Here is a 140,144-nt window from a genome sequence, read left to right as displayed (position 1 = left end):
CTCGCAATCGCAGGCCTTGGTTCTAATGGGGGACTTCAATCACCCCGATATCTGCTGGGAAGGCTACACAGCCAGGCAGGAACAGTCCAGGAGGCTCCTCCAGTGCATTGATGATAACTTCTTGACACAGGTGGTACAGGAGCCAACAAGGAGAGGAGCACTCCTGGACCTGGTACTGACAAACACAGGGGGACTGGTGGAGGACATTAAGGTTGGGGGCACCCTAGGTTGTAGTGATCACGAAATGATAGAGTTCAGGATCATGGGTACCACGCACAAAACAACAACAAGAAGTAAAATTACAACCTTAGATTTCAGGAGGGCTAACTTCAACCTCTTCAAGGAACTGCTTGGAGAGATCCTGTGGGCTAGGGCTCTGGAAGGCAAAGGGGCTCAAGAAAGCTGGTTGGTATTCAAAGACCACTTCCTCCAAGCTCAGGATTGGTGTATCCCTAAGAGAAAGAAATCAGCCAAGGGAAGCAGGAGACCTGCATGGTTGAACAGGGAGCTTCTGAAAAAGCTCAAGTGGAAGAAGGAAGTTTACAATAAGTGGAAGAGGGGACTGACCCCTTGGGAGGATTACAAGAATGCTGCCAGAGCGTGCAGGGATGAAACAAGGAAAGCCAAGGCTGCCCTGGAATTAAACCTGGCTAGGGATGTCAAGCTCAACAGGAAGGGCTTCTACAAGTATATTGGAAGCAAAAGGAAGACCAGAGAAGTTGTGGGCCCACTGTTGAATGAGACAGGAGCCATGAGAAGGCGGAGTTACTGAATGCCTTCTTTGCTTCAGACTTTACTGCTCGGCCCAGCCCTCAGGAGTCCCAGGCACTGGGGGAAGTAACGGGGAAAGAAGAAGACTTCCCTTCAGTTGAGGAGGATCGAGTGAGGGATCGATTAGATCAATTAGATATTCACAAGTCCATGGGCCCCGATGGGATGCACCCGAGAGTGCTGAGAGAGCTGGCGGAAGTCATTGCTGGGCCACTCTCCATCATCTTTGAAAGGTCCTGGAGAACATGCGAGGTGCCTGAGGACTGGAGGAAAGCCAGTGTCACTCCAGTCTTCAAAAAGGGCAAGAAGGAGGAGCCGGGGAACTACAGCCTCACCTCCATCCCTGGAAAGATGATGGAACAGCTTGTTCTGGGCTTCATCTCAAGGCATGTGGAGGAAAAGAAAGCTATCAGAAGTACTCAACATGGATTCACCAAGGGGAAATCATGTCTGACTAATCTGATAGCCTTCTGTGATGGCATGACTGGATGGATAGATGAGGGGAGGGCGGTAGATGTGGTCTACCTTGACTTAAGCAAGGCCTTTGACACGGTCTCCCACAGCATCCTCATAGGGAAGCTTAGGAAGAGTGGGCTTGATGAATGGACAGTAAGGTGGATAGATAACTGGTTGAAAGACAGAGCTCAGAGGGTCGTGATTAGGGGCACAGAGTCTAGTTGGAGGTCAGTGACGAGTGGTGTTCCCCAGGGGTCAGTACTGGGTCCAATCCTCTTCAATATCTTCATCAATGACCTGGACGAAGGGATAGAGGGCACCCTCAGCAAGTTTGCTGATGACACCAAGCTGGGGTGGGGTGGATGACACACCGGAAGGCTGTGCTGCCATACAGGGAGACCTGGACAGGCTGGAGAGATGGGCAAAGAGGAACCTTATGAAATTCAACAAGGGCAAGTGTAGGGTGCTGCACCTGGGGAGGAATAACCCCATGCACCAGTACACGTTGGGGGCTGACCTGCTGGAGAGCAGCTCGGTGGAAAGAGACCTGGGAGTCCTGGTGGACAACAGGATGACCATCAGCCAACAATGTGCCCTTGTGGCCAAGAAGGCCAATGGCATCCTGGGGTGCATCAAGAACAGTGTGGCCAGCAGGTCGAGGGAGGTCATCCTCCCCCTCTACTCTGCCTTGCTGAGGCTGCACCTGAGTACCGTGTCCAGTTGTGGGCTCCCCGGTTCAAGAAGGACAGAGAACTGCTGGAGAGGGTGCAGCAGAGACCTACCAAGATGATGAGGGGACTGGAACACCTCTCTTATGAAGAAAGGCTGAGGGATTTGGGTCTCTTCAGTCTGGAAAAAAGACGTCTGAGGGGTGACCTTATCAACACTTATAAATACTTAAAGGGTGGGTGTCAGGAGGATGGGGCCAGGCTCTTTTCAGTGGTGCCCAGGGACAGGACAAGATGTAATGGGCACAAACTTGAGCATAGGAAGTTCCACCTAAACATGAGGAGGAACTTCTTTACTTTGAGGGTGGCAGAGCACTGGCACAGGCTGCCCAGAGAGGTGGTGGAGTCTCTGTCTCTGGAGACATTCAAAACCCGCCTGGACGTGTTCCTGTGCAACCTGCTCTAGGTGACCCTGCTCTGGCAGGGGGGTTGGACTAGATGATCTCCAGAGGTCCCTTCCAACCCTATGATTCTATGATTCTATGAATGCTGTCTTGGTTTTCTTATCGTAAATTGCTTAGGATTATAATAATTTTATTTCAAATTCCACCTCCTGTGGAAATTATTTCTGTGCAGGATGTTATATTTCCCTTTGGGCATTTTGTTTTGGTTTGGTTTTTTTTTTTCCCCAATTTTGCCCTTGGAATTTCATTTTCTTTCCTCTTTTTCTTGCAGTTCTCTTCTGCAGAACTCATTCCCAAGAATCTCATATGCATATGTGGCAAGCTACTCTGAGCTGCCATCACTGACTTTTAGCAACAGTGGTTTGAGTACTATATCAAAACCATTCTTGATACAATATCACACACAAAAATACAGTAACTCTTTTTTATTTTCCATTCCACGAGCAAGCCTGTGGAATGTAATGGAGTTACAAAAAAGCTGGATTTCATATAGGCTGTCAGTAATCCAAGGACTTTTGAATATGGGTCATGTACAAAACATACCAAGAAAGCAAAAATGACTGGGAAGCATGCCTAGTATCGTCCATGACTGGACTTAGGCAAGGTGCCATTAAATCATTTGTGACTGAGGGCAAACACCCATTTTTTCAGGGCAAGTGATACATTGGAGTCAGAGAATGCGGTCACGTCTTTCCCACCGTGGCTCTGCTGCTCCTGTTAAAAATGTTGATAATTTGGTATGATCCCCTACTGCAAATCACTGTCCATTCTTGATGGGCCAATGTTGGAAGGCCATCTGACCTAGCTTTTGTTGCTGTAAGTGTAAGTTGATACACCTCAGTTGTGAATAATTGTTCCGAAAATCATTACTGAAATCTTGCTGTGCTGTGTAGCTGGTTTTATAGCCTCTTTAAAATAGAGTTCGGTGGTTGTTGGTTTGTGCTTTGTAAGGTCCCTGCCCTGTGGTTGAGCGATAGGTGAGCAGCCAGTAGGCAGCAGATGAAGAAATGCAGTGTGGAAAGCACAATCACAGTGTTTTGTTCTGCAGGCTTCTGTACTTCTAGAGGGAATCTGACATGTGGCATTGGCACGTGAAGTACCATATCGTATCAGATAAGATGACAAGGTCTTGAAGTGTTGGGCTTTGGTAAGGAGGACACGTATCTGTAGATCCTGCAACCCATGTAGTCTCCTTTAAAGCTGAAGCAAAAATTTCTGGACTCCAGCTGTCCCAAAAGTCTCGCAACTCACAGATCTTCCTTCTTACTTCCCTCTTGGGTTTGATAAATGTTTCTTACCCAGCACTGCTTTTTTTTTTTCCTGTTCCTCTTGGAGGTGCAGATTTAAAGTTCATCCTGGACTTGTTTCTGAGCTCTTAAGACTGTGTGAGCCTGCAGATCGTGAAGTGTGAGTGGGGAGGCTTAGCCTTCACCGGCAAGTGAGTGGCTGGGTGTTATTTAAGCTGAAAAATCTTCTCCCCTGCTGCTGTTTTATGTAGCAGTGCTGGATGCTTTTGAGGAGTCCTGTGTTAGAGATCTCTTTCTCTGTATTGAAAATGCCTCTACCGTGGTATTTACAGCTGCTATCTCATCCGACACGGAAGCGCGCGTGAGGAGTGCCCCAGCCTGTGCGCAGACACACAGCCCCTGTCTCTCGGGGTTCCGGCAGCTGGCCGGCTTCCTGAAGGCTGCCTTTAAGCGTGGCCCGCTTTATCACCTGGTACACTGCATTCGCAGAAATCGCTCCTTTCCAAAATATCTCTGTTCAGCCTTGACTGTGAATTTCCATTTCAACGTATAAATTAAAAAAAAAAAAAAGGTAAATGGGAAACTTGTCTTTTTGTCATGTATGGTTAATACAAAAATCTCTTACAACCAAACCAACTCACTTCACCCTGCCCTTCCCTTTTTCACCCTCTGCTTGACTTACAGTAACTAATTCTGATTTTGGGAAACTTATAGCAGATCTATGGTGTGAGATAGTGCTAGGCTCGAGCCACAACACTAACAAGGCATGTTATGAAATATTTATAATCCTGCTTAGATTAGAATTAAATAGGTGTAGATTAGTCAAGGAATCATTTCTGTCCAGACTTTGAAGTTTTTCTTCTTGGAGCAGCTGTTGGTAGAAGTAAAGGTCTCAGCATCCAGGGTTTAAGAGCAAAACAACTGTTAAAAAGGAAGTGAAGAGCACACGTAGGATTAAAGAAGTTGATGAGATGTTCGTGGCAGATGAAGAAGATACTGTGGCTTCTTACTACCATGGGATGACCCTTGCCTACATCAAGTACCTTCAAAAGGTGCTGGATGTGTTTATCAGGAAGCTTCTTGATCACACGCTAAGTAGTATTAAGGTAACAGCAGAAGACTAAGCCCTGTGATGAGACCCAAGCTGTGCCTTTCTTCCTGCTTTCTGCAGCCTATATGAAATCCAGCTTTTTTGTAACTCCATTTATAAGTTTATAAGGGGAAAATTACTAAACAGAAGAAAATGTCTGTTGAAATACTAGAGAAAATGCCTGCCAGCCAGGGAACAGGGCCTGGGAACCAGACGCATCCTGGAGAAGCACAGCTGGCATCTTTGAAGTGCAGCTGGGTACCTAGAAAGCCAAGACAGCCTGAGATACCATCGGCAAGCACAACAAGGGACTGTAAGGGCAACTTACCATCTGGAAAGGTGAAAAACAGTCCAGCAAAAGGGGAAAAAACCCAGAGAAAGTCAGAATTGGTAACTGCTATTAGCTGTTAGAATCATAGAATCATAGAATTGCTGAGGTTGGAAGGGACCTTTAAGATCATCAAGTCCAACCTTTAACCTACCCTGTTCTAGCTGCAAGAACAGGAAAACAGTCTGAAAAAAAAATTGGTCTGAGAGAACAGAAAACATCATCTACTGGCTGCCCCAGGTGAAAAACAGGAATTAGCTGCCTCTATTGGCTGTTCCAAGTGGTGGTGTCCTCTGCCCCTTTATGTCTCTGTGATATAGAAATGACTTATTTTTACACAAAACGGAGCCTCTGTCTCGGCGAACTTCCCATCCTGCATGTACTTTTCCTTTTCCTAAGCAGGCTGAATTCCCTGCATGAACTTTTCTATGAGATCTCCTAGACAAGTTATTGGGCCATCACCAGGGACACCTGACTGACTCCTATCTCCATGATCACCTTTGAAGTGAGCCTCTGTCTTGTTTTATTGGGTTGGTTTGATTTGGTCCCACTTGTGATGTTCCTAGTAACCTGAAAAACTAAGTATATAGTTAGAATATATAGAACCATTGAACCATAGAATCATTTAGGTTGGAGAAGACCCTTGAGTTCATTGAGTCCAACCATAACCTAACACTGCCAAGTCCGCCACTAAACCATGTCCCGAAGCACCACATGTACACATCATTTAAATACTTCCAGGGATGGTGACTCAACCACTTCCCTGGGCAGCCTGTTCCAATGTTTGATAACCCTTTCAGTGTAAAAATTTTTCCTAATTTCCCATCTAAACCTCCTCTGGTGCAACTTGAGGCCATTTCCTCTTGTCCTATTGCCTGTTACTTGGGAGAAGAGACCAACCCCCACCTCTCTACAACCTCCTTTCAGGTAGCTGTAGAGAGCGATAAGGTCTCCCCTCCCCTTTTCTCAAGACTAAACAGCCCCAGCTCCCTCAGCTGCTCCTCATAAGACTTATTCTCCAGACCCCTCACCAGCTTCGTTGCCCTTCTCTGGGGCACCCTCTTTGTGGTGAGGGGCCCAACACTGAACACAGTACTCGAAGTGGGACCTCACCAGTGCCGAGTACAGGGGGATGATCACTTCCCTAGTCCTGCTGGCCACACTGCTCCTGATACAGCCCAGGATGTTGTTGGCCTTGGCCAGCTGGGCACACTGCTGGCTCATATTTAGATGGCTCTTGACCAACATCCTCAGGTCCTTTTCTGCCAGGCAGCTCTCCAGCCACTCCTCCCCAAGCCTGTAGCACTGCATGGGGTTGTTGTGACCCGAGTGCAGGACCTGTCACTTAGCCTTGTTGAACCTCATACCATTGGCCTTGGCCCATTGATCCAGCCTGTCCAGATCCCTCTGCAAAGCCTTTCTACCCTCAAGCAGGTCGACACTCCCACCTAGTTTGGTGTCATCTGCAAACTTACCGAGGGTGCACTCAATTCCCTCATCCAGATCATTGATAAAGATATCAAAGAGACCCCAATAGCAAGCCCTGGGGAACACCACTCATGACTGGCTGCCAACTGCATTTAACTCCATTCACCACCACTCTCTGGACCTGGCCCTCCAGCCGGTTTTTAACCCAGCATAGACTACTCCCGTCCAAGCCATGGGCAACCATTTTCTCCAGGAGGATGCTGTGGGAAACTGTATCAAAGGCCTTACTAAGGTCCAGCTAAACAACATCCACAGCCTTTCCCTCATCCACTATGTGGGTCACTTTGTCATAGAAGATCAGGTTTGTCAAGCAGGACCTGCCTTTCATGAACCCATGCTGACTGGGCCTGACCACCTGATTGTCCTTGATGTGCCACATAATGGCACTGAGGATAATCTGTTCCGTGACCTTCCAGCCCTACAACATCCACAGTCTTTCCCTCATCCACCAAGTGGGTCACGTTGCCATAAGAGATTAGGTTAGGGAAGAAGAACCTGCCTTTCATAAACCCATGCTGACTGATCGCCTGGTTGTCCTTTATGTGCCGTGTGATGGCACTCAAGATGATCTGCTCTGTGACCTTCCGTGGCACCAAGGTCAGACTGACAGGCCTGTAATTCCCCAGATCCTCCTTCCAGACCTTCTTGTGGATGGGCATCACATTTGCTAACCTCCAGTCAACTGGGACCTCCCCATTTAGCCAGGACTGTTGATAAATGATGGAAAGTGTCTTGGTGAGCACTTCTGCCAGCTCCCTCAGTACCCTCAGGTGGATCCCATCTGGCCCCATAGACTTGTGTATGTCTAAGTGCTGTAGCAGGTCACTCACCATTTCCACTTGGATTGCAAGGGCTTCATTCTGCTACCATTCCCTATCTTCCAGCTCAACGGGCTGGGTACGCTGAGAGCAACTGGTCCTACTATTAAAGACTGAGGCAAAGGCGTCATTAAGCACTGTAGCTCTTTCCTCATTCTTTCTCACTGTGTTTCCCTCCACATACAATAAAGGATGAAGATTCTCCTTAGCCCTCTTTTTGTTGCTAATGTATTTATAGAAACTTTTTTTATTGTCTTTTACCACAGTAGTCAGATTAAGTTCTAGTTGGGCCTTGGCCCTTCTAATTTTCTCCCTGCATAATCTCACAACATCTTTGTTGTCCTCCTGAGTGGCCTGTCCCTTCTTCCAAAGGTCATAAACTCTCTTTTTTTTCCTGAGTTTCAGCCAAAGCTCTCTGTTCAACCAGGCCGGTCTTCTTCCCCGTCTTCTCATCTTTCGGCACATAGGAATGGCCTGCTTCTGCACCTTTAAGAGTTCCTTCTTGAAGAATGTCCAGCCTTGCTGGACTCCTTTGACCTTCAGGACTGCCTTCCAAGGGACTCTGGACTTGACTCCAAGGGTCAACCAGACCCCTAAACAGGCCAAAGATCTGTCCTCCTGAAGTCCAAGGAAGCAGTTCTTCTAACCCTCCTCATGACTCCTCCAAGAATTGGAAACTCTATCATTTTGTGATCACTATGCCCAAGGAAGCCTTCAACCACCACATCACTCACAAGTCCTTCTCTGTTCACAAACAACAGGTCCAACAGGGCACCTTCCCTAGTTGTCTCACTCACCAGCTGTGTCAGGAAGTTATCTTCCACACACTCCAAGAACCTCCTAGTCTGTTTCCTCTCTGGTGTATTGTATTCTCAGCAGATATCTGGTAAGTTAAAGTCCCTCAGGAGAACAAGGGCTAGCGATCATGAGACTTCTCCCAGTTGCTTATAGAATATTTCATCTGCCTCTTCATCCTGATTGGATGGTCTGTAACAGACTTCCACCACGATATCTGACTTGTTGGCCTTTTCCCTGATTCTGACCCATAAATACTCAACCCTATCGTCATCACTGTCAAGCTTCAGACACTCAAACATACAGGGCCACCCCACTGCCTCTCCTTCCTTGCCTGGCCCTTCTGAAGAGTTTACAGCCATCCATTGCAGCACTCCAGTTGTGTGAGTCATCCCACCATGTTTCTGTGATTGCAACTATATTATACTTTTCCAGCTGCACAATGGCTTCAACTCCTCCTGTTTGTTGCCCTTGCAGTGTGCGTTGGTGTAGATGCACTTGAGTTGGGCTATTGATCCTGCCACCTTTTTTTGGGAGAAACCCTAATTCATATGTGACTTTTCTCAGGTTCTTCTGTGCTTTCTAATGGCACTGACAACCCTTATATCTTTGCTGCCATGTGGATCTCTATCCCCTGCCTCCACTGAGATGGCTGAGGTGCTGTGCGCATTAGTACAGGGACATATCAAATGCGCTCTAGTGTACTCAGCACATCATAAAGCAGACCGAAGGACCTCACTAGCACACTGTCCCTCAAACATTGATGTGCTGCTCTCAGGCTTATCTCTTGTGAGCCTGGTTTTATCCCTTTCCCCATTCAAAGCTAGTTTAAAGCTCTTTCAATGAGTTCTGCCAACTCCTGCACAAAGATCCTTTTCCCCCTTTGAGAAAGGTGTACCTTGTCTGGTGCCAGGAGGCGTGGTGTCACGTAGACATGATCAAAAATCCCCAAAATTCTGTCGGTGGCTCCAGTCCCAGAGCCAGGTATTGATCTGCTGGGTCTTCCTGTTTCTTCCCTCATCATTACCTGCAACTGTAAGGACAGAGAGCACTATTTGTGCTCCTGATCCCTTAACCAGTTGTCCCAAGATCTTGAAATCTCTTTTGATCACCCTTGGACTTCTAATTGCAGCTGCATTGCTGCCTACAAGAAAAAGCAATAATGGATAATAATCTGAGGGCTGGACCAAGGTAAGAAGCTTTCTTGTCACATCTTTAAGCTGAGCCCGAGGGGCCTGCAGTTGTTGCTGCTGTTCTTGGTTGCTGCTATTCTTGATTACTTCTATGCTGATAATAAGTTGTAATAGCTTGATATATATATATATATATTCACTTTATTAGTCATAGGTATGCTTGCTAGTGGTGATTTGTGGTAATCTGTAGTCAAGTAGAGAAATTAAGAGGATAAAACCTCTGTGTGCTTGTGTACCAGGGCATCCTGTGAACCAACGTTTGCAATCTCTACACACCCACAGGCTGGGTAACCCTTTAGTTTGTGACATACTTAGACCCTGATTTGCCTTGGCCCACCTGGGTGGATTCTTTCTGCATGCAGATAGAGCATGAAAATATGTTATTGCTGTAAAAACAAAAAAAAAAAGGCTTTTCTTTTTAAGCAAGAAAACAGGGAAAAAAAGACAGAGCAGTCCCGTTATTTTACTGAGAGAAATGTTGTCTTACAACCTTTATTTTAACAAGTAAGGAGAAAAAAAGTTAGCTCAATGCTGCCAAAATAATCATACAGGGTATGCCAGCAACTTACACATCGACATAGTGCAAATTATGCTTCTTAACTATCTTTGAGAGCACGGTTTTCAAAAAAAGAAGGGGGGGGGTGTTTGCAGGGAGTGTGTGGGTGGGGAGGTTACACAGCCTTAGCTGACTGAAAGTTTCAGAAAAAAAACCCCACAGCATTTCACATTCATAAAAGTCTCTGTTCCTGTCTATAGCACTTCACTACCGGACAGAGGTGCCTTCATATATATGTTTTATTTATTATTTATTGCAGTCCTCACAATGGTATTTCTCACTGTTTCTCCATGACTCCTTCTGTCCTTTGCCCCAAGACACACAGGTGCACAGGCTCAGGAGCAACGCAGATGCAGTCCTGAATGGGGAGGGGACACCACGGCAAGAAACCAACCGGCCGATGCCATATGCCTTTAAAAGAAGTGAACCACATAACGTGATCACAGATGACACCATTTTAAAAATCATGTTGAAAGTCTGACACCTTAAAAAGCGTAGGTGTGAAGCAGTCACGTAAAGGAAGTGACAAGAGGTAAAAAGAGAGAATTAGAAAGCAGAAGTCATTGTGAAATAGCACCAGGACCAGAAGAAGATAAAAATAAAAAAAAAAAAAAGAAAACCCACTCTGGCAGAAAGCTTATAGAACATAGATAACATCACCTTTCCAAACTGATCACCTAAGAGTAGGAAGCTGTGGTGTGACTGTGCAGAGGGCAAGGCAGGCAGTGCCCGTGGTGCAAGCCCAGCTCCAGCTGCCCCAATGTGGGGCTGGCGCCTGCTTCTGCCCTTGCTCCCTGAGCGCGTGCCCCTCCTCCGGTCCCCGTGAGTGCATTGGGTACAGTGTGTACCTGTGCAGGGTGTCTGTGGCAAGGTGTGGGCAGCAGGGGACTGCAGGAGTGATCTCTGTGGGAAGAAACCGGGGGCTGCCGACCCTGCAACGGACCAGTCGCAAGACACACCTGAACCCCTCGGCCAGGGTGGTGGCACCTCTGGAGAAATGTATAAAAGGAAGGGCAGGGATAAAAAAAAGCAAGAAACAACAGAGAGAACACCAACATCAGGGCAAGGAGGAGGAAGGAGGGACTTTCGTGTCTATGGCGTTTGTCGTCCCAAGCAACCATTATGTGTGCTGAGTCCACCTTTCCTGGTATCATCTGGACATCTGCCAGCCGGTGCGAAGGAGTGAAAAAAATTTTTGCTTTGGTGTGCAGCTTTTGCTTTCTCAAATGAACTGCCATTATCTCAGTCCACAAGTTCTCTCACCTTACTTCTATTTTCTCCCTGTCCCATCAGAGAGGGGAGTGAGTGAATGGCTGGGTGGGGGTTTGGCTGTTGACCGGGGTCAACCCACCACAGTAACTTACTTCTTGAATGTATCCCAACACAAAAGAAACCAAAGGCAAATGTGGCACCACTTTTAAAAAGGTCTTAAAACTACAGATCAGAAGCTTGACCATCACATTGCACATGCTGGTAGAAACCATTACAAATGTAGACTGGACAAGGCATTAAATACAATGGACTGAGGAAGCAGATGACTTTGCTTCTGTGCAAGGAACACATCAATTAAACTGAAGTACTCCTCTGAAGAGGTAAATAAGCAGGTATATATGAGGAAATTGATATATGCAATTCTGACAGTCTTGCTGATAAGGGATGTTTTAAGTGGATGCCACCTCCAACAGCTCTAGTGCTCAGAGATTCCTACTGGCTGGCCACTGGAGCCTACACCGGTGCATCTGTGGTCCTGGGAGATCCCAGGCTGATGGACACATCTGCTTCTTTCATGTTTGCGTGTTCAGCTCAGCTAGTGAAGCTGAGCATGTGTCCCAGACACACACAAATACACAACACTAGCACTGCTAGATACACAAATGGCCACAGGCACGGCGATGCCTTCAACAGCACCTATGCATAACACTCCAGGACTCACACAAACATTTAGTTACAGACAGCGCAGTCCCCTTCCTCCACTCTGCCTGCTCAGGATTGAAGTTCACTAGTGAAGGCACACAGTGCTCTCTGGGTTCACAAGCACATGCACGCTTTCATGGACCCATGAGTACCAGCACAGCACCTCTCCATCTGACACCCCTGCCCAGATCACAGCATCTCTTACCCCCAGGTGCCACCCCACAGGTGCCCTACTCACCAGCAGGTCCAGCTCGGTACTGGCTAAAAAGCAGACCCATACACTATGCATTTATCTCACAGGCACCCCACAATCACAGGAACCCCCAAATACCAGCACAGACCCTCTGCCCACCTGATGCCCTTGCCCAGACCCAGGTGTGGCAGGTGCATACCCCCACAGCTGTTAAGAACAAAACTTCTTGAAGCCACATCGTGACTATTGTCACATACACACTTTGGTCGAAAGACGAGGAATTTAAGACCCTCAGCCAATGAGGACTAACATGACCATATATGATCACAGATCAGATCCAACTAGGGTATAAATGAAGCCCCACCAGAGGACAAACTGAGTGAATCCTCCTCAGAGCAGCAGGTCTGCAGCTGGGGACTCTCCCTGTGGGTTGGACACCACCTAAGGTAAACTCCTGCAGGTTGAGAGCCCTCGCTTTATTTGGTGAAACCCTTGCTTTATTTGGTGAGTGATTGCGCATTTTGGATCCTTGTTTCTAAAACTTAAGAATTCTTAAGTTGGCTGTGTAGTATTAATTCCATTTGACACCTTGAACCTGCGGTTTACTAATGTTGTCAGAGTCTTAAACGGTTTGGTTAGCATAAAAGTTGTTTGGTTAGAATAAAGTTTATTTTGAGTTTATCACCTGCCTAATTTAATTTTCTTATAAGTGTCTGTGACACCAGGGCCTCCTACTCGCCGGCTTGGAGCTTGCTAGGGAATTGCAGAGGCACAGCCCACGCACCCCAGGCTGGGGGAGGACTCAAGCACTCTCCCCCCAGCACCCGGCAGACAGGCTGTGACCCACAGTCCCGCTCCAGCCGTTGGTGCTGAGTCTCTCACTCGCCCCGGTCCCCCCAGCAGCTGTGCCCAGGGTACACGGACATCGGTGAGAGTCCCTCACCCACCCCACATGCTTACATACGATCAGCACCTGCTCACATGACCCATCCCCTGCTTTACCCCATCCTCTCTGTTTACCTCCCTTCCCCTAAATGTTCCTCAACAAGTTTTTCACAGTCCCACAGGCCCCCCTCGAATACCGCAAATCCTCCTGTTCTTCTTGTTGCCCACTTCTTATCAGTTACAAAGCCCAGGTTGGCCCTCTCCAAAGCTGTGCCTGGAGTCTCTTGGTGGCCCATCAGTCAGTGGCTGAAGACTTTTGGTCTTTGCCGTTGCCTCTGTTATTTCTTGTGCACCGAGTTTGTGTCTCTCTGGATTTCTGTTTAATCATTTACTCCTTATTATCTTATTTTGCATTTAGAGGGTCCTTGATTGGATAACCTTAATGAAGCAGAGGCTTTCACCTTCCACATAGCTGTACAGAAGGACTTTAGTGTCAGTGTGAGCAGAAGCGGTTTGATCAGTTTCCTGTGATTAGCAATTCAAAATTCTAACATGGACTTGTGTGTGTACGTTTCGTTTAAATGTTCCCTAATGTGACCCGGCTCCACCAAGGATAAGTCTACCTTACGCTGGACTTTCTCATGTTCAACGAACAGCGAAGCGTTGTGAGGTGCTGTGCTGGTACTGGTGGGTCCATGAAAGTGTGCATGTGCTTGTGAACCAAGGGAGCCTTGTGTGTGTGCCTCCACTAGTGAACTTCAATCCTGATCAGGCAGAGTGGGGCCCATCTCACACGGAGGAGATGCATGGGGCTCGGGTAGGTAAGAAGGGAATATTTTGATGTGGGAAGGTTATAGCAGAGCTGTTGCCATTGGATAAACCTTTCACTACTTTTCACCTGAATCACTGTAACAAGAATGAAAGCAATTAAATATTTGTACCTGAGTCAGGTCACGATCAGCTGTTCCTTTCTTCATTGTACTAATAGCCTGTATGTGATTCTGTACGTACGCACGCAGCAGAGCTGCAGGTCTCAGCTCTTCACCACAACCTGTCTTCAAGACGAGGTGAAGAGATAGGAGCAGTACTGTACACTGTGGAAACGTACACTATAAAAAATGTATGCCACTCTGTTTGGATGAGTTTATTTTTTGTTTATTGTTAATTGTACTTTTCATGAGAAGTCTTGAGTCTGAGATAACCAAAAACCAGAGCAGGAAAACAGCCCCATAATCAATCAAACCAACCAACCAGAAATGGAGGTGTTTGGCTGAAGTTCTTAACCTTTGGACATGTTGCAGTACAGGCTTATCTGCTGAACACAAAGAAGTGGCATTATGACATATATATGGCATCATGGAAGAGAAGCTCTCAGATCTTGCTCATTGCCTTTCTTATTAATCATTCCTTCCTATGAGAAATATATCACACAAAAAAGCCTTTTGTGAAGCTAATGCTTCCTGTCTGGTTGAAGCTAATGCCTTCAGAAGAAGCATTACCCGTGAGCTGGTGTTATCTCTTCAAAGTGTGGATTTGATGTGGTTTATTGTTTGTGACAAGAAAGAGGAGCCAGATGCAAGCTCTAACCTAAGTTTTTTTGAATGTGTACTTCCTGCACAGGTATATGCCAGCTCTGAGGTGAAGGACTGTATTTAGCTTGATTAGTTATGTTTTAATACATTTAATTATTTAATTTCTTTTACTGAATTATAAAAAGGAAGATTTTTATTAAATTTAATCTTGCATTCCGTATTTCAATTTTTTGATACATCCATGTTTTGAATGAAGAACATCCTTCCCTAGAATATGCGATCAGTTGCAGCAGCACAATGAAGAACTCAGGGGCACAGGGGTTGATTTTAGATCCAGTTTGCTGGGGAGTGTGATAAGTCTGATGTTTATGTCAAAAACCTGCCCACAAGGAGCCACAGATTTGTAAAACAATGCTAAAGTTCTTCACCCAGTCAGTGCTCGTCCTTTATGTGATTTCTACTGTGTGTCCCATCAGGGCCCATGGACTTGTGTACGTACATTTCATTTAAATGCTCCCTAATGTGATTCTCCTCTACCAAGGATACCTTGCACTGGACTTTCTCATAGTTTTCATAGACCTGATATTGCTGGGGGCAAGTCACATCGGCAAAGATGGAGACAAAGAAGGCACTGAATCACAGGGTGTTTCACAATTTTCTACGTCTTTGTGACCAGCTCCACTGTATATTCAGCAGAGGGACCACATTATATCCTAGTTTTCATCTTGCTGGTGTACCTGTAGAAACCTTTCTTGTTGCCCTTCACATCCCTCATCAGATTCAAATCCAGGTGGGCTTTGGCTTTCCTAACTGCAAGTTAGGGGATTCCTCCTGGGTGACCTGACCCTGCTTCATCCTCTTGTACGCTTCCTTTTTTATGCCTGAGCTTAGTCAGGAGCTCCTTGCTCATCCATGCAGGCCCACTGCCACCTTTGCTTTGTATCCTACTCATTGGGATGGACCATACTTGAGTTCAGAGGAGCTGAAAACCAACCAGCTGTTCTGAACCCCTCTTCTCTCCAGGACTGTCAGCCATGGGATTCTTGAAAGCAGATTCCTGAGCAGGCCGAAGTCTCGTCTCCTCAAGTCCAGGGCTGTGAGTCTGCGTTTCATTTTTTGCCCCTTCTTTTCAGGATCCTGAACTCCACCATCTCATGGTTACTGCAGCCAAGCCAACCCCAAGGTTTACATCCTTGCCCAGTTCTTGTCCATGTCCTTAAAAATAAATGGAGTAAGAAGAAAAAGACGGGGAAGAAAATGAAGAAAAGAGATGGAAATTATTTTTATCTTTTGATATTAAAGATATATGTTTCTGGTAACTTATAAAGTGAAAATAATTATGCAAAAGTCCGGTTCTGAAGGTACTATAATTTCTCTTTTCCATGTGAAGTCAGGTCCCAACCTATCTGTAAAGCAGGCATGAGCATCTTTTTTCTACACAGACCAAAGACTTGTGTGGAAAGACTGATACTGTTGGGCAAATAAGAGAAATTGTTCTTGTAGGAAAAGAACTGGCAGTACGAGCCTATGATTTTAGTAGTGGATTCTGCAGGTTCAATTTGTTCAATGTATTCTGTTGCTCAGTGAATGTGACACTTCAATTAGCTCAAACCGAGTTTCATGTGACCATGGTAGGCATAGGTTTTGTCACTGTAAGTCTGAAAGGGTAAAGCTTTGTGCTGGGGTGAAGGAATGCAAGTTTCCTGTGTGGGTGACCACAATACTTTTTTCTCATCCCTCAGCTGCCCTGTTTCAGTCTGATGATAATGATCACTTTGTAACCCTGCAGAGTCACATATGGAAACCAGGACAGATGCATCACCTCCTCTGCTATTATATTTCAGCTTCCTCCTGTGGAATTAAGGTAACGTCCCACCGATTTTCTTGTCTCAATACTCAAAGAACTTTTGTTTTTAAATCAGTATGTCGTTGAAATAGATCAAATGCATCTGTATTGTTTTTATTGACGGTGCTTGCAGTGAAAGAGAGAAATGCATTCTGCCAATTGTTCCACTAGAATTACCCACGTGCATCCATTTGCTGCATAAGGAAATTCCTTACCTCACCTTTGTCATCTTGGTCAAGCCTAAGTTGCTTACTTATATTAGTTGTTGTGGAGAATGCTAGATAACTTCACTTACCTGTGAAAGCAAGATCCACTGTATAACACTGACCTACTTAGCATCCGTCATAGCAGCAGTTTAATCACAAAAGATAGAGCTCTTGCTTAAATTATTTTGTATTCCAGAAAGCTGATTTAGAACATCATTCCTTGTATGTGTTACTCTTTGGCTAATATGCTTTGTTGTCAGAAATGACTCCAAGCTGCTGGGAGGAAAGCTCTATTGACCTTCAGGGAAATTCAAATCCAGGTCTGGACTTTGTAACTAATTGCACTTTTAAATTCCAAATAAAGAAAAGTGAAAAAAGGCAAAACTTAAAAGCATGTGATGGGAATACAAATGAGCACATCTATCTGAATGTGAAATACAGCCCCTCTTCCAAGAAACAGAAAATGAGAAGACAAAGTACAGAGGAGAACCAGAACACCAAGAGCAAAGGTAAAGTCTCTTAATAATGGGAAAGATGTATGCATTACTGAACAAACAGTCTAGCAGATTTCATGTCTGAATTAGAGATCTGCATTTGTATGCTAAAATTTTTTATTTTCTATCCTGCTGTTTGAAGTTGTGAAGGTTGGGCAGTTCAAGGCAGGTTAAAGTTGGAGACTTGCAGCTCCAACAGATTTAAATAATGTGTGGTCTAATGATTTCTGTTGATGCCATATCAAAACAGTCATTATATTTGGATTTGGGACCCTTCAGACGTCATCCTGAGTTGTGACTGATCAATAAGCCCCTACGATGGGAGAAGGCTCAAAGGAGATGGGCAAGTGAAATGTGCTCATGAAGTATGCAGTGGTTGAACACAGCTGTCAGAAAGAAAGTTGAACTTAGCGTTAAGGGGACCAGAGAGGTACCTTTTTTTAGATTAACAGTTGCATCAGTTGGGTGGATCAACTGGCTGTACCTGTTGCGTGGATCAGTTGGTTGTGTAAATTTTTGTCCACGAGTTAATCAAAAGAGTGTGAATGTCTTCCTGAGTTAGCCAGACCAGCATGGGGGGAGCATACATGGCTCAGCCTAACACAGAATACAACCCCCGAACAACTGACAAAAAGTTTTGAAGAGAGCAACAGGCTTGAGCTGCTTAAACACACATATTCCTTCCCGGTGCCACCCAGTGTTGTGATGGTTAGCCATAGAGACTGGCAATGAGAATCACATTTGTATTGTGATTCAGCTGTGCATTGGAATTCCTGTATTCTGCTAAAAGTAATTTGCCGTTATGTTGTGCTTTCAAGACATAACTGTATCATTCTGATAAATCAGAATCCCGCGTAACATCACATATCTTCAAATAGGTAAATTGGGTATTAAACATTAAATTATCCGTGTGTAGAATCTCAAAAAGAACCTGGTCAGACAGTATTGGACTCTGACATGAGTGCAGGCTGAAGTAAAGAGACACTGCAGTTCAATGCAAATTGTATTTTTAGAGCTGATACCATTGAGAAAGCCTCACCTTTCTCACATTTATGTTCTTTTTCTTCTTGTTAGATTCTCCTGTGTCATGTACTACCTGTTGGATTATTGCAGTGATTCTAGGGATCCTCTTCTTGGCATTGCTGGGAACAACAGTGGGCTTTATTATCAAGGGTAAATGAATCTCCTCCATTGAAAACATTTTATTTGAATTTAGAACTTTGTCAGGGAACAAAACAGAGCTCTTGAAATCTGCTCAGAGGTCCAAGAAAAGCATGGAAGAACCTTTTACCTGTGAAAAAAGACTTGCTTCTTTTTTCTGAGATTTTTAAATGTTAAGCTTGATCTGGTTAGACCTCCCCTCAGCAGGAACAAGACAGTAAGGGGTAGAATGCATCAAAGGTGCCTTTGAAAGGGTGACTGAGTAGACTTCAGTGTATAGCAAGCACACTGTGCTGGGTGCTCAGCCACTCAGGAATATTTACATCCTGATGAATACAGCTCTAGGCTGGAGGTTGTAACCTGAAGGCCCATTTTTTTTTTTGTCAGCACATCAGTGCTGTACAGTGAGAGAATGAACCCTGAGGTGCTCAGTGGCCATCCATGGGCTAGTAGCATCAGCTGGTCTCCTGTTAGGAAGGAAAAGGAGGGCACTTCAAACTGCAAGACCTCCATGACTAGCAGCTGTTATAAAATGATTCCTGTTCCTAGGAAATTTAAGCCTTTTGACCAGCTTGTTGTGAAATGCTATGAAGCAGCAGTTCTTCAGAAATGTGCTACAGGATATGCCCTCGCAGCAGCCAGCGCTAGTGTAGGCTGTATGGAAATGGGCCACCTGCCACAAACTTGTCAGGTGCCAGGGCTTTGCCTATCTCATGGAACAGAAGGAAACATGGGTCAAAGACAAAGCTCATATGGAGAAGACAGAACAAAAAAGGGGGGGAAACAAAAATGCAAAAACATGAGGAAGGAAAAGGAAGGTCTCAAGAGACCCCTACACACTCTCCCACCTATTCCCATCTGGAAAATGGATGCCTTTAACAGAGCCCTTCAGAGACTCTGATGCAGGTAATTACACTGTGTTTGCCAGTCTCAGAAGAGCTCCGGGGATGGCATTCCTGTAACTGCAGAGAATAATTTTCTGGAGAGGGTGTATTTGTGAAATGTGTTTGTAATGAACTAGGCTGTGACTGTGAATGGGAAGAGAGATGCATGATTGTTTTGCAGGCTGTTGGAATCCACCCTGCCCTGAGCAGTGGGTGGCCTACAGAGGGAGCTGCTACTCCTTCTCCAAGGAGAAGAAGGACTGGCATTCCAGCCAGCAATCCTGCTCGGAGCAGGGAGCTCATCTCCTGGTGATCAGCGATACCAGAGAAATGGTAATGGTTTTCTTATTCTTTGAGGATCTTCCATTTCCTTGCAGATACCTCCTCAGTGACTGACATCCAAGCAGTGCTGTCACTTTGGCAATACTTTGACTTTAAAGGAGAGGAAGGATTTATGACTGTGACATTATAGTGCACTTCCAGTTTCAGTGTACACCGTAGAAGTTCCCAGCAGGCAAAGAAACAAAGGGGAGAAGGGAGAGGTGAGGGTCCCTCAGGGACCCTCAGAATCAACCTATGAAGGATGCTAGGAGACAGCCTTCTCCACTGCCCCTCTCCACCTCCCCTCCTAGCCCCGACAAAGCTGATACGAATGCTCACAGGAAAAGTGGCACCGTGCATTCTCTGTACTCATTGCCTACAAGCCAATATGTCCCTACTCTTCAGAAACGCTTCCTTTGCAAAAGCGATAGCTCTCCGCCCAACAACCACCCCAGCTCCTCCCGCTCAGTGACCCTTGTGTTCACACACAGATATTTCTTTCTCAGTCTGTTTTCAATGCTTACTTCCTCTCTCTGCCAAAAAACCTCAGCTGTGCTGGTGAAATCAGGAACCCTCTGTTTCACTGCTCATTTTCTAGCAGGTGCTCACTGGGGGCAGGGGCATGTGTGACCACTAAAGGAACTGGTAGAGCTGATCACTAAGGAGGTGAGGCACATCTGCCTAATTAGAGCAGAAGTACTTGATCTGGTTTTGTGCAAGCCAGGGCCTATTAGCTGAGGCCCAATGAACGTGGACAGCTTCCAGTGCCTGGACAGAAGTTGCATTGTATGATGTTCTGTGGGGGCTTATAAAGCCAGGTCTCTGCTTGGCTGGGAGCATCTACCAGGCTGTCACACTTTCTTAGGCAAATCCTGATTCCTTGGAAAATACTCATCTTCCCCAGATTACCCCTTTCTTTGCAAGAAGAAAGCCTCCCTGGTCTGGCTGCTTTCCTCCTATTGTCTCTGCTACTAGAGTGTTACCCATTGTCCCTGCTCAGACTTCCCCGCATAAACAAGACTTTCCCAGCTGTACATGCCCTGTGCTGCAAAGGCTGTGACTGTCCAACCTCCCTTCACCTGTCAGGGAAGCACAGTCCCCTCCAAACCACCAGCAACACTCAGGCATTCCTCAAGCTACTCCTATTCCCACCACTTGACCAAGCCAGCTTTGTCAATGCTTCTGTGTGAAGACACTGCTCTCAAGCGTTGTTCATGCCAGCAGGAGACAAGGATGGAGCCCAGCCAAACTACCTGAAAGGCTGTTTTCATTGGGTTTCATTACAAATGTGGACAAGACAAATTTCTCCCTTGTCTTTGTCTTTTTTTTGGGGAGGGGGATTTACTTCAGGGCTGAGTTTCTGTTGCAGGCTTCACCTTTTAACGATAAGTGTTAAAGGTTAGGCAAAAGGAAATGAACATTGAAAACACATAAGCGGGAAAGTTTATATAAAATGTAATGAGCTTTGGTCCTGGGCTCTTTACACACGTCTGTTGGTGCCTACGCTTTCTGCCCTGACCTGATTTTACCTTTAATTGTTAATACTTTGTATTAGCTTGCTAGTTAGCTGTGTGGCAGAGCATTAATATTAATATTAATAGCACACGTTTCTACATAAAGCTCTGTGTAGGAAACTCCAGGAGGCTGGGGTCCAGTTGGTTCACACATATCGCCCTGAGAAATGTCCTTGGAAGAAGCTGCCCAGGACCCCTGAAAGCACGCTGACTTCCTTGTGAGTGTACACACACATAGTCTTTACTCCAGGCATGTTCTGCAGGGCTGATCTTCCCGATTCGAAGGTGTGGAGAAGCAGCATTGTCAGCCACTAAGGAACAGTCGGGCGAGCGGATCTGTCTTGCTCTCTGGTCTCTTTACTTACCCTTGCCTCCGTTTTCAGGCTGGCTTTCATTGGTCATTTTGTAATTCATCACCATTTCTAGGACCTGTTCAAGAGTATTCAGACAGAATGTTTCTGGATTGGACTGAGGAACAGCACAGGCTCTGTCTGGATTTGGGAAGATGGCTCTATATTCAATGGCACCAAGTGAGTTTAATGCTGTTTTAAAAACATCAGTGCTAATTCAGATTGCCTGGTGTTCTGCAACACCCAGAGTTCGTGCACCAGATCTCAGGAGCTTTCTTCCTGGGTAGATTTTCTTCTTGTCATCACCTGTACGGCACTGAACCTGAAAGAGCCTACTTTTTGCTGCACTGCACCTTGTAAAGGCACCTGCCTGTGAAAAGCAGAGCTAATGTTAGTATCTCACTCTCTACTTCCCTCCAGCTGCTCAGACCAAGGATTATTCACCTGCACTGCCCACACAGTTGCTCAGTCAGAAAAGCATATGGTCCATCTTGGCTTTATAGGGTTTAGCCACCTCGCACGCATTCTGCCAAGCGCTGGTGTCACTAGGTGGGAGGACCTAGACCTTTGCTGCTTTGCTGCTGCCAACCCAAGTCAGAACTTTAATTTTGGCTCAGTCTTCATTTGGACAAAACTCAGCATTCTGCATGAGAAAAACCATTATGATTTGGTCCGGTGACTTTCCTGGCCCTTTCCTTTTTATGGCAGTTAACACAATGTGTTAGTCTCTAACACTTCTGCAGCAAGGAAACTTGCCCGAGATCTCACTGTCGCAGGTCAGCACTCGAAGCACTTGGCTTAGTTACCCAGCTTTCTGGTCTTACAAGGCCCTTGGAGGCAATCACCTTTTCGTGAAACTCTCAGCGCTGTTGTTCTCATGCCGGTGGATATCACTGACACTGCAGGGCATCGTGTCTGTGTTTGGTTCTGATCTGGGTTCTGCAATGGCAAAATTACTTAGATGTGTAATCTCCCAGGCAGGTAGTTTTTTGGTGTACATTTGGTTTTGTAACAGCTGCCCCTTGGGGGCTGGGTTCTTTCACTTCCTCTGGGCTCCACCCTTCAAAATCAGATGTTTTTTCTTGCTCGCCTCCAGGAGACAATCTCGTCATTTTCTCTCAGTCTCACTTTTGTTCTGTGTCTCTTGCAGGATCACCTCTAACAGCCCTGTGCAACACTGTGCTGTCCTGATAAAAGGTCACTTTCAGGCCTCCAGCTGTGAATATGCTGCTCCATGGATCTGTGAGAAATCTCTCAGATAAATCCCACGCGCATTTTCGTCTCATAACCATCTCATCAGTGGTACAAGTGGATCATTGTCCTGCAAACCAAAGCTCTGCACAAGACCAAGGACTTGCCCTTTCCACACCCTCACAGAGGTGCTTTGTAGAGACAGGCTTGTTGCCCACAAGGGTGAGTTATCCTCAGTGGTAGACCCGTTCCCAACAGAAGTTTTGTCACAACCGACGCTGGGTCTTCAGATCCCTGAGGTTGAGCTGGCCATTTTCCTCCGTTCCTGAGCATCAGCTGTCATTTCCATTCCCTGCATCTCCATTGTCTGGTGCCAGCAGGACCAGGAAAGTGAAGCCTGCTGTTCACTGTCAGAAACATATAAACAGACTTCTCCCGGTGGCAGCCTCTCCTTTTGCATCCCAGTGCTGCCAGTTAGAGAGAAGAGGGTGAAACTATAGACTGCACCTTCTGTAAATCTTGCAGCAAAAATAAACCTCCAGTACTGCACCGGACTAAAAGTGTGTACCCATGTCATTACTTCGTTCTGTTGGAAGGACCCAGCTGCGCACCATGTTTTATAGGCCAACTTCAACCAAACTAGTCAAGAGGCAGGATTTCTGGAGTCAAGGGAATACAGGTAATTGTGTGTCATTATTGAAGCAATCAAGAATGTGTTTCCCTCTCCACCTCTGCAGTTGTTGCTCTCCTTTCCCTGACTATGGGATTATGCTGTGTTGGCAAATAGAGAAGATATTGATGGGTCCTACGGAGGATTTACTGTTGAAATTGGGGTTGTATCAGTGCTGGTGGCTTTGTAGTCCTGTTGAGACATGAGCTGTCAGTGCTGCTGGTGGTAGTGCTGGAGCTTCTAGACTGGAATGTTGACATATAATCACCAAAGACAGAAATGAAAACCAAAACCATCCTCACATGTTCAAGTCCGTTCCCTTGGGATCAGTGTGGTGCTGTAGCTATTGCGCTCTGTGCAGTGCTGTATGTGGTCATGGTTTTAAACTCCCTATTTCTGGCCCTTGAGGTACTTCAGATACTGGACTCAAGATTTTTGTAGACCTATCTAGCCCATATGCCCATTAGCAGTGGGAATTGTTTCTATGCAGCACTTCTGTGATTTGTCAACCAGTTGTCCTCTGAAATGTGCTATCAGGAGACTTTCAGGATGCTATTCTAAGGCTGTTTGTACTGAATAATAAACACAGAAATCAACACTGTGCTTTTATAAAGTTCTTTCATTGAATTCTTGAATTTGAAAGCCCGATGGGGCACTTAAGAGTTTTGATATTGTGTCAGCCCATCCAATGTATCTGATTTACACTTCAAAAAGCATTTCCTTTTGGAGAAATCAATGGTCATTTTTGCTGTTCAGGACAGCACCTGGATGCTCAGCATCACACAAGGAGTGGAGATGGCGAATACATGCACAGAGAAGCAAAGCATGGACATTCTTAACTTTTGAAGAAAATTATTTATCTACAATTGTCTTTATCTTGCCAGAGCTCTGAAACAAGTTTATAGCTGTGAAGTAAAAGAGTTGGTAACTGGTGTGGGACGCAGGATAGGGAATGAATTCTAGTAATTATTCTGTCTCTTCAGCTTAATTTTGAGATATATTCATATATGTTAACGATTTCTATGAAAGGAATAAATAACATATTAAATATGAAAACCGGATATTGCTAAAGACCAGGAAAAGATGCAAAGAATTCCACAGAACACAAACTTGCAAAAATAATTAAATGAGATGGGAATCATAACATTGTGTTGTTATGCCTTTCAGGCAAAATAATTAAAAAACCTAAAGGCACTGAATGTATACAAAAACATCTGGAAATCAACAGTGTACCTTGAACAGAGCTGTAAATAAAAGACGTGCTATTAGAGATTCATTCAATCAAAATTAGCCTCTCAAAACAATATACTATGTCTAGAACATCATATTTGGATTGATATTTCTTAATAACGGTTCCAAATTAAATTTCACACTACTTAGAAAAATGGAATATCCTTGATTAGTCAACAGGAAGAAAGCAGTAACTTAAATATAATTCAACAAAATTTGTGAATTTCTGCTATTTTCACATTTTTCCACTACTTATTACCCGGTCCTCCTACCACTTAAGCTGATGTGAAATTTCGAGGCACATACTAAAAGCCAGTGACTGGAAAATGACTGGAAAGAAAGAACTCATTTCTGCAGATTCCTCAGTGTATCAAGAAAAGAAATTATATATCTGAACCTTAGCAAATCACATGATATGTCTTTCTAAGAAATATTTTTTTTAATTTACAGATCACAGAATCATTTAGGTTGAGTGGGACACTTGAGTCCCACTGTTCCCTGATGAAGCAGGGTCAGCTGCAGCAGGTTGTCCAGGACTGTGTCCAGTCTGGTTTAGAATATCCTCACAGATGGAGACTCCACAGCCCCTCTGGGCAACCTATTCCAGTATTTGACCACTGTCACAGTGAAATTTTTTTCTTTCATTCAGATTGTAGTTAATTTTTTTTAATTTATGCCCATTGCCTCTTGTTCTGTCGGTGGTCTATATGAAGGGCCTGGCTCCCTCTTCTTCATTCCCTCTTGTCAGGTTTTTACGTACATTGGTGAGATCCTCTTTCAGCCTTCTCTTCTCCAGCTCTCTCAGTCTTTCCTCATGTGAGAGATGCACCAGTCCCTTCATCATGCCTGTGGTCCTTTGCTGGACTCACTCCAGTAAGTCCATATTCTTGTTGTACAGGGGATCCCAGAACCAAACAACTTGACACATGGCCTGACCAGTGCTGACTAGAGGGGAAGGATCACCTGCCTCCCTTGTCCTGCTGGACATATGTTTCTTAATGCATCTAAGTACTCAATATTGACCCCAGGGGTACACCACTAATCACTGGCCTTCAACTGCACTTTGTGTCACTGATCACCACCCTCAGGACCTGTCTGTTCAGCCAGTTTTCTGTCGACGCGGAAGGCTCGGACAATAACACAACGACCAATATGATCAGGTTAATGCCAGTTTATTGCACAGATAGCTCAGTTATTATAGACGTTCTGATTCCGCATCATGCGCCAACAATTTACTGATTGGTTGCATGAGCTGTGCATGCGGTAAGCAACATATTATAATTGGCTTAAAGCATCTGTCCACGCGGACAATCACCCCTCCTATATCCTGGGTGAAGTTCTACATTTCGCACGCTGAATTCAGCACACTTTCTCATATCTTGTTGGTCTCAGCATTTCTAACATCGCTACAATGTTTTCATATAGCCTTCAAACTAACAAAGCCTACACAGTTGTTAGCAATTCTTCGGTGCAAAGCCTACATAGTTGTTAGCAATTCTTCGGTGCTTGGAGTGTTCACAGGATGACCCCTTTGTACTAAAAATCCTCCAACAGTTTTCAATCCACCTCACTGCCCACTTGTCTAACTCCATACTTCATCAGCTTTTCTATGCAGATGTTAATGGGAGAAAACAATCAAGGCTCCTAGTAAAGTCAAGACAAATAAAATCCACAGCTCTCCCTTCATCCATCAAACCAGACACCTCTTTGTAGAAGGCTATCAGGTTGGCTAAGCATGATTTCTCCTTCATAAATCCGTGCTGACTACTCCTGATCATCTTCTTGTCCTTCCATGTGTCTCCATCAGCTTTCCATGGGCTGATGTGAGACTGAGTGGCCTGTAGTTGCCTGCGTCCTCCTCCTTGCCCTTCTTGAAGACAGGAGTGACAATTGCTTTCATCCAGTCCTCAGGAACATATCCCAGGTTGCCATTACCTTTTAAAAATAACCAGGAATGCCCTTGAAATGGCATCAGCAGAAATGGTTATAATATGAGCAATTTAACCCAATATGGAGTCCATGGTGGCTAGTATGTTTGAACAAACTGTAAGAAGATACCAGCTCCAGTACTTTTCTACGGGAGTCAGAAAACCAGTGAACTAATAGAGGTTTATGAGGTGTCTCCCATAACAAGAGATTTCAACCAATTATCTCAATGTAAAGGATGAAAAAATTGTAATGTTACTTATATGTAGTGACTATAACATTTGCTGTACTGTAAATGCTTAGTGCAGGAACAATGTGTAGAGTATACATTAATTTCAGGTTCAGTAAATACTTATCACCAGGGAGATCCTGGGTATTGAATAGCACAGAATGAAACCTAGCATGACACGATAAATCAAATATGAGCTTGCAGTAGGATTTTTGACAACACACACCCAGATATCCTATGACAAGGTGGAGAAGTATGCCTCTTTTTCAAGTTCTTCAGACACAAACTTGTCAAACAGTCTATGCCAATTAAAGATGAGATATCTTCAAAGCTTCCTAGGACAGAGCTCTGTCTTCTGAACACTGATGACTGGACGAATAGCCAGTCACTCTAGAATAAGTCAATTTTCTATTATACTCTTTCATCTATGTTCATATTATAGAACATATCAGGAAAAAAATCCCACACCAAACCAACAATTTCCTTAGAATCATCTACTGGATTAGCAAAAAAAGGTGTTTTGATCAAATAATGTTTAATGACTAATAAACAACCATCATCTATTCATTTTGCTCTACTTCGTTTATATTAGGAACAAAGCCAGGATTGGAAATCAGAGCAGGCTTTCAATCATTGCTTTGTGAAGCTTTTAAAGAGAGCTTCATACCTCTGAAAGTATTTATGAACAGTATCAAAGCATCTAGTGTATTGCCTGCAGGAATTTGTGTAACCAGCCTTCTCCTGCTGTGTTCACTGGCTGTGTAGCGGAACGGTGAGTGCCAGTTTGGGGAAACCTTATTCCATAAATACAAAAAAGTATAGCTCCAGCACAGCAGCAGGCCAAGGAAAATCCTGTGAAAATTTACAACATATAACCCGTACGTATGAGTCTCTTCTCTACGAATTTGAAAGTCTGAAGGGTGCCCTCTGCTATTCAAAATGAATACAGCAACATTAGATGTCCCCATGTAAAGAGAACACAATCCCTATACATACATTACAGCGGTAATGAAATAACTTTGCTACTGTACTCAGAAATTAATGAGTTAAAAAAAGACAGTTTTGTAAAACTGCGGTTTTGTTTTAGGTTACTCAGTTTGCTGCGATGCCAATTTGAAAGATGTTTTTTCACTCCAGTGAGACCAATGCAGGCAGACACCACCTAGCAGCCCAGCCTGCGGGAGGTTTTTGGGTAGTTTGACAAATCCTGCGAGAAGTCTGCAAGAAAAGAGGGAGGGTTGTTTGAGTCTTGCAGGTGAGGCCCTCAGAGGCTGCGCAGAGGAAAGGTGGGCGCTGAATAGCTCTCTTCTCCCAGGACACCGTGGGGGAGGTGATGCTCTCTCAGCTCTCGCTGTTCAACCCAGGGGGAAGGAAAGGCTGTCCCCGATCCCAGCGGGACGGGACAGTTCCCGGCCGAAAGCCTGTCCTCAGCTGCCTCCCACTGGAGCTGAGCCACCATTGCAGCCGAGGTGACTCCCCGCAACCAAAACCCAGGGTTTTCGCTCCTAAACGCCGTTCGACTTTATTTGAACACTATTTCACCTTCCAATGATCTTAATGCAGGGTTACTGTAGGACTGCATATTTTACTGTAAGATAATTTCCGTAATTTACTCTAAGATATTTTTCTGCAGTCAACTGCTACCCACAGTCTAATAAGAAAGTAAATAATTTTCCAAGAAATTCTGGCAAAATCCACTTAGGTGTATGTCAAACTAATTTTTTTCCAGGATTCAGACATTTCTAGGCACTTCCAAAGATCATATGGCCCTTACACTGGTACAGTGTAGCATCAGTATTATTACCATATGGATTACTTCATAAATATAATTCCTATTTCTTTTTTCACATCTCCAGGCTGTGATAAGACCTTTGTAGGACTTTTACAAAATTGGCTTTATAAGGATGTGTTGTTTATAAGGGAGTTTTTCCATTGACCTCATTGAGGCCGTGTTTCCCCCAGAATCTCCTTCCTGAAAATTTTACTGTCTAGGAGGCCTTGACAGGCTTCAGATGATGGTGCTGATAAAGTTTTGAAGTATGGTGCTCGGTATGGTTCTGCCAGGCAGCTGGGTTCGGGTCAGCATTTAGTAGATGCGTAAGGAGAATGAGTCCTTCTCTCTGTTCAGAGCTCTTCCTGTGCTACAAAATGAGAATATTGCAGCGTTGGTACCTTTATAGGACCTACTGGTTTGCTTGAGATGAGATTTTTCTGAAAATTTCTAAGGCAGATTTTTTTATGTACTGAGGGTTGCTTTTAATTGAGAATTATTAGTTAAATCAGAGGATCTAGTCCCTGGCCTGGACTCACTGTTTGTGGTCATTTCCCTGGGGTCTAGTCACCAAAAATGAGCCCTAAGATGCAGTTTGTTTCCCCACAGGACTTCAGAAAGGTACTAACATTTTCTTTTCCCTGCAAAGAAAACAGTGCCCACAAGAATTAGAAGAGTCTCAGCCATGGCAACACATTCTTATTCAGAGTACAGTCCGTGAGGTGGGAGCAGAGAGAAATGGTGAAATCTCTGCAGGGAGTGCCATAGCCCAAATACGGGGATCATTGCATCATAGATGATGAGATGTGGGACAAAGTAGCTATCCCACCACCAAAAGCAGTAACCTGAGGAGGTGAGAATAGCATGCAACACCACCAATCCTGGTGTTCACTGACTTTATGTGGAAGGTGAGGACACACTGGCCATTGGGAGGTGCAACACATCATGTAGGGCTGGGACCTTAGGCACTGCTAGAGAGCTAAGTGAACACATGAGAAGAACCATAACTAGATTTCTGTGTGTCCAAGGGGTATTTGTTTGAAAATGAAATTCTCATTTCAGGATGCCTGGAGCTCTCCTTAGATAGATTTTGTATTACCTTTGAGTGACAGGGAGTCTAGAAATCTCTCCAGTCTTTCTCTGTCCCAGGCCTACATGCTGTAGGATGTGCGGTCTCCACTGGTGGTATGCTGAAGGGCCATAGATTACAAGAGAGGAAGGTAAGACATACAGCCAGATGACAGAGATGGGAGGACAAGAAAATATGGCCAGTCACCCCATCCCTGCTTCAGCATGCTTAGTCAAGGGGACCTCACTGAGGAGAGGGGAAGTGGCACTTTCCTTGCAGCTGGCTGGACATGCTCAGCTTCCAGAAGGTGGGATGCGGCAGGCAGGGGTCACACAGCAAGGGGGAGCCCTGAAACCAAAGGAGAGCAAGGTGATCTGCTCTGGATGCAGACCTCCAGCACAGCCTCATGCCTTCTGGAGGCTGAGGGTGTTTATTGCTTATTTAATGTAGGGAATCACTGAAAAAAACCTGCAGAACTGGACCTAGGAAGGATCAGCCTGACAGCGTAGAGCACTCAGAGGAGATTTTAGCCCCCCCAGCAAGTAAAATCTGATTTTCTTTTGTTTTCAAGGTTATCTTATCCTTGTTTTTCATTTTGTGCTTTTACAAAGCCTGCTTTGGGAGGTGGATGCCTTTGGGCATGTTCTCTTTCAGAAGGAAGGAGAGTTCTGTCTCAAGGCTTGGGCAGTCAAAGGCTTTTATAACAGCATTTTGAGTAGTTAGAACAGTGATACTGATATGGCCCTTGTCCTTATGTCTATCCAGTGATACTGATATGGCCCTTGTCCTTATGTCTGTCCCTTGTCTCCCCTCTGCTGTCCCAAGCTCCCAGTACAGTGGCCATTCCTTGTGTTAAGCCTTGCCCTCTTTGTCTACTAGCCCCCATTTCCAGGGCTATGAAGCAATCCTGGGCTGTATTCATGCCTGACAGTGCAAACTACAGCAGCAACTACAGCTCATGGTTTTTCTCTTAGGAGAATATTAAGTGTATCTGCCTTACTTTTTGTCCCTTGTATACGGACTTCTGTGATGGAGCAGAGCCTGGTATGGCTCACCCATCTGCCCCTTCCATGCCGAATCCCTTTAAACTCCAAGAGAACTAAGTGTACTCAGAGAAACAAACAACAGACCATTTCTTTATGTGCCTTTTATAGTAAGATTAGAAAAGTTAACAATAAAAGATGTCTTCCAATTTCAGCTTTCAAATAAAACAGGATGACATAAGACACCAGGCTGCTTTCAGAACAGAAGACCTTTATTCCTTTGGCTACGTATCAGGACTAGATCATATTTGTGAACAAAGGGCTTTCTAAGGCAACCCCACCATCAATGAGGTGGAGAAAATCATGCTACTACTAATAATACTGAGGGGTATGACATACTGGAGAGAAAAATCTTACAGTAGTAGTAGCCCTGCTGCTTTGCAAAATACTCATCTTGATTGCCTTGGAAGGATTTAAAAATTTTCAGCAGCCATCACAGCAATCTTCTGGGATTTTTTTGTGCCTTATGGTAAAGAATAAGCAGTAGTTTTAGCATGGCACGCTGCAAGTCACTGTGAACCAGAGATCTCTTCCGTGACCATGCTTATTGTATGGATGCAGGAGGAGTTTATTTTAAAAGTGCAATCAGTTCAGAAGCAATTAATAAACACTTTGCAAATGTTAGTCCTTTGTGTTCATTAGTTTTCTTTAATAGGTATTCACTATGAGTTACAAAAACTAACACAGCATGTGAGAAAAACAGCAGAGATGCTTCAAATACCTTTTGATAAATACGGTTGTTTTCTCTATTTCTTCCTAGCAGAATGTAAAGCAAACCAGGCAGGATTCTTGGCATGTGAATTCTTCTCATCTGGGTGTTGTTTCAGCCTCTGAGGAGCACTCTCCTCTTTAATATGTATGATAGCACCCCATGAATACAGGAGTCTTTTTTCAGCACAAGGAATTTGTGCCCTGTTCTCGCTGTAGAGTCTGAGGAACGAAAGGAATGGGTTTGGGTTATTTCTGCAGATTGTATCACTTGTGAATTTTCCATAATCAGCTATTAGATCCATAAACTATACTGACAGCACTGGGGGGGTGGGAAATTACTTGGGCTCTGGAATGAAACCCAGTGTTTACGCATACTAAGACAAAAATAAATATTTTAGCACAGCCTTCTCTCAAAGGCACTGTGCATTGCTGAGATGCGCCACTGGTTGTCAGAGGGATGGAAACAGGGAAAAAGCATGGCCACGCTGAGAAAGTGTATGACCCTCAGTCCCCAGTGTTTCAGGGAGCATAGAGATCAAAATGCATTTTAAGAAGGTAGTGGTGTGGGTGGTGCGGAAGTGGTGCTATATAGAGAAAAGGAGCTCCTAACCCAGGGGAGGGTAGGCCACAAAAAAGGATTTATATAAGTTTAGTTCATCTCTGTTCTAAAGTTAGTTACCTGGGTGCTGTTGTTACAAGAATTGTGCTGCCATGGACATCTGGGAGATGGGAAATTGGTCTATCACCTACTTGCTTGTTATTTGTAATTTTGCAAGACTGACATCTAAACCCTGATACTTTTTGACAATGTCCATTCAAGCATTATGCCATCTGACAATCTCTCCTAATGACTGACTTGGTGGAAACCTTGTTAACTTTCTGTTCTGTGCTGCCTGCAGTGTGTTAAATGCCTAAAAGGGACTGAATTTTTCTTATGGTATTTGATACAACCTGAAGCAGTCCTGCTGTGCACATAGTGTCAGGAAAAAAAAACCCCAGGGGTGGGGGGGGGAAGTTTAGATAATCCAGTTCTTTTTAAAGAATTCGTATCTGTAGTCTATTTTGTTTAATAGTATTAATCACAAAGGCAGAAGAGAATTTCTCACTGTGATCTGACTTTTTTGGGCCACCTGTGATAGTTAATGCTGTGCAGACGTGTCCACTGAAGAGGTAGTTGCTTGGAAATGTAGGGGAGGATGTTCTCAGGAGCTGTGAACAGCCACCTATTAATAATCCGCTATGTTTTTCAGTGGTTTTCAATGGATGAGGTTTTGAGGGCTGTGAACACCCTGACATATGTCAGACCCAGCCAAGTGCCTCATATCTTTTGCTTTGCTGGCCAGTAAGACCTGTCATGAAATATCAGTTCAATCAGAACATGTTTTTTCCATCTAGTTCCCGGCTTCCTTTCTAAATCTTGCATCATTGCCCAGCTGGGTCCACCGACAGCACGAAAGAAATGAAACAGCAACCTTGTTTTATATTCTTTCAAGGCAGCTGTCCCCAGGTAGGATCTACCCAGTCTAAATTCCAGTATTAATCCCCTCTCAGCAGCATTTTCAAGCCTGACATATATGGTGATGACAGAAATGGGAACTGAAGGAGTAGGGCACCACCCATATAGGCTGAAGCATTTGTCATAGAGACCTGCGGACAACCACCGCAAAACTTTCTTGGGTTCATTTTGATTCCCACCAAGAAAGAAAGGAATGTTTCCAGTGAACTTTGAAGAGGAACAGTTTTTCTGCTTGGAAATAAAGAACTTCAGTTTTGACAGCATTTTGGATATGAAAGGTGAAATATGTATTCCACTGCTCATGATTCTGGTTTGGGGTGGAACTTTCAACTTGATTTTCAGCTGCGAGCTTCAGCGAGTAGGTGTTATTTTATCAGGCTATTTTGGAAACAAGAAGAAAATATCATGTGCGTAAAATAACCCTGGCTTATCAGCCTCCTACAGGAGCAGATGTGAATGAGCACCATTCTGCCAGACCTGGCAGTTCTCAGCACTTTGAACCTTGAAAATATGCTTGGCAACAGTGATTAACTAAAACTAAGTAATTTATTTGAATTAAACTTACAATTAAGCATAATATTTCTGCAGACTTTTATTTTGGTATTTTTAATTAATTTCTTTTCATTTTTCTTCATCTGGTTCAGCAGAAGACTGAATCATTCCCTTTTAATTTTTTTGTATTACTCCTTGACTGGAGTCTTGTTAGTTGTCTTCAAATACCATGCGTAAGTGAATCAGACCTGCTAATTAATTCTGTTGTTCTGGTTTTGTTTGCAAATTATAATGAACTTAGATCATTATGAAATCTAGTAATATCTACTTGTGCAAAAAGTAAATTGACTAATACTAATAATGCACAGGTTTGACAGAAGAGATTCTCAAGTATTTTGATGCAAATGTATTTTATTATGTTAAATAAGTGTTACAGACTCCAGGAAAAAAAAAAAAAAAAAGAGAGAGTTGCTGAGGACAGTCTTTAACATAAAGGAAACCTGAATTTTATCAAATTACTTGTTCTTATGCTGGAGAAGGAGAGATATTTTAAGCTGGTGCTTACGGATAAGGCAAGACGTTACTGTCAGTTGCAACTCTACCGATCTCAGGGCCATGAATGTAGCCCAGAGCAGAATCTTATCTCTGCTTTTGGATGCAGAGTCTGCACTCACAGAAACCAAACCAAAACTCTTCAGTAGTGCCAGTGAAAGCAGGATCAAGCATGTAACATTTTTCTTCCAGCGTAAATCCTTTATGTCTCCTTTGATGCTCCTTCCTGTCCTTTAGAAACTCATTGCCACTTCTTGGTCCAGAGGAGTTTATTAGTTACTGTCATTGTTACCTAGCTGGGAGGATAGGGCTATTCTTTACACTCTAATCCCAGGAGAGTCAAGTTTTGGTTACAGCCTCTAAACTTCATAGCAGTGAATCCTACTTAATGTTGTGGTCTAGGGTCCTGCACTAACGTTACTGAATCTGTCCCATCGGATAACTTTATATTCTTTGTTCTACACTTTGGAGGTTCACAACTTCTACACTGCATCAGGCAGACAAACAAATACCTCACATAAACAGTAGATATTTGAGTTCTTTGACTGAAACATGATTTTTTAATAGAAAATGCTTAATGATAACAATTGTCTGAAAGTGGAAAACTGGAATAGCTCTGAGGTTTCTGTCTCACCTACACTGGGTTAGGCTACTTTACCCTGTCTCTTTTTCTGTACTGTTTTCAGAGGCAGTACAAAACTCCCCAGAAAACACACTCTCCCCAGACTGTAGCCAGCATATATAATTTTACTGTTATTTCATTATATAATTTAGCCTTCCATTCTTCTTTTAAAACTCCCACACGATGCATGGCTTATATCTTTCATATTTCCAATCAAAAACCATGCTATTTAGAGACAGAAAATAATTTTCAAACTAAGCTTATGAATTATCTTCAGTATTTCTGAAAGTGGATGAGTCTATGAAAGTGTTGACCCAGTTCTAGCACACAGAATGCCCCCACCTCCTGCTTCAGAGACCTGGTGTTATTCTGCTTTTTCTACCTGGTACCTAGTTGATCTATGATTTTTTTCCGCAGCTCAAATAACAGCTGTCTTTCCATAAGTAGAATGACCACTTTAGTATCAGTCTCTGTAGATTGCTTGGAGATCCTTTGGAAATGAAAGCTAGGCTTGTCACGTGGTGAAACTTGCCCAAAACTACCACTCAGACAAAATGAGACCTGAACTGCTTTGCCGGCTTTAACACTTCAGATGATCCTGGTATGTACTGGGAAAAACAAGGAAAGCGCAAATAGGTGTGATGGGGAAAGCTCACCCAAAGCTCTGAACTACATCTGCCCTGTTCCAAATGATTCAGGTATGCAACAGAAAGAAACAAGAAGCACAGAGGAACCCTTTACAACTTTACATCCTTGTAACCCTTGTAACTGTTTTAGTGACCCCGGAAGTGACCATTAATTTGCTTAACATATGGAGAAAACTAAAGCAGCCTGGGCTGACCTGAAAATGAGGTAATTGGTGACTTACTGGCCATCTCAGTTAGGCAGCAATAAATAGTGAAAACAATTGTCTCTGAGGGAAGAAACCACATCCACAGATGTATACAGCATCATCCAGAAGGCTTTGCTTGAGATGGAACTGATACATGTACAACCTGGGCCACCAGGCAGGTCTTGGACACTTTTACTAGCTGGAGTAAGTGGAGTCGAGTAAGCTGTCACGGCCAAAGCTGTCTTGACTCGGGGAGCTTTATTTAATTTAATTTGTTGCCAACCAGCACAAACTTTTGATTGCTGATTTGGATATTCAGAAAAAAAGAAAAAGTAAACAACTAAACAAACATTTAGGGAAACACATTTCCTCCCATTTCTCCAGCTCATCTTCAGCCAAACACTGCTCCCACCCCTGCCTGGTCCTAGCTTCCCTTGGTTTTGCCATACCTTACACTCAGTCTCTCTCAATTCCTTCAGGGATGTGATCGGCAGTGCAGGAATCTGAGGTTGGAACATAATGGTTTCTCTCTGACAGTTCATGCATTTTATTCATTTTCCTGTGCTCTGGCACAGGTCACCCACAGGCTACAGTCTTTCGGGGGTGCCCCTGCTCTGGTATGGGTTCTCCATGAGCCACAGTCCCTCAGGCATGTCCCTGCTCTGATGTGGAGCTTCTCCTTCCAAGGGTGCATCTCCAGCCATGTCCCCATCAATGTCTTCTTCCATGTGTCTCCTCACATATCTCCTCCCCTTTATGGGTGCTGCTCTTTCTCAAATCTGTTTGAGCAGGGGTGCCACGTGCTCTGACATGGATCTTCTGACTGGCTCTGACAGGTTGAGGTTTCTGGAGCACCATGGGCTGTTCACATCCATTTCAGAGTTAACTGTAAGTAGCTGTGACAGGCATGGGGCAGCTCACTGACTCCTCCCGCACACGGCAGCCCTGCAGCCCCCTGTTACAGAAGCCCTGCCAGTTGTTGCCCTGAGTCCATGGTGCCACTCACAGTCATACTGGAGTTTTGGGTTGGGGGGTGCGTGTTCTGCAAAGAGTATGTGAGTGTGCATTTCATAGCTAGAAATTGCCAGCCACCCGTTAATACCATCTCCCTTAGTAAATGGAACTTATATCTTAAGTCACTGAGTTGCATTCTTTTCTTGTGGCTACCTCACCCTAAGTTGCCCAGCACAACTTGCTTTCCTTTTAAAATTGTTTCTTTATTGTCTTGTTCAAGAATATGCTGCATACCAGGTGGCATATTCATATCCTTTCTGGGAGGCAGACTCTGACCAGGAATCTTTTGCAGGGAGGTATTTTCAAGGAGATTTTTGTAGTCTGGACAACCCAACACCAACTCCAGGAAGAGGAGAAAATGTCCATGCTGTGGGAGCAATCAACTGGCAATGCCTGAGTCAAGGGAAGTGTCAGTGGGCTGCAGCAAATTGCAGCTCATGCTACCTGGGGTGCACTACTTTGATGTGTTTTCTCCTTTCTGGAAAAATATGAGAATATAACAGTAAAGGAATATGCTAACATAGATTATAAGAATATGCTAAAATATGAAGCTGCTTTAGCAACTTTGTGATTTTTCCAGAGCTCAGAAGTTTGTCTAAATATGCACTTCATTCTGCCTTCTGTAATAGTCAAAGTTTTAATAAAAGGTGTTTTCCCCTGTGGTTGAGTTGGGGAAATGCAGTTTTCTTACAGGACGTCCTTGAGGCAAAATAAGCTGAAAACTTTTATAAGAAGCAAAAATATCTCAGTCACTGCAGTGATGTTTAACTTAATAACACTTCTCCATTTTATTAGGTAGCTGTATGGCCTTCAATCTCTACCACTGGATAGGTGCTTTCTCATCTTCTGAGGCCAAGACAGCAGATGACATTTTTCTCTAACAAGTGAAACACTCTAACACTCATCTCCATGACATCCGTGGCAAATGTATAGATTTTAAACTGCCTTTTTTTTTTTTTTTTTTTTTTTCCACCCAGGAAATGCTATCCCAAAAGGATAACATTTTCAAAAGTATCTTATGTCTGGTTTTTATTTAGACAACCACAGTTGTGTATAGCTATATAGTTTCAAAAACGTGATGTTTTCTTTCTGCTTTGTCATGTGACTATGTCTTGAAAAATAATCCAAACCAAAATATTACTGAAAGTCTGTGGCTACAGTGTTGCACTTATTTCAGCATTTTCAAGAGCTAATGGGACTTCAGCCCTGAAGATCTAGAGGTAAATGTCTAAATTCTTTCAAAATTACACTTAGGCTTCTAAATCATTTGAATCCTTTTGCAAATTTTATGAAACATGTTCATAATTAAATAGAAGAGCAGATACTAAATACTTGTAAGTTGCAAGAAAATCCAACAAAATGCAAATCACAAGAGGAAAATGCACATTTTTTTCCCAGGCTTGCACTGTGATTTGTTTTTTGTTCCAGAGAAAGAAGGCACTGATAAATGTATCAATGAGCTTTGAAGAGAGCTGTTGCTCAAAGACAATTTGGCAGTGTTTTCTTGGCAGTATGTCAAGAGTAGGAGCTACCTTCTTGTTGCTGGTTCTGGCAAAGAAATCAGAGCTTTTCCAGTCCACAAATGGCAGAACATCAAAATGTTACAATGCTGTGTTCCTAAAGATGATGAGGGGTTTCTTTCTTTAATGAAAGATAATGTGAATATACAGAATCCACATTTCAAATTTTACTGTGTAATGAGTATAATCCTACTATTGGAAGTGCTAAAGATCAGAGGGACAAGGCTTTTTTTCTAACTCTGCTTCTAATTCGTTGCATGGCTTTGAGGTAAGTCACTCCACATCTCTGCACCTCAATTTCCCCAACAGCAGGCTGGAGACAATAAGAGCTACCCCACTGGGCTGCTGTAAGGACAAATAGATCAGTATTTTTGAAAGGAGTGAGACTGCCATATAGAACTTGTTATGTAAGTGTGAAGTAATAAAATGCAAACTAATGAAATACGATCAGACCTGTCACTGCTCATTTTGTGTCACATACCCCTTGGGACAAATGAACTGTGAGTGAGACCTGAAATATTCCAACGTTACATCTGAACAACCACGGTAAAATGGGAAAATACTTATTTCAGATTCTAATCTGTATTAGCATCTTCTCCATCATTTTTACATTCATTCTTACATAGTGCATTGCAGCTTGACTCCTGCCTTTCTTGGGTGTCATTCTAAAAGACTTGTTTTGCCCATTGTCTCCCAGTTGTTCTCTCCTAAATACTTGACTCTATTGCCCTTCGCATCTGCACAGTGACACCACTCCTTTAATTTTATGCTTGTTTTGCTCTGGGGCTCAGAATACCTCTTAAGAAAAAGAAGGACCACCCCTGTGATAACTGTTCAGTCCCTTGGCCTGTTTGATGTCAGGCAAAAGCATTTGGGACGTCCCATACCGCTGTCCACCCAGGGTCAAAGAGGCTAATTGATAGCACTGGGGTAGCACAGTGGTCACAGGGAGCTCGGATGGCTACTGTAAAGACTATGAACAAAGGACTAGATAGAGAGATGGGTGGGTAAATAACCATAGCCTCACCAGATATTCAGCTTTGCAGCTGCAGTTCTACTGGTGGTGACAGCAGTCTGAATGCAACAGGTACCTGTTGGAGCCACCACCCACCTAATCTCAGAGGAGCTTTTTCTGGAATACCTTTGGCATTAGTTTAAGCTGTCTGTATCTTTTCACTCCTGTCTTGAAGCCACTGTGTTATTCCAGTGCTGGGCTTCTCACAAAATTCTGACAGGTTCACTCATATCCTGCAGTCCTTTCACTAGTCTGTTCTTACTCTCCTCCCACTCCTTGCTCCACCAGGCTACTACCTCCATCTGCACTCCCCAAACTGCTGATACTCCAGTTTTGCCTCCCTCCTGTTCTCCCAACCCAATCCAGTCCTAGTCAGAAGGGTCCTGCTTTTCCAGACTCTAATTTTCACCTTCAATTGCAAAGCATAGAGGAAGAAGGGACTGCTGTTTCTTCACCTCTGAAATATGGATGTAGGTAGCGGGCTTCTTTCCTCCTCTCCTATGACCTGATGCTTTCTTGGCATCCCTTGCACTCCACAGACAAGAGGCAGTTGGTGGCTGTAGACTGCAGTACCTTTTCTCCAGGTTCGTTTCTCACTCCTACTTTTACCCTTGCAAACATTTCTGCAAACACCTGAAGCCCATGACTGTATATTACCCTGTTCATTTTTTTCATCCTGTGTTTCCCTATTGATTTCCACTTCTTAATGACCATTTTTGACACATGGTTGTTGGCTCCAGTTGTGTTGAATACCTGTTAGCGCAAAAAGTAGGTTTGTCCATCATCCTAAGTGCTGGGTGAAAGAGAGTATGCACAGGCAAATATATTGCTGTATTTCTTTCTTGATTGCCTGTATACATTACACTTGCTGAAGTGTCTGTATTTCAGGCCTATAAAACATCACGTCCAGTGTACACATGCATCTGCCTTTTTCTTTCCTTACTGCACTGTTTTCCAAACTTGGTATCTCTGTGGGGAGCTGAACTACACTCTAAGCATGCACTGAATATCACTCTCTCCATTACATACATTCTGATTACATGTGCCTCAGGTGAACACCGTCAGACTGGGATGTTTTACATATTTGCTGCAATGTAAGGCTCAGCATAGGAAGGACAGTGTATCATGGGAATGCATGCAACTTCACCGGGGCGTGGGGTACAACTGAAGGCACAGAGTGCGTTTTGACATGGCGATAATCATGATGTGGGCAGTGCAGCATGTGAAGATGTAGGTGTGTTTAATGCAGTGTGAGGTGTGGCAGAAAAGGTGCATGTGTGTACAAGTGTCTCTAGAGTGAACGTGTTGTGGTATGTCCAGCATAAGGTGCAGGACGTAGCCTCTCTGTGTGTGTGGTCAAGGTGGTGTGGTCACAGATGCGTATTTGTTGTGGGAATGATATGCAATGACTTTGGCTATTTGATGCGATGTATTTTCAGCCCTGCTCACTGTGTGTTTGGCAGCAAAGTGTCTTCAGACCCCAGGTAATGGAGGTAGGTGATGCTGCTGCATGAAAGTATATCTCAGCCTTCTGTCATCTCTGTGAGAGAGAAGGTGGCCGGGCAGGCAATGACATCAAAGGGTAAGGAAAGCTTTCTGTTCCTGCTAATCTCGCTGCACCCTGAGGGGAAAAAGGGCAGATGCTACTGGAGGAATAATAGGATACTGGAAGAGAGAAGAGGAAGAGCCAGTCTCAGCTACAAGCTGAAGAAAAGGTAGAGGAGGAAGACTCTATGTTTGATGAGGATATATATCATAAACTCCTGATCTCCCTGACATGTTAGGAGACACTCTCAAGTTCCACAGGCAGTTGCCATCCTCTTGCAGACCCCCTGTGCTTCTAGACAGCTCCATCAGTCCTTTGGGAACATAGTGCTGAACACTGGCACAAGACATCATATCTGGGAGACCAAAACCAGATTTCCAGCAGGAAGGAAACAGGCTGCAGATTTGGTGAAAATTGTGAGACGTGTCATGTACAGGTTGCATGCACACTGAACAGGGATGCTTTTGGCCCAATATACAGCAAAAAATTACATCCTCTGCGAAAACTAGGGATTTACAGTCACTCACCTAAAGGCATGCTGCTACATGGAAGAGTATGGCAAACGGGTCAAGTAGCAAGCTAGCAAATATGAGGAGGAATGCTGACTGAAAAGGTTATATGAAGTGGCTCAAGAGTGGTAAGGTACACTGAAGGCTAGGAGAATGTCCTGCTAAAGGTTAACAGGGACTGCCACCTCCTGAAAGCTCCCTAAGTTTCTGAGCGGTGTGTGGACACTGCAGGAGACTGCTCAGATGATCAGAGAGGATTGTGGCAAAACAATAACACAGGGTCCTGAGCTCTGACAAAGATTCCTCTAATCAGGAGGGGCCGGGGAAAGTAGACAGGAAGTGAATTAGATCAGTTTTTTCTTCAGCTAATAATCCAGTACATACAACCTTAATGCAGTTCTAGCAATGCCCTCACTTGAAAATGAGGGTCTTTATGTTCTCCTGCTGCTTCCATGTATTACTATTTATAGCATTTATTAACGATCTTTTAATTCCCAAAGAACAATACAACATGCACATGATATTGGCCAGAGAAATCAGGGAGAACCAGAACCTTACTGTACAGAAAGGTACTGCAAGATCCAGCTATTTCAGGAGAATATTAACTAATTCCTGTAACACATGTATATCCAGGTATGAGCTGTGCTTTGGGACTCATATGAGCTTCCAGGAACACAAGTACCATGGGACTTGGAACATCCTCCTAAGGATTGGCAGCACAGGCTGGGGCAGCTGCTGTTCGTGGTCAGCTGTGCTCTGCCTGGGTCTGCGAGCGCCCTGCCAGCAATGAGCTCTCTAGTCACACTCTGTGGCTCATCCTGGGGGAGCATTTATCCGAGACTGAGTGACAGAAATGAGCTGGAGTTTCTCCCTCCGGTAGTCTTATTTCTGTTTTAATCAGTGTTTCTTTCATCTCAGACATGACTGTTTTATGGAAGTGAAAACATCAGTTTTTAGCATAATTCGGGACCTGTTATGTTAGCCCAGATATCCTTCACAGTGATGTTGTGAGGCTCTAATACCCCAGGCCATCTTTTCTCCCTGCTCCAGGAGGAAGCTTTCTTCCAAAGCAAAAGTCAGAGTGACTGGAGAGAGGATCTCAGGTGCAGTGATAGTGACCAAGGCAGAGTATTAATTACTTAACCGCTCTTAACCAGCTGAGCCCCTAGTTTCCCCCCGGCGTTGCTCCAATCCCATTTCCATAACCCACAGAATAAAGGTGACAGCCTTTGAGCACAGGCTAACATTTCACATACGGACCACGCAAATCACATTCAGCAAATGCGCCTGCCTGCTGCTTGTCTCAGCCATGGCACTGACACAAGCATGCAAAGCAGCACGGCAGGTACAAACATCACTGATGCACCATTTTCCTCGGAAAGGGGTGAGCGGGGGAGTGGGACAGGCCTGCTCAGGCATATGCCATACGGGTTTTCTACTTGAGCCAGCAGACAATACCACAACCTAAACAGCAAAACAAGTTTGAAGCTGAAATTCAAATTATTTCAGATGATAGTGTAAGCTTTCAGCTGATCTCTGCCCATCTGCCTGGAGTCATGGCACCCTTCTGCCATACAGGGGGAGCTTGTTTTAGTCAGGATGGTGGATACGAGCACAGAAACTGCTGCTCTGGGCAGGCTCTGAGTTTACATGGTGCAGATGAATTACTGCCTCTCCTTCAGCACTAGCAACAGAAGCTCACAGTGTGGCTCCACCATGTATGTAAGTGGGGAGGAGAAGACTCTATTAGGCCTAGCAAGCTTTATTCCTGTGAGTTTCAGCGTCCTAATTCTTGGCTTCAGTGCTCCAAGCAACTCTCGCCCAGTGCACAGCAGGACGAGAGCTGATGGTTGCTCCTCCGCAGCATTGGCATGGCCTGTTTCTGCTGCTCCGGCCAGCAGCACCCGCACAAACCACAGGTGACGAGGAGGAGGGAGGAGGTGGAAGAAGCAGCACGTCTCTCGCTGCTTCCCCAGACGACAGCAGGCGTCACTTTCCTCCTCATGTGCTGCCAGTGCCTGACGCAGAGTTATGGCGCTGAGCAAATGGCGCCTGCTGGTCTCGCCAGCTCCCAGCAGGACTCCTTCCCTCTCAGCGCACAAATACCCACAAGGAAAAAAAGCCTAGATCTGCTGCTACTGCAGGCTTACTTTTGACGGAGTCCCAGATTTCCTTATGTCTGCTTTTCCTATCTTTAGAGGGCCCTGAGGCATGGAGGGGCCTCCCCAGGGCCACCCCCACACCCTCTGCCCACAGCTGGGAGTCCCACCTCAGCCAGATCTGTCACGAGACAGTGAGGGCTAGTGGGCTAGTGCTTCCCTGAGGGACATGGCCAGCAGGGCACCCATCCTACTGCACCAAAGAGGGGGACTGGGGCAGGCCCAGGGGTGGTGGCCAGGCCCAGGCACAAGCCCTGACCATAAGGCGCATCACGGCAGGTCAAGATGGGAATCCCATCTGCAGGCCAGGCCCAGTGATGGCAGGGTTGTGGGGTGGGCCTGGCTTGGCAGGGCCCATGGCCGGGCAGGGCAGGGCAGGGCAGGGCTGCGGAGAGCTGGAGACCAGCCCTGTTGCGGCATCATTGTGGCAGGGGCTGACAGCCCTGGGGGGGCTGAGATGGGCTCCTGGGCCATGGGCAGGGTGATGGGTGGCCCTGGGGGCCTGGCAGGGACAGTCAGGCCTGGTGGTGCCCTCGGGGCCCCATCAGCTGGCTAGGGCTATTCAGGGCCTTAAATGGCAGATAATGCTTCAGTGCATCCAAAATGCTTCTTAAGACCTTCTCATGTCACCCAAGTCTAACTGAAGGTCATGTTGGTGGTACAGCAAGACACAGCCAAGTGTGCATGTGACAATATAACCAAAAAAAAGGAGAGAAGTGACTTGTCCCGGCAGGCAGGACAGAGGAAATCTGGGGTTCTGGGAAAAAGTTGCAAAGAGAAGTTCTGACAAAGCTGTTCCTTTATTTACAAGCCCACGTAGGGAAGAAATGCTAGTCACCCATTTTGGACCAAGCCTGTGATTTTCAAATGCGTCTTTATTGATCGGTTGATTTAGCTCAAGTAGTATGAACTTTATTTTACAAGAACCTGCAGCTAACCAACACAAAAAAAGAATTACCATCATTACCTCGTACAATACCAGACTAGCGCAAAAACAGAAGTAAATGCCACAATCCAGTTAAAAGAACCAGAAAATAACTAAATTAAACTGTAAACTCTACATGTAACAAACGGCTGAGATTAGTCCCACACATGTCACTTATAAACCCAGCAGCAGGAGGGGAGGGGAGGTCTGAACACACAACCAAGCACCCCAGATGCCAACTTTTTCTCCCCTGAGTGTGCCTAAGCATGGGCTCATTTGAGACAACACACAACCACGTGCTTGGCAGCACGTGCGTGAGCAAGTGGGTCAGCGGCAGAGAGATGCACACCATCTGCCCGCATCTCGTCTTTTACTTTAGAAAGCCTCCTAGGTCTGTTCTCTGCTTCAGAACATTCAGGGCTTCCTAAAACAAGAGACTGATGCGGATTTGCACCCAAAGGATGTGAGAAGAGTCTGGCAACTGGAGGAGAGTGGGCCAAAAAGAGAGGACTGACCACTGCAGGCAGAACAGGCAGTATCTAAGTTGGCAGTAGGTACAACTCATCCAAACACATTTATTCCAGAAGAGCACATGATGGAACAGCAAACCTGAAGTACAGGATGAAAAACGGGAATCCTAACCCACTCATTTCATTCTTTGTTCCCCTGTTTTCTGTCTGTCCATTATGACTCCTCTGTCTACATCTCTTGCATACCTTCACCTCTCTCCCGTTCATCTGCTACTTCCCATACTACACGGGCAGTGCCTTCCTGCCCCACTACACTCCTTCCTTGACCTTCACACAGTTCTGCCAATGACTCCCACTTCACATTCCCAGTCTACTCTTCTGATTCGTGTACCTCTGCGGAACAATAGTCAGAGAAGGCTGAAACCTGATTTCCTGTCTCCCACAAACAGAGGAGCACTCATCTTGATTTATCGTTCCTGAGGAACGCTGAGAACTGGGATCTAACTTGATGTAAATAGAGCAAACACCTTCAACTTATTTTGGAATCTGCCTGTCTTCTTTATCCTTCTTGTCTTTTCCTCCCTCTTGGTCCCTCCCTTAAATGTAGGAATGTTTACAGTAATTCAGGTCCAGCTCTCTGATTTTTAGATAAAACCCCAGAATTTTCCTGAAAGTCAGCTCACTCCCCAAACCCCATCCCTTCATCAGAGTTATGGCAGTCATGGGAAAATCTGCTGTTTGTGCCACTGGGAAGAAACTGCTTTGGCATGACAGCATAAGGCTTGCACAGGACAGCATCTATCTGGCACCTTTCTAAGAACAACACTGGCTTAAAATAAAATAATTTAAAAAAAAATCTGCACAGAATCTATTCCCCTTCCCCTTCAACTCTAAAAGCACCTCTCTTGCGGCGAAGAGTGGCACTGTTGTCCAATCACAAAAAGCCAGCAAAACACACGTGGGAGCAACTGATTTCTTCCGCTTGTGCATGTGGTGCAAGAGCTGTACAGGGATGAGACGTGGGAGGGAAGGCTAAACCCACAGGACTTCTGCCATCTTCAAATCTGCAGATGACTGGTGCAAGGACAACACCAATAGATAATTTTCGGTGTTCACCAATAACAAGACCATTAGTATTTAGCTGCTTAAATACACAGTAAGGGAGACTGAAGTTAGGTAGCAAGAAAAGCTCTCTTACTTATAGGCTAGCTAGGAACTGGAAAAGACTATCTCAGCGGTCTCCAGGATCCACCGCAGTGAAGTTCACTAAGAACAAGTCAGATGAGCAGCCATGGTGGACACGTTTGCTATACTCAGTCCTGTCTCAGAGCTGGGGTGGGATAGTCATTCTCTTGAGGTCCTTTCTAGCCCTAAGCTTATGAGTTTATCAGTTGGCTTCACTGAAAAGAACAAAAGGGTCATCTCAAATTTTTCTGTCCAGCACTTGCAATTAAAGCAACAAAGGAAAAAAAATAATTCTTTCTTCCCCAACCTTCACATCTCACAGCTGAGGAGTTCCCAGCCCTCAGAGTTAGCCCTTCTAATACTGACGGAAGTGACGGGAAACGCAATACTCTTGGAACGCTTCACAGGTAGCAGCTGGAGTGAGGACTGTCAGTGCAGGATAGCCTTGTGCGGGCAGAGTGAAGTCTTTCACAGCTCACTGAACGCTCACAGGAGTGCAGCCGTGCCATGGGCAAAGCGTGACAAGGTCAGTGTACAATACATGGCATGCCTTCTTCATCCAATGAAAGGATCACACAAAAATGGCTATCCTGCCCAGTCACTCTCCTGGAGCTCCACAACACTGGCTTGTCCAGCAGCCTCCAGTACTGGCTAACTACTTCCAGCTGTGTCAAGAAAAGAACTACAGTGAAGTCTCCCCATCCCTCAGCACAGAACCCCTCGTTAGCCTTTCAGTTCACCTTTTCATACACGGTCCCCCTTACCCTCCCTCCCTTCAATTTAAAAAATAACGGTTATAATTAATGCATGGAAGGTGATGGCATTTTGCATGTGGTTCACTTCCAGTTCTCTTCCCCTCTTCTCAGGCATCCTCCTTCCTCCTCTCCAGCATCCCCCCAACCCCCCCAAATCCATTCCATCAGTCCATCTCGCCTGCATGCCTGGGGGGCTGGTGCTCACTTGCCATAGACGCTCTCATCGCTGTAGGCCACATAGAGAAAATAGTCCTCCTCGTGGTTATCCTGTGAGGGGAGAAAGAGAGAAAGTAACAAACCAACGCCCTGGAACTCACTACATGTGAAAAGCCCAACCAAGAGATCACTGTAACAACCAGAAGGCATAACCTCTCTTTCGCTGTTTTTCCCTCTTTGCATTGAAGGCTTCACTTCCTCATACCAAAGAGAGTGTATAGTAACTCCCTCTCTCTGGCCACAGCTCTACCTCTAAATTCAGGCATGTCACATTTCTGGATGCTGTGAATTTACTTAAAGAGCCACAGCCAGAGTGTGCCGCAAATGTGCAACAGAAACAGCTCTGACTGTTGCAGGCTGGGCAGCAGAATCTCAGTGCTGGTATGGCCTTAAGATCGAGGGACTTGGAAGGCTTTAACAAGTCAAAAATCACCTCTAGATACCTCAGTATTTGACAAATGTGGTTATATTTTTTGTTTTTCAGAACACTTTGACAAGTGGCTGTATTTCTAGTCCTGTTTTACGTATGGGCAGTAAAGCTGAAAGGTTAAGTGATTACACTGACACAAAAAGTCTGTGGAGCGCCAGGAACAGAGGCCTCATCTCAGCTTTGGACAGTTAGACATACCTTCCTCCTAAATGCCCAGATTTAGAAAACTCCCTGTGTGTGTTAATCTCATATTATCTTCATCAGTCAAGATACATATTTGTCCAGTTATCGTCAAAAAGGCTCATAGCACCATACTGGAGCTCTCCTATTAAAACACACTTACGCAGCAGAAGGAGAAATCAAGGAGAAATCAATCCAGGCTGCAAACCACCCGTGATATAATGGCTACATAATTGAGGAACATTCCTCTGATGGGCACAGAATATGCCTTTAAGGTCGATTAATTAACACTGCTCAGTAGAAATGTGGGCTAGCAATGTTCACAGTATCCTACAAGGTCCTCATATATACAGCACAAGCTATGAAAAAGTAATTCTGAACAAAGAATAAGTCTTCCTTGACAATGTATTTATACACTGTTAGTTGCCCAGTGATACTATGTTCTTTTACTGGCTAAAAGGAAATCCCTTTTGTATAAACAGGAAAGCTAGTGTGTATGTTCTCCAGCCCTCCCCCCCGCCGCCGTCCCCGCCACAATCTTTCCTCTGAAATACAAATAATAAAGTGGTTTATTTCAATACTTCGTTTAAATAGTAGGAGCAACATATCACTGATGGGGCAACTATTCACCACCTGGTATGACAAGCCTTTCAACTAGCACACAATCAGTTAAAATGATGAAGCTCCCCAGGCTCCTCTTCACAACTGCAGGGTGGAGCTTCCCTAAACAGACGATAAGATACAGTCCAGGTCAAGGGGGTCCGTGTTCAGGCATCTGGAACCAAGCTGCACCCACTGCCAGTTGAGTAGCGCTCAGTTGTCCTTCAGTGAGGATATGCATTCTTCTGGACACTCCAACAAAAGGAGAAAGATGGGCCAGGCTTACCTCATACAGCTGGCCCATGGTAGCACTGGTGGGAGGGATGGTATTATTGACAAAGAAGAACAGGGCATCCTCTGGCCTCAGGTGGATCCGCTTTCGGATTAAGAAGTAGAATTGGCCAACTGAAGAGGAACAGAGGAGAACGCCTTAGATGTAGAAAGAACCTTAGATGTAGAAAGAAAGAAACTTTCTTTTTTCTTTTTTTACCCTAACCATGGTTGTTTTCTTTTGGTGGTGGAAGTCATATGCTGTGTGTAAAAAGTGGGGAAGAACAAACAATGTGGGAAAGAAAGCAGTAACTTCATGACTGTTACCACATTAGCAGCCAATCCACTTGGAGACGGCAGTTTCTCAGGTACATGCCTCAGGCCATGTACCCTCTAAATCCACACTCTACCTACTATGGTACGAAATGCTCTAGTACTGGGATTGGTGGGAAGACCTCTAACTAGCTTAACCTTTAAATCCTACAGATTAAAGACACCTTAAAGAGTTTAGCCTCTGTGTAAATAGTCATAACATTCCTGAAAACAAATTCCTGAAAATAAATTCCTTACTATTTGCTTGAGCTATGTTGCACAAGACAGTATTCCACAATCCATTATATACTGCAAGAAAAAGAAATGCTTTTTCTTTAACTCATTCATGTTCTCAAATGAAAACAAATGTAATCACACACAAAATGGCCGTGACCATTCAGAAAAGGAACTTTGTAGCCATGACTCCAACCACAGGGGTGGAAAACAATGGGAGTATTTCAAGAACTTGTCTCTTCCTGCAACAAGGATACAGCCTCTGGCAACTCTGCAGCTAGGTCATCATTGACTGATGATTATGCTACTGCCTATGATACACAATTCAGTCATTTTCATCATGTCTAGAAGTCAGCAGTGACACATGCATGTTAGCTAAGTCAGTGAGATGTCGCAGAAGATCTCAGAGAATTCTGCATGTTGTAATCCAGGCTGTAAGGTACGTAAATATAGCAAGGACAGCCAGGTAAACTGCAGTAATGATAAGACGTTGAGCCCGCCTGAATATTTTGTTTGTGCTGATCACAGAGTAAAAAGCACTTCTGAGACCTTCTCGATTGAAAATCAGGAGGAAAGGAAGCAGACTTTGTTACCTGTGAGATCAGAAGGCACAAGATACTTCCTTTTGTCTAGGTCAGGTACTCTGGCTTTTGGTGCTTTTTCCACAATTACCTGGAGAGAGAGAGTGAGGGAAAGCAAGAAACAACCCATGAGTATCACAAAACAAAATGGACCAAAAAGCATCAGGGTATTACCCTTCGAGACAGACGGTGCTACAGGCCTTTAGAAATCTGTTTAATCTCTAGCAAATACACAACATTAAAAACCAGATAGGTGAGAAGAAGACTTGAAATCACTGGCAATAGCTGTGCTGGGAGCCCAAGACTACAGCAGTAAGCACAGTGAGTGAAAAACGGAGATTGGAACAGACATAAAAATAAACCATAATAGCCAATAAAAAAAATAAATCAGGTCACCTTGATGGTCCCAATGCAGGTTAATTCTGTATGAAGGAGCTGCCAGGAGGCTAATGCACGAACACAAGTATCACAAGTTGAACTGTTTCCAGGTTACAGTTCCAAAATGCCTGGCACAAAATCAGCCCTAGTCCCAGTAGTCCCACATCCTAATTTCTATATTCACCAATAGCAAGTGCTCTATAATGAAGCAAAGAATTAAAGAGAAACTGCAGCTCAATGGGGAAAGTATTTTTAATCCCCAGTTCTTCAGTAATCTTCAACTCTGAAATTCATAACTCTTAAGGTTATTTTCCCTACTTCATATTGTTATTGACATTTCCTTATTCATATAAATATCTAATAATTAAAAAAAACAGGCTACCATCTGGGCAATTGGACCCACAGAGACCTTTGACACAAAATACTAATCCTCATTATATTCTGATGTCATTATGACATAGAAAAATATGAAGCTCAGCAGCTTTAAGTTCAAACAGACAAAGAGATCTTCTGCTACAGGAAAATTTTTGTTACTAGAGCTAGGCAAAATCTTTACCTCAGAAGCAAAAAGTATTCCAAAGTGATCTGAGCTCCTTCCAGGAAAAGCCTTGGAAACCTTTCCAAAGGTTGGAGTTATGTGTCCATGGAACTACTGGGTTTGTGCAGAAAAATCTGCAGGCAGTTTTGTGGGTTGTTTTTTTGGGGGGGACGCGTATTTTTGAACTGGTAAGAGATATATTACACGATTCAATTCCTTTGGCTTGCTGTTTTGCAGATGCCATTCTGACCATCTAAACAAGAAGCTGTTTGTTTTCTAAATAGAAACCTGGTCATTTCTGCTACTTTGAGAACTTCAAGCACCTCAATTAGTACAGGCCATTCAAGCTCTTTAAGACAGTTAGTGGTAGGACATGCGTTTCTGTATAAGATGCAGTTGGTATGTGCTGTAAAGGAAGGACAGTTCCCCAGTCTCACTGAAGAGATGGAGGCTGAACAGCAACAGCACTTTGCACATTTTCTTACCCACACATCCAACAAGACATCTAACACAATAAATTGCAGAGAAAAGAAACCTTTAGTTCTTGCCTCCAATTAAAAAAACTACTGATAAGCAGAACTGCTAGCTAGCAGCACTGATGTGGTCACCCTGACTCAAAAGGTTGGCTTGTAGCTTGGGTCATTAGATAATAAAGAAAAAGAAGTCATGCCTATGAGGAAGAGGTGAGAGTGATGGGGCTTCTAAACCCCTAGGAAGGATTTAATCCAGATCACCAGTGTGCTTAAGAGAGATCTGATTGCAAAGAGGTAGGGAAGGAATGGAGGTGCTCTGCTAATCTGACTATCAACTGCAGTCAGTTTGCCTGATAACACAGGTACCTCTTCTAAAGCACTAAACCCTTCACACATACAAACAAACAAACCTACAAAGAAAATCCAAAGGGCAGTTACAGATTATCTGTTGTTGCTGGGTGGTGACTGTGGTAATGTGGGACTGTGCCAACAGCATAATCTCAGCAAAGTGCCAAGATGTATCAGGGCACTGCAGTGTAGGCAGCCAAATGGACGTCATCTTCAAGGATCCTGCTATCAGGAAGGGCAGAGACATAAGTGATGTAAAGAACAGTTGTCTGCTGCATTCATTTGCTCCGTGTGCATCTCTGACAACAGGCTACCCCCAGCAATTCGCGTCTGGGTCTTGCCATGTGCCATTCTCATTTATCCTTAATTACAGCACACCTTGTTATTTTGGTCCTGGCTTTCTCCATAAAGATATGCTGATGTCCCTCTACCTTGACCTCTTTTCCTCTTGCCAGACCAGGTCTGGTCCTGGGCTCCCCTAAACGTCTCTTCCACACACATCTTCCACACACGTCTCTTCCACACACATCTATTGTCCGCTGTACAATCTGCGGTGCTAATCCTCAGTTTACAGCTTGTCTCGCTCCTGACCTACAGAGCCCTCTGCGGTCCTCATCTTAAAACGCAGAACTGCATACACTTCATCACTGACTGGCTGCCTGCTCAACTTGCTGTGCTATGCCAGGGGTCCCAAAAACAGCTGGGACAAACGCACCCACATACTGAATTCCAAAAACTTTTAAAGTCCAAGTGAGGGCCACTTCCAAGATGAAAAATGGTGTTAGCCTGCAGGGAAAACACGTAGTCTAACTGCTCTCCCTTGACCTCAGGTTTATGGGGGAGTCTAAGTTACCTTGCATGCAGTACCCCTGGGCAGCAAATCTAGGACAGATCTCTCCAGTGGGGATGGAAAGAACATTTGCAAACCGTTCATTAAAAAGGAACTAAAAAAAAAAAATCACAATTAACTCGATTTGTCATTTCTTTTTCCCAATTATTAGTAGTAATTATAAAGCCAGAAGCTTTCCACGGGCACTCCAAAGGGACCTAAGGATGAGGAAGCAAAGTTTAGCTAGATGACCTTGTTTCCTAAGTGACGTTTTTTCCACAGGATGATTAAACAGGAGGGCAGAAACATTGAGAAGTATCATTTTTCCCTCATGCAAAAGAAAACAACACAGCAATACTATACCGAAAAGACAGGCCAAACCCAAGTAAAATAAAAATAAAGGGAAAGTATCAGGTGACACGGATACTGCTGTTGTTTTCCATAAAGAGCACCCGGCTAACTCACTCATTGTTCTCCTCCATTTTTACAGAGCTGATGGTAAGCTCCTTCCCCACCCCCCAACCCCACGCACGCAGGCTGCCAGAAAAAAAAGCTTAGCAGGATTTCTCGCTGTCGAGTTACTGCGGATCCCAGAAAAAAATGGGTGCATTGCACCCCGCACCCACCCCCGGATATGAACCTTCGCACACGAAATAAACAGCCACAGCTTTGCGCGAAAGAGAAAAGCAGCCTGGAATTCGAATCAGACCATCGAGATCACAACCATCTTTATAAATGTCCTTTCTTTCGCCTTAAAAAAAAAAAAAAAAAAAAAAAAACAACCAACAAAAAACCAAACCAAACCAAACCAAAAAAAAAAAACCAAAAACCCGAAAGAAGCAGCCGGCAGCCGATAAAGGCGGCGGAGCGCGGAGGGCCGCCAGGCCAGCCGGCCAGCAGCCATCGCCGCTGCCCTCGCACCCCCACACTCACAGGGACTCTGTCGGGATATTTCTTCCTGATTTTCTCCCCTTCTTTTTTCCTGTACTCGAACGGGTGGTCTTCCTTGTACTGGAACTTCATGCTGCCGGGGCTGTCACCTTCCCTCCCCTACCGCCGGCTACTTTGCGAGACTCCCCGGACGCCCCCGCAAGCGGCAGCGCAGCGGAGCGCAACCCCGAGCCCTGCCTCGGGAGCGCACCAACCCGCTGACGGCAAACTGGGCTCCGTGACGTCACGGGGAGGCACCCCCACCCCCACCCCCCCCCCCGCCACACACACCCCACCCCACCCCCCCGCCGTCACGGTGCCGCCGGGGCGGAGCTGGGGTCCACACCGCCCGTGGAGGGGGAGGGAAGGCGCAGACCCTTCACGTACCGCGCAGGGGGGCAAGGAGGGATGTGCCCCCCACGCGTGACGGGGGGAGGCGCGGTGGAGCGGGGGGGGGAGGGGGGCGACAAGCGAGGGCGGCCATCCGCCCTCGCTTGTCGCCCCGTCTCCGCCGCGCAGGACCGCGTGTTTTTTGTTTGTAGATTGATTTATTGGGCGGCAATAAATAATAAATTCAAAATAATATTTTAAAAAAAAAATTTTTAAAGGCTTGCAAAATAAACATAACGATTGAGCAACGCCGCACCCTCGCGTGACTCAGGGGTTATAAATACAGCATGAGCAGACACATAATCCACCCGGAACTGCGGGGATAGCCGCCTTGCTCCTCCCTCTCTCCCAGCCGGCGCAGCGGCGTGGGGCGGCGCTCCGCGCGTGGGAGCGGGGCCGGGCTGCGCCGGGGTCCGCGGCTTGGGGTCCCCCGTGTGAATGTTGGCGGCCTCTGCTTGTCTAAAATGGGGGTAATGAGCCTGACCTATTCTTAAAGTGGCTGACGAGGTGTAAGGCCGAAAAAATGCTTCTTTTTGTGACCGTCCCCGTCGCTGTCAGATCTGGATTATTCCCCTGGTTATAACACCTCGGTTAAACAACAAGGGGCAGAAAGTGTGTCACGTAATGTGACAGACCAGATGCACGCTACAAACAGCAGACAGTTAAAAGGGAACTGTCAGCAAACAAGCCAAAATAGCTGGCCAATTTTAGCCCAGTTACACAGCTGATACATATTTGGAAAATCTTTGGTTTTTCTCGTAGTTGGGCTCACAATTATTGAGTGACCAGCAAAAGGGAAGATATTAATGAATGTATCCGCATGCTCAAATCATCACAAAAAATAATTGCTGCTACCCTGGGAACAATGAATGGGGGTGTATCAAATAATTATTTCTTTGCATGGCTCATCCAGAGGAGCAGGACTTTTCCAAGGATGATCTTTTATTTGTGTAGTGGTTTTAGTTATACTAGTAGGGGCTGAGTGGGACAGCAGAGTGCCTCGCGTGATTACCGTGACTCTCCAAGGCTACACCAGTGGCAGAGCTGAGAGGACCCAGGTTCTTATATCTGATCCAACTCTGTGCCAGTGTGTTGATGCTGAATGAACAGGGGTAGGAAAAGAAAAATTGTTGCTGTTTTGCTGTCACTGTGCTTCTACAGTGTGTTTAGAATGGAAAAAAATCCAGGCTATAGCAGACTCAGCTTGAATCCTGAAGAAATTGAACAGCAAGCAGGATGATCTGTAATGATAAAAATAGGATCAGGGGAAAATAAAGCCCTGGTCTTTTTCTACAAGTACTCACATAAATCACAGAATCCCAGAATGGTAGGGGATGGAAGGGACCTCTGGAGATCATCTAGTCCAACCCCCCTGCCAGAGCAGGGTCACCTAGAGCAGGTTGCACAGGAACACGTCCAGGCGGGTTTTGAATGTCTCCAGAGACAGAGACTCCACCACCTCTCTGGGCAGTCTGTGCCAGTGCTCTGCCACCCTCAAAGTAAAGAAGTTCCTCCTCATGTTTAGGTGGAACTTCCTATGCTCAAGTTTGTGCCCGTTACCTCTTGTCCTGTCGCTGGGCACCACTGAAAAAAGACTGGCCCCATCCTCCTGACACCCACCCTTTAAGTGTTTATAAGCACTGATAAGATTCCCCCTCAGTCTTCTCTTCTCCAGACTGAAATGACCCAAGTCCCTCAGCCTTTCTTCATAAGAGAAATGTTCTAGCCCCCTAATCATTTACTCCCCTAAATCCTTTAGGCTGCCCCAAAAAACTCATAGCACATATATTGATATGCACGCTTGAGTTGCCTGCAGGGTGGGAATCAGGCCGACATTGAGGGTAGGAAGGGCCTATTACAAATTCTCACTGCAGATCCAGGGTGTTAGCTTACGCTCTCTGCCTTGTAGAGAGTTCTTTCATGTACTGTCCACCACCCACCTTTGCACTCAATAGCACACTGCTTTTTGAACTCATTTTGGTAATGCTCCCTCTCCAAGCCCTAGTCCAGTGTGATCTCTCATCTTGAACATAAGCAGGAGAGATGTGGAGGAAATACATTTATGTAGTTGCAGATATGCTCAGATGACGGCAGCTCCCAGATAATCATGCCTGGCACGGGGCTATAAATGGGCATGGGATATAAATCTCACCCACACTTATAATGTAGGCATGTACAGCTGAGCCTGTCACTTTAAACTGCCTTTGTGGTCAATGGCAATAAATAGGTATGTTGGAGTGGGATTTTTCTCACCTAAAGCATGACATCTGCTTTTGGATGGCCAAAGTGTGCCCGCAAGAACTCTGGCAGGCGCTTTAGTGTCTAAGCTTCTGCTGCTCAGTATGGTGTAGTGTGGCCTCCTGCACAGCTCCAACAGGTGCACGCCTGAATCTCTTAAGGAGAGAGCAGCCCACAGTGGGAATGGCGTGGACCGATGTGTCCCAGCCTCCACCAGTGCATGTGCATTAATGTTTGTACAGGAAGCGTCATCAGCTTGTTTCTGTCTGTCCTAGGACATGTGAACATTTCCCCATGGTTGCAGGTAGTGTCAGAGGATCTCAGAAGGGTGAGTCAGAAGGAAGGCATTATTTTTGTGCAGTGCCATAGTAAATAGCCTAGACTGAAGGAATCCCAGGATTCAGACCTGGGGAAAATTCTGGTTTCAAAGCATTATGCCTTTCTGTAATACCTGTGTTTGGCCTCCTTGCTTCCTAACTACCAGCAGCATAGCAGTCGCTAAAGTGTACTGGAGGTCTGTAGTGATATAGATGCCTCTTCCTCAAGGACAAAAGACAGGAAATTTTCTAGCCTGTTTCACCCAGGCTGCCAACACATTCTGGCAATCTTAACAGACTGATTTCAAACTCCCATTGTCCTGTAAATCACTGTTTGCATCTCCAGGACTATACACAAGGCAGCTGAGCTAGCATCTAGTTTGAATTTCTGTCAACAAATCAGAGAGGAGTTCCAGGGTTCTTCCCTGGCCTGATGCAAAGACATGGCCTGCGAGTGCATTGCTAGGTGACTTCTCCTCCCCCAACAAATCCCACGTGAGGATCATAAATCTCCTTACTGAACTCTTCCTGCCCTGATGATGCAGCCCTGGACATGCAGCCACAAGCCTCGCTCCTCCCACATTGTCGCTTCCTCCCCATCGGGCACTGAATTCCCAGCCCTCTCCTCCAGCTCAATAATAACAATAACGTCACTGGCACAACAGCGGGCAGGAAGATGATACATGTAGAAGCAGTGACAAACAGCTAATCATCTGACTTAAGGTTCTTATTAAAATGTCAACCCATGGGCACGTGACAAACCCCACATTCTGGGTCCGTGTGCTCGAGGGAGGAACTGGAAATGGGGTTTGTTATGTTTCCCACCTTGGACTGCCAGCCCAAAGTGGTCCTCCACAGTGTCAAAACAATATACTCTTTCTTAACCTAGAGTGTCAGAACAGCTCTGAGCAGGTAATGTATTGCTGTGTCTGCAGCTCACGCAGGCAGAGGTTCCCTCTAAAAGGGATTCCCCAAGTGTTGCCAATACTGTAGCCACAGAAGCAGGAGATAAAAATATTTGCACAGAATCTGGGGGCAGGGTTCGCAGCCTGTGCTGTACCACGCAGAGCTCCAGAGTCACTGCTGGGAGCTCTGCAGCGCACTACTGTGAAGTGAAGTTAGCTTAGGTGGCTAACTGGCTAAAATTCTGTGAATTAAGGACAAAAATATCCATTATTTGCCCCGTGTTTCCTGGAGATGTCATCTAGGCGGATGTCTTTTGGCAACCCCCTGGAGCTACTGTTCAGCTGCCTATAACTCTGGACTCCCTTGGATATTTCTTTGATTAGTACCTCTTCTTGAGTATTTATTCCATTTGTGCATCCATAGGCTGAATTTTTTATTTTTTTTTTAATCTTTAGTGTGGATTCAGCATGTCAAAGCCTCTCTTGTCAGAAAACTACTTTGTAGTCTAAATACTGTTTAAACCACAGAGGGCGTACCTGAAGTCACTTGTGATTCTGCTCTGTTTGATGTCCATCCATGGCACCGTCCTTGCCTGGTGTCTCTCCTGCACCACTTGTGACTGGTCACCAGTTACACTTGACACTGGATCTATAGCAGCCTCAGAGCCAGTTGGGCACATTGACCCTGGGTGAGGGTACAGGGCTAGTCACTCCCAGCAAACAATGGCTCATTGTGTAGATGTTTTCCTTTCCTCTAGGAAATAGCTTTGTATTGTCTCTGCTGAACTGCCATCTCACTGCTCTATTTTCTACGGCTTCTTATTTTTTACAAAAAAGCTGCGCATTCCTCCCAAACTGATTGTATGGCCCAGCCTCAGCTCAAGTTGCTTAAATGCATACAAATGATGTTATGAGGAGATTAAGGAATGAACATACCTTGCTCCATAGTGAAAAGCAGTAGTAAAGGACAAAACCCCTGAGCTGAATAACGTGAGTCTGAGATCCCTTTGTTCCAACTAATAGTTTGGAGTGGCCTGTTAGGGACAGGTGTCATTGTTACTTACAGTCCTCTGAAAACAAAGGAGCAACACAACAGTGAAGCCAGTGGGGTGTTTCTGAAGACCAGTCTTTCTCAAGTACCACATGTTCTAGGGGTACCTAAGGACGGTGTGGACAACTCCTTTGCAGCACCTGGTGTTGGTGTTCCTCTCATGGTTCCAGCTCAAATTACTCCACGTGGAGGCTAAAGGTAGTCAGTGGAGACCAGCTGCTTTTTCTCCTTCCGTATCACTTGCCCCGTGCTTGCTCGGGTCCCAGCCTTTTCCCAGTGTTTGGTCAAGGGTTGAGTGAACAAGCGAGCCGAAGCCGAGCCATGTGTCAGTGACTTGGTTATGATATAGTTACCTTCAGTACTTTGTGCATCATTTTGCCCATCTACAAATGGAATGCTAAGGCTTGTCTGATACACAGGCAGCTTGACAACATACTTAAAGTCTGTAACGTGCATGGGGATCTTTGAATGCAGGTACTTAATTATTCATAACTGAAGAGGATTGCTTTTGATTGTATTCTTTCCCATGCTATGCAGGATATTGGAGTGCTCTGCAGAAAATGTGTACTCCAGCGCAGCCAACTTGACACCGGTGGCTGTACACAGCAACTGAACAAACCCTAAAATTATTTAATGATTAACAGAAACCTTTTATTTGTTTTCCAAAGTATATCATTATGTATTTGTGAGCAGTTCATGTCCCTATCACTCTTAAGTGCAGGGAAAGCAGTTGCTCTTCGAATATTTTTTTAAAATGTTGCATGGAATTATTAGTTCTTTATGCCTAACAATATTTAATATTTTTACTTAATTTTCAATCTGAAAGCATGAAAGATTTCAAAGTGCTTATTGGTTGATATAATACAACACACAAAGTATATTCAAGGTCCAGACTCAACAGTGAGACAGAACCACCACTCATGGAGTAAAAAAAACAGCTGAATAACAGCAAATTGCAGTACCAAGTAGCAGTTTACCTCTGTAAATAAGTAAACTTGCTATATTTTTATGGGGTGTGGTCCTGCTTTGTCACAAAGTACATGTGGTCTTTATTGAGACTGTCCTTATTTTTGGATTTTTGTGAGGAGAGAATGTCTTTGAATCCTAACAGATTTGAGGGTGAGAGTGAAGTGTTTCCAGTCACTGACACCTGGTCTTTGCTTTCCTCCACAACCTTGTACGGTTAGATAGAGCGTCTGTAGATCTGCTGCTGTTTTTTGTTTGTTCGTTTTAATTTAATCTGGTGTTTATTATGTCTTATGGACTCTGAGTGGCTGATCCCTTGCAAGAGTTATAAATATTTCCTCTGAAATCGCTTATCTGAAGTCAGTTTAGTAGGAAACAATCCCTGAGCAAGTGACTTTATCTACCATTATTGTCCCTTGAAATATTTTGGATGTCTTGCCAGTAAAAAAACCTTGAGGGTACCTGCTCTAGCACCTAACGACTAAGAGCGAGACAAGCAAAGAAAGATGTGAGCAGAGGGGAATGGGCAGGAGAGTTAGACAATACTGGCTCTGGTCAAGGGAAATACGCTGAAACCAGCAGGTAATACCCAGCTTTGGGTACGAGTGACCTGTAACTTTTCCCCTTGAAACCAAGAAAGGAGACAGTGGAGGTGAACTGATGCAGAGGAGGAGAAAATCAAGAATTTTTAAACTTCCCTTTTCATTGCGCATCTTATAAAGAATTTACGGTGAAATTATTATTGCAAATTATTAAAAATTGCGCAGGATTGCTGCCCTGTGGAGCAGGGCTGCCACCTCGTGTTAAATGCCCGCGCAGCTCGGGGCCGACTAGGCAGAAGGAAAGGGGCGGAGACAGCGGAGGAATGGTATGTTCCGCCTGGAAACGATTGGGAAGGCTTCCAGGAAGTTTCTGGGCTTGATAGCGCTTGACGCATGTTCAGCAGATCCAAATGTCTCTGCTTGCTTCGGGCTTTTACTGTGGAGTAAACAAGAGCCTTCCAGGAAATGTTCTGCAGCTTGGTGAAGTCAGGCTTGAATTGGACTTCAGAGACGGGCTGATGAAATAGGTCTCTAGTAGATGCTCCACAAACAGTTGTTATTATTATTTCAAGCAGGCTGTATAGCAGAAGAGACATAACCTTATATGTCACTTATTTATTTATTCCATTCCAGTTTATCACTCATTAATGGTACAGTTAGGTAATGACTAGGCAATTCAGGAAGAAGTTTGTGACCTAGGAAATCAAGACCGTCACTAAATTCCCTTTGATAGAAAATTCCTGTGGCTGGACAAGGTCTGTCAAAATACCTTTGACACCATCAAAGGTATTTTGGTTGTTCAGTTATGCTTTATGCTATCCCTGAAGCTGTCTTAGCAACCTTCCATAAAATTTTCTATGGCTGTAATCTCAACAGCATTTATGTTTCTCAGTATATTTAGGGACCTGGTCCTTGTTCTCCTTAGCCACAAAATAACCATATTTTCTGTATTTTCACAGGAGTGTTGTGAAGATCAGCATACTGAGGACAGTCAGAATTTGGGTACTCCATTAGGAAGGGCCATCCAGGCACTTCAAAAGATGTGGTATCTGTGACCTGTGCATTCATATCAACATTAACATATGCATGCAATTCATTCATGGGTGCTTATGATCTGATATTGGATGTCCTTCTGCTTTAATGTTTTCAGTTGCTGAACCTGGGGTAGAGACATTACGGATGTTCTTCAACAGTTACCTTCTCATGAGTACCTAGTCCAAGAAAACATTTTACAGTTGGTCCATAGCTGTGTTCATCCAAACGCTTTGATTAATATTTCTGAATGATTCAACATATTTGTATCAATCAGGTAAGACTCACAAATTATTTCTATTTAAGAAATGGCTTAAATATTTTAAATGGTCTTATTTAAGACAGCAACATTAGGAATAATTAATAATTGATAGAATATGAATGCAACTAAAATACGATTGAACTTTACTTCAGGGGTAGTGTTCCTGCTCCTCTCCTTGTTTGATACGTTATTGCACATGTATTTTTTTAATTCAAATATAAAAGCTAGTGACTCCTGTTTCAGAATTCCTATATATCATATTCATAACCAGTCTGTATTCATTCTGTATATCCTGTAGGGCACTTAGGACACTATACTGCACACACTACCAAATGTATGCTATCTTTTGTTTACACGAAGATTGTGTTCCTACACACCTCCTTTTTTTAATTATTTTTTTTTAAATTACTATAAATGGTTGGCACTTTCCAGAACTTTGGTTTGTTGTTATTATTAGGTATTAAGACCTTCTCACATGTCATTCTTTTTCTCGTTGTGAAGACTTCTCTGCCGTACCCAGGAAACTTAGGCTGGAGGCAAGAATGAGACAGCATCTGCAGTCTCCCTGCAGGTCACTAGCCTGCAAAGTGACTCAGCACCTTGATTCTGCTGCCTGCTTGTTTGTGCAAAGGGTGATACTAGTGATGTGTGTGTGAGTGTCATAAATGGACATGGGGACAGCCAACTGTTGATTTTCTGAAGGAGGAGTGAAAAGGAGCCATCAAAATATGCTGGATCTAAAACTATTTTAGTCTTTTTCTTCCCTTTCTCAGTAGACTGAGGAGGTTAATCTGATATTCCTAACCCTGTTAAGAAGAATTAGTCTCTGCATATAACTATTCTGTATTATTTGCCATTCAGTAAAAACAGGCACTAGTGTCCTGGGAGGGCTGGCTGGGCATCCTTGCCCTCAGCAGATGCCTGCACTTTTTCCTCCGGCACTGGATCCAGGTCTGGCACTTTCTGCCCCGTCTTGGCAACTGTGAATCTGCTCATGTGCAGAGCTTCTTCGTAGACTGGAGGAGTGTCTGATGCTGAGAGGGGTGGCGTTCCCTGCGCAGCATTATGGGAGTGTGCCACCGCTAATATCCTCCTGGCAGCAGGCCCGAACACAGAATGGAGAGCTGAAAGGGAGAAGACAAAAGCAGTTTGCCTCATCCTGAAAACACCACGCGATTAGAGGAGGACAAGTATATCTGTAGCGCACAGGCTTTTCTCTCCCCACAGCCTGAATGTTTTCCTGCCCCTTCATCCTTCCCTCAAAGGGAGGTGTGTTAAACCCCATCAGCAACATCCCACAATTACTCCTTCCTTAAATGCCAATGAGGCCTGTAGCTGCCCTCATTCCACCCAGACATGTCTCAAAGCTGATTCACCATCTGGCTGCATTTGCTACACGAAGCCTGGTGAGCACCTTAATTTGTACTGTGTACAGATCCTGATTTCCCCACATCCTGCCATGAACTTCCCTCTGCCACCTTGGGGTGCCGCAATCTGGGCTTTTTAGAGTGCAGCCCCTCACGTCGGGCCGTGCTGAGGTCCCCAGCCTCTGTCAAAGCCAACTCACAGGTAATGGTGCTCTGAAGGGTGCTGTCATGATCAAAAGCAATGACGGTGACCTCATAGGGTTGAGGACCCGATTCCTCCCCTGTCTGACGGCAATGAAAACAGCATCTCACACAGACGGAAACCAGGCCACACAGGAGCAACAGCCCACCGATCGCCACCACCAGCCTGGAAATAGAGAGGACACAGAATTAAGACAGAAAGACTTATTTTGCAGGGGACCTTTTAAGGTCTCTCCCTGCTTGAAGTAGAGCTAACCTCAAAGCTAGATATGATCATTTAGACCCTTGTCCAGCAGATTTTGGACAGTCTCCAGGGATGGATATTCCACGTCCCCTCCAGGCACCCATTCCGGTGCTGCACCACCCTTGGGGGAAGCATTTTTCCCTTCTGTCTAATCAGAATTCCCCTGGATGCAGCTTGGCTAGTTGCCTCAGGTCCTTTTGCTGGGCACCTCTGAGAAAACTCTGGCTCTATCTTCTCTCTAGATCCAATTTAGGTAGTGGAAAACTGCAGTTAGGTTGCACCCTTAGCCTCCTCCAGGCTGAACAAACATGGTCCTTTCAGCCTCTCCTCATACATCACGTCCTCTGGACCCCTGACCATTTTATTGTCTCTCCAGTGGACTTGCTCCAGTTTGTCAACATCTCTCTTGTACTGAGGGACCACGACTGGACAAAGACTGGACTACGTATTCCAGACGTGTCCTCATGAGTGACAAGCAGAGAGGAAACATCATATCTCTCAATTTACTGGCTATACTCTTATTAATGCAGCCTTGTAGATGTCAAACAACTACCATCCTTTTTAATCTCATCCCGTTGAGAACTACTAAGGATTCAGACTGAAATTACTTTAAAATTGTGCCTTTTAAAAGGCATATTGTGCTATGAACGCTTTATTAATATTGTCCACCTGACTAAATTAATAGATGGAATAAAAAAAGGAGGCTGGCAAATCAACATTTGTTAAAGACATGCGATAGCTAAGGGGTTGCCTTGCTACTGTAGAGCATTAGTGTCCCAAGGGAAAGTGGGGGGCGGCATCACACTTGAGCAGGTCACAGTTAATCCCCCTCTTTGCTGCTGGAATTGTCCAGTGATGCAGATATTTAAAGTAACCATATGCCATCTTACCAGATGTACCACAAACGGTCCCACTCCGTACCTGAACAGCTGAGGAGAAGAGCGTACAACATACAGTTAGCCACAGAATGCCAAATAAATGGGAAGATCCCTACTGCATCCTCTTCCGGCTCCCCTCACACTCCCTAATTACACTCCAGCTTCTAAATGGCACAGTGAAGAGTAACTCGCTGTGCTTCATGGAGGAGATACTTGTCCAACCTCATCAATATCTCTGTCAGGTGAGTTTGCCTTCTCTTTGGCTTTCTCTCTTTATTGTTCCCCTGATATTTGTGCCTGCCCAATTCTGTTTGCAAACCTTATGGATCTGCATTATGTCATAATTTCTGAACTTCCCTTCTTTTATATATTTTTTTCACAATTTAGTCTGCCAAACTCTCTTATCTTTTGCTTTGTTTTTTTTCTGACTTTCTATTTGATTTCTTTCTGGCTCTATGGGAACATTTTGGATGATGTGTTGTATGTTCCTTTAGTTTTAGTTAGTAGACCTGTCTGTGCATTTTTAAACACTATTTTTTAAGTCAAAAAAGACTCCTCCTAGGCAATTTTACATATTTGCTTTGCCTTGATTTCTGTTATTCTTACAAATGACATCAAAAAGAGGAATATTCACCAAAGCACTATATTTCAAATAAATTTTCAAGGAAAGGTCAATTCCAAATTTATAATCTCAGTCAATCAAAATTACACCAGAAAGCTCTTAACCATTACAGTTATCCAAACAGGTAGCAGAAATAGTACCACATGATCAGTATGTTGGATACATAGTAAAAAATACACTTCACATTCAAAGCAATGGAAATTTTATCTGAGTTTTCAATAGTTGCAATTAAAGGAAGCTTTTCTGGAAAATGTCAGCCATCATGTCATAACACTGATGCCTAGTACTGCCTTTGTCCTTCATTGTCTTCTTAAAAGAGTGCCCGATCAACAAATTCTTACAGTTCAGTGTTGAGACAGCCTTCCTCACCTCTCACTTGGGAGAACTAGAAGGAGAAAATCAAACAAGACACAGCTGGAGTGAATTAAGTCTTTGTCATATGCAACTTTTATCTCTGGTCACCTGGACTACTACCTGTCTGAATCTCCTACCGTAAATACTTACTGTTATCTATCTTCTGTTGTTTCCACCATATATTCTGCTGTAGATTTGAAGTTACTGTGATTGTTTCACATCTTAACTTCACATGGTCATTAAAATCCTGTTCCCAGCACAGACCCTGACTTACCTTCACCCTCACCACAGGTTTCCCTTTCCCCACCGCAAGCTGTGTTATGTTACAGATGTAGATCCTTGTCCATGCTCAAATATTAACACCCTTTAAATGTCCTGCTTCATATTATACCTAAACTGACTTGAATTCTGCTTGGTCCCTTCAGCACTCCTAGCCTTCTCATTCCTTTTCCTTGGGTACCCTGTCCTCTGTGTTACCATCCAAGGAATAGCAGCAAATATTCTTCTTTTCTGCTTGTCTGCTTTTTATATGTCCAGGTCTTTCTAATATCAGGGCAATTATTGTGACTGTCAATTGCTAATGCCCCTTCATCTTTCCAAGGTAACTCCCTGACTGAGCAGAGACCCCATAACAAGGAACCTGAGATGTGACTTACCCATAAGAAACATCCTAAAACAAAGCAGATCATGACTGGACTATGCATCCCCGTAGGGTGGTTCTGTGGCCTCTTGGTGTCTCAAGCTGCTCGATGTCTTCTTGTCCTTTCTAGTTTCAGTTCATCCTCACTAGTCCACTGACCAGGAGAAGGTGCAGATTCCTTGTTGTGCGTTGAATCCAGTCTCTTCTTCCAGCTCTGCCTCTTTCTGTCCTCCTCTGGGTATATCCTTCTGCTCTGCCCTTTAAATTTTTGCTTTCTCTCTTTCCCTCTTTGTCACAGGCAATTCCTGGTTGTTTCTGCCTGTCTCCTTTTGTTATACTCTTGGCCTGCTTCTCTCCCTCTTTTGAAGGGATCTCTAAAGCCTTCCAGTCAGATCAGGAGAAAAGCGGTGGCTACAAGTTCTTACTTTAGATGTTGAACTAGTTCAGTGAAGGGCATCATGAGATCTCTGCATACCTGGCCGTTCCCTTCTGTGAGCAGCAAGGGTCTCTGAGTTTGTTGATTCCCAGTTATTCCTCTCCCCGCCCCTACCCTGAGGGGGGGTGGGTTGAAGGTCATGTTATTGACCTGTTTAAATGGAGTTCAGATTCCTCTCCCTCCTCCAGTACCCTTTTCTGTTCCCGCACTCACATTTTCCTACTTCTGTGGATCCAATCTATTTACTTTAGCCATATGATCAACATCCAGAGTATATGTTACAAGTGAGATGTTCCTGCTGAAGTGAAAGAGTTTGCAATAGAATAACTCTGTACAGCATTATATATATAGTTATATCTATATGTGTATATGTATATGAATGCAACACATAGATACACATCTATGTGTATATATGCATGCATATACATATATGTATATATATGCATATGCAATACCTCTTCCATCTCCCATTTTAAGGCTCTGCCACCGTCCCTCTTACCTGGTAGACTGCTGTGTCAGTCCTGCAATCGACAGTCTGCTCGCTCACAGGTCCCACTCCTGAAGTTCCTGCATGGCCAGCCGAGTTCCCCTGAATACTTTGCATCACAGGGAATACATGTTAATTCTCCTGTCCTGGATACTATTTGTCCTGCGGCTGGTTATATTAGTAGGTTCCATCCAATGACCCATTCATTTTCTCTCTGTCGTAGAACTGCTTTAGATTTCTGTTAGTGCTTGTGGCTATTCAGAGTGTTATTACATGCATATAATTGTGTTCACCTTCTCTTTCTCTTTTGAATAGTTGAGAGAGAAAAAAATGCTATGCAGCAATGTGTTACTATTTGTGTTTGGGAACCTCCTGGGACTGGTGCATAAATATATGTTAAGGGCAAGAAAGCAGCGAGAGAAACTTGTTGCCCCATGTTGCAGTCACAATGCATTCACATTAAACTGGTGAATCATTAGCCTTGGTGATGCATATTGGAGTTGCAGAGCAGAACCAATGGATTCATGAACATAATGTATTCTCCCAAGGCAGGCTAAAAACCATTTACCATTCTATAATTGTAAAAGTAGTGTTGCGGTGTAAACATGGAGTATGAGCATGCACTTCTTTATCTATCTATCTATCTATCTATCTATCTATCTATCTATCTATCTATCTATCTATCTATTTATCTATCTGTCTGTCTGTCTGTCTGTCTCTCTGTCTGTCTAAACTAGTCTGATACTAGAAGAAGCTTTCTGTGGCCTGGTCGACAAATAAGAAACATGGAAACATGAGCTATTGGCTTTCTATTTACATGGGAATTGCCCAATATTCTTTTTGCCTCTTTCTCTTTAAATTCTTTTATGCATTATAGGAGTTTTAGAAGAAAAGACCCAGCAGAACTGTAAAATAGCCTTTCTCATATGTACAGCTTAAAACTGGTGGGATTCAATGTGGAAAAGAAGTGCAAATTACCCATGTTTTTCAGGGGCTTTTTATTATCGGTGTGATAATTCAATAGATTATCACATGATTTTTAACTGAAATTCAGTCTCATGATAATTGCAAATTCTAGAAGGATCAAACTGGAGAAATATCAGATAAAGTGATAAAAAATGTCTTTAAAGAAAAAAGCAGCAGTGTGACATGAAGCTGTGACCCCTCCAAAAGCATATCATAAGTCGTTCTTGCTGAAACTTATTGATCATTCTTTTTCTATTTCTATGGCATCGCAATTAATACTGTGCTTCCAGTAAACCAGCAATGGCTCTGCTAGCCTGTCACCCAACAATGATTTAAATTTCTCCACATTCCCCTGGTACTTTGCCTCAGTTATCTCAGTATTTTATTTTTCTTTGTTTTATGTTACCTTGAAGTGACTTTTCTCTTTCATATTTCCTCCTTGCCACCTTTCAAAAGGTTTTAAAAATGTGGTCAGATTCTTGCAGAACTGCCAAAACAAACAAAGATATCTCATCATTGACTTTTCACCATTCTTTGTGATTGTTTAAACTCTAAGGGTCCATTCCATAGTAAGCTACATGATTTGAACATGTCCTTCCTTGGGTGCCAAAGCAGACTGTGGTATGGACAGAAAATACTTCTGTCTTCCTGGCTTCCCTGTTCTGGCTGTATCCAGGGATGTGTGTCAAACCTGTTCTAACTTTCATTTCCTCAGTAGCATGGTCTTAACTGGGAGTTAAGCTTAAAGAGCTGAAAAAAAACGCTGCTGTACTGCTTGTACTAGTAGTTGAGAAATTGCTGCTTGTTCCTTGTTACTCTTCAAAGGAGTATTCCTCCCAAGCCAACTTGACTAATCATACACAATACTTCCCTGTAGCATCTAGAAATGTGAACTGTGGGAACACAAATGTAGGGCTCACAGGGATCCCTGATACTTTTGCAGGTGTAGTAAGACATTATCAAAGCTTTCATGTATTTTATACTCGATGATGATAATCCAAAAGGGCTCCGTTGCTTGTAAAACAAAACAAGATAATTGTTGAATAAACTGAGCAGAAAGAAGCAGAATACTTCTCTCCCACATTTCATGCTCTTTCCACTGAGGACGTAAGGGTTGTTACCTCCCCTTGACAGAAAATGTGACAGAGGGTTCAAAAGCAGCAGCTCATTGGAGACAGGGTAGGACACTCTTGTAAATTAACATGTATTGGTCTATGTGTGTCTGCCCAGATGCTGGAGTATAAGTAATTGCACTCCATTTTTCCACTCTAAGATAAAAGTCTGGGAATGCCTTCTGCCCTGTACCCAGGGAGCTTTGATCTCCAGCGGCCTGGTGTTGGCAAAACCCCAGGTGAGACGTGGAGCTGGGGAAGTATATTCTGTGCTGCCTGGTGCTCATCCTTGTTCCCAAGTTAACAGCTGGCGAGACCAGTAGTTCTTGGGCTGTGTGCGGTAGAGCCGTATGAAATAAAACTGAAAGTTCAGGTCTCATTCCTGTCATTTCACCAGCAGGCCTAGAAATATCAGGGAACGTAGGACCAGTTGTTTCTCCATCTTATTCCTAGTGCTCAAAGTTCAAGAGAGTGTTGTGCAGGTGCTCCAGCACAACCATCCTGCTTGGATGCAGCAGCAGCCCTAGTGCAATGGCATGCTACTGTGCTCTGATTATCACTCTTGCCGAAAGGCAGGGATTATCACATGTGACTTTGCCTAGACTGCTTCCAGGCCAGAGCTAGTCCGGGAGCACAGGATCATATACTGGTACATGATTTTTCTACCCAGACTCCTCATTAATTCAGCAGATTTCTTCATCTCATTCTCTTTTACAGTGCAGACATACCTGGAATGTCAGCTGGGAAACCTGGATTCATTTCTTTGAGTCCTAGGAATGGGCAATGTCTGTAACAAGTCCATGTGCTATCCCATCAGGACAAGTGTGATGTGCTTACAGGCAATAAGCAAAGGGGATCAGTATGTTTCTCACTTTATTTTACCTCCAATCTTCCTGTGCCCCTCGGGAGATCAAGGAGCTCTTCTGGCTGAATTTACTGAATGTTACTCACCATATAATAAAGCCAGGAAACAAACTCCCCTGCTGCTGAAAAACTTCAAGGAATTCTTTAGATTTAATCCAAAATTAATGTAATTTCCTCTTCACCTCACCTCTTCCTTCTTTTCTTTCTACAGAAATGATGTACCCCCAAATCATGTAACTCTATGCATCTGTTCCAGGAACTGAGAACTATGAGATATTCATGTCCCATTGCATTTTTGCACACAAGGGAAATTTAAATACTCTGGGACTCTGCTGCATGTAAACAACTTGAAGCATCGCTTTGTCATGAAATCCTTAGTATGAGCCAAAAAACCCTTCTGACTTCTGCATGAATCACTCTGTTAACGCTCCCAATGACACTGACTGTTTGTTTGATCCCAGGCAGAACCTTATCCCTATTTCTTCTGTGGGAGCAACCAAATTGTTGAATTCTCCTGTAACTTGCCAAAATGACAAGTGAAGAAGTGACATACGCGGACCTGAGGTTCACGACACTAGAAAAATCCCAGGACCAGGAGCTCCATACTGCCAGAGCGAAAGGTAGTGCTGGTTTTTGGGGGCAGTTCTCTCCAAGGCAAACTCTCACCTTGGAGAACATTTTTTATGTGAGACTCAGAGGAGGATGTCACCTATCAAGGAGCATCGCAGCTTCTGGGAGCCCTTTGGACTCAAATCTTTGAAGAAATTGGGGGGAGAAAACTAAAAAGGCAGGAGATTAAAAAGAATGTAAGGGTGGAGAATATGGAAAAACTCTTTAGGTTTCAGAGGAGAGATATAATTAAGGTTGTGGGATGCAGTTAAGTAAAAATAAACATGTTCCAGTTAGACATTAAGTGTCAGCTCCTGGAAGTTAGTTAAGTAATCTGCTTAAGGGACCTTGCAAAAGTCTTTCAGATTTACTCATTTAAATATGACTAACTGAATCAAATAAAGGGAAGCTGGGGAAAAAATATGTTTTCTCTCAAGGGAAGGAATAGATGGACAGATACCTTTTTGTTCTTAAAAATCATAAAAATTATATTTCATAGCTTCAAGAGGAAGGGAAGAATGTGGCTGGTCCCAAATCTATATTCTTTATGCTATGCATTAGTGCTTTAGAATTGCTCTGTATGAAAGGTAGTAGTAAAGCAAAGAGAGGTTTTTTTTCAGCCTGGCTAAATGTCTGGAGATGAATTTGATAAATTTGATAATAATCTAATAGATTAAAGAGCTCTTTCTGAAGGAAACTTTCCCTTATTGGCTAGCCAGTGATTATCTCATTCTCACTTTTTGAGGGGTCCTTGAGTTTTATACTTGGAGCCTGAAGCTGAACTACCAGTAATCTAGTAGAGTTCTTCTCAACTAGAGTTGAGTTAGGGTTAGAGTTAGGGAACACAGGGGATAAAAGGCAGAAATACCACAAGTTGGTATGCCAGTTATTTCTCTTGGTGACTTCAACATAAGTATTCCCTTGGAAATTTCATACTGGAGTCTAATAAAAGAACACAGAAGTCTTAAATTGGAAGCAATCCATTCCTCTGTGTTTTTTTGGGCTCTGTGTGATTTCACATGGGTCTTTGCATCTGCCCACATTGCAAGAACGGGTGTGTGCATTTCCAATTGTGAGACTGTGTTTCTGTGCAACTGCAGGTATGTGGTCTTGTTCACATCTGTGTGCCCTTATTTCAGATTATTTTACAGGGACCTGGCTTTCACTGGTGACTGTTCCTGAGGGTATTTTCTCAAAAGGTGAATTTATTCCTGATTTGGCAGGTTAGGCACTCAAAAGTAAAAATACCCCAAAGTAAAAATACCTGGCTGCATATGAAAATTTCAGCCATGTTGTAAGCACAAATACTTTGATATTCTTTCCCCACGTGTGAAATCCTGTGCTGTTGAGCTTTATTTGTCCAATCCGTTTTCTCTTAAAAGCTCCTGGCTAAGCTAGTCTTCACAGCTTGCTTGCTTTCCAGCCCATGTCTCCTAAGGAGGTCCCAAATGATGGGACAGTTTTCATCATGTAATACCACATACCAGTCTGAAAATCAGCAGTTCACTGGGCAGACTACCAGTCGTGTTGTCTTGTGCAACGCAGGAGCTGCAGATACAAAGAAGAGAGGTTCCTGTTCTTGCTGCTTTTCCTTCTTTTTGTCTATCTCAGATTCCCCCAGTCCGTCTTCCTGTTGGCGACTGGCTACAGTGGCGCTTGGGGTCTTCTGCCTAAGTTCAGTGGTAGCTGCAGGAGTCTTGGCTGCCAGGTGTAAGTATGGTCACGGAAGGGGTGCTCAGAGTTCAGTATGAACAATTAAAAGTCTAGGAAATTAGTTAAAGAAAAGGATTAGCCTAGGGGATTAATGATGCAAAACAGTGTCCCTTGCTGGAAGAGTTTACCTACTCAAGAGATCTCCAGTCTTTGAAATTGGGATGCTTTACGGCTTGCTCATAGGTGTGCACAAACTGTACGTAGGTCAAGTATATTCAGTCATGGGGAGGTACGCGTGTCTTTGGTAAGTTCATTCAGGTTGCATTGAGCATTTTAGCTTTAATATTAATGGAACAATTTCATGTTTCCCTGTGATTCAAGTCATCCTGGTCTACCACCTTGTGCGTGAAAGGGATGAAAACTCCACTCTGCAAAAGGCACTTATGGAAAGCCTCAACCAGCAGCTGGAACACCTCCAGGCTCAGAATTTGAACTTGACAGAGACTGTAAAGCAACTTGCCACCTCCAGAGGTACATAGTGGTGGGAAGATGGTGGTTCCATTGCATTATGGTAGCCACAGATTCATTTTTTTTCTATCAAGCATATTGGAAGGAATAATAAAAAATCTCTAAAATTGCCTGGAATTATTTCATTTAAAAACAAATTTCAACCAAGTCAATCAAAAGGCTGCATTTCCATTTTGATCATTTTTAAGTAACAGTCTTTCTGAAGTATGATTATTAGATTTTTGTAATGGGTATGGATTATACCCTAAACTAAACATTTTAATTCAGAAAATACCATGATGATGGCACTTCTTTTTTTAAAAAAGAAGTGTTTCTAATAGGTAAATCTACCATTCCTTCTTTCACAGTCAGTTTCAGTGAATCATCTGAAAAAAAATTTGATGGAAGATTCCTACTGGTTTTAATTGCCTGGAATGCTTTGACTCCTCAATACAGCTTCATTCTGTTATGCAGTAGTGGATGCAGCAGTGTCAGTACTGCTGCTCTCTACCAAGTGGGATCATAATCACTGTCTTTAACAGTTTACACACTATATGCTGAGGGTGTCTTTTTTCTTGTGCAAAATTATGTTGTGAAACTTTAATGATGTGTAAGCTGAGTATGTTAGATTATCCTACAGCAGAGGGAAGAGAATTGTAATAAGTTAACATCTTGTGAGAGAGTGGCAATGCTATTATCTATGTAAATTGTCTGCATTTGAATTTAGTGCAAACCAGAAACTATTTGTGAGAGTCAAGTGCACTGTGCTGTGCTATCTATTGCCATCCAGCATCAAGTCCTAGCATTCCCAGATGGCACTCATTTGTTACAGCACATAATGGTCCTGCAAACTGTAGAGCAGTGAACATGATTCACCCTATAGTTGGGACCCAGTTCCCAGAGATTTCAAAATATTTTGTCTGGCAGGTTTTTTTGCTGCTTGCAATTATTTCAGTTTCCAACTGGAAGGGGAGTTCTCCAATAGTGCAAGAGTGAAAGAAAAATCCAACATTTTTGAGTTCTTCCTGGATTCAGTATTACTCAGGGTCCCTACAGGCAGCTAACAGAATAATGTGGCCAAAAAGAGTCAAAGTGTGGCTGTCAGAAAGGTGTTTTCTTTAACAGCCATGGTCTTGTTATCTTTCACTTTGGCTGGCCACCACTGTCTGATGTCTGCGCACTGCAAATATGAAATGCTATTGGGAAAGTTAAATTGTGTTGTAAAGCATATAGCAGGGAAGAGCTGGCCTTAATGTTAACAAGAAGTTAAAAGTAAGTTCACATGAATAGAGACGTACTCATGTGACTGAAAGTATAGGCTTTTACTGCTTCCACCTAGATCCATGTCTTGCTGAACCTTCCAAAATTTTCTCTATTTGTGTTTTACTACCACCGTTCAGGTTTTCTGGTCGGATTCAAAACACATTTATTATTAGGTTTTCTGATTTTCATTTAGAAGTGTTTTTATGTTCTTCTGACAACTGGGTTTATTAAGTCTCCAATGAAGACATGAATTTAGGTGCAGAATGCAGGAGGAATTGTTGCTCCTCTGTGATCGAGAGGCTGTGCACTGCTCTAGTGATCCTGCAGGGTTCCACTAGACCACTGGAGACTGACAAACCTCATCAGGTGCTCTTTTGTTTTTTTTTAGGACATAAATGTATTCCTTGTCCTGAGAACTGGCTACAGTATGGGGAGGACTGCTATTACTTTTCAAAAGAATGGAAAACTTGGCAAGAAAGCAAGGCTCAATGCTCTGCTCTGGAGTCCAGACTTCTTAAGATAGAGAGTAAGGAAGAGCTGGTAAAGATTATTTTTTTCTCTCTCCCTCATTATACGCTCTGCATTTTGTTGTGGCATGAGCAGCCACTCTTCCACTGGTTCTATGGCACCCTGTGGCACGCGTGGGCTGGACCAAGTGGCAAAAGCTGTCCATGCTCCACTGGAGCCCCCCTACTAGTACTGTGGCTGCACCCTCCCTGGTGCGTCTCTACTGGCTTAGGGGGGTTAACTGAGACACACCAGCTTGGGTCTACATCTAGATCCTCATCCCATCCCAGGGCAAATACAACCGTGCTAGTACTGGTTGGCAACTTTTTTGTTGTCTTGCTGGAGCAAACTATTTAGCAATAATCAGAAGCCTGGCCTTCATTTTCCTGCTGTCCACAACTAGAAAGCTCGCTGGCCTGGCCTGCTCACTGCCGTCTTCTCCCACAGGACCAGAAGAAGATTCATATCTTTTTCTGACTCCTATGTTGTAGATGAAGCAGCAGATAAAACACAGCTAGAAGAGCTCTTCGCTGTGAAGGAATTTCTACCCAGACCCTTAATGGCAATGGGATGATGTCTTGCACTCTGTGATTTTATTGTCTGTGTTTTGAATTTCCTGTGTACATTAATAGCAAATGATGCAAAGGCCTTTTCCTGCCGGACTTATGCAACCAGGGCGTTGGAGGGAAGTCATTATCCTATACCCATTACCCAGCTAACTTTGGTTATCTCAATACTACTGAGAGCTACTGAAAGCTCTCAGCAGGTTCATTTTCATTATCTCCAAAACAGCACTGACTGCCATGAGTAGGAGGCACCGCCCAGATTCACTTGCGAACCAAAGTCTGTTATGCACGGGTGTGAGCAGCTCGCTTTTGTTTGCCTCTCTTCCAAATCATAGGCTATTATGGGGCCACCGAGATGTGATTCACAGGCTTTGCACTTATTTCTGTACAGGACTTCGTGATGCGATCCACACAGTTTTACAGTTCTTACTCTTTCTGGATTGGGCTGTCTCGCAATGGAACTGAGGGGCCCTGGCTGTGGGAGGACGGATCAGCTTTCTCCCCTGATCTGTAAGTCGCTGCACAGATAGGAGCAGACCATGTCCCTGTGTATGTGTTATGAGCCAGAAGCAGCAACTGTTAACCACCGCTCAGTAACCTGCAGTCCCCCAGCCTGTTTGCCAGCAGAAGGGTTACCCATCACTCACGTGCTTATCAACCTAGGCAAGCCCCCATCAGAGAGCTTGTATGCATTCCATGGGATGATGAATATCTCTGCTATTTTTTCACAGGTTTCAGATCCAACGAGCCAGCTCAAGTCCTTTCCTAGACTGTGTGTGGCTTCAAGGTGCAAACATAGATGCTGCACGGTGTGGCGAGTACAAATTTTACATTTGTGAGAAAGTGGCGTATCCTGCCATGGTCAAGCAAGCGAGCTACTTGGACAGGCTCTAGTATGCAGAGCCCTATCCTGGGATGCGCTTTTGTGAGGGCAAGTTCTGCTCCAGGGTTTGTGATAAGGAAAACAAGTCTGAGCTCAGGGTAATATAACATCTAAGCTTAACTTGCCCTCTGGTAATGCACATCAGCCAGACTCCTTGAGCTTTTTCTTCAACAACTTCATTCCCTCTTTGTTCTTTCAGCCCTTGCATTCTTGTGTAATCACTTCTATCCATTTCTCATAAATTCCTTTCTAAATGAAACAAAATTAAGTATGTGATTCCAGAACTCTATTTTAAAGCTTCATACCTATCTCCCAGAAACAGAAATCAATGACCGTTTGTAAGAGTAACACATCATGTTTTCAAAATCGGGTATGCACAGGATGTGAGCTGTCAATTTACAATATATTTCTAGGTATTTGATTTAATTTCACTCCCCATCTGCTGACAACTAGACAGTGCAACAGAATCAGAGCCTGCACTAAGAGAAAAATAAAAATATTTCTAGTTCTTCTGGTTAGAGAGGAAAGCTTTCAAATGGGATTGCATGCCCTATTTGAAGGCAAAAAACAGAAGGCAAATACACAACACATCTTTATTGGAGAAAGTCAGCAATATTTAAAGCCCAGGAATGCCAGCATAGCTGCTAGTGGATTGTTCTGCTGCAATGGGCATTATAAGGGAAGGTGCATTCCTCTAAGACATCTGTCTTGGTAATTATCCCTGTCACATTTGATCCAGTTCTTTGATTTCTCAAATGCATTTTCCGTTCTGTTGCACAATTTCACAACTGGAATAAATATTGCAGCTACTGACCGTTTCTGTAGTGTGTCTTTTTAGTAAGTCACTGGGCACAGTAGGTTCAAAACCCACCAGATACAGGGCCTTTAACAATGCAAACTCTCCTGCTGCTTTGCTGCTGTTTAGGAGGCTGCTCAAAGAGAAGACTGCATCAGAGAGAGCATCTCTCTTCTATGGCCCTAGCGAACAACAGAGATCTTTGAAATCTCTCAAAAGCAGTCAATTTTATGGTTGGAACTTCTGTTCCTGTGTGTATTTTGTACTAATTTACGGCATTCAATGAAAATTGAATTGTAAGTCGGGGAAGGTGGAGGTATTTAGGCAAGCCTCTGGTTATGTTTATTTCAGACATAAAGCTGTGCATCAGAACTCTGCAGTAGCAACAGCCAAGTGTGCTGCATCCCTCTCTAAATGAGTGTTTAGCAATATGGCAATTATCTTAATTATGGATATGAAGAAGTAATTTAGAGGAGCAGGGACAACAGAATGTCTTGCCACACAACTATCTCATACTCTGGAAATGCTTCCTATTTGAAGTCTAAGCACAGGTTCTTAGCAGCTGTGGCGATACTACCTGGGATCCCACCACTGACTGGTCTGCAGGGGATGCAGGTACAACATGAACGATGGGAGGGGTAACCCATACAGGGCCGCTGTTCTAACACACGCAGGGCTTGGTGGGAGGCCCCATCTTCCAGCCCTTGATAATGCAAGAGAATCTTAAAGATCACACCACGAGGAAGCAGCAGAGCCCTCACTGAGGGGCCTGGCATGAGGAGGAGCCAGTGAAGAGCTGAAGCAGTGAGCGAAACTGATGTGAGGGAACTGGTGGGATGGGCATGGGGTCAGCGGACCGGTGAAGGGAGCAGTGGTTGATTGTAGGGGCCTGGCTGACGGAAAAGTGTTGCCTGTGAAAAGCACTGGGATTATGGACTATTGCTGGGGGCGAAATGCTGCAGAAAATGAAGGAAGGAAATGCTGAATGAAAGTCTGCTATTCTGTATTGTATTTGGGAGGAAAATCCATTAGCCTGTCTTGTCCCCGTCCGGATCATGAAGCATTGGCCCCTGTGCCTGGCTGCTGAATATTCACAAGCTGAGGGACTTATAAAACAAGGGGTAAGTTCCTGGTCCTTATTGCTGTCTGTTTTTTTTTTTTTTTTTTTTCATTTTATACCACATCTTCATGCCTCAGTGACTCGTAATTAGAAGTGCTACGCGATGAGCCAAGTTGCACAGAACAGAAGAGCGCATACATGGCATCCAGTAATTGCCCTGAGGTGTGCAGTGTACAACCTGTTACTGTGTTTGTTTAATACTTAACCCTGAATTTCCTTGATATGTAGCATAAATCAGTTCTTGAATTTTGGCTTAAACCAGGGGGGAAAAATTTACCCTTACGCATAAGATGATCACTAATTCACAATACAATAATTATTCTAACAGATGTCACATTTTTTGTTATATGAGTTTAAAATGTTCAGAACCTTAAAGCAATTCAGAACTAAGCAATTTCATGCGCACATCTTCTGCACTTTCCCCTTTCCCATCACGACCTACACACATCGGACCATCTTCTCAATCACTCTGTGCATTCTTCCTGCAATTCTTATTAACTCTCTTTGAAATGTCCTCTTCGGAAATCTTTCTCAGATTGCCCAGTGTCCATTAAACTAGTTGGTTCACAGGAATCCGTTCTGTGCTGCTGAATAAAGGGAACGTTCTCAGTAAGCAATGATTGATAGAAACAGATTTACCACAGCTTTGCAAGTCATGCTGACCGTTTTTTGCACAGCTACCTGCGAAGTCTCATCCTTCGAAATTACTGCAACTTCAATGTCAATCTCTCTTAAGATCGATGGCATCTCTGCTGTCATTTGGCTGCAGAAAGCATGTAAAACTGACAAAGTTCAAAAGACAGCATGCAATCATACCTTTAATTGAATTAACTGAGTCATTTCAAGTCATACAATGCTCATAGGCAAATCTTTAGGTTTTGTTGCACGCTGAAAAAGACAAAAGGCAATTTTTTTTTTTGACAGCCACCACTAGATCAGTAATTAGTTGCTGTTTGTTGTTGCCATAAGGTTTTATTAGCACAGCCAGTTCTGTATTCTTGGTGTTATGATATTCACAGTGACAAAAGATCTTGAGTGTATAATTAGCCTTTTTGGTTCAATACAATGTCCATTAAAAGCAGAGTATAAGCATTGTACCCATGCCACGTTGTTACAAAACAAGTGTTCAGCTCACAAGCCACTCTCAGTGCTCCTTGGCTAATGCTTTCCCTACTGTTCCCAAAATGAGTATTCGTCTCAATAGATCTACCAAACTCATGAATGTTTTTCTTCATAGTGCCTACGCGTTTTAGAGAAAAAATGTTCTGCTCACTTAGCTTTCAGTTGCTTCATATTGACATATAGCTGCACAAATAGCTCATTTCTCAGCAAAGCTCAGAGATGCAACGTTGAATGGAGTGTCACAGCTTTACTTTTTAATGAGTTTTCTTCTCTGCATTGTCATGCTCTTTACCCTTGGTGTCAGACAGTCAGTAAACCACCTGCGTCATAAAAACTTAAACAAATCCAAGTGGGGAAAAATGTTCTTCCGCCAAGATCCCAATACTCATAATTAGGAGAGAAAATAGATGCGGCTCTGATTTCAGGTGGAGACAGAAGCTGCTGTCTATAAACAGCAGGCCTTGCAAAATATACTGTAATTTTTCAAGTTGCACAGCCACATGATCTATGAAAAATGCTGCTAAATCACCTCTGCTAAGGACCGCTGAGAGAACAAGGAAGAAAGGAGAGAAGCACAATGATTTATTGAAAATATCACAATATATGCGGCTGTATATTGGGTGCTTTGAGTGAAATATTAAATTTTGTGAAGGCTTTCAGTTTTGTTTAAAATGAGTGTTCGTGTATTAGACCTAAAATCAAAGTGAAAGCCATGACAAATTGTGAAGAGAGGGGTTTTTTGTGCACTTTGAATTCTGCAGACAGAGTCAGGATTTTGGGGACCTCTATTTAAACCTATGCATTCAGACTTGTTTAAACTAATCTTTTGCCCTCTCTCGAAACTTTGATTCTCCTTCCACCACCATCTGAACCCTAGCCTTTGTCGTTTGGATAACAGAACTAGTTTTAATGCTAAAAAAAAGAAGTAAAAAAGGAAACATTACTCATCTTCCAGTTCCCTGGTTAGAGTCATGTGGGGATTTCTCCTTTTGCTAAATTAAGATTCCTCTGCTGTAAATTTAGTAAAAAGAAACTTGTGATTTTACATTTGAAAACTAAAATGCAGAGCTTGTCTAAATGCTTCCAGAGAAGCCTATTTCTATTTCAGAAATTCAGTCAGTGTTTTGCAATCACACATATGCCTGTTATCCTGAAAATTTACCTACCCTCCCTGCTCCTCACCATTCTGGAGGCCCACCAGGAAACTGAGCAGGAAGAAATGCTCACTCCTTCTGTAGAAGGGTTGCCCTTTTGTTCTGATTTGAAACAAAAATATTCAGAGTTGGGAAATATTCTTTGGCAGAGACAGACTATGTAAGTCTGATTAAGCCATCAGCAGCAAAGCCAGTATTTCCTCTGTATTGAGTGTTTCCTGTATTTTATTCCTCTCTCATTCTTTAGATTTATTGGGCTTTTTTCAGAAGAACATAACTAGTAACAGTGAGCATCTGAAACAAACAAACAAACAAACAAATGGTCTCAAGTGACATATGGAATTGCAGCACTGAGTTGGAACACACTTAAATGTGAAAGATGCACAGGTGGCCTTTGTGGGTAAAGCATTTCCTGGAGATGGGCAGTCAAATGAGAGTCATATTTGCTGCTATTTATAATGTCAAATTCAGTTGAAGGCTCGTCATAGCACAAATTGTGGTGCAGGTATTTAATAAGAATTGTGTAGCTAGAAAGCAGTATTCTGTACGGGAAAATAAATAAATAAATAACATCAACTTGCCTATGGCAGAAGTCTTATGCACTTAAAAAAATCTGCATTTTGAAGCATAATATTACAACCCAAGGAAAGGGAGCAGTTTCTTCTGCTGTATAAATAAGACTGTATCACAACGACCACACATTCATAGGCCAAGATGTGTCATTGTTGAATGTGGTGGTTCCAGCTGCATCCCTATGCAAAATGCATATAGAAATATGCGTCAAGTTTCTAGTGGACATAATGTATTAAGCGTCACAAGAATATATCAAAATATCCTTTCCAATTTGTCTACTCAACTCAATTTTCCAACATGAAGTAAAGATCTCAGAGTCACTTTCAAACTTGGAACAATAACAAGGGGATTTTTGTAAGCAGTGTCCCCACTAAAAAATGGCGGGGATATTAAATTGAGCACCCCATATGAGCATGGCCACATTGGTATCACACAGAGATTTTTATTCACTAGTGTCTAAAATATGAGCTCTTGAAAAAACACAGAATCACCAAATGGTTGAGGTTGGAAGGGACCTCAGATGAGAGGGCTGAAACAGCTTTCCTATGAAGACAGGTGGAGAGAGTTGGGGTTGTTCAGCCTCTCCTCGAGAAGAGGAGGCTCCGGGGACACCTTGTTCTGGCCTTTAAATATATACAGGGAACTTTAAGAAAGATGGAGACTTTTTACCAAGGTCTGTAGCGACAGGACAACAGGCGACGGTTTTAAACTAAAAGAAGGTAGGTTTTAGATTAGACATAAGAAAGAAATTTTTTATGATGGGGGTGGTAAGACACTGGAAGAGGTTGCCCAGAGAATTTGTGGATGCCACCTCCCTGGAAGTGTTGAAGGTCAGGTTGGATGGCCTTTGAGCAACCTGACCTAGTGAAAAATGTCCCTGCTCAGGGCAAGGGAGTTGGACTAGACAATCTTTAAAGGCCCCTTCCAACCCAACTGTTCAGTGATTCTGTGACCTCTGGAAGTCATCTGCTACAACGCGCTGCTCAAGTAGGGCCACATAGAACCAGTTGTCCAGGACTATATCCAGTTTGGTTTTGAATATCTCCATGAAGGGATACTCCACAACCTTGCTGGGCAACTAGTGACTCTGTTTGGTCACCCTCACAGTAAAAAAGTGTTTCCTGACGTTCAGAGGAAAGCTCCTCTGTTTCAGTTTGTGCCCATTGCCTCTGGTCCTGTCACTGAACATCCCTGAAAAGAGCCTGGATCCATGCTTCCTTCAGGTATTTATATACATTAATAACTTCCCCTCCAAGCCTTCTCTTCTCTAGGCTAACCCATCCTAGCTCCCTCAGCCTTTCCTCATAGGAGAGATGCGCCAGTCTCTTCATCATCTTCGTGGCCCTTGCTTGGACCCTCTCCAGTATCTCCATGTCTCTCTTGTACTGGGGAGCCTAGCACTGGACCCAGTACTCCAGGCGTTACCACACCAATGCTGAGCAGAGGGGAAGGATCACCTCCGTCAACCTGCTGGCAACACTCCTCCTAATGCAGCCCAGGTTACCATAACCCTTCTTTGCCGCAAGGGCATACTGTTGGCTTATGGTCAATTTGGTGCCCACCAGCACCCCAGGTCCTTTTCTGCAAAACTGCCTTCCAGCTGGTCGGTCCCCAGCATGTATTGGTGCATGGGATTGTTCCTCTCCACTTGCAGGACTTTACACTTCTCCTTATTGAACTTAATGAGATTCCTGTCAGCCCATTTCTCCAGCCTATTGAGGTCCCTCTGCATGGCAGCACAATCCTCTGGTGTATCAGCCACTTCTCCCAGTTTTGTGTCGTTAACAAACTGCCCAATCATCCAGATCATTAATGAAGACGTTGATCCCTGGGATGCACCACTAGTGGCTGGCCTCCAGCTGTAGGCTTCATGCCACTGCTCAGCACCCTCTGTGTCCATCTATTTAGCCAGTTTTCAATCCACCTCACTGCTCATCCAGCCTGTACATCATCAGCTTCTCCATGAGGATCTTATGGGAGAGAGTGCTGAAAGCCTTACTGAAGTCTAGGTAGACAATATTCACTGTTCTCTCCCTGTCTACCAAGCCAATCATCTCATCATAAAATGTTATCAAGTTTGTCAAGTATGACTTCCCCTTGGTGAATCCATGCTGGCTACTCCCAATCACCTTCTTGTCCTTCATGTGCCTAGAAATGATTACCAGAACTAGTTGCTCCATCAGCTTCCTAGGGATCAAGGTAAGGCTAAGCAGCATGTAGTTCCCTGGGTCCTCCTTCCTGCCCTTATTGAACATAGGAGTGACATATGTTTTCTTCCAGTCCTTGGGCACTTCTCCCAGTTGCCATGATCAGTCAAAGAATATTGAGAGTTACCTCACAATGACATCTTCCAGCTCTCTCAGCATTCGTGGGTGCATCCCATCAGGGCCCATGAGCTTATGCATGTCCAGCTTGCTTAAATATTCCCTGATCTGATCCTTTTCCACCATGGATACACCTTCCTTGTTCCAGACTTCCCTGGTCTCTGGGATGTGGGATTCCTGAAGGCTGGTCTTGCCAGTAAAGAGTCAGGCAAAGGTGGCATTCAGTACCTCAGCCTTTTCCGTGTCCTGTGTCACCAGGCCCCTGGTCTCATTCAGCAGTGGGCCCACATTCTCCTTAGTCTTCCTTTTGTCACTTATGTACTTATTGAAGCCCTCCTTGTTGCCTTTGACACCCCTCACCAGATTCATTTCCTTTTGGGCTTTGGCTTTCCTAACCTCATCCCTGCATGCTCTGACAGTGTCTCTGTGTTCCTTTCAGGTTACCTGTCCCTGCGTCCACCCTCTGTATGCTTCTTATTTGTGTTTGAGTTTTGCCAAGATCAGCTTGTTCATCCATGTAGGCCTTCTGGCATTCCTGTCTGCCTTCCTACTCACTGGGATGGGCCACTTTTGAGTTTGAAGAACTTAATCCTTGGATATTAACCAGCTTTCTTGCGCTCCTCTTCCCTCCAGGGCCTTATCCCATGGGACTCTTCTAAGCAGATCTTTGAAGAGGCCAAAGTCTGCTCTCCTGAAGTCCAGGGCTGTGAGCTCGCTTTTTACCCACCTCCCTCCCCTCAGGATCCTGAACAAGATATAGCAGATATAGTTACTTAGATTTAGAAAATCATCCATTCTAAAAAACCCCCAACATTTAATATATAATACCAAAAACATGTACTGTCTGATACAGTGGAAAATTCAATTCCTCATTCAGTAATTGATACTTTTCTGGATACTGTCACAGCATTTCAGCTGCCAGTGCAGCCATTCATGCCACATATCCATCCTTTCATATTATGAGATGCATTAGGTAAAGGACTGGACATATTCTGTGTTAGCTGAAGATTAATGGCCCTCAGATGTTGTTCTTAGAAAAATCCAATCATTATTTCCATTGACCCTGCATAACTGCAATGGTGATTATGACAATAGCATACTGTTTATTAAAACTCATTTAACAGTGACTTCTCAATATTCTTGGACGATCCTATAATTACATGTAAATATAATCATTATCTGGAAGTAAAATTTGAACATATCTAAAATTCGAATACTATACCCAGTCAAAAAGAGGATGAGGATGCTAAGTGATGCTTCACTGACAAGCAGTGAACAAGGAAGTCACATGTCTTTAAGTGGTAAAAGAGAGGAAAGCTTGCCTTGGAGTTTTGGAGGAATAAGTGAAAGTGAGTGTGCTGAAGAGAGGGCTGGAAATAGTTAAGAGTTATTGGAGGTTAACACATCTTTACAAATAGAAGTGGGAGAAAACTCATCATCTGAGTAAGGTGAAATGGACTAGAGAGAGACCCTTGGTAGAAATGGATATACATGAAATTCCAATCAGAGTGACAGTGGTCCCATGGGCCTTTACAATTCTGATTTCTTTGTCTCTACGTGATGCTTAAGATTGTCAGCATTGTTAAGGTAGAGGTTTCTGGACTCAAACAATGAGACTAATAACTCATCTCTGGTTCATGATATTTATTACTGCTGGGTCTTGTTATCTGCAAAGGCTTTCTGTCTCTTTGTCATTTTTGTTTTGTGTGAATACACCAGCAGGAAAGGATGGACTCTGCCCTGAATTTGTATTAAACATTATTTTACACCCCTTTTTTGAAAAATATGAACATGAAAATCTTCTTCATACTCTTCCAGTTGTTTTTCTGCTGATAACCTTTTTAGATCAGCTGGACTGCTGCCATCTCACAGATCCAGGGATATTTCTCATTACAGTTCTCACTGTAAACTCTTGACTTATGATAGAACAGGTATGCACAGTTTTGCTCAGAGGATAAATCAATCCTAGAAAGAAAACCACACCATCTTGGTAAAAAATTTCATGTACAAATTAAAAAAAAAAACAAGTAACCAAACATAAAGCCCTTTTGGCCAATCATACATTATTGCAAAAGTTACTTAGTCATTTTAAGGTTTATAAAGGGTTATACAAAATATTGAAGAACATAACAGCTCATATAATTCAAGTCCGAAGGATCATTCTCCCACCTGCCTTCAGCTCAAAGATGTAAAAAAGAAAGCTTGTATATGGCGCACCATCGAAACACAAGGTAGTACTAGTTCCTTGCAAGTGATTATGTCACTCCAACCATTGATTTATGTAGTGGTAATTTGGGTCTGGAAACTGAAAGGCAGTGGTCTGCCTGAGCAGAAGCCAGATCATTCTGCCTGATGTCCCCCAGCCATGGTAAGTGTGACAGTTTGCAAGATGAAATGAGCACATGTTTCCACGGAGGTGCTGGAGAATCTTCCCTCGTAGAAGGTTCTCCAGACCCTGAAAAGGACTCTGGTACTACTGCGTACATTGATCACTTCACACAGAACAGAATGGGAATACAATGTTTTCCCCATGGTTAGAAATACACTGAGTAAGCTGATGAGATTTTACAGAAAAAGTAAACAGGTTCTGTCCACCTAATGTTGACCATTTTTGTGTAATAAAGGTTTCAAAATGTTCATGGCAAAGAGAAGAGAATTTGGGATAATTGTTGCTGAATAGAAGAGGCTGATGCAGGCAGGCTTTTCAGGAGGTCGTCTGTCTTGAAGGAAGTGTGGGTTGCTTCCTGTAGAGTCATGGGATGTTTCATAAAATGAAAGGGTTTAAACAGTGAGAGCAGTCACTGGTTGCACTGGTTTGTTGAGTCCTTCTCCTGCTCACACTTCCAATATTCCGAAACTCTTTCTCTGTTTCAGAGATGTCACACTTAAAAGAGTTTTTCAACTCCAAATATATCTGTGGCTGTATTCTGCCTTGAAGCTTTGCCATTAATGGGATTTTGGTTTCTTCTTCCTTCAGTGCGCAGGGAGGATATTGTGCAAGAAGAGGTTAAAAACCACCAACTATTTAAGTTCAGAAAACTTACCAGTCCATTCTTTTTGTAGAAAGTTTTGTACCATCTGTCCAAGACCAGGCATCAACTCCATATGATAATCCAATCCAGTAAGATTGTTTTCGTGATATTTGAGATATGCTAATCTATAAAAATGCAAAACCTTTATCACCAAGGAGCTTGTGGGTATTTGTTTTTTTGCTGCACCTAAACAAAAACTGCTGAGAGGAGGTGATCAAGAAAGAACCAAAGGAGGTAATTTGACAGTGGTTCTCTGAACTCCTCATCAGGCCCTCATAAGAGTTTTCAAGAGACAACATCTCTATTCGGCATACAAACAGGAATATTTTGTGCCTGGAATCTCTACTAAATGTAAGACCGAGGCAACAATTCTTTTTAGAGCCATACCTCTCAGAGTACTCCAAGAGATTTCCTGAATGAAGGACTCACTGCTTATAACTTTCACAGGATCCGTGACATTCATGTCCCCTCTTTGGCTGAATAATGTCCTGTGTTGCTAACTACCTCATCATTACACATTTGTGGTTGAACGTTCTGCAGTCTGCATTGCCTCAGACCTTGGCGACAGTACCTCTATTACTATGTAACATCAAGAGGTACCTACCTGGGACTCCTCACTGGCTGGTGAGGAGTTTTGAATAGTTGATACCAATGCAATGAAATGCCAATAAGATTGGAACCATACCAGCTTGCTTTTCCTTTTCAGCGTAAGAAGGGTGGCGTTCTGGGAGAAGCAGAAGTCTTCACTTTCCTGCCATGTGGCCTCCTTTTCTGACAAGTAGAAACAGGTGTCGCCTCCAACCCATTTCCAGTTTACAGGGCACAGTGAACATGCGGGTTCTAGAACAGAAAGAACCCATCAGTCCCTTATAAACAGACAAAGGAAAAGTAGAGGAGTCTGCATCCATAGGCCTGGAAAGTCAAAGTTATGCAGAGCTGAAATGCATAAGGCACTTTATGGGTCACACCTACACGCATTCATTTTTTTTAAAAAAACTCAGTATTTAATCTGATACAGCATATAACACCCTTGTTTAATCTGATATAAGGCTTAACACGTAGATTTCAGGCTGTGTGAGCAGTAGTTCTACTTACTATTGTTCTTACTGTTTGCGTCACTCATCAAGCACAATCTCTGCTTTAGGCCTTGCAAGTTTTCATCGTGTCCTGCAGGTGCCTTAGAACCTCTGAGACCTGGAGTTTATAAAGACATTCTTCATGAGACAAAAAAGCTGTGGCAATGCTACTGCATGATAACGTGCTTCATCATATATTGCAAATTAACTTTTTGCAACAGTGTGCTCACATGCAACTCTGATGCTAGTGTCACATACTGTGAGGAGATGAGCAGATGAGAAATTGATGGATAAAGAGATTTCCAAATTTTAAATGCAGTTTCCTTACAGTGCCATTGCAGGCCACTTGGTAACCTAATAAAAGACTAAAATAAAGCAAAAAAAATATGCTTTGGAAGGGCTATCTTGAACTAATCACATTGATCTTAAAGGAAGTTTTGGAAAAAAAGGAAGTTTGAAAAAACCTAAAATTCTAAACATACTTCAGGTTGAAAATCCTCTTTATTCTTAAAGGCTAGTAAAATTTCTCTGAAGAAAGTGGGGAGGGTTTTTTTTTTAATATCTCTTCCTCAACAGCATTTAGATGCTGGCTTTTGGTGGCAACGGCTCAGAATGACTATGTCCAGGCTCTGGGATATAAAGTATAAGTACAGTCATGTCACACATGATAGAAGATAATATGAGAGTCTTCAGTTCTCTTGCACATCTCAGGTAAACTGGGATGACTGAGTAAAACAAACAGAAAAAGTGAGATTTCCTCATGAATGTGAGTGCTAGAAGTACGTCCATTTTTAACATACTAGTATGAACTAATTTAAGACAGTAGTCTACAAACATGAAATGTTCGTCTACAAACACGAAAGGTTTATCAAAGGAAGGAGACAAGAGCTGCTATTCCAGTCGAGTGGAGAAACTCGAGCAACTGTAGAAGAGAAGAAGGGAAACAACAAACTGTTTTATGAAAGTCAACATTAGAATTTTATAACTGATTTCAAATTAGCAAATAAATGAGTAATAGATGGATAAGGCCAGAATCCATTCCTTCCACTCTGTCCAGAATATATCATCTTGGCTTCTACATCCTTACTCTGAGCCCAGGTCCAGATTTAAAAAAAAATGCTTCCTGCAAAGCCTTATGTGCACCAAGCCAGAGAATGTTCATCGCAGGCAATTAGGAGGAGGGGAGAGAACAGTATACGTGGGGAGGATGAGCTACAACCATCCTTGTTGCAGTCAGTCTGCCACCTTTTTTCAGTGCAGTTGTTTCCAAGGCGTCAATATGAATATTCAAAGGAACACAGTATGCTTCAGCACTTACCTAGGACTATCATTCCTACGGTGAGGGCCAGGCACAGGGCAAACAAAGTGAAGATAGCTGGCCACCATACAGCAAAGGGAAGAGAGCGCCCTGGGAGAAACCAACAATTTATCTGAGGGCAGACACCCTGTTCAGCAGCACTCCCAACCCTCCACCCCACCATCAGGTGACTGTCTAAAGTTTTCCCCTTCCAGGTTGTATTATATTTTAAGGATCAACCCAAATGCAAACTGATGCAGTGCCTCTGTTAAAGAGGTCTGTTTGAAATGAGTCACGGGACGTGGATTAAACAGAACAGGTTGGGGATTCCTTGTTTTTGGCAAATGATGAAACTGTGAAACATCGTAGTGATCCTTTGACTTAGAAGTAGGTGGTGCTCCTGCTCTCCTTTGTCAGGGCTGTATTACTCTGCTCTGTCAGAGCAGAGTAAGGAAGTGTTTGCATACCATCTTACACTTTGCACAAATCCTTCCTGCTCTTGGGGCACACAGTGCTCAGGTGGCGTGCCAGCTCCGGGCTGAAGCCTGCCTGAGGAAACCTCTGGAGTCCAAAATATCCGCTGAGGTTTCTCTGGATTCAAGAGTTCCTGAGAATTACCATCACCAAACGGTCACGGCATTGCAGTACGGTGGACCTTTCATATGGAGAATATTTAACTCAAGACTGGATGCCCTCTTGAAGTACATGGTTTATCCCAAGCGAAGCTATGGGATTTGAAGAAGGGAAATGACATGACCTGTGCATTCAGGCCCAGTGCTGCCTCATCCCATCTGACCTTAAAGGCTGCATTGTAAGCATTTTCTGAAAAATTGAGGTCCAGAGGGCAAAACAGGAAAGTTTTTTTCCTATTAAAGTCAGACTGTCCTGTCTCTATAGCCATTTCCTGTAATAATAAATAAACAATAATTAAAACTAACCACATTAAAGCTGATTCCTACATTACAGAGCTTGATCCTGAAGTCTTTTCCTACAGAAATTTAGGGCAAGTAATGGCAGCAGTTCCACTCTGCATTTTCACATTTATGCATGGTGGGTTTTTTTAGGCAAAACAATACAAATATTGCATAGAAATAAACATTAAACCTATAAATACATATTTTTCTGATTTAGTGAGCTGGACAAGAGACACTGTTCCTATTGTCGTTATCTACTATAGTGCAGAAAGTTCAATGAGCAAGTGTCAGTCATACCTCGGTTGATGTTCAAGGACATGTAGTGTCTGGATGGATGCTGTGGCGGGTGATTTAAATGAGAGTATCCATCCTCTTCCTCTGTATTTGTATGCATTATGTGAGAACTCATTCGTGGTTCAGAAGACAGACTGAATGATTTGTGAAGGGGAAGCAAAAAGAAAAGCAGAAAGAGGGAGGGGATGGGAGAATGAGTCACACTTCAAATGCCCTAAGGCAAGATATTCATATTCAAATTTATGTGTGACTCCTCCCTTTCCCCCCTCGGGGGAAGAATTCCTCTCTTCCCACCCATCATATTTCAGCCTGGGTCTGAGACACATAGGGATGACACGAGTCCCAGTGAATGTATGGCCTGGTAGCTCCCTTCTTCTCCATTTAACCTTCCCATGACTTTCATCCTCTTTGAACTTTCCACATTTTAAAACAGAACAAACACCTTTGATTCATCTCAGAGGCAGACTAACTTCATCTCTGTGTCTTTTTCATTGTTCAGTGTTAAGGGTTAAAAATCTAGGTATCCGCATTCAATTGAGAGAAAAGTTCACAGCTGCAAATAGCTGCTGAAGCTATTTAATCACACGGAGGAGGCAGAAGTGCTGTCCAGAGTCTAATGTCACGTTCTCAGTGGTAGAAGTGGGAAATCAGAGTTGGGGAAAAAAGGCACAGGCAGGATTTAATAAATAAGAGAAGTGAGCCCTTGTGGCAAAGGCTAACCACATACTGGAGTGATGTAGCGAGAGTGTAGCTAGCAGGCTGAAGGAGGCGATGATTCTCTTTTTTTTTCTGAATATGCAGCTGGACAAAGCTAAGGAGAATCCAATTGCAGTCTCTCACTGCATAAAGGGGCTGTGGAGAAGATGGAGCCAGACTCTTAGAGGTATACAGTGAAAGGACAAGAAGTAATGGTCATAAGTTACAGGTAGGGTGGTCAAACATTGGAAGAGGTGCCCAGAGAGGGTGTCATCTCCATCTTTGGAGATTTTCTGAACTTGGGTAGACGGGGACTGGACCAATCTGATCTAGCTTTGAAATTAGACCTACTGAGCAAGAGCTTGGAACAGATGGACTTCAGAGGTCCCTTCCAAATTGAATCTTTCCATGACTTTGTCATCTATGAGTACGAAGGGAAGACTCACTATGATTTTTAGGGGAGAATGCCCAAGGGAACAATAGTAGAGCACCTAAAATAGCACCTGTTCCCCTTTCTTGTAGTTTGGAGAGATAAATTTAGAAAGTGAGAAACAGGCTGGATAATACTTTCTGTAGTAACTCAAAATCTCTGCACCACCCAACTAAAGTAGGAGCCCCTTTTTCTTTTTGCAAAGCTTGGCTGACACCTTCCTGGCCCTTCTGCACAGTTCTGTGCACTCTTCCCTTTTCCCCCTGAAGTTTCCCTACCAGGAGAACATAGGATGTATTAAAGTCACAACATCAAGAGAGGAGATTCTGAAAGGTTGGCACCTCACCCGATGCCTCAGATGTTTCAGATGAGTAGAGCCTTACTTAATTTAATGCAAAACAAATACAAAAACTGACGAAGTGAAGGCAGGGACAGAGTGAAGGACCATGTTCCATGGACAAAATTATATGAGTTGAGAGATCCTGTTAGGGACAGAAGATACTGTGGGAAGGACCAGGCAGGCTTAGAGAGATGTGAGTCTGTAGGGTGACAGTGAGATTGTGTAACTGGAAACCTGTCATTAGAGATGCATGAGCCAGACTGAGACCTGTGTCAAGGAGTGCGGGCACCTCCAGGAAAAGATGCATGGCAGAACCATGGTGTCTTCAGACTTATGTCTTAAGCGCTGTTGTTTGAAAGGAACCTCTATAAGTCATGTGGTTCAACCTCCTATTCACAGCTAGGGCAGCTTTGAGCTCTAATGAAGTTGCCCAAGGGCTTGTCCAGTCAAGTTCACACAGTCTCCAAGGATGGAGATCTCCCAGCCTCTCTGGATACCTATTCCTATGTTTGGCCACCCCCACTGTGAAGAATGTTCTCCTTGTGTCTAACAGGGATTTCCCATACTACAGTTTCTGTTAGTTGCCTCTAGTAGTGTTTTAATCAGCTCTGGCAAAGCAGTCCGTAAGCATGAATATGGGGACAAGATAGAGGGCGCCAAAGGAGCACTTGCTGATAAAGACCTGGTCCCATGTCTGTCGTTGTAGCTGTGCTCCTGGGCACTTTCTTCTAGCCTTTTAGTCACCTGCTAGTGATTTAAAAGCATATCAGTGAGAGGTGTTATAATGGTTAAATTTTTTAAGAGTCTGATTTGAAACAGAAAGAACAAACTGAGAAGGAAGATCCAGGAACAGATGAGCACCAGATTCTTTAGTAAATTGGCTGACCTTCACGGGGAAAGGGTATTTTACTTTGTTGCTTTCTACAGACAGCGTCTGTGAACACAGGCTGGCATCATATTATTTAGCGTCTTGCTGACAGTGCGTTTCAGCCTGTGAGCACTGGCATTTACTGGCAAGTCAGAACCCCCTCCAGGGCAGTGGGCGTGCTCATGACAAGGATGATGGAGGCCACGGGGAACAAGAGAGGATGCACTTGGTGCAGGGCCTGGAGCAGAGAATGTAGTGGGGGATGTTAAGAGGTACTGCACGGCCGGGGTGTTTGGTTCAACTCTTTAATTTCTGAAACTGCCTTCCAGACATTCATGAACTCTGCTTTTTCCTATCCAGAAGCTCCTCCCATGGCTCCTCCCATTTCACTGTCTTTCACTTGCATTTCACTGCTGTTAACAGGGGAAAAGCCCTTTCCAAGCTGCCGGGGCCAAATGGAGTTTACTATATGAAGATATGGAAAGAGTTTATAAAGATCATGCAGCCATAGAGATTAGAAATGTACCCTGGAAGCTATCACCACTGACCTGACCTTCCTGCAGTAATAGTGAATGCCCTCTAAAAAGTCACACCAGACAGTGCGCAGGAAATTTTCACTTTCAGGAAGTTTTCACAATGCAGCCACCAAACAAAGGTGTATAGCAGATTGCTAGGAAAAAAATAAAGAGTTAATTTATGGGAAGAATAAGCGGTAAAGTGTGGCAGCTTACATGCCTGCTGTGAATTATTTTTTTCAAGTTGAATGGGTTGAAACAGGTGAAACACTGTACCTTCCTTGCATTGTACCTTGCACTTCCTACTGGTTGTGGTTTTGGCCGAATTGGCCAATGGCTGCCAACAGATGCTCTCCCACCACTTCTCGCACACAGAGAGGAGGACAAGTGCTAAAGAGATCTAAGAGTTTAGAAGGAACTAAACAACTTTAATGAAATATTAATAATCAAATAAAAAGAAAACAATGAAATAGACACAGTATATACAAAACCGTATTGAGCTCCCAGGATGACAGCACCAGCAGGCACTGGGGAAGTCCCAGGCTGGACTCAGTGGGAACTGGATTCCAGAGTGGGAGTCAGAAACGCACAGATGGGGATCAAAGGCAGATGAACAGACAGGATTTCTGAAGAAAGAGAGCTGACCCTTTGATCCGTTAGCTTTTACTGAGCATGGGGCAGACGGGATGGAATACCCTGTTGGTCAGTTTTGGGTCGCCTGTCCTGTCCGCTCCTCTCCACAGGTGTGACCCCTCTACACTTTTTGGTTTGTGACCCTCAAATGGGACAAGTAATGAAATTAGCTGACCTTGGTTGTTGTAGCAGTAAGTATATGCAAGAGCCTCTCTGCTGCCACATCCCACTCTCAGGAAACAGAGGGAGTAACTGACTTCAGATTCATGAATCCCCCACAGCGTGGACTAAGGTGAGATAAATCTCAAGGTCCGTGTTACAAACATTTATTAGCTTTCCAAAATGATTAGTATAGGTCTTAACAAGTCCATGATAATTGGTTAGGTATATCACAAATTATGGCAAATGGTGAGGTATGCATTGTGTTACTTAACAACAGGTATAGGACAACTTATGGCAAGCGGTGCTTAAGGTTGTACTTAAGGTCATTACTTAACAACTCTAACCATTACTTAACAACTCTAAGAGAAAAGAGAAAACAAGGGATAGAGAATGGAAAAGATAGAGAAAAAGACAGAGATAAAGAGATCAGCAGTCCCGTTTCCAGCATCTTTTTCAGGGAATCTTCCCAGGCATAATCTTCTTTCTTGGAAAATCTTCCCAGGTACGGTCTACTTTCTTGGGAAAAATCTTCCCAGGCTCGATCTTCTTCTTGGGAAAAATCTTCCCAGGCAAGATCTTCTTTGTTTCTCCCTGGGGGCATTTATTTTCCCCTTTTATGTTTGCTGAATTAGCATGGTCCACCCCCCTTGCCAAGGACAGTCTCATTGCAGGTTTCCCCCTTCTCCCAGGTGACGCATAGCATGATTTGGGTGGAGAGATGAGTGCCATAGTCATACATGTTTAGCATGATCTCTATAATCTTCATTAGCATATGCAGGGATGTGCACTTTCATATGCATTTCGCAGATAATGAAGCAAAGGTCACTCATCGGACACAATGGCCTCAAGAGCTTAGAACTAGGAAGCTCACCGCACAACTGGCAGAACCATCTTGTCTTCACAAGACATTCCTCCCCCTTCTTTTCCAGGCCTGTGAGCCTTATCAGCTCTTTGAATGTCAGGCCTGCATTATTTATTTCCTTGCAAGTGTTTGAGGCCTTCCATTGAAGGCTCAGGGGGCCTTCTGCCCCTCGCCAGGGAATTTACAGGCCGTCTCTTACATCTGTGTACCATTCCTTGGCATGAACTATAAACATTGTTCTTATCACTCTGAGAACAAACAGTTTTCTGCACAATATGCTGTTAATTTCAGAGAGTTAGAAGAGGCCTAGCTAAGAAGTAAAATTACTGAACAGAAAGTTGGTTCTGTTTACCTCAAACCAGGACACTACTGCAATAGTAAGAATTCTAAATAGTTCAACTGGTACTTGTGTCCAGGTACTGAGTGTAGTGAATTTATTCAGTTCACAAATACCTTTTGGCATGTTGTGAAAAGCATTTCAGTTTTTAACAAGGAACTGCTTCAATCTTTAAGAATATTTTCCAAGGAAATATTAAAGACATATTATTATTTTTTCATTTATTTTAAGGAAAGTGTCCAAATACTATACACATAGATACAAGGTACATATGTGCAAGGAATATGTGCATATGTAATACAAAACAGATGCTGACATACAGAACTTCAAAGAACTCATGCAATGAAACTCCACCCAGAGAAACGGAGGCATCATTTTCTTTCAAGTATGACAAGTGCTTTAATAACACATGATGCATAGAGTGTACCTTGGGCTCCAGAGATCCCAAACGGTGTGGATGTAATACAAGAGCTCAGGTAAGATTTGTGGCAATGGATTCTGCATCAGTTTGCGTACCAATTGAGTGTAGCTCTGAATGGAACACATAATTATTATCCTCCCTGCTATTTGCATAGCAATTAATGTTATGGTAGCACTGAAGTTATTCAGGTAATGTCTTAATCCAGCCATGACATTTGACTCTACTTTTAACAGAGACTGCTCCCAGGCATTCCCTGTAGTCTTATAAAAAAATGTCCTTTTTTTCCTATAAATATTAATGCATATGTGAAAAGAATTTCATGGATGAATAGAGCCTTGTGTTCTTTCTGTATCCCCATACCTCAAACGGGGGAACAGCTGGAAGAACAGATTTAGGGAAGAAGGCATGCCTAGGCAAACTGATCTAGAAGAGGATTGTGGGTGGAGAGTAGTTAGCGTGTACAGTAAGTAATTCAGTCAGTAAAATCATCAGGGATGCAGTTGGAATGGTTTATGACTGGCAGGTGTTAGTATAAAATGCTGACTAAAGTTCAAGAAATATGGAATCATAGAATCTTCATGGTTGGAAAGGACCTTTGAGATCATCGAGTCCATCGAATATAGAGATCTACAAGAATATGTGGCTGTCAACCTACAGAGTTACACAAGAATCATTGCTTGAGTGTAGCTAATTCTTTCAAGTTGCTTATAGGCCTGTAGTTTTTAGCTTTGTGGGGCTTTTTTTTCTTTTTCTCTTTTGTGAGCCTGGGAGGGAAAATGCAGGCAAAGAGGAAGATTTAGTCTCTAATGACCTGCCCATTTGAATCACCATTCTGAGAAAACTGCATGATAAACAAACAAACAAACAAAATATATTTAAAACTTCCAGTTTCTAAAGTTGGTATCTCCCAGTGGCAGATCCCACATCCCTTCTTGCAGTGCTTCTTCAGGTGAAATGAACAGCCGCTTTCTCACAGATCCAGAATTGCTTTGTTGAGCAGGATTGGCTGGCGTAAATAATCTGTCCATATACGGAGGCACAGAAGGTGTTGTCATATAACACGACCCTAGGAAATTAAAAGATATGGCTTAATGATGTCCCAATGACATCACGTGATCTATATTTGAACCATTTGTAATCATACTGATTTGCCACTGGAATGTAGAATTATTTTCCCCCTTAGAGCTATTTTATTTGTGCTAGGTGGTCCTTTTGAGTCTGGTGCATGTGATTGAGCTGTACTTTGCCATCCGTTGTTCCTTAAACAGGACACAAATTCAGAGCTCCATAACAGATACTATGATATCCACGCTCCTTCATCATTGCACATGTGACAAACATGGGAAAACAGAACCACAAGTTTCATATAATTTACTGGGGCCCATCAGATAGAACCACACTGGTCCTAAGTTATGAAGGCTTACCATTTTGTCACTTCTTTTGAAAAAGCTGTTCCATCCTCCCAGTACCAGCCACTCCTTTCAGGTATATATGATAATCCAACCCAGTAAAGCTGTGAATCCCGTGGCAGAGAAACCTGTAGGTATGGGAAAATCATCACAACAATATTTCAAAAATAAGACCCAAGTTTCTATATCTTCCATCTGTGAAAGTTCTACAACCAAAGGAAATAGCTCTTACTCAATAGGAGAGTAACATGTTGTCCATGCTTGTTTTCCATGAAGCAGTGCTGACTGCTCTGATTATAGGATCATTCAAATACTGTTGTTTATTGAATTGCCACAAGACAAATGTACCCTGGATCTGTAAAACCACTGCTTTTTTTAAAGAAAAAGAAAAAAAAGGCAGCTTTATCTGTTCTGCCTTTAGGTATCTGCACTGCCTTTAGATATCTGCGGTTCAGATATAAATATGGGAGCGCCGTTTAAGCCCCAGTTAGAGCCAGCAGAGATCTGGCCAACAGATCCAATGGAGCCTGAGAAGTGATTCATCTCACACAGTGGGGGGGGCTAGTAGCCTGTTCCCTAAATACAGGCCTCTAACACCTTCTGAGATTCTCCAGCCTGTCTGAGGCCTTCGCATATGGCTGACAGACAAGACCCAGAACCCATGTGCCTTGCTGAGGCATTATTTGGAGGTCAAAGAGAACACCCCTGGGCAAAGTATGGTCTTAACAGCACATTACCAATTAGTAAGACTACTTAAAATTATTAATTCCCTAAAAGTTCTTCAGTTGTCATAATATAATCCTTTGCTGTCTAGCCTTTGTAACGTCATGAACACCACTCTGTGAGGGTATGATACAAGGTCAGAAAACAACTTTTTATAGTCTCTTTGCACTGCAGCGTGCAAATGACAGTACCGTGGTGAATTGGCCGCTCTCTAGATTTCACATTGATGTGGGTTTGATGCTGGGAGCCATCAATAATACTTGTGGAAAGCGATAATGGAAACGTGCATTCTGTGTGGTGGGTCTCTCCTCCATGGCACAATATGCAATTTATTGCCTTTGTGAAAACCTAAGCATTAGCTAGTTAAGCTATTTTATACAATGGCTTATTCTATTTCTCATAATATATATAGTTTCACAATTTCTCACAGCACACAATCTAGAAACTGTTGCAAGTCGTGACAATCTTGTGACTTGCAGGAAGGCTACTTGAGCCAGAGAAAATTAAATACATGCACTGTAAAGGACCAAACTCTTTTCTGCCTACAAGATTACTAGAAGTTAAAACATGTGACATAAAGGAATGTATGAGGTTAAGACCGTACCATCTTTATTGTGTCTTTTAGCACAAGAAGAGTGGAGTTTCTTGAGGAACAGAACTCCTGGCTTTCCTTCCATGTTTTCTTCTCCTTTGAAATGTAGAAGCAGCTGTCAGCTCCACTCTTCAGCCAGCTTGCTGGGCAGACAGCACATGTTGTTCCTAGAAATCAGAGAAAGTATTATGCAGACGTGCGAGAAACACAGGGGCTTTGGCTACTGGCTTGACTGAGAAGAGATTAATGGTAGCCATGAATCAGCTGAGCTCTTGAGGGGCGAGAGACAAGTTGTTTTGCCCGTTAGCGTACATATATCCACAACTCAAATACTATCACAGTTAAACCCAGGCACTAACTGATCAGATCTTTTCCCTCTGATTTTATAGTCTCTCACTCAACGAGCTCTGAAAAGAAGGTGCTTTGTGCCTATTTACATAACAACCACATTTACCATTTTTCTCCTTCCCTTCCAAACACAATGCTTCCCTCATTTCCTGCAGCTTCTTTCCTTCCCCAGGATCCTTGGAAACCTGAAAAACTAAAGGGTATGAAAATGCTTATCAAAGATTGTTTTTAAAAAATTTGTCTTTAATTTGTAGCTTTTGGCATTCCTTTAATTTTTGTCTACTTCATTTATACATCCACCATCATGTGTACATCTTCTGCAGTTTCTTCACCAGGAGAGTTGTGCAGCACTGGAAAAGGTCACCTGGGAAGGTGAGGGCTTCTCTGCCCTTGAAAATTTTCAAAAGTCATCTGGACAAAGCTACAGATTAGTTTATCTGGGGTCGGTGATGGTCCAGCTTTGAATGGTGGGGAGGAAGGGGTGGGTGTCAGACTAGAAATCGGAACAATCGCCTCTGAGCTAACATTTCTGTGATGCCATGGAGCACCCTGAGTGGTCATACTGGGCACTTGCAACTGCTTCCCTCCTTCCGAAAGAAGCCAGGGACTCTCTGTCTCTGCTTCCAAATGTAATGCGGCATCATCTTTATCGTTAATTCAAATGCTTCTACGGAGAATCTGCTGTAATCGTTGAGTAAATGCACCAGTCACAATGCTTTGATGCCAGCATTGCCGTCCGTGCAAAAACCTTGCAATCCCCAAAAAAAGAGGGAACGGTAACCGTGAAATATTCCGGCAATAGTCACAGGGGGGCACCATTATCAAGATGGTGTGGCTAACGAGATTAGTTTCTATCTGTGAAAACCAAGCATTTAAGAAATGGGTTGGGGTTAGGGTTTAGGTTTAAGATTACAGTTGGGGTTAGGGTTAAGGTAAGGATTTAGAGGTTAGGATTAGGGGTTAGGGTTGGAGTTAGGTTTAAGTTTAGCATTAGGGTTAATTAGGTTTAGGTTTTACATTTGTGTCACCCTTGGGTTTAAGGTAACTATAAATGCAGATTTTAGTAATTTTGAGTGACCTGTGCTGACACTCAGTTGCAGGGGGACTTTGTGGCAGGGCTGCACTGTTTCCTTACTTGCTGGACTATTTCTATTGCGGGAAACAGGGACACCAGGGCCAGTTTTCGGGGATGAAAAGAATTAGCTTTACAGCTGGAATTCACTCCCACAGCAGCACGTCCAGACACTACAGTACTTACACAGGGCCAGCAGGGCTACCAGCCCCAGCAGCAGCAGCAGGCACAACATGAGGAAAGCAAAGGCCACTGGCCGCCATACGGAAGATGAGGGAGAGACTCCTGAGATAAACAAAAAACGTATTCAGCATCAAAAACAACAGCTTTCCTCACAACACGGTGGAATTATCTTCTCTCTGACAATACCAGTTCACCTTTATACCTTCTGCAGAGCATCTTTTTTTCTTACTGCAGTATTTGTTATCACTGTCATGAATATCCTGGAGTAATTTTGAGAAAATATCTATTTATCCACTGAGAATATTTATTAACTGAGATTCTAGTGTTTTAAAATAAAATTTCTTCTCAGGAGACAGGCAAACAGATTGGATTTTGCAGTTCCCACAGTCCTGGAAATAATAAAACAATCTCTAAGACTTCTCCGCCTTGCTAAGGAAAAACTACCAACTAGTTTTGGACAATTGCTTCTAGAACCTGTGGTTTGTATTTCTAAATGTTTGCAATGTTTGAACATTAAACAGTGCATCGTTCATCGTTCTTCTGGCTCTTTCTCCGAATTTCCATGGTGGTCCAATGTCTAATCAGGAATGTAGTTCTCCAGAATTTTTCAGCTGACTATCCCCTGACTAAAATCTTTTCTTTATATATATATGTGTGTGTGTGTGTGTGTGTGTGTATGCATTTTTCCCCTTGAGTAGGAGTGCTCTGCAATTTTCTGTAATACTCTTTCATATCTATTTTAGAGTGCTCAGGTTACTTGAAAAGTATTACACACATCAAGTTTTTTTTACTGAAGTACAGTACATCAGAGCAAGCACCTCCAGGGAACTAACCTTCTGTTAGGTGAGAAGAAACACCCTCCAGAGGTGCCTAGAAGTCCGGATAGACTTGACAGATAAAACTTACATAGCTGCAGTTAAGGGAGATGACCCTAACCTTCACCAGTTAAGGTGACTTGAACAGACTGCAGATGATAGAACATTTGGATGGTGACTGATATGCCAGAGGGTAAGGCTTCCTTTTAATAAAGGGACCTAAAAATCCTAGAAATGAGCTGTACGTGCAACAGCTCAACAAAGGCAAATGTGAAGTCCGGCACCTGTAACAGTACAACTCCATGCAGCTGTACAGGTAGGGGACTGACCGACTAGAAAGCAGCTATGCTTCAGGGTCCTGGTGGACAAGTTGAAAGTGGGTACTGAAGTGTGCCCTTGTGGCAGCAAAAGTTGACCAGCACTGGGCTGCATTGGCACGACTGCAGCCAGCAGGTTGAGAGAAGTGATTATTCCCCTCTACTTAACAGTCATGAAGCGACGTCTGGGGTACTGTGTCCAGTGTTGAGCTTCCCAGTTCACAAGATATGTCAACTAACTGCAGAGAGTCCAGCGGAGGAACGCTGAGTTGGTCAGGGACCTATAGAGAGGCTGAAGGACGTAGGCTTGTTTAGTCTGGAGAAGAGGTGGCTAAGGGAGGACCTAACTTCAGTTGTCCCCTACCTAAAAGGGCTTCATAGATGGAGCCAGACTCTTGTCAGAGAGGCACAGCAAAAGGACGCAATACAACAGTCACAAGTTGCATCAGGGAAACTTCCAATTAGATGTGAGGGAAAAAATATTCTTCCCTTTCAGGACTGGAACAAGTGCCCAGAGAGGCTGTGAGATGTCCATCCCTGGAATTTTCCAAAACTCAAGTGGACAAGGCCCTGAGCAACTTCATCAGACTTTAGACCTAGCCCTTTTGAGGAAAAAAATTGGAAAAGATGAACTATAGACATCCCTCACAGCCTAATTTGGTCATAAGTCTAACTACTTTACCTGTTCTCTGTGCATATCAAAAGGCTATTTTAAGAGTTTTCTGAGCTTGCCAACCTGTTTCTTTCCAGGAAGCTCTGCCTCTAGATCACACTCACTATATTTTGTCCTTGGTTTTCTGGCTGCTGCTTCTCAGCAGCTTGTCCTCCAACTTCCATGTCAAGTGGTCATTCTCAATGGATAGCCCAAACAGCACCAGCATGATGTTAATTTAGTCTTTGTCTTCTCCACCCAACCTGAAGATAGCAGCAGTGATATTTATTTCACACATAAGCCACCTGGTGAATTCCTGAGCCTCAGCAACAGTACTCAAGTCATCATTTTATGGTCTCAGGCCTTCCATGGGCACAATCCATCACCTTAGTTAACTCAGCTTTGAGTGTAAACACATAAAAACATATACTCCTATCAGAGCTTACATTCGCTATTATGACTGATAATCAGGGCACCTTTCTACTCCCCATAGCTGAGGAAATTGCCTCCATTTCCAAGGCCTTCACTCTCTGATTTAGTGCCTTCCTCCCCTGTAATGCCCTGCTTTAATAAATGAGACCTACCAAAAAAAAAAATAAAATCTATAGAAAGGTGTAATTTATCTTCTGTATTAGAGTAAATGGAAAAAAAAATTGGAGTAAAGATAAGTTTTGGAAAAAATATCATGTGATCATAAACTATAGCACGCAAGACTCCATTACGATTATTCTCTCTGTCGTTTCTATCAACATTTATCTAAGAACATACTATAAAGTTTAGAAGGATTATAAAGCAATCAACATGACCGTGTAAATTCAAGTTATGCCCTGATTTAGATAGAAAAGCTAATTTCCATTTGTACTTACTGCCTACTCTGACACAACTGGCTGGAGCCTTAAACGTAGAACATTTGTTGCTGTTCGAATATCCAGAAGTAATAACTGAAGCTAAGGGTCGTAAATTTAAAGCGGTGTAGCCTTCTTCATCCTCCATCTCCAGCTCATCACCCTTCTTTCCTGCAAGAGGAGTACTTTGGGAGTAGGGGCACACTGCAGTGAGACCAACGCTGGGGCGGTGGGAATGGTTCACATTTCAGCATTTCCAGTGAGACCACAGAGGAAGCTGGCTCTGTTCTGATTACTGAGTCATGGTAAAAGTGTAACATCTTGAAGGCAAGTTAAGGAGTTAAAGTGTCGCTGTTAAGGATGGGTGTTTTCTTCCTGAATGTGAAGATCGGGAGTCTTGGTTCCTGGCTAGAACCTAAGACTGTTTCATTTAACTATCCACCTGAACGGACCCTGTAAATAGAGCAAACATCAGGGTTTTCTATCTCCTTAAAATGAGATGCTCTGGAAATAGTTGTTATTTTGAGTTAAGGTATGAAAGATATCTGTTCATGTATCGGTGCACAAATACAACAGCTGCACAGAAAGCAATAGGCTACATTTACACACGCTGTTATGAAATAAATGTAAAATGAAATTATTTTACAAAAATTCACTGAAATAACTGGTAGAAGGGGAAAAGCTGAGCTGAAAGGATGGTAAGGCCAGGAGCTTGGCAGGCTCCATGCCACCACTCAGCCTGTGTCAGGGAAAGATCAGACCACACCGAAGACCTCTCCGCTGTTGCACTGCACACAGAAGTCACTGTGCAGAAGTGGCTTATCCGTCCCCACTCTCCACCTCTAGCTCTCTGCAGTGCCTGGCTCCCGTGTTGAGCTATACTTCTTAAACGTCTTTAGTAACCAACTCTCCTTAACAGAGCACTTGCCCAGACATGATGAGGCACGTTGTGGTGACAGGGTGAGTCAGAAGGAAACTGTGAGAGAGGAATTTCTGTGGTAGCTGTTCCTGCTCTTGTGTGTATGGTTCCCAGTCTCACATTTGCAAATTAATATCAACGGACTGGAAGTACACTGTAATGACTGGGCTATTCTTCCTGCCTTGCTGTGCAGATAAGAGATTTTTTTCAGAGCAGAAGTATCTCTGGCTGCATGTATTTCTTGCCTTCTATCTTACCTGTATGCACAGAGAAGGCATGATGGAAAAGCTGGGAGCAAAGGGTGCTTACAGTCAGTTTTGTTACACGGAGAGGCACACAAGGAGTAGCAGGCACTGTCCATTCATAGTGTATCCATAATATCCTCATAAACCCCCCCCATGCTAAATATGGTGCAAAAATACTTGTCTATCGATTGGGCCTAAAAACTCTATGTTGGCTCCTTAGTGTGAAAAGGATTTTTCTGCAGATAACTGGCAGTCAAGTGTGTCTATGCTACTGAATTTCACTGCAAGTTCTTACAACAGTAACTTCTTCAGTCTTAGCAGCCACTTCTCAGGCATGTAATGAACGACCTTTGGGGAAACTTTTCTCCAATGTGATTTTGCTTCTGCGGAGGAAATGGGAGGTAAAGTAATTTTCTTGTATTATTTTGGTAGTTCTGAATTCAATAAGCAGCCTGTTAATTATATAATTTTTTTTTTTTGAGACAGCTTTTGAAACAGATCCTGATGCAAGAACAGAAGTAACAAAATCTGTAAGATAGGGTTTCATCATCACACTCTCTGTTCTTGTAAAGGTCCAGGGCAGGCAAAATTTCTTGTTTCTTCAGACTAAAATGAAAAGGAAGGTAAACTAAGGCAGGAATTTGGGTCTACATTTGAACACAGCCGGTGTACAAATGTTTGTCAGTGGACTGGACAAAACAGCTGTGTTTATTAACCAGAATGTGACCTTTCAAATTGCATTAGCTAGAGTCTATGACTGTGGGGGGTGTGGGGAGGTGTGGAATTTAGACATGGGAAACACACTGTTGTATGGAACTGTGATTCAAAAATGCCAATACACAAACAGTACATTCCTGTGTCTCTTCCCCTGTAAAGAAAAGCTCCTTTCAATGGAAAAGGGGATACAGTCAGTGCATCCTTAAGCCCTATTTGGTTACACCACCGGCAAGGTGTGTCATTTGCCAGTTTCAGCCTTGCTGGATGAGGTTTTTGGTTGTTCCTCACAGCACTCCAACACCTGCAGTGATTGGTAGGACACTGCCTGTGTCTTTCTTCTCTGGGGTGATTTTTTTGTTTGTTTGTTTGTTTGTTTTGTTTCAGTCATTGTTTTTTGAGAAGAAGCTAGCTGCGGTGAACTGTGAAACCGTACTCTAACCCCACGAGCCTTTACAGTTACAAATACAGTTGCTGCACCAGAGACTGCTTTTGGGCTGGCAGTGAAATGACCCAAAAGATCAAGGCCACAGCAAGATACGATGTAGCCTTGTGGCTGCCTGTCAGTGTGGGGATCTGTCAATCTCAGCTCACGTTTGTCTTCAACAAACTGCGGAAACACCTAGGATTCACACATCTGCTCTTAGGCATGCATCATTAATGAAAAAACATCCTGAAAATATCTTTCCTGTTGCCTTACATTCACTCTAAGATCAGACAAGATCAGACTCACACAAGAGCAGATCTCACACAAGATGAGACTTACTTTCTTTCTTTCTTTCTTTCTTTCTTTCTTTCTTTCTTTCTTTCTTTCTTTCTTTCTTTCTTTCTTTCTTTTTCTTTCTTTCTTTTTCTTTCTTTCTTTCTTTCTTTCTTTCTTTCTTTCTTTCTTTCTTTCTTTCTTTCTTTCTTTCTTTCTCTTTCTTTCTTTCTTTCTTTCTTTCTTTCTCTCTTTCTTTCTTTCTTTCCTTCTTTCCTTCTTCCCTTCTTTCTTTCTTTCTTTCTTTCTTTCTTTCTTTCTTTCTTTCTTTCTTTCTTTCTTTCTTTCTTTCTTTCTTTCTTTCTTTCTTTCTTTCTTTCTTTCTTTCTCTCTTTCTTTCCTTCTTCCCTTCTTCCCTTCTTCCTTCCTTTCTTTCTTTCTTTCTTTCTTTCTTTCTTTCTTTCTTTCTTTCTTTCTTTCTTTCTTTCTTTCTTTCTTTCTTTCTTTCTTCCTCTCTTTCTTTCTTTCTTCCTCTCTTTCTTTCTTTCTTTCTTTCTTTCTTTCTTTCTTTCTTTCTTTCTTTCTTTCTTTCTTTCTTTCTTTCTTTCTTTCTTTCTTTCTTTCTTTCTTTCTTTCTTTCCTTCCTTCCTTCCTTCCTTCCTTCCTTCCTTCTTTCTTTCCTTCTTTCCTTCTTTCCTTCCTTCTTTCCTTCCTTCTTTCCTTCCTTCTTTCCTTCTTTCCTTCTTTCTTTCTTTCCTTCTTTTTCCTTCTTTCTTTCTTTCCTTCTTTTTCCTTCTTTCTTTCTTTCCTTCTTTCCTTCTTTCTTTTCTGGCAAATTACAGCAAAGCCCTTCATTATCAAGAAAGGATGCACCATGAACACAGTTCAGGATACCTTCCAGAAGAGATTTCTTACTTCAGTGTAGCTGGTATGAAAGCTGAGAGACTCTTCGGGAAGTGACCAGGCCTGTGTCTGAACCGCAGGACGGAAGCACTCTGCATTTTCACCCCCCAAAGACAGGGACTGCTAGGAGAGGAACTGAGAGGAGCAGCTAGGAGAGGTTACGCTAGAGATGCAAGCGGTGAGTGTAAACAGCAGAGAGAAAGAGAAAGCCACTAAGGTTTCTAGGGCGTGAAGTTTTAAAATAACACCCAAAACATTTATGTTGGTGATCAGAAACTGCCGTGCAGTGCTGAGATCAGTGTGACACTAGAACAGCATCTTGAAGGGAATGACCAGTAGCTCAGATGCTACAACAGTGGTAAATGATCCACAACAAATAATCTGGGATGCAATCCACAAGGAATACACAAGTCTCCAGGGGGGACCAAGCTAGGAATTTGTGGACTCAAACAAAAACAGTGTTATGAGACTGAGTTTTCTTATTTCAACCTGACTGTCACTGTTCTACGGAGATGCGGAGGGAGACATTTTGTTCATTAACACTGCTTGGGTTATTTTCACTATGATTGCGTTTGTTGACCCTTGTTCAGCACATTAAGTTAGTAGTATGGCATTTCAGGAGATATACATAAAAGGAGGTTCTGTTCATGCTTCTTGCTGAACCCTAGCATAACTCTTGCAAAGATCAAAAAGGTAGAAAATGAGAAAAGTAGAAAAGAAGAGCAGAATTATTACTAGGAGGGGGGAAAAATGAAGGAAAAGAAAAAAGAAAAATGAAAAAGAAAAAAGAAAAAAGAAAAAAGAAAAATGAAAAAGAAAAAAGAGAACTAACGGTGCCAGGAAGAAGTATAGACCATGGAAGAGAGCTAGACGTTCATATCTTCTGCTGTGACACATGCACAAGTCCTTATGAGAACTATGAATCCCTGTGCTCCAGAGGAAATACAATTACTAATACAGTTCAGGAACGCTTTGGCCCACCTTCTAAGGATAACTGTGTGTATTGTATACTGCAGCCTACTGGCATATTAAAGCAGTCAGATCAGCAAGACATCAGAAGCATCTCCTGAATGGAAGTGTTTAATCCTCATCAGTTGTGTTATGTTACAGCTGTACAGTTATGAACTGACAAGTGGTATTAGGACTGTATCAATGGATGCTTGGGAGAGGAGCAGTGTCTTTACATGCTTGCCCTGTCACTGTGCTTCATTTCCTGGCCATCATTTCTGGCCATTTTCTCCATCACTTCTGTTGGTTAAAAACGAGTAATCATTTGTCAGTTTTGGATCTGGAATGACAGGCTTGGCTTGCTCCTGGAACTTGTCACCATTCTCGTTTCCTTAGTATGAAGACAGTTCACATATGTCTAAAAGAGAATGAAAACAGGGAAAAGGAATAGGTCTGATCCAACATATTTAAATTCTCATGTGATAGTTATGAAAAATAAAATAAAAAAATCCAACCTTGCAGAATGTCTTCTAGCTTCTCATAATCATTTTGATCTGACAAACCAGTCCTCCTGCCAATGGTTGTTATCTCGCTGTAATCGGATGGCGGGCTTTTCACAGATACAGTAATACTGGTTTTCACATGATGATGCGCCATATATGACACCTTTATAAAAGTATGCACAGGGTCTGAAAGAGTTTGAATCCTTTATCCTAGGAAAGAAGGACTTCATTCAAATGGTGCATCGTTGCCCCTTCCAAAAAAAAAAAGCCTTTGCGTTCACAAAGAATACATACCCCCAACAAAGAAATAGTGTTTAGTGACACTGTGCACCAACTCCTAGGAGGCTGACCCTGTCCTGAACACGCCAATAAGCACCCCCAGCAGACTCTAAGGGTGGATTCTAAACTGTTTCTTGTACCTGACAGTAAGAAACACAAACTCCTGGGTACCGACTGGAGGGTGCCAGTGTCTGTTTCAACAGAAATGTAAAGGAGACTGTCCAACAAAGAAAAGAAAAATTGGCAAAGCAAGTTTGAAAGCAAGAAGAAAAATACATTGTATTTCTGAAATAACATGCTAAACCAAAGTGAAATGATTTGAGAGAATAAATAGTGTCTTATATAAAAATAAAAAAGTATAAAATCAAAAGCATGAAATGAAACACCTTTCCATTGGAGTTTTTTCCTTGTGTCTTCACTGAAACAAGATGTTAAATGCAAGAGAAACACATGACATTTATGGTCAATCTGAAACTACATTGTGGAAATAAACTTTCCAGGTTTTTCCCAGTAATAGTGCCTAGATCACCCTCCGAGCAGTTCTGAGTAAGGCCAAGAAAAATCTGAAATGAAAAAGTGAGACCCAGAATCCAGAGAAAGCTGCATAAAAGTTGGCTGTTCAATGCACCCTTTGTGTCACAGAAACTGGGATTTGCTTGTGGGTGAGGACGAACTTTACATAGCGCGGGAAAGCTGCCCACTTACCAAGTCTTTTGTTCTTCTGTAAGAGCTGTGTTGTCTGCCCAATACCAGTCTCCCTGGTCATGTCTAAATGTTAATCCAAGCCAGTATGCATTTCTACGTTTTTTTTTTACCAATTCCTATGCAGAATAAGGACAATTAAAAAAAGACATTCAGGAAGATGTTAAAAATAAATATTGAGGCTCAGAAGTTGAAAGCATTGATGGAAATTGCTTAAAGAACATAAATACCACAAATTTTTAACCTTTCAGGACAAGTTCTGCCCTTAAAGGAAAAAAACTAATATGAAAAGAGAAATGACAGTAAAGCTGATTTTAATCCGAGAGAAGATAAACTTCTAGCTCTGAAGAGCAATGTCACCCTCATCAACCTGATTTAAACTCTCTGGGGTTAAAAACAATCCAACACTGGATTGTTTTCCCCCTTTTAGTCATGAGTCATTCCTCCTCTTTTACTCTGTCCTTAGCATTTGTCAACAGTGAAAAGGAAGGCTCTGCAGGGAGCTGTTGAGTTTGATTTGTTGAACCTTCATACTTGGCTTTGGCATCATTAACTTATTCCCAAAAGCTGGACCATGACAAGTAGAGGAGGTCTTAAACTTAAGCATTTAGCAATATTCTGTCCTTAAAAAATACTCTGAGCAGAACAGGTAAGAATGTAAACTTTAATAATGCTGCTCACTGCTGCTTGAGGGAATCTCTAAAGATTTTAATTCAATTTTTCTGTTGTTCTCTTCCTTCCTTCACTTATCCTTGCCACTCCCAGTGTACTTCTCCATTTTCTCTTTTTCCTCATACCTCTCAATGCTGTGATTAAGGCAGCTAGAACAGACTGCACCTCACAATCTTTGCTGTCTCCAATTTGAGAGGGTGAGAATAAAGACGCTCCCCTTTATTTCTGGGAGAAACCTGATGGCCTGCAGCTCAGTGAGAGGAACTGGCATTTGCGAGTGCTGGAGAGCAGGCAGGCCCAGCCACAACTGCTAGCTCTTGGGACATCTTTTCTGCCTTCAGTCTTCCAAAATGTCTGCTGGCATCCAGAGGCAAAAGCATTATTTCACTCTACACCTGGCATTTTCTCCTCCTCAGTTTGTTTTCATTTGCTAAAAGATTAGGCCAGATTTCAGCAGCTTGCTGCCAAGTGTTTTAATTTTGATTGAAAAGATGAGATCAACTTTTGTGGAAAGAACGTGTACAAAATGGGGAGGATTAGGATTTGCCTACAGGAAGGCCAGGTTAAAAGAGGTATTCACCCTAATATCTTACCAAATCCTTGTATGGATCTGTAATACTTGTTAAATTGGTGAAATCACTGCCCACAACAAAACAGCCATGGACCCACTTTCATCAGTCATCCCAGTAAGTAGCTAGCCATGGCAAGCTAAGGCAAGATGGTCTGTCTCCGACCACCTGCTGCTCAAAGGGCTGTGCTTTGTATGGCAACGACCAGTCCTATGCCTTAGCACTGCCCAGGACACCCTAATCACTGTAGAAAAACTCCTGCTCACAGTGCCATTTAAGAAAATTATGTGTGGGGTGAGTAGTTGGTGCATGAACTTCTTTCATGAGCGAGAAACAGAGTGAGAAACCAGTCCATACCAGCTTTGCTGCCTCTTTTATCAGAAGAAGAGTGGAGTTTTGTGAGGAACAAAACTGCTGACTCTGTTCCAATGACTTCATTTCCTCGGAGTAGTAGTAACACGTATCATCACCTTCCCACTTCCAGTTTGCAGGGCAGAGTACACAGTTCTGGCCTGGAAAAGGAAAACCATGGCCTTGTTTCTGTTCCCAGGCTGTCCCTGAAAGAACGCCGCTGTTGGCCTGTGACAACAGGATCTGTAGGGACTGTGGATGTTTGAGATGGCCCTCGTTCAGTCAAAATCCGGTTGTGGTCCCAGAAGGTTCAGGTCATGACAGAGGTCAAAACCGAATCATCCCCCTATCTCTTACATTCCGTTAGCACTGGGAGAAGGTTCAGGTGTTGCAAATGGGACTTATTTAGCCTTATTTTAGGAGTCTTCACAGGTGACATGAGACAACCTATTTGGGTTCCTATTTTAGTCAATGAACAGAAGTAGGTGTGCCTCACGCATGCTTTTTCTGTCATTTTGGGTGTCTTTCTTGTATCCTTGCACTAACAATTTCTCTTCATTGACTAAAAGGGAGACTTAGACAGTTAGCTTGTCTGTGGAACAAAAAACGGTCACAGTAGGATGCCTTTGCCTGGTGCCCCTACTCCACAGAGTATAATTTCTGAAGAGAACTATTGCTCTGGCTGGCCCATTGTCAGAGGCCAGTTAAATAACCAAGCTGTGGCAAACTGATTTCAGAAACAGCCCTGCACTTCACGCAGTCAGGAGACAGGCAGTGAACTCCCAGGTTGGTTTAGCTATGCTCCACTCACACATCACTTCTGACTTCAGGAGATTCCTGTCTTACCTGGGGTTGGTACTAGCGCGCTGTCCTGTGTGTGGACTGCTCTTCACATAGAGTGCAGTAAGCTGTCCAATTCTCAGGCACCACTGTAAAATTGTCTTAGATGCAGATGTTGTAGAGATCCCTGAACTAGAGCTGACGGGGATGGCATGTCCAGAAGGCATCCCACAGAACCCTTTTCTATATGGAAACTAAATCCTGAAACCCTGGTACCACTGCCAGGTCCCGCACCAATGCACATATGGCCAGTCTGGACGCCTCTCTCCAGGCACTGCATGAGGCAGATGTGCTCATTGCCTACTTTCTAGGTAGTCACATCTGAGAAGACACAAGTTCACCTGAGGAGACAGGCCTGAGTAGACACAGAAGACACATCTCATTTCCTTCCCTGCCATGTTGAAAAATAAGCCCTTGTCAAAACTTGTTGATTTACCATTATTTTTAAGTTTTTTTTCCCCTTCCAAGCACAGCTGATTTCCTATTGCTTGCAGCATATTTGAGAAATTCGCTTGCAGCTCATTCTTTGTCATGTTGAGGTCTCGAAGTTGTGTCCTGTAGACCTTGGGAATCTGTAAAACTGAAATTCACAACAAGACATTTTCGAGTACTGTCCTTCAGAAAGGGTGGGACGTAAATAGGGCATGTCTTAGCAGATCATTAAGGATAAATAAACCATTTTGGATATATGTTACTCCTTCCTGAACAGTTGCATGTTAAGGGCTGCTGAGATGAAGAACATTTGCATAGTAGATTTCTTATTATTTGGCTGTGAGTGAACAACAATATTAAAGTGTATTTTTTATCATATATTTCCATTGTGTATCTTTCTCTTATGTTGGTTTCCAGGCTGTGCTTTTTCCCTAAAAATGTGAACTTCAGCTCTGGATTGCAGTGGAACTGTTGTGGGTGGAAGGTAAGGGGCACAACCTATTTACTGTGATACAAAGCTTTTCCTTCCCTTCAGATCCAGCATTATCAAAGAGGAATTCACTCCATCGTTAGTCAGTACAACGGGCATGGGGATACAGTTTTTATGAGACAAGACAATGACAGCCAGAGCAAGCAGTGAATCTCCTATTCCACCCCTTTCCAGCTCCACTCTGTGTTGCTCATTTCTAGCCTCATCATGTCAAGAAGAGGACAAAGATGCTCTGGCAAGGGAAAATGTCTGATTTGCTTGGTTGCCTATTCTCAGCTGAACCAAAAATTGCGCTGGAAGGACATGTCAGTCTGATATTATTCAGTAGCTTGAGCTCCCCAGCAAACAGAAATGCATTAGTACTTACATAAAACTGTGATGGTCACCAGCGTCACCAGCAATGCCAGGCACAGCGCAAACAATATCAGGACTACTGGCCACTGAGGGTGAGATGAAGCGGGAGGCCCTGGGAGGAATTCAGTCATGCAGTTGCTTTTACTTTACGCTTGTATATTCCTGCTGCAGAGTCTTTGCACACAGCAAAAGATGCCCAAACAAAGTAAGAGAGTGAGAGATCACAAGAGCTCAGTGGAGAATGTGGACAACCTTGAACCTTTCAAAGGCCATAGACTGTGGCAAGAAAGATATTGAGAAAGCAAGATGTTTGAAAATTTCTAGAAAGTTGACTGCTCAAAACTGAAAACAAATGTGCACTGTAGGGTTGTGGTAATTTGTGGTGTGTGGCTTCTATCTGTGTTAATCTGGTTAATTTGAGTGCTACAGTAAACTCCTCTGGTACTTTATGGTAGTTTGAGATTTCTAGCTAGGAATTCATAGAGAATTTTTCAGTAATAAGGGTTAAAGCCTAGATACAGAAATGAGTGCTCAATGAGAAGAAAAAGGAACAATCTTTTCCCAAGCAAAGGAAATTTTAAGCATGTTGGTCATCCAAAAGAGACCCTGTTCATAGGAGCTGGAAGATTTTATGGGTTAAGATGCACTGAAGGAGGGAGAAAAAGCATTCAGTTTGTCAGGGAAGCACTAAATCTAAGGCAGATGTTAAAGTTGCCACTATATGGACTTTGTGGAGACCTGCAACCAGCTTGACTTAATCCAATAAAGGCAGAAGAATTGCAATGTGGAGAGGAAATTGCTAGTTTAGAAAAGGGAAAGCGGTATGTAAAACTGGGGAGTGAATTGCTGAAGGAGTAGGAACTGAAATTTAGTGTGTTAAGCTGAAGGAAGAGGAATGGAAACTACGCAGTGCGCCTCTCCTACAAATAACCTGTGCTCAGCTTCTGTGGTGAAGTAATCCTAGGCAGAATGTTGTATAAGACCTCACTCTGCAGAAACTCAAGTTGAGGAATATTCAGGTGAAAGAAGATCGAGCAATGGATGTTGTCTTGAACTGGTACACAGATCACTGCTGTGATTCAACCTCCCATTCACCATAAACCCCAGGTCCTCTCCAGTCTCCCTACCCAGCCTGCTCCCAGCCTGCACCACTGCCTGAGATTAGTCCAGGCTCAGTGCACAACAACTTGTGGAGCTTCTTGGGGTTTCTGCTCACCCAGTCCTCAGGGTACTCAAGGTTTCTCTGTTTTGAGGAACCTGATAGCATCAGCCGCCACCCCTAGTTTAGCATCATTATAGATTTGCACTCGGTGTCATTTAAACAATATGGGCTCAGTATCAACCCCTCAGGGACCCCTGCAGGACTCTGCCACCAAACAGATGTGAAGCCATCAGTTACTGCCCTTTGAGTCTGGTAGGCCAGCCAGTTTTCAGTCCACCTAACAGTCCACCATCCAGCCCATAACTTCCTCAGTTTTAAAATGGCAATACTGTAAGAGGCACTGACAAAAGCATTGCTAAATATATGTTACATCTACCACTCTCCCTGCACTTGCATTTCACCACAGAATGCAACCCCAGTCGAAGGAAGTACTCTAACTGCTTGGTGTTGTGTAAAAGAGAAATACCCAGGCCCTTCATAAAGAGAAAGAACACCTCCCTTCTGCAATACTTTCGCAAGTCTGATCTTACAGGCATACGACAGATACACTCGGAGATAAAGCCTGCACAGCCTTATACATCCTAATAAGGCTTAAGGATGCATTGACTGCTGGGCTGCTGGGACATATGAATATTTTTAAGGTCAAAGTGCTTCTGTACGTGCTCTGAAGTTGAATACTAGGTGCCTGCCTTTCTATTACTTCAGTTGTAGAAATTCAACTCCCTAAGGCAGGCTGCTAAATAGACTCATGTGAATTGGAGCAAAAGGGCAAAAATAAATTGTTCCTACCCCTACAAAGTCACAGCCCCAAGCTGAAGACTGAAAGCATTATAATCCACGCTTCCTGGAGCTTTCAGATGAGAAGAGACAAAGATTTTGTAGTTTGAAAATGTGATTTCATAAACAAATACAAAATATTTTCTGGGCAGCAATATGAATCAAGACTAAGCAGTAGTTTTAGTTTTCGCTGTTTTATTTAAGTATTGCCTCAAGAATTTCTTTAGGTAATGGTTCCCTGTACTGTTCTTTCTAACCTCACACTGCTTCTGCTGCATCTAGCACAGCTTGTGCTGGATCCTCCTTCCTGTACAGTACTCCCGTTGCTCTAGAATGGATATATTTATTCATTGTGGCTGTTCCAATTTCATGTTTGCGAAATAATGCACAGACTGTGCTGTGCACTCTTAGAATCGTGATTTTTCATCACAAAATATGTGTTCTCTACCCTGGGACATAGAAGCAGGACACCTGGAGTTGTATGAGGATACCGGTGTCATTGGACATTAAAGGAAAAGAAGCCTAGAGCTTAACACAAAGACAGTTCAGATTTCTGATTTTTTTTTTTTTTTTTAAAGCCCATGAATTATACTTTGGCAATGCTCAAAACCATAACTCAATATAAAAATGTCCAAAAACCATATGTTCAAAAAGTGTAACATATGTTCAAGAAACATAACAGCATTTGAAACCACTGCTCTTTGATACAGAATTCCCCAGAGAATTCCTCCTGAATCACAAGCAACTTGTCCTCTTGTCTGTAAAACTCTGCTCCAGAGACTGACCCCACAAACAGCTAGCAGTTTCTATGTTCTTTGTTCCCGTGAGTTGCAGCACTGAAATCTAGAGTTCTTCTTCACAATTTAACAAATTAATTTAAAATTAGTATTTAAAATATAGAATTTAACATGCATTCAGCACTTTAACAGAAACAGCCATTTCAAATACCAGTGCCTTAATTCAGGCTAGAACTCCAGAAGTGAAATTAAGTGAGCCAGTTAAAGCTAATGCTGTTCTAAGCTTGAATGCAAACGCATGGAGACATTACATGGAGCTGATGTAATCAGTTCTTAAAAAAATTAGTTCAGGTTAACTCTTTTGAGGTTTAGACAATTAGGACTATTTGTGGAGCTTAGTATAATTCTCAGTAATATGCTTTTCCAAGAAATAATTAGATCACTATTTCAGGTATAGTTTTCAAACTCTAAAAAGTTCAGGCAGAAATGACAGTAACAAAAAACTGGATACATTTATAACTTTTTTGATAGTAGCAAAGCTAACAAAGGCCGCTAGGTCATATAATTAAAAGTATTTCCCATCCCATCTCCTTTAGCAAGAATAAATCATAAAAGCTTCATAGATACTACACCTTTTTCCTTAGTATCTTCAGACTCTGTGATATCCATTTCATAGCTGTTTCCAAATTTCAGATTAGCGTATGTTATTTCTTCTGTCATAGCTGGTAAAAAGAAAAGAGTCAGAACGAAAAGGTAGAAAAAGATCTAGCATTTGCAGCTAGTAAGCTAGGAAGAAAATCTACCTGGTTGCAGGGCTTCCTTATATTGGCAGACACAAATGAAGCAGCAGAGACATCAAGATACGTCTGAGCTTCCTCAGTCACAGTACTGCCAAGAAAATGTCCTCTCTCACTCATTGCTATATTCTCTTTCTTCCTCTTTACCTCGCTTCCATCCCCCCTGACTGGCGTATATTTCTTTCTGCCATTATTGAAGAAAACACAGTCACTTTTGCAGAACTCTTCATTAGAACTCTTCTTCTTTTGGATAGACAACATTTAATTCCTAATTACACCAGGTTCAGGCTTGAAGCACAGAACTGAATAAAATGTTTTACAGCTTTGAAGCTGTCTTTTAGTTTGGGCAGCTGTGTTCAGCAGCAGATTTGTGATCACACTTCAGTTTCTCCTTCCTACTGGAGTCTGCTGAAAGCAAACAAGAAGGTGGACTTGCATGTTAAAGCTGGCAAATTGTGCTCTCATGCAAAAGAAATAAGTGCTTGTGCTCAAGGTTGGCACCTCACATAGGATATGTCAGGGTGCTGGCTCATGCCAGCTTCCCAAAGTGATTGCTTGGCCTGGGAACTCAAAGTCACCAAACCTCTTGACAAAGGTGACAACTCAGAAGATATATTCTTCCACTAAGTTTTCTGACATTCATGTTTTATTTCCATTTCTGGAATAATTTTCTTTATTCTTCGTTTCTTCTCCACATCTATAACATGAGGAAGAGCGTACGGTAACACTCAGATTTTGAGACTGCACAGTAAAGTGAGTTTTCAAGAAAATACATTTCACGTATCTCCCTCGCAGAGGTGGACACAGCTGTAGAAACTGCCTTTCTCTGAGGTGAACAAACAATCCTACAGAGGAAAAGAAATGACAGGGAGACCTGGTTAGCCAAGGAGGAAGTATGTGTTTCATTGCATGAGAAATTGGCCACCTCCTCTACTGCCGTGTCGCTGCATTTCTCTGGAGAAATGCAATTCTTCGTTATCTAGTGCTTTGCTGGACTATTGCTATTATCCAAAGAGTTCTGTGGGGCAAATTTTCTAACATGTAACAAATTTTGTAAATGGCACACCTGAGACCATGAGACAGGATCTTCTAGAGCAAGAGCAAAATATTCAGTTGACGCTGAAATATCAGTGATTCTACGTGGAGTGGAAAGGCGGACAGACACTCCTTAATGAAAACAGAAGGAAGAGAATAGATTATCCTCCATTAGGAGGAGTTTTACGCCCCTCTTCATGATGTTTTTTAACACTTCCACAGTTGTGAAACCTTAAATGTGCATGACGAAAGCAGGATGTCTGGAGTTCCTGGTACAATTTTTGCAATTTCTGAAAAATGACAAATGAAACAGAAATACATTAGGCACGCACATTACCACTAGTGATTAGCATAAGGCTTACGTACACTATTCTACACTGTGTTAGGAGTGTAAAGCATTCTAAAAATGATCAGGAGTATAAACTAATCCTCCTGTGTACTTTTGGACCTGTGTAACTGAGACTTAGGCTTTAATTTTTTGCTTTTCTGAGAAAATTAACCAAACATTATTCTTTATATCAATGTTAAAATCAAAATGATTAGTCTAAATTAACAAAAGAAATTTGGATCGTTAAAATACTGGATCAGCTAAGTAGATGGAACATTAAAAAAATACATTTAATGCAAAATATCAAAAAAACAGCAAGGGTTTCCATAAACCAAACCCTACTAAAATCAACTTGACCTGTTTGGGGGGTTTGGGGGCATTATTTTTTTGTTTTGTTGTTTTTTTTCCACAAGTGTTCTTGTTTAGGGAAGTGTCATTGGTAAAACATGTTTATTTGTAAATACCTAAAATGATCCATCAGCTTTGTGCACCAAAATAATTCTGGAGCTTTTGAAATTCCCACTCTACATCCTCTTTTAGGTGTCAAGTTAAAGGATTTCAACTTTCAGAGGATCTTCATTAACTTAAAGGAGGCAAGCCAGCACCCAGCACTTCTAAACGCCGTAATGTTTTCATGTAGGCATTAAGAAAAATAAACATCTGTATAATTATATCCTTTTATTTATTCATTGCGTACTACAATTTAATATTTGACTATTGCTCCAGACAATAGGAAATTATAATCATTTAAAAGAAACCATACATAAGGTCTAAAATGAAGAAAGTGAGGTAATGCTCCAACAGAAAACCTAGTCATCCTATTGCAGTATGACTACTTGTCAGCTGAGAAATGCTGTCTCTTCTACATTTCTTAACTGACCCTTATACAGAGTGACGAAACTTCTGTCTGCTTGAAGTGTTAAAAAAATGGCATAAATGTGAGAATTTCAGCATTTGTTTGATCTAGGCAGCTGACTCCAACAGACTTCTGGATTTACAGGAAGAAGCCCTGCCTGTTTATTTAGTTGATACATAATTTGTTGTGCTGCTTCTCAAAATGTATTTTGAAGAGCTGGAAGGCTACAAACATCGTGTGCTAGTTGTCAGTGCTGAAGGTAAATAGGAGGAAGATTTCTTGACTGAATCTAAAACACAGTGTTTCTAAATTGTTGTAAGTGAATACGGCTACAGTTTATTCACCAATTTGTTATTAAGGAACAGAAAAATCAAAATGTGGTGAAATTCAAGAATGCAAATGACAAGGCCACATATATGGGAACTGGTAGCCAGAACTTTCTGAATCAGAAAGGGCTTAAAAAGAGAAGGACCCGAGTATAATAATATTTCCCGTGAGTGCGAGTAGGAGCTAGGAATGTACTGTGGCTGTGAAGATCTCACACCACTTACATCCGAGGAAGTATTTAGAGCAAAGGTAGTGAAATTCAAGTGCTTGTACATAAAGCATCCTACACGCAGAATACTCTGCAGCATTGTTCTGATCACCAAACTTTAAGAAGGATATGGTCCGTTTGGAATAGGTGAAGAGAAGGGCTATCAGTAAAAACAGTCAGATATAGTTTCTGTCATACTTCAGGAGACTAAATGATCTTGGATTGTTTACCTTGGCTAGTTACAGGCAAGTAAAATTGTTGTACTCAAGTAAGGTCCTTGCGCTCAAGAATGTCTGCCCAAGAGAAAAGAATTATAGCCTAGTTTATGAATATTTTAAAGCTGTAAATTAGAATAAAAATTTCTTACAGAGGGTAGTGAAATTCTTTAAGTAGCTTTCAGATGGGAATATCGTTATGATTCAACCCTCCAAGTAAGCTGATCTTACACTTTGACCTTCCCTTTTGAAAAAATAGGCCTTTCCCAAAATGCAGGTTGATAGTCATACATAACGTTCATTAATTGCAACTGTACTCAGAAAAACCCATGCAAAGTCAGGTATCATGGGAAGGATCCGTTTAACTAAACCACAAACCCACTACTATAAAAGTAAAAACAAGCAACCAAAGGAACCAAAATAATCCACAAACCCAAAAATCCTGTAGCAGAATTAGCTGCATCAGTAAATCTCACAGCTGCGCATCTAGGCATGTAATATACCAGAGTTGAGGCAACATGTGCCTTCAAAAGAGCTAGGGAAGTGAAAGACTGTATCAACCCTGCTGGAATATACTCAGATCAGCAAGCTAGAGTGAGTAAGATCAACTATCTCACTGTGCACGAGCACTTCTAAAACTCAACAGAACAGAAACATGCAATAGTGCAAAATAGAAGGCCATGAGCTGGGAAGACTAATAGCTAAAAAGACTGTTTGGAACAATAAGTTTATCTGCTGGGAATGACTGTGAAAGCTGGTCACAGGATGTATATGGACCATTTGCATCCTGTAAGCATGATAAACTTTGGGAAACGTGTTCCTAACAGAAACAGAGACAAGCTGGTACTCAGGCTCTGCTTCATCTGGAGTCCCCTTATGGGTAAAGCACCCCTGGTCAGAAAAGACAACCCAAAACTAGAGCGCAGAGAAAGGCTGTACTGATGACTGGAATGGTAGGCCTCTCTTGGAGAAGGAAGTCTGAAAATTTTGCCTTATTTCGTTTGGCAGAATGCTGTCTGGAAAAGGAAATGGTTGGCCTCTTATAGAGAAAGAGGGACTAAACATCAGCGGGAAATGGGTCATTTAGATCTGTGTGATCTGACATATTCTACAAAGGCAATGACCAGAGCTGGAGGAGCAGGAGAGGACACCTTCAGCTCTTCTGTTTCCCACTCCCCATAAGGGCACCACAATGTCATGTGAGCAGTTTATTAGAGAAAACAGAGCCACCGTTATTTGTGGTTTATTCTCTCACATGGACAATGGCAGAAATGGTAGAAAGAGTTTCAATCCTTTCTGCTAAGGCTGGCCCTGTATTTCTGAACGCTTCTGAACAGCAAGAACATACTTCCTGCTGCTCTTCAGTTCAAGCAGAAAGTTCAGCTAATGTCAGACCCTAGTGCAACTTAAAGTAACCCTGTTGCAAATTATCAAACTGCATTACGACTTTCTGAGGTTCAAAAAGATTGAAGCCACAGCTCTAATAATGCCCAAGTCTGAGAAAACAACACTACCAGTCAAAGGCTGGGTCTTAATCGTTGGAAAATTTGAGAGCTTCCAGCTCTGATGATCAACCTGTTGATTAACTAGTTCAGTTGATATTTTCTCTTGTACATCTCTATTAGATAGCGCTGGCCTGTTTATTTATTTATTTTCTCTTTCCCTTTTTTCTTTTCTTCCTTCTTTTGCTTCTTCTTAGTCTGGAATTCTGCTTCCTTTCGTCTCTCAAGACTTCTTGTTTCTCCAAACTAGGTACCACACCTCCTAGTGTACAAGTATTTATAACGTGTCGTATTTTGTTAGAAACCTCTTTAATGCTATCCAGTTCAAAGAACAAAATAATGACAGAAGTGGTATTTGACACAAGTTTCAGAGCAGCAGAATAGGACAAGTTTCTGGTTGTCTGAGCACTGAGTCATTAAAGTCAAGAAATTAGTTGAGGATATTATACTTCTCAGAGGAACAATGAGTTTCTGCAGCCCCTAACAGCTCTTCTTTGGGAAATGAGTTTTAAATTCCTTTTTCCCCCATTTTAAAAAAAAAAAAAGGAAAAAGATTTTGGGGAGACAAAGATCGCAGCCAACATTGTTTAGAACACCTTTTATTAATTAACAGTTATTGGTAGGGCCAAGCTGTTATTACAAGCAGCAGATGGCTATTCACAAAACCCCTTCTGTTGCTCCCCTCATGCAGTTCACACACTGGTTTGTAGCTACCCGGTCGGAGCAGCAGCAGTGAGGCCACTCAGCAGCAAAAGGGTGTATTGACACAATGGTGGCTTCTAGGCAGGTGTTCAGGAAGTCCCCCAAAGGGCCCTGAGTTTCATCAGGTGTATGCACAACCCTGTAGCCTTTGTTGGAAACAGCAGCCACTGCACAGCAGTGGTCTGCATTATCCTGCGTGTTGTAGGTGCTGGTGGTATAGATTTGGCAGGCTATCAGTATTCTGGGCTGAGCAGATCTTGCAGATCCAGCTTGCAAGCTCCAGTCCTTGGGAAGTTTTTGCATAGTACCTCTCAGCACATACTCTCCTTCTCCTTGTCTTGCTATTTTGTGGTAGCTTTTTCGCCATCAACAACCAGTACCTATGGGATCCATTCATACAAATATCCACAAAAGGCCACTTAGAGCCATCCATTGAATTTGTGTCTCTTGCTTTATTCTTCACCACTCTTTAAATTAAAAATTATATTAATGAAGAATAGTGTGGGTTACTAAGTAACATTTTTAGTAAGCCTGTAAGAGAATTTTACTTCCCTGAACCAGAGAATAACACACCAGAGGGTGTGTTAATGACAATGATGTAATAAAAGTATGAGCTGTTTCCTGTGCTTGAGTAATGAAGGCTACAGTTTCTCATTGGTTCCTGTCCACCCAGTCAAAAGGGACATTTATTCCCTTATTTAAAGATAGACTATATCACAACAGAAGTCTCCCATGCCCAAGAGTTGCTTGCAAGTGTTTTACAAGGATGGGACAGAAAGTAAGCGAAGAAAGCATTTCACGGGTAGGTAAGAATGCCAGGCAGAGACAAATGAGCTGCCCTCTAAAAATAAAATTTTTTAAGCAAATCAGTCATACCAGAGAAGAAAGTCAGGAAAGACAAAAAAAAAAAACCACAAAAAACCATCAATACAAGCTAAAGAAAGTATGATTACAGAGTACTATCTTGCAAAATGCCTGAGAAGGAGACAGGACATGAAACCGGCTTTTGCAGGTCATTTGGAAGAGAAAGAAGTGAAGACAAAAATGAGCTGCTCTTCCAGGGCTGGGGTGGCCTTCTCTGTGAGCCACAAAGACAGGCACCTTTGCAAAGGGAAACAGGCAGTACGTACTGGGGCTGAAGCCCCCATGTGTCTTGTTCCACCTGTCCTTGTGCTCCGGTACTTGACATAGGAGACTGTAAACAGGAACGAGGAAATTTCAGAGCAGCACATTTCTCCATTGCATGTTCTCCAGACTGTTAAAATATACTCTGAACTTAAGAAACTCCTCACAGGCATCACCATTTGCAAGGCAGGGGCACGCCAAAGAAAGAAATCAGCTTCCTCACCTCTCAAGAAGAGGAATAGTAAACAATCAGCCGCAAGAAGGATTGCACATAGGAGAGTCATCTTTGAGTATGAAGAAAGCAAAAACTCTTGCCCCACACTGGCAAGGCAAGGGCTGTCTCGTGTGCAAGGCTCTTGCCAAATCCGGTGCTATGGTCTAAGGGTACAATAAAAGCCCTTGCGATGCTGTGCTGCGCCTGGGGCATGCCTCACAGGCTTTAGGCAGCAAAGCATGAAGAGGGAGGTCAGGAGACAGCAACTGCCTCTAGCCCAGTGGGAGAAAGCACCCTGTCAGTCGAGAGTTTTGTTTAAACAGTGACACCAGGCACTTCCCCAGTGGGAAAGAGTCTGCGGAGGGATTGCTCGGGGTGCCCCTCTGCATTTTGGTGTTTGAACACTTAAGCCCCAGAGCTGAAGCAACCCTCTTCTGCTCCTGGACTCCTGCAGTCTGTTCTGCCAGCTTTAAGCTCCTCTTTGGGGTCCTCTAAGTTGCAGTCCAGCTGCATCCCATAGTAGGTAGCTGCCCTGGACCTTGGGGGATAGGCAGGAGGGGGGAAGGCAGGATAGGACATGTAAGCAGGAAACATCCTGCTGGACCAAAGATGGGAGTCCTCTTCTCGGGTCAGCCAAGTTTTTCAGCCCTTCTTGGACCCTGGCTAGAGAGTGCTCTGTTAGCCACTTCATTTACAGTTGGTGCATTGGGATCAGATCCTCCCCAGACCATTGTTGACAATGCATGGGAATACATCGGTGGTGCACTCTGCACAAACTCCACAACATAGGTTCTTGGCATGGCATTTCATCGTAGTCTATAATCACTCACCAGTTGCTATAAATCACCTCTCACACAGCCAGTTCTCTCAGGTACTTAATACCTTTCCCCATGGTGGTCCATTTGCTTGGGCAGCATTCAATATCATCCTTAAAGGGACACCTGCGCCTTACAAATGACAAAAGTCACCTCCAGAGACTGAGAGTTTGTGGCTTTCTCCCAAGAACCTTGTCGATACCTCCATCTCTGGCCAGGTTTGCCAACTGCCTGACTTCTTTACTGTCTATGTCTATGGTATCAGCCCTATTGAGACGTGGGCCCATGCAAACCTCATGAAGTCCAACAAGGCCAAGTGCAAGGTCCTGCACCTGGGTGGAGGGCAATCCCAAGCACAAATGCAGGCTGAGTGGAGAATGGATAGAGTGCAGCCCCAAGGAGAAGGACTTAGGGGTGTTGGTTGTTGAGAAGCTCAACATGAGACAGTGTCCTGGTTTGAGCGACACAGGATTGTGCCCTCAGCACAAGAAGGACATGGACCTGTTGGAGCTGATCCAGAGGAGGGCTACGAAGATGATCTGAGGGTTGGAGCACCTCTCCTACGAAGACAGGTCAAAAGAGTTGGGGTTGTTCAGCCTGGAGAAGAGAAGGTTCCGGGGAGACCTTATAGCAGCCTTCCAGTACCTGAAGGGGGCCTACAGGAAAGCTGGGGAGGGGCTGTTTGCGAGGGCATGTAGCGATAGGACGAGGGGCAATGGCTTTAAACTAGAGCAGGGTGGTTTTAGATTAGACATTAGGAAGAAGTTCTTTACAATGAGGGTGGTGAGGCACTGGAACAGGTTGCCTGGAGAGGTGGTGGAGGCCCCATCCCTGGAGACATTCAAGGCCAGGCTTGACGAGGCTCTAAGCAATCTAATCTAGTTGAAGATGTCCCTGCTTACTGCAGGGGGTTGGACTAGATGACCTTTAAAGGCCCCTTCCAACCCAACAGGCTCTATGATTCTATGATTCTAATTTCTTTTTCAGTAATTTTACATTTCAGTAAGGTCTCTTCTAATGCTTGGGAAAACTGAATTTTTAGAAGACTCTAGTGTCTGAATTTGTGAAACTATTTACTTTATAGCCACCTGTGGTATGTGGGCTTCAAGGTCTCAGTGTTTTCAAGCTAGCCAGGTGCAGGGGTGAGGAGGGGCGAGACCTGGGGCACTTGACCTAAGCTGGCCAACAAAGTTATTTCATACCATGAATGTCACATTCAATATAAATTAGAAAGTTTGCTGAGGAGTTTCTCCTCTTCTGTGATGGCTGCACTCCTGAGAACTTCTTGCCGCAGCACTGAACCCCTGTGGCCTTCCCTTCCTCCCGAAGGCGTAGCACTCTCAGTGTCTGACATCTGTTGTCTGGTGCTGGGAATGCACAGCTTCCCACTGATAGAATGGGATGAGTATAATCCTCATATAGTTCATATTGATAGCGGGATCAACATTGGTTATTTAGTATTATTGATGTTAATTATATAGTATTATTCTATTAAATTTGTTTATATTTCAATCCTCAGGTTTTCTTGTTTTTTTCTGATTCCCTTTCCCAGGTGGAGAGGGGCCATTGGTTGATAGAATAATTGTCTAAATGACAATAAATTTTTGTGGGTTCTTCAAACCATAACAGCCAGCAATGTATTCTTGCAGCCCAGAAAGCCAACAGCAACCTGGGCTGCATCAAAAGAAGTGTGGCCAGGAGGTCGAGGGAGGTGATTCTGCCTCTCTACTCTGCTCTGGTGAGACCCCACCCTTGGAGTGCTGTGTCCAGCTCTGAAGTCCTCAGCACAAGAAGGACACGGACCTGTTGGAATGTGTCCAGAGGAGGGCCACAAAGATGATCAGAGGGCTGTAGCACCTATACTATGAAGACAGGCTGAGGGAGTGGGGTTATTCAGCCCGGAGAAAGAAGGCCCCGAGAAGACCTTATAGTGGCCTTCCAGTATCTGAAGGGGGCCTACAGGAAAGATGGGGAGGGACTCTTTGTCAGGGAGTGTAGTGATAGGACAAGGGGTAATGGTTTTAAACTGAAAGAGGGTAGATTAAGATTAGATATTAGGAAGAAATTCTTTACTGTCAGGGTGGTGAGACACTGGAACAGGTTTCCCAGAGAAGTTGTGGATGCCCCATCCTTGGAGTTGTTCAAGGCCAGGTTGGATGGGGCTTTGAGTAACCTGGTCTAGTGGGAGATGTCCCTGTCCGTGGCAGGGAGGTTGGACCTAGATGATCTTTGAGGTTCCTTCTAACTGTAACCATTCTTTAATTCTATAATTCTATGATACCTGAGTTATCCCCATCCGTTGACACTGCCTGAGAAGGACACTCTCCCGGATCTACTTTAGAAGGATACTTTCATTTATCTGCTTTAGAAGGACACCCTCCTGAATCTTCATTGGAAGAATTCTCTCCTGTACGATCTTACTTGAGCTGGTCTTCGATGTAAGGGGCAGGGGAATGAACCGACCTAATTTTTTGGTTCCTGGTCACAGGGGTGACTTGTACCAGTACTGATGGAGTCGCAGTAGCGGCAGTACTTGTCAGAGCAGCTGGAGTAGTGGCAGTACTCGTTGTGGAAGCTGGAGTAACTTGTGCCCGGGTACAGGTGGCGGGGTGACTCGTGCTGGTACAGGTGGTGGAGTGGCTCGTGGGGTTTGAGTAGCAGCAGTGCGTGTCTTGCAACACCTATTCCTGCACCGAAGTATAATATAAAATCCCTGAAACACATTCAGGAGAGTCAATAATAGAATCATGATTTTTCAGGAAGTAACAATCATTTCTGAAATCCCCAATCCCTAGTGGAATCATCTGGGGATAAAAAGAAGAGGTAAATCACCCAAGGTAAAATTAAAAGTGTAATTAGTAACAAAATACACTAGGCGACGCCCGAGGTGTGCAGGTAAAGTCGCGCCCAGTTTATTCAGGCATGAATTGCGGTTTAAAACCATAGCCAAATAGCATGTTTCATCCAGCACCCTGTACCAAACCACTGCAAATAAACACAAATCACAAATGAATAATAACACAACACATATGGCACTGCATCAACTAATTTTAAACAAAACTCTATAAAGACACGATATAATATTTTGCTCAAGAGCAACAAGGTGTGAGCTGTCTTTTAATTTCCAACACCTCAAGACTCTCCAAGGAAAAAATCTGATACTCTTTCGACCAAACAAGCTGTAATTTGAACAATTCAGGCAATCTGTGAGAGCCCCAGTCGGGCCCCTTGTTGGGCGCCAATAAATCTGTTATGTTTTAGGCTGGGCTGGCCACTAAATGAATGATAGATGCTCTCTTTTAACCTTTATCTCCTTCACAGAAGAGAAGGGAGAGAGGATAAGGGAGAGACACATACGGATTGAAAAGGAAAATAAAACTACTTTAATATTAATAATAAAACATTATAATATTAATAAAAATAATGAAATATATACTATATATATACAAAACCAGTACTGAGCTCCCAGGATGTCAATCATGTCACTGGCAGGCACTGGGAAAATCCCAGACTGGACTCAGCGACAGACGAGAACTGGAGTCAGGAACTGGATTCAGGAACACATAGATCAAAAGCTGAGAGATCAAAGGTAGACAGAGTCCTCCTCAGATGCTAGCCATTGAAGAATGAGAGAGCTGACACTTTGATCCCTCAGCTGTTATATTTACCATGATGCAGAGTAGATGGAATACCCTGTTTGTCAGTTTTGGGCCACCTGTCCTGTCCACTCCTCCCCACAGGTGCGACCCCTCTACGCTCTTCTGCTTCTGACCTTCCAACGAGGTATATAAACAAGTTAGCTGACCTTGGTTGTTACAGCAGTAAGTATACGCAAGAGCCTCCTAGCATACCATTCCTTGGCATTCACTATAAACATCAGACCTTATCACTGCCAGAAGCAGACACTGTCTGAAAAATATGCCATTAATTTCATAACGTGCAGTTAATTAGAAGAGACTTAACTGAAAAGTAAAGATACTGAAAAGAAAATTGGTTCTGTCCTATCTCAAACCAGGACATAAGTCAATGACATCTTATAGCTGTGGCCAGGACATGGGGCATTTGGTACTGTGTGTTGGACTAGACTCTCCTGGCTAGACAAGGGCACACAGCTGGGTATGGGGAGAAAGCTTTGCAAAGGGATGCTGACAATCATATGACATTGGGAATATTGGATATTAATTTTAAAGGTAGATTTCTACTTTCCAATATGCCAAAGAAAGCTGGGAAAACTGAATCCAATGGATTTTCATAATATTCTTGAAGATCATGACTAACAGGAGCCTCAATTTGTGGATTACATATAAGAAACAATACCACAAAGGAAGCAGGGAACAGAGATAGGAATTTGGATCTGCGACTGCTTAGACAGACTGAGGCATTGAAAATCAGGTTGGTAAGAATGGTAAGAAATCTGGGGAAATTCATAGAATCATAGAATCATTTAGGTTGGAAAAGACCCTTGGGATCATCGAGTCCAACCATCATCTCCACTCTACAAAGTTCTCCCTTACACCATATCCCCTAACACCACATCTAAACGAGTCTTAAACACATCCAGGGATGGTGACTCCACCACCTCCCTGGGCAGCCTATTCCAGTGTCTAACCACTCTTCTGTGAAGAATTTTTTCCTAATGTCCAGCCTAAACCTACCCAGTTGTAGCTTGAAGCCGTTCCCTCTTGTTCTATCACTAATTGCCTGTGAGAAGAGACCAGCACCAACCTCTCTACAATGGCCTTTCAAATAGTTGTAGAGAGCGATGAGGTCTCCCCTCAGCCTCCTCTTCCTCAAACTAAACAGTCCCAGCTCCTTCAGTTGCTCCTCAATTGGAAAGCAACAAGGATTTACTATTAGCGCCAGAAGCCAAATATAAAATGGAGAGCATTCCTTCTAGTGGTACAGGCATTGGAAAGCACTCTATTTACAAAATGACCTCATGCACGGAGGATATTCATCTTTCCGTCATCCCAGAGAGTGGTTCCAAGACTCCACAACTATTCCCAGAACACCAGAAAAAGGCACAGCTCTGGCTCCATGAGATATTGCTCTCCTACGAAGCAGCATGATTTATCTCCTCCACACTTCTGCAAGTGCTAGCCTGGAAAAAAGGAAAGCAAGTCCAGCTGCCACCCTTGGACAGGCACAGCCTCTGCATCTCATCAGGCTGCCACATACGCTAACAAAGTTGTCCCCGAATCAAGGAGAGCAAGAGCAAACAGTGGAACATTTGAACAAACGTGGGAGGAAGATGGGGCCACGGGGAAGACCTGGCTTTACTATATGAGTTGAAAGTGTGAAACCACTTTGGGCAATGTGAGGAGGGAGTGCACATCCAAAGTACCTAAATGGTATGTTGGAATGAACTTTTAGTAAAAAAAAAACAGCAGGAAAAAGGAAAAAATGACGCCTCGGTGCCATCTGAAACCCTACCCATCCCGCTACAAAAAGCCCAGGAGGCCCAATGTGCAGAAATGAAAAGTGGATGTTTGAAAGACATTTATCTTGATGGAAGGCACTTGAAGACACCTCAGGATACAAATCCAGGCAAAGCACATTGCCTGCATTGCCTCTGGGGTGCAGTAGAGGGGACACAGCGCTGCAGACAGGAATATTCTGCAGTCCTTGAGATGTTCTCAAGGCATTTCTCCTCCGCAGCCTTGCCCAGACACACCTGCCCAAGGCAGTCACACCCCAGGTACCTGTGTTTTTGTAAACCACAGCAGGCGTCGGGGCTGGTTTGGGATTCCTTCTGGCTGGCTCACTCTCCACCCTGCCCTGCCCGACAGGGGAGGAGAGGCAAGGGGAAGAAGAAGGGAAGGAGGCATTGGAAGACTAAGAAGGCATCCCGGGAAAACATGGGCTTTCGTTGCAGGGAAGAGCTGAGAGAGCTGGGGCTGTTCAGCCCAGAGAGGAGAAGGCTCGGGGGCATTGCACAGAGAGGTTGTGGAGTCTCCACCCATGGAGCTAATCAACACGCGATGGGACCCATGTCTGGGCAGCCCGTGTCGCTGGCATGCCCTGCCAGGAGGAAGGAGGTCCTGTCCCTAAGAGCGGCAACGTGGGCTGGGGGTGGAGGGGAGAGGCCAGGGCTGCAGGGAGAGGTGTGGCGGGGCAGGGAGGCAGGGAGGAGGAGGCAGAGGAGAGGAGAGCGCTGGGCCTCGTAGCGGCCTCCCCCCCGCCAAGCGCTGGGAAAGCCTCTGCCATGGAAAAGGGGAGCGGAGCCGAGGAGCAGAGCTGCTGCCTGAGCTCAGCCACGAGGGGCGGAGCCAGCGGGCATGATGTCACTAGCAGAGAGGTGAGGTCACAGAGGAAGTGCTTTCCTATTGGTGCCCGCCAGGCGAGAGGAGCCCTCGCACCCGCTGCTGCCCGGGAGATCCAAGGCCCGAGCAGGTGGGGACGCCCTGCCAGGACAAGGCTTGGCCCAGCGCAGGCACCCGAGCCCGGAGACAGGAACCAGCAGCCGGGGCCTGCGAGGAAAGCCAGGGCAGGCGGGCAAGGCAGGCAGGGCACGGGAAGGCGCGGCGTGGAGAGACCTGCGGGAGCAAGCTGCGAGCAGCATGTTCGGGGCAGAGGAGGTCTGCACGGGGCCTGAGCAGGAGAGGGAGCTCCCAGCGACATGTTCTGGGGGCCCCTCCGGAGGCAGCGAAGCAAAGGCCAGAAAGAGCCGCTCCTCCCGCTCCTCCCGGGCCGGGCTGCTCTTCCCCGTGAGCCGCGTCGACAGGCAGCTGCGCAGAGGCCTCTTTGCTGAGCGCTTTGGAGCCAGGGCCCCCGTCTACCTGGCTGCGGTGCTGCAGTGCGTGACGCACGAGGTCATGGACGTGGCTGGCATGATTTGCAAGAAGAGCAAGCAGAAGCGCATCTCTCCATCGCACTTGCAGATGGCGCTGCAGAAGTGCGCTGGGCTCAAGCAGCTCCCGCGAGGAGCTGCAGTGCCCAGGCGCCGCCGCAGGGCTGCCCCCCAAAGCCCGCGCGTGGCCTCGCCCTCCAAGAAGAACACGACCAAGAGTAAGAAGAGATGCCCCAGGCAAAGGGCTGCACCGGCCCGTGCCACTGCTGCTGTCAACTGAGAAGAAAGCAGAAGCTCTTGCCCCACACCGGCAAGGCAAGGGCTGCGACACGTGCAAGGCTCTTGCCAAATCCAGCTCTACGGTCTACAGGCGCAATAAAAGCTTTTGCGATGCCGTGTGGGACATGGGGCCTTTTGTGCTGTGTGTTGGACTAGCGTCTCCCAGCTGGCCGAAGGCAAGCAGCTGGACGCAGGCAGAAAGCTCTGCAAAGGCAGGCTGTAGCACAGCCCTTGCTGAGAAGGAGGGCAGCAGCCTGCCTGGAGGGCAACCGGCCCCGACGGGCAGCACCTGGCTCGGGTTTGCGATGGCCTGAAAGGGGCTGAGATGGGAAGGAGGGATCTGCCCCGCAAAGGATGGGCACAGGCTGTGAGGAATGGTGCGGATGAATGTTCCTGGAAGAGCAAAGGGACCTTCATGTCCTTCTTTGCGCTGTTCCAAGAGGGAATATGGGAGAGACAGTACGTGCCCCACGGTCCAGCCACGTCTGCCCTTCCTTGGTGGGGAGGGCAGGAATTTCAATCTTGTTCTACTAACACATTCCAGGAGTGGTTTCCAGTGGAGACAAGGGGAGAGGGACATCCATCTTTAAGCCTCAGAGACAAAACGTAGTGTATAGACGCATCTCTAAGAATCCTGGGAAATGATGTCAGTGACACCACGAGCTGCTGGTTGCTGATGCAAATGACACATATAGAAATACTGGTACGATGGGGAATTTATAAAACAAGCAGTTATTCCTGACTAATAATCGGTGCTCCAAATGCCACAAAGTCACCTGCTGCAATGCTCGGAGATTTAAAATTTATTCAGCATATTAGGGCAAGCAAAGGTTAAAACAAAGCACCCTGGACCTGCAAATCTGAAAATAAGCCAAATATAAAGTCTTTCACAGTGTTTTGGTTCTCCCCTTTCCTGGTGTTGAGGTGTGTGGCGCAAGAGAACCTGGCATGAGAAAGGGTAGAGCAAACACTACAGGGTAGAGGTTGACCCCTACTGAAGTGTGTTAAACAACTGCACTAGAATTTCTGTCTAGAAAAGGAACCATATTCCACGTTTGTTTAATCACAACTTGGTCCCCACTGCACGTGACGTGAGAAGAACAGCGCTCTTTCTCATGGGTGGGGGTGACGGGAGGCAGCAGGCATCTCACAATCAGAGGGGTGGTTTCCGCTCTGTGGGGCACTGCAGGAGAGCCCTAAGGAGCAGGAATTTGCTGTGAACAGGGGACGTGGGCACAGGCGGCTTTGGTAGAGCAGAGGGACTCAGAGGGGACACGTCCAGACCTGCTGGAAGTAGCATCGGGCATTTCCAGAGCCTTCAAGGCACGCGAAAGGAGAGAAAATGGATGCAAAGGAAGGAAGGAAGTGAGCGCAGAGAGGGGCAGGAGTCAGCAATGGCTCAGAGTTGCAGATTCAATGTTTTGGACAAAAGGGGATCCTGGCACTCTGGAGAGAATTATCAGGGGCAACATGGGAAAGCTGAGAAAGACAAGGTGCCGTGTTTGCTGGGGCAAGACAGAGGAAGAAGAGGAAGAGTCAGAGGCAGTGACCGGGAAGAGCCCTGTGTGTTACACCTTTCCTGACTAAAGATATGAAATGGGGCAGTTCTGGTCTTTCAAAACGGGTGATCCTTGTGTCTTGATCCTGATTGCAGTTTAGCAACCCCAACCACAGTAACAGAAGCAGAGGTCATCATCTGTCCTTGTCTTGGGGAGGAATGGTCTGTTGTTGTGTTGGCTTTGCTCACAGCCCTGGAGGCTTCGCCATGCATTGTCTGGGGGCTCTGCGCGGCCAGCCCCTATCATTGTCGCCAGCAGACATGTAAATGCTTTGCAGAAGAAGAACAACTAACTTTTAACAAGCCCCACCGTGGCCTGTGTCGCAGCACAACAACGGCACTGGGAATCACCCATCCCACTTGCAGAAGCCCCATCAGACTTGTTATCATTAAATGCTGACTCCTTAATGACGCCTCATGCAGCTCCTCTCCGGGCGTCATGCGACCCTCCCCTGTGCCGTTGGGGCTGGCAGAGCCTGGGCCCCCTGGCTCCGTTATCCAGAGTACTGAGTAGGGCCATGAGACACACACGCTCTGTTCAGGCTCTGGCAGCGTATCGCCTTCGTGGGAGTTCGGCACAGCCACCGCTGCTGCTGTAGCACTTGTTGCCCAAAAGTTGTGATTTCACCCTTTACTTAGGTCAGGTTCAGTTCCCTTCTCAGCCATTTCCTCCTCTCTTCTTCCATCCACTTCTCCGTCTATGGCTGCTCCCTGGAAGAGCCATTTTCTCCTGCTCCTCCCTTTCCTGTTGTGCTCCTCAGCTCTGCTTCCCTTGCCGTCTCAGGGATGAAGTGATTCCTGTCGCATACACACTCTGAAATCCCACCCCAAACCCCAGGGGTTGTCCCCAAGGCCCAAAACTAACAGAGCTTGCTGCTGAGAAAACCACAATTGACTGTGAGGATGTGGAGGTGAGGAAAAAGCACCTGATTGTACAGCATACCAAACATTAGCTGCAATTGAGATGCTTAGGTGTCCTTGTGGACCTGGCCATTGTTGAACCATGACAGGGGGAGCTGCTGCAGTCCTGGCCTGTGATGGCAATCACGTCCTGTGATTTGAAGGAAGGTCTGGAAAGAGGCATACCCATCTTGTGCGCTTGGCTTGGGTCAGCCACGGGGAGTCCAGGGGAATCTAGCAGCGGCCAAAGGGAGACATATTGTCAAGGACTTAAGCTCAGGAGGCCTTAAGCTTAAGATAATTTCAAAATCAACCTGCGTTAAACATGGGAAAGAGGTACTTAGATGGGCAATGAGTGACTCGGTGTTTGCTTCTCATCTTGCGAAATCTGGCCAGGGAGGAAGGACTTGAGGGAGGGAACTGGAAGTAAGCCACAGGCATGAGCAGAAAAAGACCCAGCCCCAGAGCAAGATGTTGGATCCCCATCCTGCACATATGTACTGCTCCCTCACACTCTACTATGGCTGTGCGCAGCCGGGCCAACCGTTAGGTATGACGGTGTTTTGCTGGGTGGCGTAACCAGGGCAGGTGCTTTCGACAGGGTAGAATCAGAATCAGAATCAGAAACAGATGTACTCCCTGGCTGGACTTGACAACAGCTTTGTCTCTCTCCCACTGAGACAATGGGCACAAGTCGCAATAGCAAGAGTAAATCACAGTCGCTGTTGTCCCCTTCTCTGGCTGTGGTTCAGGTTTATTGACTGTCCCTTACCGACATAGAGCAGAAGGCTGTTTCCCTGTGTCCAGAGAACTGGTGCACTCCAGATGAACAAGGTGTTCCTCTGTCTCACACCAAATGGCCAAGAGGAGAAGAGTCACAAGCTCAGATGTGCTCTCTGACAGTCTTGGCTTCAATGGAGCATAAATGGACATGGAGCTAACAGTCACCAGCTCAGGGGCCCAGGGGCATGCTGTGCCATAGGTCTGATGAAAATCCAGGAGCTTTGCTCCCAGAGGAGAGGCCATCATCAGCTGGGCTGAAGGAGACTTCGTACTTCATTGAACAGCTCGACACCTGTCGGCCGTAAAGACAAGACTATTCTTCTTCCTCCCTCTACCGGGTGGTAGAAAATGAGGAAACAAATAACCCTGCTTCAGAAATAGGGTGCTGGGCCAGGTGACCCCCAGAGGTCCCTTCCAGTTTGACCTCTTCTATGAGACTGTGTGTGCAGAAATTATCTCTGGCTGTGAAGTAAAGCCAATGTGGGGATAAAAAGGGATAATAAATGCTGTGCAGCTCTCTTACAGACTCAAGTATTCAAATGTTGTAGGTATCATACTAATGCTGATGCTTTCCATGTTGAAATAAGGAATGATACACTTTTGGTAAGGGCTATCTTTTTATTCCCACCTCTTTTTCTGTTTTAAAATTCTGTCAGATTTTTAATAGGTTATAGCTTTGTCTATGGCATGGGTGCTTTGGAAAAGGTAATTTGGCCCCTCAGTCCAGTGTTCCAGGAACAGCTACAATGAGTGTCTAGCTTTATCAATTTAACTGTGAACGTTGTAGTTAGATTTTCAGGTGCCCTGTCTGGTTTTTGTTTCTGCTTTTCTTATGTTTAGTATAAAAAGCCACATTTTTTTTATGATTCAATAGGAATGGACAAATGTATCTGGTTTATTGATGGTCAGAGTTAGAACATCAGCAATAGTCTCCTCTGGTAGTGTTCAAACCAGATGGTAAGTGGCATACTTATTTTTGACATTTAATGCGTTCACATTAGGGAACACATCTATCGCTGGTTCCTCTTGCTGACGGGGGTGCCAGCTTTCCCATTTCTCTTCTTTTCAAAGAAGACAGCTGTTTCCACTGTTACATATTTCACAGGAAGTTTTCAACAAAAGGTACCTGAAGTTATTCTCCTGAATGACCATATATGGCAGGAACCTTTTTGGCTTGTTTAGAATGAGGGGTAGGGACAATATTTTCTTCTCCTCTAAATTTGCACCAAGTAGAAAGATCCAGAGGAATTACATGTTGTTTGTAGTCCTTTGGTTTGAAAACCCCATCCCAGTTGGCGGCTTTATTTCCTGGAAGGAATGACCTTGCTGGCAATTAATTCCATGAAATCTGATAGACCAGTGGAATATATGTCCCTTTTTAACCATTAGGCCTCCCAATCAGATTTGTGAACCCAGAGACCAGGGAAGATTTTCCAAAGCATAACTGTCAGCAAATAGAGCTGCAGGAAGATATTTGTAAATAAACGGAAAGGCGCTAAGAGCCTACACAATGAATCAGGGTCAATGCAAGAACTACAATACAGAGTGCAGGTACCTCAGCTACTCAGTCTGAGGAACTGCTGTGAGTAGCAGCCTGGCAAAATCACACAAAGCTAGTTTCTGCACTGCAGTGGTCATCATGGTCACTTGCTGCATGAGAGGTTTTAGGCTTAAAAGTGTGCAGAAGCAAAACCCTTCACAGGCTCGTTCACCCTGCTAAGAAGTGAAGCCCATTAGTATCAAGATTTCTCTCTTTTTCTTTCTTATAATAGAGTTGAAGCTCTAGCATCCTAAGTATACAGGAAATAGAAATATGGTAGGGAAAAACAATATCTTATTAGAACAACTGATATACTCAGAAAAAAACTGCTACGTGGTAGTTTATTCTGACTGCTAGTTAGAACTGAGAAGACAAACTTTTTATTCCGGCTGGGTCAATAGTTCTATACTACCTGCCTAGGATGGCTGCATATGAGGAAGAATAATTAGTTATCTCTAATAAAAGGAATAATAATTAGTTATTTTGTGTTATGATATTCATTCAACTGTACAGAGAAACAGAGACAAATGCATTTGAATAATCTCTTGTGTTACGTTTTAACCACTTAAAATACCCAAAGAGGTCAAGAAGAAAAAACAGAGAGACAGGAGATAGATGAAAGCCTAGAGCCCAGACTACATGGAATGAAACACTCTTTTCCTTCTCTGAAGCTTCAGCAAGGCTTCCTTCACCTGCTTGTTCCTCAGACTGTAAATCAGGGGGTTCAAAGTGGGGCTGACAAGACTGTAGAAAAGGGAAAGAACTTTCTCCCTCCCAGATGAGTTACCGCTCCCAGGCCCCATGTACATGAAGATGGCATTTCCATAAAACAGACTCACCACAGTCAGGTGGGAGCCACAGGTGGAAATGGTTTTGTGCCATCCTGGTGCAGAGCGGATGCGCAGAATTGTGGCCAGGATGTGCATGTAGGAAATTAGGATTAAGGCTAAAGGGAAGAGGAGGAAGCACACGCAAACAGCAAAGATCAGGACTTTATTGACTGTAGTGTCAGTGCAGGCCAGCTTTAAGACAGCAAGGATTTCACAGAAGAAGTGGTCAACCTCACAGGGGCCACAGAAAGGCAGGTGTAAAGCCAGAGAGGCTTGTAGGGTACCAAATATGAACCCAAAAGCCCATGAAACTGCCGCAAGGGTGAGGCATACCCTCCGGTTCATGATGAGGGCATAGCGCAGGGGATGGCAGATTGCCACGTAGCGATCATAAGACATCATGGCCAGCAGCACGCACTCTGTAAGCGCAAAGATTAAATAAAGATGTATCTGTGTCCCACACCCAGCAAAGGAGATGGTTTTGCCTTGTCCAAGGAGGTTCCTCAGCATATGGGGAACATTGTTGGAGGCATAGCAGATGTCCACGATGGAGAGGTGGCAGAGGAAAAAGTACATGGGGCTGTGGAGGCGGTAGTCCAGGCAGATAAGCACAAAGACAAGTGCATTTCCAATCAGAGTGGCAGAGTAGAGGACAGAGAAAAGGGCAAAGAGGCAGAGCCGCAGGGCTGGGTTGCTGGAGAAACCCAGGAGGATGAATTCTGTGACAGTTGTTTCATTCTGCATGCTGTGCTGGAGGTGAGGCAGCACAAACTGCAACCATGGAAATCTGGAAGGGAAGGAGCAAGGAAAAGGAAAGAAAATCGAGGTTTTCCTAAGAATGTTGTGTCCTTTACCCTGCAGCACCCTTCTCCCTGTTTTCCCCTCTGACTCCAGTGGAAGGTGCATACTACGCTCACTATGCTCAGTGATGTAGATCTGAATAGCAAGCTCTAATCTCTGCATAAATTTTGAGCAGTTTTGAGCAATCTCACACAACTTTACTGCCTAGCTTGCCCTTAATGTCTTTCTTTTTCTGGGTTGTTTTTTTTGGGGGGGTAATTGGGCTTTCTCTGTTGGAGAAAATAACAGCTCTCTATCTTGATGAAGATTGCAGGTGTAGTCAGAACATATTCAAAACAGCTATTTTAAATTAAGTCCATATTAAAATGAATACACAGTTCACAAAATAATTGCAGTTTTACCATTAAATTGATTAGCATTTCTAATCCATTGCTGTGTCCTCTTTACCTTAGTGAAATGCATTCAAATTGAATCCTGCAGTTTCTTGATCCGTTATTCTATATCTAACTTCACTTCAGATTGCGGAATAAACTGAGAGCTACACTTGGATGTACAGCAGATAATTGTTTGTAAAAGAATGTTACTAAAGATTATACACAAGAGTTTCCTTACCTGTAGCATCTAGAAAAATGTGATTTGTTCAGCTCTGTGGTTTTGATTAGGGAAACCTTATTAGAAAGTTCCATGTACTTTCTCAGACAACAGGCAAAACAAAGAGCTGTTCCACCCTCTTCAGCTCCCACATTCATTTGCTTTTAAAGCCAAAGTTTTCTGTGCAATATGTCTGAAGGGACACTGTTTTGATTGCCAACAGGCAGTGCAAAAAATAATCTCAAGTATAAATCCCCAGACTTCCATACTTGAACTCTGGGGATCCTTCCAGAAAGTAAGCACCACTTTATTCTGAAATCAACATGGCATTGTACTTGCATGGCATTGTACTTACTGACCTGCTCATATGGATTTCTTTTCTGTTAAACACAGTCTCCTCCATCACTTTCCTCTAATGCCTTCACTGCCTCTCAGATTTTCCCTGCCTCCAACAACGTACAGAAGTTTTTGTTTCTGACATACTAGCAGAGGTTAAATCCTACTGTTAGGGGTTGCCAAATTCAGTATATCGATGCAGTACAACACTGCTGCCACTCCATGTCCCCATGTTCAGCCAAGTAGTGAGCATGTGTTTTCCAACTGGCACATGTACATACGCGTACATACACACATATGCCCTGTCACATAGATCCACACCTACTGAAAACAAAGCCCTTGCACAAATACAAACAGCACAAGGAGCCTTGATTCTGTTCCCTGTCAGGCTAATCAGGATGAAAGACACTCAGTAGAAAATATATACGTATGTACACATGGAAGCCATATGGGTCCCATCAGTAGCTGACCTTAGACAGCCTATCCAGTACTTGGCCACAGTATTCCATGGTCTCCCAGCTGCCCCAGGTACAAACCACTTATATGCAAACAAATCTCTTCAGTAGCTGTTCCAGACCTACAACCTTACCAGATCCCCTGGTCTCTCCCACAGCTGGCTTGGGCCTCCCAATCCTTCCAGTATCTGACTCTTAGACCCTCTGGTCTTTTCAATATCTGGCCCAGACCTATGGCCTCCCCAATCCTTGGGTCCCAAGCCCCTTACTCTACTTGCTGACTAGTTATTCTGCTTGCTGACTAGTCCAGCTTGATGGTCACTAGCAGTTGTACACACTGACACACACACACCCTCACAATATGCACACACACTGTGGTCTGCACAGCTGCTCGTCCCTCAGGTCCATGGTCCACTATGGCCCAGGGTCCCTTTCCAGTTGCTGGTGCTTAGACTTTACACACAAAGCAGAGACATCATCACTCAGGAAAACAGAAACGGAGTTTAATAAGAAGGCAGGACTGATTGTGGTGGTGTCATGGGTAAATCAGAATAAACAACATGTAGTGTATCTGGATTATAGGTTTTATTTAACAACCAGCAAGATTAGCCCCTACTGGATTATTACTGTCTCTCACACACATACATGCACACACACACTCATACAAGTGAGCTGATGAGGTTCAGCACATACACAGTGCTACAATCCAGAGACCACAACTTCCCTTCCCAGCCAGGAGTTTATGGCAGGTCAGGGAAGATCAGGCAGCTGCCCAGTTGCTCGCCGCTATTAGTTTCGGAGGTTGCTGGTCAAGAGCATCCCCTGGGTCCCCTTCTTCTTTTCAATATCCCTTCTTCTTTTTTGGGAACCTTTCCTTTTGGCATCACCTCTTCTTTCTGGAACCCCACGCCCCCAGTTTTCCCAATCTAAATTGTCTATGTGAATAGTACAATGCTTGATCAGCCTCCTAATTAATGGTTCTGCCTTCTATCTCTTTATTAATTGTAGGATTCAGAACATGCCACTTTTGCTTATTCCAGGTGTTACTAAAATCCAAACCCAGCCGACATGGGTTGCAGTTAGCAAGAAGCAGACTTCTGCTTGACAGTTCAGAATTCAGTTTCAGACATTCACACACACAGACCTTGCCATACACATGCACCCAGTTGTGAGTTGCCCGTTGACATTCACAGTTTAAGTTATTTTTTTCGTCTGCGACAGGTGTTAACCACACAACCTAACACCTAAAACAGGGGGAAAATAAGCCACCGGAGAGGGCCCATTGTTGAAGGTTGTTTATCTAAAATGCTGTTCGTGAGAGTCAGGAGACCCAGCTCACCTGCTTGTTCCTGAGCTACTCTGTAAGAAGCACTGTATGCTCTGTTAAACCGGCTGCGGCCATGTCTGACTGCCTTGTCCTGGCTATAGCACCCTGTGCGGGGACAATGCTATGGAAAGCATGGAGGATGCTTCTTCCCCATGAGCAACTCAGGATGCTCAGCTGAGTGCTGCTGCAAAGGTTGGGCAGGCAGGGAGGGAGGGAAATGCAGGAACGAGTGAGCTGGGAGTAATGGGGCAGCCTGGGAGATGCCTGAGAGGATCAAGAACCCCCTAAGCATAGGAAGAGCTTAGAGGAGATTTGATTTGAGTCCCTTTGGTTAGCCATCCCCTCAAGATTTGGGTCTTCTCTAGTTACTAAGTTACCTTGCAGTTTAACAGCCTGTTGTAGAGACCCTGACTCGGAGATCACTGTACATGGAGGACTTATTGATCCACATAACAGTCAACCTGAGTAGGTGCAGTTCTGTGCTGTGCTGTATGCACAGTGTGGCCTTCAGGCTGTGTCCTTACACGTCCCTTGGCAGCAGGATAAACTTAGCTGGTGGATCATAACAGAGGAGCCTGCAGGCAGCTCCTGCTTGGTGACAGCGATTGCACCACCTTCATGGCCCTGATGTTAGCTACATGTGCAGCAGGAAGTCCTCATGTGAACATCCTTTATGAACAGAGTTGTTTTCTTCTAAGAAAAATCGTGTAATATCTTGAATGACCAAAAAGAAGGAACTTCTCCACAGACAGGACCTATACAGTGTGTCAAGGGAAAATGCATCTGGGGACTGTCTGATCCTGCATGAATGCAAGGTTCTCAGCATGTGAAGGGACATAAGATTTACTTGCTACCTATATGCCTCTTCTTATTCTATTTTACTAAACCAGCAGTTTTATAAAGTCATTTATTAAGTCGTTCTTACTGAGATCCAAAGAGCCCCACACTATATCCCTCTCTCAGCTCATTCCCCTCCCCAATGCAGAATACATGTGTTCTAGTGAAACCTACCAAGGGTAATTTTTGGGATGCTCTCTGCAGGGTGGGAAGGGAGAAGGTTTGATTTCAAAGTTCTGGCCAGCTCCCACTGTCATTGCAGTGTTGCCATGAGCAGGAGGAAAAGATTCCACATACACATGGTGGACAGAACAAGACATCACCAGCTCATTGTGCAGAGGTGAAGACTGATGCTAGACTCGTGGAAATCCATCTTTCTTGCTGTTACGCAACCTCTAATTCAGTGATGAAAAAGTACCTGTGATGGACATGAGGTTTTCTAGGATACTACGTCACCTTCCGGGTTATTTAGTCCCATTCTGTCCTCCTTCAGTCTGCTGGAGCGTGCCCATAGCACAATTTAGCTCCACTTTTGAAGCATCCTGGCCTTATTCTGCCCTACAAAGAGGGACCCTGTTGCTCAGTTATTCACAACATGCTGAGCTTTACAGCTCCTCTACTCCCAGGCACACAATGTCACCTGAGACTTCTGCTGACTCTTAGTCATACGCCAGTCTCCCACTTAACTGCTGACACCCCCTCAGCATTGCCAGTGGTGCAACACACTCAGCGTAGCTCTCATCCTCCCAAAAGGGACCAGCAGAGAGGCTCACACCCCTCTGATGACCACAGCCACATCTAGAATGCATCCTGTTACACTCAAAGATTGACCAAGGCCCTACAAGGGGCCATGTGAGCTGGTATGGTGAGCGCAAGCTGAGCTGCCTTCAAAGGGTTTTCAAGTGCCTAGAGACAGGGCTGGGGAGAGACGTGAGGTGAAAAAGATGTGTTCCTTCCTCCTTTACTGGTTTCTAACCCTAACTTGGATTTTTGGAAGAACCCATGAGACAGGTGAGGTTCAACAGTGCCTCAGACCTCAGCTACATAACTGTTGTGGTGATAATCAGTGTTGTGAGTGCTTATTTTCTCTTGAAAGTCTTAAGGCCTCAGCTTATGGCACAACTGGATTTCCTAACAATCTTAGCTAAATTAAAATTTCTTGAGCTCATGGTTGGACAGGAAAGCTTGCAAACATGATACAGATCTTTCTGAAAGACTGCTAAATGTTTCCAAGTTTACTGAAAAATGCATCTCATGGTTTTAAGACAGTTCCTTGTGTTCAGAGAAAGGAAGACCATGACATAGGGTGCTGGAGATGAGGACTGGAGCATGATCCTGCCCTGACCCAGTTCAGAAGCTTCTTCTGAACTACAGTCCTTCTGAGTATAGAAACACTGCATAATAGTTTCTGATAGAAGGCTAAAGCCTAAAAGCATAGCAGGAGTTTTAGGAATGTGACACTGTGATCTGGTGCTCGGTCAGTCTTCTGGAATAAACACAAACTGTCATTCACAGGTGTGCCAATGCACATCGAATGATTATCCCCATATCAAGAAAGTCCGGCTGGTGGCAGGGGAGGTTACTGAATCTCATCATGCAATTCTGTATCAAATCAGATTTTTGACTACAGTCTTGCTTATTGTGAAAAGAACACTACTAAGTCCTAAACCTATTACTCATGGGCACGCTATGTATGTGGAACTTTACCTCTGGTCCGTTCATACCCTTTCTCATGGGAGTCATTTTAACCCCTTGCATACCTGGTTGCAGGGCTGGAGACCAAGGCCTGATGCCACCAATCTCATAGGAAAGACTTGTTTTCACTTCCAGCCTCTTAGAAATCCTTGATCTACTCATTATTCTGCTTGGGGCACTACAAGACATTTAGTTTGTCTATTGTCTTTTGCCATTCCCTATTTGCCATATCACCTTCTTGGTTCAGAACAAACTTCTCCGTTATCTCTCTCAGCGCCTTCCCACTTTGTGCCACTAAAGCCTGTGGAATACTGCCCAGTTGTAGGAGCTCTGAAGTAATGCATATCCTTATACTCCTTGCTACTGAATTATATTAACCCAGAGAACAATGCTGGACATTTTGTGCTTATTGATTTTTTTTCCATTTCAGTCTGTTCAGTTTTGGAATATGGAAAATTAGAATATGAAAAATAAGGAAAAATGCAGTTTGCTAAAAATTTAACCAAGAAGTTACTAATGAAACCAGGTCTGAGCTTACAGGGAAGATTATGAACTACCAAACAAATCTAAATTATAAGGTCTGAGAGATAGCATTTCTATATTTTATGAACACTTCAATGACAATTCCGATAAAGTTAACTCCCGGGTTTCCGTTTTATGTCAATAATGGCATATTGCGTTTATTGTTATAGTCAAGGTTGACTCCTTGATTTGCTGACCCAGCAGTTTGCCTTGTGACTCACAAATCCAGTTGCCCTAACAAGAATTTACC

The 140,144-nt window shown here is 43.8% G+C and overlaps 9 protein-coding genes across 14 annotated transcripts; 3 read left to right on the top strand and 6 right to left on the bottom strand.

Annotated features, from left to right (window-relative positions):
• Nucleotides 1–16,126: 16,126 nt before the first annotated feature.
• LOC141737800 (killer cell lectin-like receptor subfamily G member 1) lies at nt 16,127–23,490 on the top strand. The gene is made up of 6 exons (XM_074572774.1): nt 16,127–16,262; nt 16,711–16,959; nt 18,019–18,117; nt 19,171–19,322; nt 21,251–21,354; nt 22,325–23,490. The coding sequence occupies exons 2-6, from the start codon at nt 16,713–16,715 to the stop codon at nt 22,434–22,436; spliced, it is 714 nt and encodes a 237-aa protein (XP_074428875.1). The 5' UTR covers nt 16,127–16,262; nt 16,711–16,712; the 3' UTR covers nt 22,437–23,490.
• A 1,936-nt stretch (nt 23,491–25,426) lies between these two features.
• On the bottom strand, nt 25,427–52,699 carry GABARAPL1 (GABA type A receptor associated protein like 1). Of its 2 annotated transcripts, XM_074588983.1 has the most exons (6): nt 52,449–52,699; nt 48,962–49,040; nt 47,839–47,957; nt 46,332–46,393; nt 31,025–31,233; nt 25,427–28,561 (listed from the first exon to the last, which is right to left on the bottom strand). In XM_074588983.1, exons 1-5 carry the CDS (start codon nt 52,536–52,538, stop codon nt 31,050–31,052), a joined length of 534 nt encoding a protein of 177 aa, XP_074445084.1. In that variant the 5' UTR covers nt 52,539–52,699; the 3' UTR covers nt 25,427–28,561; nt 31,025–31,049. The 2 variants fall into 2 exon arrangements, with proteins under 2 accessions (XP_074445084.1, XP_074445073.1); XM_074588972.1 differs by lacking the exon at nt 25,427–28,561 and having other exon boundaries at nt 30,400–31,233.
• Nucleotides 52,700–61,021: 8,322 nt separating this feature from the next.
• Nucleotides 61,022–64,518, bottom strand: TMEM52B (transmembrane protein 52B). The gene is made up of 5 exons (XM_074572773.1): nt 64,471–64,518; nt 63,802–63,845; nt 62,851–62,889; nt 61,716–61,882; nt 61,022–61,272 (listed from the first exon to the last, which is right to left on the bottom strand). The coding sequence occupies exons 1-5, from the start codon at nt 64,516–64,518 to the stop codon at nt 61,022–61,024; spliced, it is 549 nt and encodes a 182-aa protein (XP_074428874.1).
• On the top strand, nt 63,026–75,125 carry LOC141737798 (oxidized low-density lipoprotein receptor 1-like). Of its 4 annotated transcripts, XM_074572769.1 has the most exons (8): nt 63,026–63,080; nt 68,781–68,939; nt 70,068–70,127; nt 70,540–70,638; nt 70,963–71,112; nt 72,740–72,891; nt 73,816–73,934; nt 74,156–75,125. In XM_074572769.1, exons 2-8 carry the CDS (start codon nt 68,849–68,851, stop codon nt 74,316–74,318), a joined length of 834 nt encoding a protein of 277 aa, XP_074428870.1. In that variant the 5' UTR covers nt 63,026–63,080; nt 68,781–68,848; the 3' UTR covers nt 74,319–75,125. The 4 variants fall into 4 exon arrangements, with proteins under 4 accessions (XP_074428870.1, XP_074428871.1, XP_074428869.1 ...); XM_074572768.1 differs by lacking the exon at nt 63,026–63,080 and having other exon boundaries at nt 68,755–68,939; XM_074572770.1 differs by lacking the exons at nt 63,026–63,080; nt 70,068–70,127 and having other exon boundaries at nt 68,728–68,939.
• Nucleotides 75,126–83,028: 7,903 nt separating this feature from the next.
• LOC141737797 (natural killer cells antigen CD94-like) lies at nt 83,029–88,143 on the bottom strand. The gene is made up of 6 exons (XM_074572767.1): nt 88,013–88,143; nt 86,823–86,912; nt 85,524–85,622; nt 85,114–85,268; nt 84,441–84,553; nt 83,029–83,361 (listed from the first exon to the last, which is right to left on the bottom strand). Exons 1-6 carry the CDS (start codon nt 88,122–88,124, stop codon nt 83,238–83,240), a joined length of 693 nt encoding a protein of 230 aa, XP_074428868.1. The 5' UTR covers nt 88,125–88,143; the 3' UTR covers nt 83,029–83,237.
• A 5,888-nt stretch (nt 88,144–94,031) lies between these two features.
• LOC141737796 (natural killer cells antigen CD94-like) lies at nt 94,032–100,475 on the bottom strand. The gene is made up of 6 exons (XM_074572766.1): nt 100,251–100,475; nt 97,604–97,702; nt 96,452–96,538; nt 96,010–96,164; nt 94,698–94,810; nt 94,032–94,339 (listed from the first exon to the last, which is right to left on the bottom strand). Exons 1-6 carry the CDS (start codon nt 100,375–100,377, stop codon nt 94,219–94,221), a joined length of 702 nt encoding a protein of 233 aa, XP_074428867.1. The 5' UTR covers nt 100,378–100,475; the 3' UTR covers nt 94,032–94,218.
• A 3,160-nt stretch (nt 100,476–103,635) lies between these two features.
• Nucleotides 103,636–113,443, bottom strand: LOC141743901 (C-type lectin domain family 12 member A-like). Of its 2 annotated transcripts, XM_074588949.1 has the most exons (8): nt 113,330–113,443; nt 113,159–113,248; nt 109,864–109,962; nt 109,011–109,154; nt 107,741–107,895; nt 106,146–106,261; nt 105,174–105,371; nt 103,636–105,076 (listed from the first exon to the last, which is right to left on the bottom strand). In XM_074588949.1, the coding sequence occupies exons 2-7, from the start codon at nt 113,244–113,246 to the stop codon at nt 105,203–105,205; spliced, it is 771 nt and encodes a 256-aa protein (XP_074445050.1). In that variant the 5' UTR covers nt 113,247–113,248; nt 113,330–113,443; the 3' UTR covers nt 103,636–105,076; nt 105,174–105,202. The 2 variants fall into 2 exon arrangements, with proteins under 2 accessions (XP_074445050.1, XP_074445059.1); XM_074588958.1 differs by lacking the exon at nt 109,864–109,962.
• A 13,485-nt stretch (nt 113,444–126,928) lies between these two features.
• On the top strand, nt 126,929–127,720 carry LOC141737599 (uncharacterized). The gene is made up of 2 exons (XM_074572543.1): nt 126,929–126,948; nt 126,991–127,720. Exons 1-2 carry the CDS (start codon nt 126,929–126,931, stop codon nt 127,718–127,720), a joined length of 750 nt encoding a protein of 249 aa, XP_074428644.1.
• A 5,415-nt stretch (nt 127,721–133,135) lies between these two features.
• LOC141737795 (olfactory receptor 2A2-like) lies at nt 133,136–139,435 on the bottom strand. The gene is made up of 2 exons (XM_074572765.1): nt 139,427–139,435; nt 133,136–134,068 (listed from the first exon to the last, which is right to left on the bottom strand). The coding sequence occupies exons 1-2, from the start codon at nt 139,433–139,435 to the stop codon at nt 133,136–133,138; spliced, it is 942 nt and encodes a 313-aa protein (XP_074428866.1).
• Between the last annotated feature and the right edge of the window lie 709 nt (nt 139,436–140,144).

This window comes from Larus michahellis, chromosome 1, assembly GCF_964199755.1.
Source record: "Larus michahellis chromosome 1, bLarMic1.1, whole genome shotgun sequence".
NCBI lineage: Eukaryota > Metazoa > Chordata > Aves > Charadriiformes > Laridae > Larus > Larus michahellis.
The sequence above is the reverse complement of the archived record's forward strand: the minus strand, read 5'-3'. Positions and strand labels throughout refer to the sequence as shown.

What these genes read in the sequence shown, in the direction of transcription:
- GABARAPL1 (XM_074588983.1), bottom strand. Translation starts at nt 52,538, where the DNA reads ATGAAGTTCCAGTACAAGGAAGACCACCCGTTCGAGTACAGGAAAAAA. An exon ending in AATATCCCGACAGAGTCCCT is followed by an intron (nt 49,041 to 52,448) that starts GTGAGTGTGGGG and finishes CTCTCTCTCCAG; the next exon opens with GTAATTGTGGAAAAAGCACC. An exon ending in CCATGGGCCAGCTGTATGAG is followed by an intron (nt 46,394 to 47,838) that starts GTAAGCCTGGCC and finishes CTCCCCTCACAG; the next exon opens with GATAACCACGAGGAGGACTA.
- LOC141737798 (XM_074572769.1), top strand. Translation starts at nt 68,849, where the DNA reads ATGACAAGTGAAGAAGTGACATACGCGGACCTGAGGTTCACGACACTA. An exon ending in CCATACTGCCAGAGCGAAAG is followed by an intron (nt 68,940 to 70,067) that starts GTAGTGCTGGTT and finishes CCCTTATTTCAG; the next exon opens with ATTATTTTACAGGGACCTGG. An exon ending in TCAGCTTTCTCCCCTGATCT is followed by an intron (nt 73,935 to 74,155) that starts GTAAGTCGCTGC and finishes ATTTTTTCACAG; the next exon opens with GTTTCAGATCCAACGAGCCA.
- LOC141737797 (XM_074572767.1), bottom strand. Translation starts at nt 88,124, where the DNA reads ATGAGTTCTCACATAATGCATACAAATACAGAGGAAGAGGATGGATAC. An exon ending in CGCAAACAGTAAGAACAATA is followed by an intron (nt 85,269 to 85,523) that starts GTAAGTAGAACT and finishes TTTCTGTTCTAG; the next exon opens with AACCCGCATGTTCACTGTGC. An exon ending in TGAAAAGGAAAAGCAAGCTG is followed by an intron (nt 84,554 to 85,113) that starts GTATGGTTCCAA and finishes GCATTTTTATAG; the next exon opens with ATTAGCATATCTCAAATATC.
- LOC141737599 (XM_074572543.1), top strand. Translation starts at nt 126,929, where the DNA reads ATGATGTCACTAGCAGAGAG. An exon ending in ATGATGTCACTAGCAGAGAG is followed by an intron (nt 126,949 to 126,990) that starts GTGAGGTCACAG and finishes GGTGCCCGCCAG; the next exon opens with GCGAGAGGAGCCCTCGCACC.
- TMEM52B (XM_074572773.1), bottom strand. Translation starts at nt 64,518, where the DNA reads ATGCATAGTCCAGTCATGATCTGCTTTGTTTTAGGATGTTTCTTATGG. An exon ending in GACCGTTTGTGGTACATCTG is followed by an intron (nt 61,883 to 62,850) that starts GTAAGATGGCAT and finishes CTCTATTTCCAG; the next exon opens with GCTGGTGGTGGCGATCGGTG. An exon ending in CCTTCAGAGCACCATTACCT is followed by an intron (nt 61,273 to 61,715) that starts GTGAGTTGGCTT and finishes TCTCCCTTTCAG; the next exon opens with CTCTCCATTCTGTGTTCGGG.
- LOC141743901 (XM_074588949.1), bottom strand. Translation starts at nt 113,246, where the DNA reads ATGACAGAAGAAATAACATACGCTAATCTGAAATTTGGAAACAGCTAT. An exon ending in GGTGACCATCACAGTTTTAT is followed by an intron (nt 109,155 to 109,863) that starts GTAAGTACTAAT and finishes TGTGAATTTCAG; the next exon opens with TTTTACAGATTCCCAAGGTC. An exon ending in AAAAAAACTTAAAAATAATG is followed by an intron (nt 107,896 to 109,010) that starts GTAAATCAACAA and finishes TTCCTTTTCCAG; the next exon opens with GCCAGAACTGTGTACTCTGC.
- LOC141737796 (XM_074572766.1), bottom strand. Translation starts at nt 100,377, where the DNA reads ATGGAGGATGAAGAAGGCTACACCGCTTTAAATTTACGACCCTTAGCT. An exon ending in GGTAGCCCTGCTGGCCCTGT is followed by an intron (nt 96,539 to 97,603) that starts GTAAGTACTGTA and finishes CATACCCTTTAG; the next exon opens with TTTTTCAGGTTTCCAAGGAT. An exon ending in TCAAAAGAAGTGACAAAATG is followed by an intron (nt 94,340 to 94,697) that starts GTAAGCCTTCAT and finishes TTAATTTCCTAG; the next exon opens with GGTCGTGTTATATGACAACA.
- LOC141737800 (XM_074572774.1), top strand. Translation starts at nt 16,713, where the DNA reads ATGACTCCAAGCTGCTGGGAGGAAAGCTCTATTGACCTTCAGGGAAAT. An exon ending in AGTGGGCTTTATTATCAAGG is followed by an intron (nt 18,118 to 19,170) that starts GTAAATGAATCT and finishes ATTGTTTTGCAG; the next exon opens with GCTGTTGGAATCCACCCTGC. An exon ending in TCAGCGATACCAGAGAAATG is followed by an intron (nt 19,323 to 21,250) that starts GTAATGGTTTTC and finishes CACCATTTCTAG; the next exon opens with GACCTGTTCAAGAGTATTCA.